The following is a 113920-nucleotide window of genomic DNA, read 5'->3' as shown; positions in this document are numbered from 1 at the left end:
ATAGTTGAGTTAGTATCCGTTTATAACTGTGGTTTATTTAGTTAGGTGAATGTACCTGTGTGAGGAGACGGGGTGGGTAGTGGACTGGACCATTGAGAGACCGGCGGGGGGAGGGTGTTCTTATCTTTAAACCTACGAAACGTTGCATCTATAATTAGATGTTTAATTAGATGATTAGAGCTACATCACAACGGTAGTGTGGGTAGATCGAATGACAATCAGAGAAAGATCCTAGTAAATCCACAAATTCCGACTAACTACGTAGGTCTGGCAGGCATGTGAAGATGAGACATGCTGGCTACAGCAAAACATGCTAAGTGACCAAGCTACAACGGGCTTCCTCCTGAGTTAAGCAGGAGTTTAGGCAGATTATTATCCAGTTGTAAACATTGCCCCTTGACATGTGTAATAGAGTTGAATTGATAAACATGATATTCTTCCCCGTCACTTATTCCACTCATTTCCTGTCCCCATTAGGATTTTAAGGGCTGAAATAGAATGATGATGATCTGTCTCGAACAATAACACCCTGAATTCCATGTGAGAGCCTGCAGTTACCCAAAGATACCCTCTGAAATGTCTATTAAATAAACCAGATCAGGGTTAACCTTCAAGCATGCTTCAACACCTTGACCAAACCACAGAAACATTGAAACGGGGAGCATATGACTCAGAGTTTACACCTTTATCAGGTCCAGATAAGCCATCCAGGCACAAATAAAGGCTACTGCAGTGTAGTTGGGAAGGATGGCCTTTTATTCACATCTGTAAATCACAGAGATGGAAGAGAGGATATGTTTAGACCACCTTAACAAGGAAATTACACAGACAGTAGGGATTCCAATGTGATCCTTGTATTCACTGATGCAGGGTAGACCATATATAACAATATATAACATATAACACAATATCACAAATTCCTGAAGATCTATTGTAGGCAGAAATGGGGGGAGGGGGGGGTCCAGCCTGACGATGACTGGAGACTATCTGGGTGGCTCAAGCTCAGGCCGCCAGCACCAGGGCCTGGCGAGCACTTTTCAACCTGGCCAACCTGTTGGTTCATTTATATCATCTGTCTATTTTTTTGCTCTTCTCTTTATGTTTTGTTTTGTTTGTTTAATGAAAAAAGATCTGGAAACATAAGTGGAAAACCCTGAAATTTCAGACTGCGACGGGCCGTTTGCTCACACCGCACGGGGATAAAAACATGTGCACGTGTGTGTGTGTGGTTTTGTTGGTCCGGTCTTAGTCGCCATGGTGAAGTCCTACTAAAAATCGTCATGACAACTCAAGCTATCGACAGCCATGTTGCCAGCCAAAAGACGTAACTGTCTCCTACGCATCAACAACAACAACACACACACACACACACACACACACACACACTCAGGACAGCATATTTAACAGATTTAAAATGTGCGAGTGTGAGTTTTAGGGGGTTTTCAGACTAGTGTTTGTGTTGTTTGTTTGTTTTTGTTTTTCACTTGAGCTAATTTAACGGAAGGTGTCTGGAAAATTAGAAATAAACTCGTGTCACTGACTCAGCTTTGGTTCCTATTGTGTGTTTCACTCAGCACGCACATGAATTTGCAGGTTGTGCCTTCAGGTGATGTCACCCCGGGGGTCTCGCTGCCAGCGCCTCGGCTTCGTCACCCTGCCCCCCCGCTCGTGTGCGCGGGTGCGAATCCCCGGCTGTATCTGACCCATTTTCCCTTGCACATACATCGTAGACGCTGCCACCCAGCCCTCCTTGTTTCCACTGGGTTGGAAAAACAGTAGCGGAATGGGGAAAGGAGGGGAGTGGGAGGAGGGGGCAACGGAAGATGAGCTTAAGGAAAGTGTTAGCATGAGTGAGATACACCGGGGAGCAGTGGGGGCCTTGGCCCTGATGGGAATTGGTCGTGTGTGGATGTGGTTTTGATCAGATGGAGCTGACATTTAACACCTGGATATTAATACTTGAAACACGATGGTGTGATGGCGCGACCAACAACAGCCAGAATAAAGATGCTATTAGCGGTTAGCCGTGGAAACTGCTACGTATAAGCCACATGATTTCCCAATCCTCAATAATTGATAAAGAAATACCACAATCCACATTTTATCGGCACAGGACGCAACGCCGATCTCGTCCGTCTGCTCCAAACCAGCGCGGTGCAGTCGGTCCTCCAAACGGAGGCAAGGCACATTCCCAGCGAGGACTTTCTCCACATTTTTCCTCCGCCACGCAGTTTTGCGGTCCACTAATCAAGTGACAACGTCGCCCACTCGAGTTGCACACGCTGGTTTCGTTTTGATGCCATCTGATGTAAATGGAAGTAAGAACACCTACTCTGTCCCAATCATGTGACATCAGTGTTGCAGTGTCACAGCTTTATTAGGCGTTGAGAGTCGTTACTCTGTTGCTCATGTGATGCTGATGAAACTGTGTGTGGGCATGTGTGTCTGTTGAAGTACACGTGTACTGCATACGATTGTCTTATTTATAGCCCACGTGTTGTATCAACTTTTGGCGCGCGCCCGCGCCATATTTGGTCAAAATATCACTGTAGACGAAAAACCTGGCCCACCGTTTAGCATTAGGAGCCCGAATGAAATAACCACTGTTTATTGCTCATTCTTTGTGTGACGGCGATTGATGTGTTTCTGTGCGTTCAGACACAGAGGTGTCAGATCCACCACTGGAAGAATGGGTCGGTGTTTGCGGCGAGGAAGTGTGTACTTTCACCAACTGCCGCTGTGTATCCGTGCGGTGCGTTTTCTTGTCCTGGAAAGAGAAGTAAGATGTAGAATTGTCTAAAAATAAAACATCTAGCTTGCATCACTTCCTCTTTCTGACAGACGCGGACATGCGTGCACACATGACAACGCTCAACTCTTTCCTTATCTGCCATTACGTGGTCGCGTTTGTGTGCGTGTGTTGGACTGTGTGTGAGTGGAAACCAGTTAGGTGTCACGGCACAATGAGTGGGCTCAGCAGCAGCTGTTGACCCCGGCGAACGCACGGCCGTTTGGCTAAATGCTACCGTGCGCCTGCGATGAAACAAGTGTGCTGTACATTTACGCGTGTGCGGTACACGTGCGTGCGCACACACGTACAGTACGTGTGTGTGTGAGCCTTGCTGAGGGCGAGAGTGGGAGGGTGGTGTCTCACTACGTGACGCAGGTTTGTGGTGTTTTCCAAACCAGTAAACTGCAGCCATCTCTGACGAACATGTGATGCCCTCTTCAGACTTCTTGCTTCATATTCGCCTGGCATTTGCATAAATTTCCCTCTCGTGCATTCGTTTGTTGCTTTCTGCTTTAATTCTTTTGTCAAACTGTTGGGGAGTAGGCGCAACGCTGGCTATTTTTTCTCCTTTTTTTTATGAATGAGATGTGTTGTTTACTCTCTGATGGAGCTATTTCTGTCTGTGCTGATGATGCATTCATACAGTGTGACCACACACTTCCTGCTCTTCTGCCCTCCTCCTTCCTCTTATTGGTTAAGCCTCTCCTATCAATCGCACAGCCTGTGCGTATTTAAGGAAGTTGTGAACGTGTATTTTTGTCTGCACATGTGGAGGGGGTCTCTGTAGGCCTTGATAACTACATCCTGTTTCCACGGGGGGAAAAAAAATCTGCTCATTTTTCCCCAAATGACGTGAAAGAGCTGACGTTGACGAAGAAACGACTGTTTGCTGCAGCACACTCACAACTCTACAGTGATTGACTCACTCGAGAGGAAAAGGCCAAGAAATCAACAAATCTGTCACCTTCTGAACCACCACCGTACAGTTTTACAACGTGTCCTGTGGTAAAGTGTAACAAAACGGACGCCACTCGGAGTGCTCGCATCACATAAATCAACCGCGACTGTTTGAAGCTGTTTGCAGAGTTCCTCACATGTCTGCAATGGTTTTTTTTTTTCACTTGCTGTCAGGACTGTTTAGCGGTCATTGCGCAACCTGAGCGTCAAATCGCCTGCTCGTGTGTAACACCGGCCCCCTCGGAGAGCGGCTGGAAGGTATTTATGCTCAGATACTCCACCAACCCACCGCAGTCTGGAGGAATCCGTGCAAAGCTGGCAGATGCATTATTTGGGGGTGAATGTGGCGGGGCATGCACGGTCCTGCTTAATAACCCGCGTGCTGTCAGGACGCACACGAGGACGTGTGTGGGAATGCGGGAGGTGGCGTTTGACTGATGTGGGGCTGAATGGGGGTTTAAAAATGATGGAGGTTGTGTTTCTTTAATGAGATATATTGCGTAGGCGGTCCCAGCATGGCTGAGGTTACAGCTCTCTGCAGTCGTCTCCTGTTGCTGGTCGGACGCTTCGGATGAAAGAGCGTGATGACAGAGGCCTGTCAAAAAGGACACGTGGTACTTAACACCCGCACACACAATCCCATAATCATACACACGCTCAGTCAACAAGATTGTGGCGTCGTTTGGTAGGTGTGAAGTTGTTTTTCACGGCACCTGGATCCGCAAACGCCTTAAAACCGGCTTCATTTTCAAAACAATGGCTTATTTTGATGATATAATCCATGCGACTGCATGTTCACCCTGGTTTTGTGTCGCAGTCGTTCCACCGACCACGGAGAAAAACATCCTGAATCAACAGGTGGAAATCTGATTGGTTTATCCTCATTATGCCCCAGAAACACCCACCAGGTGATAAAGTGGTGAGAGTCCAACGCTTGTTCATCACGGTTCTGGATCAAAGGATCAAAGTTGTACCTTTTACCAGCGTAGAGTGTTAAAATAAAGCTGGGGGCATCGGTGTTTGTTCCATGGACAGGTCACATCACAGAACACACACACACACACGCACGAAGTTAAAAAGCTCCCATTCACTTCAGAATTCATGCTTTTAGACTGTGGGAGGAAAACACGTGGGAAACCAACACGTACGCTGGGATTGTGTGCGATGGCGGTCAAACTCTCAACCCGAGGTGACTTTACGAGCCGCCGGCAGCCTAAAATCAGCCTGTTCAGAGAGCGCCATTATCAGCCATAAGTCACATCATCCAGCAGGTCAAATGAGGAAACGTTTCCAACACATCACAGAGAGGCTAGCTACTCCGTTAGCCTTCATGATTAGCACCGTTTTCTCATTTGTGATTGTGTATTACTTTAAAATTTTCAATTTAAGCAGCCAGGCCATTAGATTTGTAGTTGTGGTAGCACGGATGGACTGCACCCCTCTGTGCTGAATCCTTCAAAAGAATCTCACTAAAATCAGCATTCCTGACTTTCCGCTCGGCGCAGTTCCGCGTGGACTCGTCTGCTCGTGCATTTGCTCTCGAGGACGTCCAGGCTGAGTGTTTATCCTCCACTGATTTTTCCGGGTTGAGGAACAGCAAGTTATTTTTTGTCGATGGGGCTTATGGATTGGCATCTTTAGCGAGCCAGCCCCCCCCCCCCCCTCGCTCACTCGCCCACACACAGGAACAGGGAGGCAAACTCCATTCAGACTTCGCTCAAGCGAGCAGGTAATAATGGGGGGGGACTTTAATTTCAACGTTCGCCCTTAAAAATATACAAGGTTGGCAGAATTTAGCACATAGTGAAGTAAATGGTTACATCTGCACAGCCAAGCAGACGGTGCCTTTCTATCCCCTGGAAAAAGAGAATCAGTGAAGATTATTTTAAGGTTTTTAGTTTAGTAGGACTCACTAGTCCAGAGCAACAGGAACACGATAACCATGTCCAGGACTCTGGAGCATCGCAGCCCTCTGTAGAGCTGAACCGTACTTTTGTTTAACTAGTTATGGAGTTATGTAATCGCAGTAATGGGCACACTGTGTTGAGTTTCCGGGGTTCTCGTCTCTCCATCGAGACTTGGACGTGGTTCAGCTCCCCGGGGACGGCGGCTTATTAGCGGCCCTGGGGCTGTCAGGTAAATTATTCCTTTCCTCTCCCTGTCTTTCCTCCTGGAACCCAGTGACGTCACGCATTTGCTGCTGATGGAATCTCTTGCCTGGTGTTGCCGCTGCAGCAGGAAAAAGCCAGTCATCGGGTCACAATGCTAACCGGACATCTGCTTATGACAGTGACGTCACTCAGACGTCTTGCTTCAGCAGCTTTAATACACACACCAGGGTGGAGGTAAGCTGGGGAGACCCTGTCAACACGCACACACATACACACATGATGTAGCCACACTCACTAATCCAATTAGGACATTATTTAGCTGCCTGGGTCTCCTCGTACTCATGCTGATCCAGTTATTGCTGGATGGGTGGATGGACTGGGCAATCCCCAGTGATTCCCTGCGTTAAGGTGCTTAAGTGGCTCAACGCAACTGCGTTAGGAGGACACCTCCTACGTGCCAAGGATCCCCCTGCTATTTTTGTTCCTTCCTGGTGAGTCAACAGCGATGAGAAGGAATTCAGGACTTAGACTGGGCGAGTCGTAGAGAGTAAACCCAGGGCTGAGTGGAGGAAGAGACTTTCCCCTACGCACTCGGCTCTGGCTCCACAGAACCCCTGATCGCATGCCAGGAACAGCGCCGGACGTATAGATGCTGGAAATTATCGTTTGAAAAGGATGGAAGACCTTCAGATGCCACTTTCACCCACATTCATTTTCCAGGTGCTGAAAGACCAATTTTGTTGGGGGGGAGGGGGGATGATTTGAATTCTCTGAGAGGCCCTTCATGAGACAACACACGGGGGGACGCTCCAAACAAGGCCACAAGTCCACATAGTGGCTCTTCACATGCGCTGGGCAGCGACGCTCTGCAGAGCTGCTCCCTTCTCTTTTATTCTCTGCCTCGCGCACGAGCTCAGCCTGGATACCAGTGGAGGGGACTGACTACAATAGCCGTTCCTCTTTTCACAAGAGGAAGCGCGCCGAGGATGTTGAAGTCACGCGCCCACTGGACGCGCGTGGGTCACTTCAACAGGCGGCGCGCCAGAAGTGGCGCCGCGTTTTGGGACGGAAGCAACCACAGGGAGCAACCGCGAGTTGGTTTTATCTGTCATGTGCGCCGCACTTATGCTAATGCCCCATTCATCTGTGTCATAGAACGATAATGACTCTCAGAGCGGAGAGCCCTGCTGGAGTACTCGGAAGCTGAAGCTCCACTCACAGCGTCCCGTGTGCGGGGTTAACCTGATCATCGCGTGGCCGCGCACATTCTGCACGTGTCCCCTGGCTGGTCCTACCAAAAACGCGTACGATTCCCAGAATGATTCCCAGAACAGCGGTGGCTACTGATCGGATCCTTGCACCGCACGCATTAGACGATCAGAAAAACAAAAAGCAGGTACTTATATAATCATTGCCACATCAGGGGTCAAAGGTCAAAACGGACCCAGCTGTTCTTTCCTTTTTAGGAAATCAAGGTTATCAAAAGCTCTTTGCGCAGGGCTGCACTGATCACAAGGCAACAGTGATGGTGAAATCCGGATCAAGTATGCGGTAGTTTCCCATTTTTAATAATGATGAATTCATGAGCATATATATGTGTGTGTGTGTGTGTGTGTGTGTGTTTATATGCATTTCAAAGCATCTCTGTGGGTTTTCTCGGATGAAAAGCATATGCGAACAGTTGTCCAGCGCTAGTGGACGGTTTGTCTGACATGGGGAGAGAAGGGAGGGGAGACACTGAGGTTTCAGCTTGAGGGGACTCGGGGAGGGTTGCACAGCTCTGGGGAAGTTTAACGATGTACAACGCGAGTGTGTGTGTGTGTGTGTGTGTCTGCCTGAGGTGAACTTGAGGACGTTGATGCTGATGAGTTCTGATGGACTCTTACAGACACAGACCCTGCCCGTGACTCACAGACGAGACGCATGTATTCCCTGTGGGACAGCCCGCGGAACACACACCCACCCACACACACACACACACACACACACACACACACACACACACACAGGCTTTCACATGCTTGCCAGGTTAGCTATCTGCAGCAGGCACTTATGGATTTTGTTCCAGCAGCAGAGTGAGATGGGAGCAGGGAGAGGGGTGTTAGATTATGGGATATTTGACAGCGGTTCTTCAGAGACAGAAGCTGCATTTGAAACATCTCATTGTGTCCCTTTACATTTTTTTCCCCCTCTGTGAGCCTGAATCAAGGCTTCTCGGGGATGGTTGCTCACCTCCCAATCACCCTAAGTTCTGTATAAATGCTTGCAGCACAATGATCCGTTCTGTTTTTGCCTTCTGCAATGAATAGTCCTTATTGAACAGCTGTGGGACTGTGAGGGAAGACTGAAGAACGCGATTTCTCCCAGGGCGCTGCAGATTTTGAACGAGGGTCTGGATTATGCGGGCCCGATAGAGGCGGATGACGAGTCCGGACCGGAAGAGGAGGGCGGCACTCAAGTCATAGCTCTGAGCCAAAACCTTTGCCCCGTTCTTGTTCTGACTCATCGCACATAATCAGGCATTAAAAGCACTTAATCTATGTCTTCCTATTGGATGGGGAGGCCAGCATGCATTCTCAGAAATATACAATAGACACACAGATTCAAAGATGTAATTTCACAAACACAGAAACACCCAACGGGTTAATGTGAGCTGTGTGTGACGCCGACCGTATGCTCGTTATAATAGTGCTGGGAGCCTCCGTGTGACCACACACACACACGCACACACGCACACAGAGTGGGTCATTTTGAGACCAAAGCATTCATCAGTATGACTTCCGCTTTATTAAGATAAACTGCCCTCTTTATCGCTGTTGCCCCCTCATTCAGCTGTCAAACTAGCGCTGATACTTACGGGCATAAGAAGACGGTTATAACAGCCGTCCGCCTCGGGAGCGCACGCGCCGCAGGAGCTGTGACGGCAAGTACGCGCACAGGCCGCATGATCGCTCAAGTCCGGAGGAAGAGCGCGAAGCCCAAGCTCAACCCTTCTCCTGGTCCCCTGCCCCCGTCCATAGTTCTGTCTGCTTGGACCGAGGCTGCGGTCCAGTTGTTGCTACATTTGTGCCAGTTCTGACAAACATGTCTTCATGTCATCGACTCCCAATCTGCCCCTCCAGTCTCCGACGTGTGCACGTGTTCCCTGCCTGTGAGGTGTGCCTCCGTGCAGTTTGGGACATGATGTTAATATCGGCTGTTGCTGTCGTGGGGAACCCGATCCAGAACCCTTTGTACTGGCGACGTCAGCGGGTGTTCGAGACACAGACACGCAGACGGACAGATGATAATCGAGGGAAAGATGATCCAGACGTGCGTGGAGGAGCAATTCCGGTTTATTGAAACTCGGCAGCGTAAAATCCATGTGACATCTTTATGTTTGTCATAATTAATTACGCTGGATGGTGACTACCGTGATATTATTTTTTAAAACAAGGCCGCAATCGGAGAGGGGTGGCTGTAACGGACAGCATGAAAGAAATGCATTGTGGGATATATTCATGATGTAACTGAGAAGGGTCTGGGTTCAGAAGCAGAGGGTTCTGGTAGGTGTTCCGGTAGTGCCAGGACACCTTCAGCACTGCCAAGGTACCTTGAGCAAGGCACCAAATCCTCAAATAATTACATTATTTATGTGTTTTTATTCATTTCAATCAAGAAATAAGGGAAGAACTGGTTAAATAAGACATGATATTAAAGATGCTTTTGGTGTCAACAAAAACGAACTTCTAAGAACGAGCTCCAGTCACATGACTGTCACCACACCAGGATGTTTTCAGTAGAATACGTCACTCTAGGACTTATCTAAACGTAGAGCCGTGGGCATTCGACGTGTTTGTGAGACTGATGTCACCACGAGTTCCTATGGTCTAGACAGCAGAGGCTGATCTACACCCACTGTGTTCCGTCCCAATTCTGTTGTGAACATTTTCGTTTCATTTTCATTTACCTACTGAGTTAGTCAGAAAATTAATCTTAATTAAAATTTTACAAACCAGACAACAACAAATTCATTCAGAAATATTAATTGAACAAATTTCATAGCTCCTAAAAAGTCTAAAAGTCTAAAAATCCTGTTGAGGTGTATTTTTTTAATTAGTCCTGTTGCTTCTCAGCTGCTGATATGCTGACACTTCTTTTCTCTATGCAGCTTTCAAACGTGAACTACTTTCCTTTTTCCTCTTCATGACTTCATGGGCATAATACGAAATTATATATTTAGCTTTATTATACTTTCTTCAGCTGTGAGGTAACGGCGGCAGATTCCTCTGCACTGAGGAACAAGACCTGACCACTTTGGTATTTTCGGAATCCTCGGCATCGCGTTGTTCTGCTCTGATAACTGTGGGACCGTCTGATTTCTATCACCTGCGATGGTGTAACGCTCTCTGCCTGTGTGTGGCTGTGTGTGTCGGCTGTGAGGGGGAGATGTGGTGTGTCCTCATACCATAATAGGCTCCGCCGAATAACTGTCCCATAATTCTAGTCTCGTGAGGAGATCCAGCCGTCTCTCGCCTCAAAAGGAAAGTCTGAGATAGCTGATGTAACCCCTCACTTTCTCGGTCTGTTTAAAACACACAAACTCGCTGGACTTTAATTCACCCTCTCTGTCGGCCAACAAGGTTTCCGGAAGGAATCCCAGGCATCCCGTGGACTAGCATCATGATTCCTAAGTGCTTAGTATTGTGCTCAAACTGTCTAGATGATCATCCGATGAACACACTCGCACACAGGCGCTCCAACACAGCCGGTGTTCCGTTTGAACGAGCAGAATTTGTGTCCTGGCCTGGTTTTTGGGAATGTGGCTGCAATCCCGCAGTGCGAGCGATGAATTTCATCGGTGACGCTGAGCTGGCAAACACATGGGAATTCCACAGAGGAGAGGAGAGCATACACACAATATGGTCAGAAGAGGCGAGGTGGACGGGAGGAACCTGCTGGAAGAATGTGTCTCTTTTGGTGGTCTCGCTCTTGCCTGTCTGATTGGGTTTTTTTTGGAATGTGGAATCAGGAAGGGAGTAGAGCTTCTGAAACATAATATCTGCACCGCTAACGCTGGAATCAAATATCTGGACCAGCTACAGGAGATGACATTCGCACATGTCATGATGGAGCGACAGCAGCAGCGTGAGGACCAGATTTTTGTTCTGTGATCACATGCCGATGTAAAGGTTACGGGTCACGACCTAACCTGGAAGGTGTAATGCCACGCTGGCAGATCCAGGCTGCTTAACTCTGGATGACCCGTATTTTTTTTAGGATATGTTTTTTTAAAACCGCATGTAAAAAAAATAGTTTGTTTCCCATCGAAACAGAAGCATATCATGAGATATTGATCCATAGTGAACGGACTAAAACTGGGGAACTCTGTATTTGAGTTTGAGCTACATTTAATGTGATTTGAAGTCCACAGAGCTTCAGCTTCTTCTCACCCCCGATTCTGTGTTGAGGTCCACGAACGCAACATTTCGGATGGGGGTTTTGTCTGAATTCACACTTCCAGCAACAAACACTGGGTGAAACGCAGTTTTGGATTGATTTCCTTAAATATTGGTTAAATAGCTACAGCTTTTCCAATCATGCACATGTAAACAAAAGCTGCCTGAATTCCAAGTGGAACCGTGGCCGGTCTCTGTTTGTGCTCTGGGATTTTCCGCGTGTTCGCCACTTTCAGCGCGATCTATTTGAGAATAATCAGAAATGTTTCACACTTATCGCTCAGTCCCACTTGTTCTTTCACTCATATTTGAGCACTGGCACTCGTGGTGCTCGGCTGCTGACTGAGCGCTTTGGAGTGCGCAGCCGGTGGAGTGCTGTGTCCATGACAGACTCTTCTTGCCCCACTCGTGGGGAGAGAAGAGTGGGCCGCTTTGGAACTGAGAACCCTCATCATGCTTTACTACAGTGGGAGTGAAACACCGGGTCCGTGGTAAGTGCTGCTGGGCAGTATTACTGCGAAAAGGACCCCTCTCCAGGGTGTCCTTTAAAGCGTCTGCTTAACAGGACACTACTGGGAGCCATGGCCAACGAGTGTGTGTCTGTCTGTCTGTGTGTGTGTAATTGGGCCGTTCAATCCTGCTTGTATAATGTGTTGCTGGCGAGGTTTGGCGCTGATGAAACCCGACCAGTTATGTGTGACAGCCACCGCGTGAGTGTGCGTTAATATAGCGGTGCCCGCCCGCGCTGAGTTACAGTATTAAACGGAGGTAGTGTGTTTTCACCGGCCACTAATAGCAGCAAACACATGGCTGACATAGTGGATCGGTTTACATCACACTCTGTGGCGTAGAAGCGCCTGATCCAGCAGGTGTCCCCCTTGGATGCCCCCCTGTCCCATGGCTCGTGTGAGAGTTTCTGAGTAGGGTTTGCCTTGTGATGTGGCCGGTCATGCCGTGTCACGCCGAACATGTGAAAGCGGGCCAGGATGTCACTCAGGGTCCGGGAATAGTTGGTTATATGTGCATGCGTTTATGTAGCCGTCAGCACTTACAGGACTTCTTTATCAGTAAAGCAGTCAAAAAGGCAATCACCGTACATTAGCCCAAAGGTCACATATCACAGGACACCTGCAACCTTGACCCAAATCAAGTATCTCGTCTTCCTTTGCTCTTTGGTTCTGGGTCAGTGGTTCAGAAATATCAGCAAAAGGGGAGGATCCCAAACTTGAAGGGAGGTGTGACCCCTCTGGCCACGCTGGACGGAGCCCGGAATGCCTCTAGGGGAGCTCTAGGGGCGACCCGGATAGATGCTGACACCGCCTCGGGGAATTATCTCTGTGTTGAAGAGCAGCAGCGTAAATGAGATGTTTTAACTGCAACATAATCTGCTATTATAATGCTGATCATTTGCTCATTAATGGGTTCGTTAGTGGTGGAATCACAGGTCTTGATTTACAGAGTGTCTGTTACCATCGGAATTCGGGACGAAGACCTCCCTGACCTGATCCCGTGTGGTCCCCAGGTGAGGTCTCAGGTCCATGTGGGTCCTCGAGGACCTCTACTGGCGATGGACAACACACAGTCCATAAAATGTTGGGTCCTCGAGCCATGCGTCTTTTAACATAGCGTGAATGTAACAGTGTCAGATTCAGACAGATTAGCGGTTGAGCGGTGACATGTTGGTGGCTGTTGTTACTGCGTTGAAACTGGACCCTGATCCGGGAAGTCGCTGCAGGTACGGGGAGAACTGGGAACGCACGTGGAGTAGATCTCCGACAAGACAAAGTCTCTTCCACCTCCCAGGACTTCTGGAGACCAGCTCAGCGCGGATCCTTTCAGAGGATCGTGTTCCTGCGTGCAGCTGTAAAATGACAGGTGCAACAATCGTGGTTGGAGAAAAATACATGTAGAATATGGGTGTGTGTGTGCGCTCATGTACACAGGGGTGTTATACAAGCCTATAATTACAGTGTCAGGAGAAGAGTGAATGGAGCTATACACAGAAGAATACAGTGCAGGAGCACACATAGACGGCATCATGAGTTGGCAGTGGGCTTCTTTTCCACCTTAGGTCAGGCTTAGTTCATGCACAGTGTGTGTGTGTGTGTGTGTGTGTGTGTGCGTGCGTGTGTGTAGTAACTCTGCTCCAGTTTTATTTTTAAAGTGAGCTCAGACAAAGGCCTCCAGTCAGACTGCTCTGAGAACAGGGCCTTGGGAACATGACCAGTGGCTGTTGCGTCAGTGAGTGTATGTGCGTGTGTTTTTGTGCGAGTGTGGGACAGCGAGTGAAAGTTTTGGATCATATTTGACTTTTCTCATGTAAGAAGCTACTTGTTCATGCTCAACAAGACGCAAAACGAAAAAAACCTCAATTCTTCGTTTTATACACAGACACACACACAAACACACAGATATATGCGCGCAATACACACACACACACACACACACACACACACACACACACACACACACATATCTTTGTATTGGTATCCTTGTGAGGATTGCCAGACATAATGCATCCTTACCTCAACCATCACAACTAAAGGACTAAACTAAGTCAATTCTACCCTCAACCTTAAAACCGCGTCTTAACCCTCAAACAGATATTTAAGGTTTTGAGGACATCACTGCCCACAAAATGTCCTCACTTTGCTAGTAGAATGAGTATATTGCTACTCAATTATGTAGCAAGTACAAGAACACACCCACACACACACACACACACACACACACACACACACACACATACATACACACACGGACACACACACAGGTTTATAGACAGGTAACGTAAGGAGAAAAGAAAAGAAATAGGAAAAGAATAGAAAAGTGAGGCCACAATAGGGGGGGCAGGAGAGAATGGAGACGTGAGGAGAAAAGATAAAGGAGTGTGTGGACAGAAAAGATGAAGAGAGGTGAAGAATTGGAAGAAAAGAAAAGATTAAACATGAAACAAGAGGAGAAGTAGGAATGGAGAGGGGGTGGACATGAGAAAAAGGGAAAAGATAACAACAATGGAACCAGTGAAAATAGATTTTATTTGTTATTTAACAATCAAGGTCTCATTAAGTGAGATCATATATTCATATAGGTTTATATGTATATACAGGTTTTCAGAGACCGACACAAAACCTGCCTGGCTCAATGTATCACAATGTAAACATGAGGTCTGAACGAGCAGGTCGTAAATTTCACGTGCATCACACACACTTCCGTGTTCGTCCTCCAAGGACGACATCCTGAAGCCTTAACAGGTCGGTCCAGTTGTGTGTTGTGGAGCGAAGAAAAAAAAAGGGTGAGCGGGGGGAAAAGATGAGGAGAATAAAGGTGGAAACTTGGAAGGTTCGCATATCTGCAGCAGACACTGAGTTCCATGAGCGCACACACACACACACACACACACACACACACACGCACACACACACACGGGCCGTTCTACAGAAGCGCTTTCTTTCATTCTTTCTTTCCCAGTGATTTCACCTCCTTTTTCCAGTGTTCGTGACGCAGTCTGGAATAATGAAACTGTTAAGGGGATCTCATCAGAAGTTGGGACTGTGACCATAAAGAGGGCGTGATGAGGCGGGTGTAAAGTGACACGACACCAGGGCACTATATTTACAACGTGCCCCTTTAACAGAAAGCCTATTTATAGCAGCCGGATCTTTTCTCAGTTTCTGCTGCACACCGCTGTACCGTCACAAACACCGGCATCAGATGGCACCAGCGGATTGTCGCCGCGCTGCCAAAGGGAACACGCCTTATCCTCCAGCATTTTCCTGCACACGCCTCTCCGGCCCAGCTGCCCTCCACCTTTCACACTCAGGACGTCTCCTCGAAGCACCTCGGAGTTTATTCAAGGCGCACACGCGTGCAGAACCCGCGCGTTAGAACGGGGAACACGAAGGAACGACGGGAGGGAACATAGAACACACGGCGTCTGTCCTCTGGTTGGATTTAGGACAATAATGGTCACCTGTGCAGGAAAAACCCTCTCTGCTCCCGTTACCCGGGCAACCAATTAAACAGACAAAAGCCCACTTTAAACAAAGCCGTCCCCGCTCCGTTTCACATCTGTAAAATTTTCACTTGCGCTCAGTGGATCATCTGACAAACATCCGACAGGGAAGTTTGTAAACCAGCCTATTAGGTAAGGCTAGAAAACAGGCAAAAAATGACCAGAACACACACACACACACACACACACACACACACACACACAAACACACACAGTGCAGTCACAGATCCATTTTTATATCCAGTTCTGACGCACTCTCTTCTGCCCGAGGTGATGTTCTCAAACGGAGTTTCTCTTGCTACATTAGTAAAAGTCCATCGTGCTGCCTCTTACGGCGCCTCAACCTTTTGATACCTGAGAATAAGCTGTTGCTCTTGTCTCCTGTCAACCGTCGCAGCTTATAGCTTTCAGCATTTTGCCTGTACGCCGTTTGGCAGAACGCCGCTGCGTCTGGTCTCGGGTCTGCTGTCTCTATGATCTGTGCAAATGGACTTCTGTGGCCTCGGGCTCCTCTTTGATCTTGATGAGCAGACAAGAACTATTGTACACGGTGTTCATTCACAATATTTACCCATCGAAAATGTTCCCAGTTTGCTTCTTTGCCGGGGATGAAAGAGGAAGAGGGGTGACTTGGAACGAGATTAAAAGCAGGGACGCAGTGGGAGCGTTTGTGTGACCTGCGTCTGTTTTGTCCCCCTTGGGCCACCGTGACACGGCGCCGTGTTGACAAGCAGACACTGTCAAACCATAATACAGGTATGTGTGTGTGGGGGGGCCGCAGCCGCGCCGCTCTCAACCCAGGACTGATGCTTGCTGGGCCTGCCGCCGCCAACCAGACGTCCGCGGGCGCAGGCGCGGAGCCCATAGGCCCCGGTCAGGTGTCGTATATAAGTGCGCACCTGTGAGTCGAGGTGTGTGTTTATTCAACAGGGTGTTAACGTCAGTCAAGTAAATCAATGTTTATCCTCACACGTGTTAGGAGAGGCGCGTATGAGTGTGTTTACACCACTTTGCTTTGCCACCATGTCCTCACTGTCCCCAAACACACACACGCAATCGCACACACGCATACACACCTGCGCATGCACACACAAAATACAACTATTGACCCACCGTACGCTCGAACACGCGGACTCAATGGTAGTTTTCCATGTGTGTGCGGGAGGGCGGATTTTTCTTTTCTTTTCAGGGTCGGGGTGGAGAACGCTGAGTAGCTTGGAGCCGTATCGGAGGCGGGCGGCCAGAGAGCGTCACCGCGTCTTCCTGTGTTTAACGACTCTAATGCTTGCGTACAACAATGAGGCACATGCTGTAGGAACTGCGTCCGCTGAGCACATGCTGCGGTCCCGGTTGCCGTCTCTCGCTCTCTCTCCCAGTATTGTGGCCACATTCCCAGCTCTCCCTCGGGAGACTCTTCCAGCTGCCGGAGCGCCACACGGTCCCAAAACCACAGGGCTTGATCCGACCGCGGCCGCGGCCTGTGTGCTGACATCACCGTCCGGCCCTCCGCGCACAGGCGGAGACGTCACGGCGGAGACGACTGACAGTGACACACACCGGCGTCCTCGGTGAAGGTGCAGGCCGCTCGGTTCTCGGGGGGGGGGGGGTCACGAGTCGGCAGGGTGGACGGGGATCACTGTCCTCATAATAAACCACCCATGTGTGATGGATATTAGCGTCCATCTCAGAGATGCACACAGCGAACTTTTCTGGGTAGAAACTGGTCCAAAGGCTGATCATGTGACAGTCGTTCCAGTTGTGAACCGATGCTTTGGGTGCGCTTTAGTCACGAGCACTCAGCCATGGCAGCGTGATAGATAAGACTTTCTGTCCTCTCTTTTCAGGCCTGCTGGAACTCTGGATGATGATTTGGAGCCTCCAAACAGACTCCGAATGCCCCCACAGAGGTGCTGAAGTGTCTCCGGACCCTGGTTCGGCCAGCTATCTGACCCCTACCGTGACCCCTTGACACTCGCACCTGTTTTCTGTTTCATTTGCGCCGTGTTTGGTGGAATATGAATATTTGATGGGCCTTGCGAGGCATCGCGTTGCGTGCGTGGTGGCTTCTGGTTTCTGCACGGAAAAACATGCTTTTGCGCAGCGCGGCGTTGCGAAACAGGAAGCGGCCTCCATCACCAACTGAGCTGACGAAGGCGCAGGCGTCCGCAGCGGCGCAGCAACAGGGGCCGCAACGGAGCTTCAGCTCATCTCAACCCGCTAATGTCCTGACCCCAAACAGGTTCGTTCTTGTTTGAAACCCGAATACTTTCAGCATAATCACATACTCAGGTTTGTTAGCGTGACAATACACAAATTGTTGTATTATTTTGTTTAAGAGCAGCAGTGTTGAGATTTTATCATGCCTGGAAACAGGTAGGAGTGGCCCTACTGTATAATTATAGACCAGCCTGTGTGCTGGGTGTCTCCCTCTCGGTGTCTCTCACTAGTTGTCGTCCCTTGGGGTGAACGCTCTCACTTTTCACGTTCATGAGTCTCACAGCTCGGTCTGTGAGAGAAGCGTGAAGGGAAGATAATCTGGTGAGAGCCGTTCGTAGTGGAAGGTCAGAGTAACTGAGGGAAAAACCTCCAGGGGACAGGTTCTCCTGTATCGGGCCTGGTTAAGTTTTGGCATTGATCTCATGAATAATAGAGCTCCGGTGGCCCTGTGACGATATCAGATATGACATCCAATGACAATTGGCTTCCCCCACTCCCCAGAGCCACACACAAACACAATTCTCAGTGCAATATTGTTAATCTGTTGCTAATCCGGCGAAGTCCGTTTCGGAGGGATGAAAAAAAGTATTCAAAGGTCACGTTCAAGTTGGTCGATTCTGGCTAAAAATCAGTGACTCGCAACGCAGCCATCAATATAAAACAGTGCTATGAATAAATCAAAATTTCCCAGTTTTACAAGTCAGACACTTGTGTTTGGTTGCTTCTCAATAATAAATAAAGGAACGGATGAGGTCCGACGGACCCTCTCCCATGTTTCCGCGTGTTTAGCAGCCATCAGTCATTCACCGTTACAAACTTCGGCGAGAAAAATGTGCAAGTTAGCATTTCTTCTTCCCCAGCAGAACGTGTCTTTGAGTTTGGTTTAGCTGCTCTGCCGCTCATCAGCTTATTCATGCAAGCAGCCGAGGAGCCTCAAGGAAAGAGCGGAACCTGGGAGTCAGAGGAGTGAGCGTCGCGTTCGGGTTCAGTTTGAAAGAGTCATAGTTCAGTGGCAATTTTTCTTGTTAACGTCACTTTAAACGGAGCTTAGCTTGGCTAACCTATAGTTATGTGGGGAAAGTTAGCCAGCTAGCTCCAGTGAAAGACGCTCTGCAACTCAAAAAGGGCAAAAATTAAAACAGATGTGTGCAACACTGCTTTTGATCTGGGGGTCACCGGGATGACCAGCATAATTATGATCCTCAAACCTCTTTCTGACCACTCGCCGGCCTGTGGCGCTTTTATTCTACAACTCAGCTCGTGTGGAATTTTGACCTTTTCACATCTTCTTACTCTTCAAATCTTTTTACCTACTTTGTTTAAATGCAAAAAAAAATCTGATGTTAAAACGGTCACAATGGAGATTTTACTCCACGGCAATGGAATTAAACACTAAACTGGAAAAGTTTCATCCCCCCATCCCCAACACACCTTAGCCCAAAGCAATGAGAGGATAACACTGGCCTGTCATTAGCTTATTATCCCCACAAGGCCCGAGGCTGTGACATGTGTGTAATCACACAGACATCCACAGTCATGAACGCATTCACGCTTGATGCAAGCACCCGATTTTCAAGTTAACAGTATCAGGGAAATCCCTATTCAGACCTCCAAAAGATGAGCTCATACCCCAGGCTTAGCGTGCCGTGCCCTCATTCAGGATTTACCGAGCAAAGTCTTACCACACGGAGACATCAGGGAGGATTTAAGTCAGAGGGCGATCGAATCATGAATGAAAGCCGTGATGCAACAGGGTACGAGTGCTGGCTGGAGAACCCCGTCAGCGCTGCCCGATGAGGTATGTCCGCACCTTGAACGCAGCGCAGCGCACCTCCGCCTGCCGCCGCCGCCGTCTTCACAAGCGAGGACCTGCCCCGGCAGACATGTTCTGCAGGAATCAACGTGCCTTTGAACTAGCAAAGAAAACAGGCTGGATGCAAATCAGGCAGCCGCTGCAGGCAAATGTCGTTACCGAGGCGCTCAAGTGAGGAAAGGGCCATGATTTTAAATGTTTTGTGTGATTTACGGGCCTCTCGAGCGTTTCGGTGAGATTGTTTATTCTCTGGTTGTTTACTGTCGTTGGCACAGTCGCAGTAATTGGGGGTATTGCTGTCGTGGGCATGTCGGCGGCTGTAACGCGTAAAGTCCTGCTAATCTCTGGGAGCACAAATTGTGGCCAAGAATGACGCGCACGCAACGTAACAATGCATATTTATTCTTGAAGAACCATGTGATCCAGATTCCTCGTCGGAACAGCCCCCCCCCCCCCCGCCACACACACACATGCCGCACCCCTCTGCTTCTGCACAAGGAGTGGAAAATACGGTCACCTAAAAATACACTGCACAGGAACAACACACTTCGAGTCATATGGGCGCACACAGGCCGAGCGTCTTTAATATTAAAATGCACACGACACCTGAGACACCCTGAGCAGGACACACGCCACCCCCTCCAACTGTGACCAATGTGGCCCTCCTGATCCGGTCCAATCCACTCTGGGTGCAGGCCGTCTGTGAGCCAGGCGTGTGTGTGTGTGTGCATGCATATGGCGGTGGGGGTGTTTCTGGGTTGGCCAGTTAGGGGAGCACATGCTTATGACATCACAGCCAAGTTGGCTCAGCTGCATGCTTGTTGTGGTCACATGGGGCATCACCAGGCCTGACAGCCTCACCCACTGAGGGCTGGGGAGGCGTGTGAAGGGGTTCCAGGATCCTCATCTCACACACACACACACACACACACACACACACACACACCCTTGTACTCTTATCTTTGTGAGGACTTTCTCAGACATAACACACCTACCCTCACCATCACAACTAGCTAAACCCAACTCTAACCTCAACCTTAAAACCAGGTCATGAGGACCATGTGAGAACTTTCATGCACCCACCAACTCCTCACCAACCCAAACCACCCTGACAAAACCTTTAATCCTTGTCGTGACTCAAACCCTTTTTCTAAAAATATCCTTAACTTTCTTGTAGAATGTAGATTTTGGTACTCAGTACATAGCATGTACACACACACACACGCACACACACACACACACACACACACACACACAGGGATGTGCGGACAGGTTCGGCATGTTTCCCTGCAGATGTCCTGATATCCCCTCAGCCAGCGCTCCTCTTTTTGAGGCCATCCCTCAGGATCCGACGTGGATCGATTAAGCCCGCCTGTGCACGCATTCCACGCTTTACCAACCATGTGATCCGTTCAAAAAATCCGCGCACACGTTTGACATGCGTGCGTGCATGACTGAAGAAGACGCATTTTGGAGCTCATCTCCAGAACACCCCCCCCCCCCACCACCACCACCACCACCACCCTAAAAAGTTTCAAACAGGTGTCCTCCTAACCTGATAATGTGTGTTTACATGCAGGGTGGAACACCCCCAGCAAACGACTGCCATTAAAAGGCGAGAGAGGAGTCTAACGTTCTATATGTTAAACCACAGCAAGGGCCGTGTTCTATAGAACAGAAAACACATGTGACCTATTTACAGGTCGCCTCGATGGAAGGGCCCATCCATCGTTAAAGCGTGCGGTTTCTTCACAGGATATGGGTTTCTGGTGAAAAGACGCAGGGAGGAAGAACGCTCAAGAAAGCTTCTTTTCTTCTTCCCTTCCTTTCTTTCGCCTCTGTACAAGCGATGGGGGCTCACATGTAGATGTTCTGGGTGAAAACCAGAGAAGGGCTCCATTCATCGCCCTTTTTTCTTCCCGCGTGCGCCGCTGACGTAGTGGGAATCAATCTGCTTCCAAACACATTTGGAGAAACTTGTTAACTGCAGTCCATAAAAGAGGCCGAGCTGTTTTACGTGTGTGCCGGAGCTAATATTGAACGCCGCTATCTGAGCGCGAGGGAGGCACTTTCCAACAATAAAAAGGAGCCGTTTTTCGGCGTCCTGCGCTGTATCGTCTCCCTCTGTGTTGATTTACAGCAAGATGGCACCGCGACTACCCGTCACAATGATTTACAGAGGCCTACTGCATCGCAGCACCTCTGGAGACTTAATGGCGTGACTGAAAGACTTTTCATGTAATAACACGGTAATAACAATCATTCACCCTTCCTGTTCTGCAGCTGCGGGGCCTTGGAGAGGAGCACTCTCCTGAACGTCAAATTAAGCTTGTGATTTAGAAACGTTGGTGCATGTTGGCCTGAGACTTTTAATTCTCACATCTGGGGGGGGTGACAGCCGGGAGGACACAGCCGGGAGGACACAGCCGGGAGGACACAGCCGGGAGGACACAGCCAGGAGGACACAGTCAGGAGGACACAGCGGGGACGTCGTCGCTGCGTCCGCCGCTGCGTCCGAGGCAGAACAGTTCTGAACTCATTACACTACACAGTGTTTATACAACAGAGGAGTAACACTCCTGAACTGGTGCCTGCATGCACGCGCCTATGCTGGGACCGTCATCGTGTGGGTGTGTGTGGGTGTGTGTGCATGCCAGCAGCCTATAGAACATGTACAGTACAGGTGTATCAATGATGTTACATCATATAATAATAATACTTACTGCTAATTACTTAAATTTCATCTTGCACGAACCAAATGGAGAAATAGTTTTCTTCTATATGAAGTCATTTCTTCTATATGAAGTGTGTGTGTGTGTGTGTGTGTGTGTGTGTGTGTGTGTGTGATGAGGGGTCACAGTGCCTGGTCCTCCCTGGATTCTGAACATGGAGGGCCAGCATCACCACAGCTCTTTCATATTTAATCACTAATGTTGAATTATTCTGGCGCGCTGTCGTGTTGTGCCACCACGAATTGGGCCGTGGAGTTTGTATCGGCATGTATTTGCTCGTGTGTGTGTGTGTGTGCGTAAGACAGAGACCAGTGTGTGTGTGAGGGAGAGAGTGATGTGGAAGGACAATCTGATTTTGCCACGAACACTGAAGGCCGGTGGGACAGCAGAGCCAAAGCAGCACAATTTATTAATGAACAGAACTTTAACACATTTCACACAAGGTATAAGCAGACCCCCCCACCCCCTCCCACACACACACACACACACACACAGACCCCAGAGCTATATTCATGCGACTGCATTTAGGAAAGATCTGGCGGACAGCTCACAGCAAGATTCCATTCAATAGACATAAAGCTTAATTTTACTGTTTAATACCGCAAAATATGAAGCTGTTTTTAATTATAATCCTCATCTGAAGGGATTAGTATGTATAGAAATTGTGAAGCTTTAAATTATCAGGCTTAATGATGGGGAAATATAATCAATTTATTGGTCCGCGTTACCCGGTGAGGGCCGAGCTGTATCTTGATGTTCACAAGGCTACAGCGCCCCCTTCAGGATAAAAGAAGCACCCTCGGCTTAAACGGCTTTAGGTAACTTTTGAAACTAAATGTGTTGGATTTATGGTTTGACTTCTTAGTGCTAATAGATATTATCTTATGACTGTATTATTCATGTCTTGGATTTTTTTTAAATACATACACAACTAAATACACTAAAATGTCACCGAGCTGTTACTGCAACTAAATATCAGTGCATGTGGCCCGTGCACTCACACACATGCACACTTAGGACACCACGCTTGGCTTCTCCCCCTTCAACTGATGACACAAACTACCAGTTTTAAACTTTTATTGTACAATAGTAAACCACATTTGTATAAAGACAAAAACTGTAATTCAGGCTACAAGAAATGTTTGCTGAGGCCTGAAAATGTCTTTGAGCACTAAAACCTTATTGCGTGCTGCCGCCTATGCGGGGGAGCCACGTGCACGCGGCCACAGGACGGCGTCCCCCTGGCCAGATCGTAAAGGCAGGATGGCTAAAAGCAACAAGGTGGGTGCCGACGGGCAGAACAAATGAAGCTCGTGTTGTTGAAACTGTTGCATAAAAATCCAGTTTGCTGTTTGGTCCAGATTTACTGTTTTAAGAAGCCCAGGCGCAGGGGTCAGAGGTCATGGGGCGGGGATTAAGAGCGGGTGTACTTCCCCCAGATGTGCAGCATGAAGACTGACGCGATGAAGAGCAGACTCATCACCAGCACTGGTACCGGCCCACTGTCACAACAAAAAAAAAGAGACAAATTGATGAAACACACACAAAATCTCATCATTTCTCCGTAACCCCAAAGAGTCTCCGCGGAACGGCTGATTTTATTGATGCGCTTCGGATAAAAAAAAAAAAAAAGGAGGGGCCCTCGTCTCTGAAGGAGGGGTGTTAGCGGGGTGGAGGGCTGCATCGCTAAGTAGCAGCATTGCCATGCCAACCGTCTCTTCAGTGGTCCCCTCCTCCTCCTGTCAGGAGGCTGTAATTGAGTTGACCTTTCAGAGTGGATCCTTTAATGAAGCTTTGAGGCCGGCGTCTAACGCAGAACAAACATGCACTCGATACACAACACTGTATGGTGGGTCGGCCCCACTTTGACTGCTGAAGAGGCGCACTCAATAACCACCACAGCACCATCGATCAACAGCCAGCTTTGGCGAGGAGACGCCACGTCTTCCTCTCGTTTTAGGGGGAGGGGGGGGGGGAGGGGGATGCGGCAAAATACAAGTTCAGAAACTTCAATACTACGTGTATGAAATCGATGTGTACGTTTTTGTAGACGCGCATAATGAAGCTGGTCAACAGCGCCCGTGAGTGAAAGAAGTGTCGGAAAGCCTGAGAAATTACTTGGAGAGTGGATGAAGGTTTAAAATGTCAAAGGTTAATTCTTGTGTGACGAAGGCCGTGTGTGGGCTTACACTTTGAGGCCAGGGGAGTCTTCTGTGTAGAAGCGCCACATGCCGCCCGTGCCCGCAGATCCTGTGCTCCTGCTGCCGCTGCGTGTTCCGCTGCTGGTGGCTTTCCTTTAGAACAAAGTCAGGAATGTGGCGAAGCCGTTAGACAGTTGATCAGGTCGTTTACCTTGCCTTCACTTATCCAACAGTTTGTGATCGAGGAAAAAAAAATAAAAATCACAAGAGAGTGATTCATGGCAGCTCCACTCAAGTGAGATTAAACAGTGCTTAATGTGGTAATGAAGAGGGCGATAGTAATGGGTAATAATGACAGCAGTACAAAAAAAAGGGGCTGATTACATACTGATTAAGCCCAGAGCACAACATCGCTCTGCTGATCTAATTTAGAGAGGACACAAAAAGAACGCATAGACGAGCTAAAAGCCAATCAGTCTTTGCTGTATGAGGCCATTAACAGGGGCAAATTAAGTCTAACCACACAACCAATCTACCACCTGTAACTGGATAACGTTTAAATCATTGTGTGAAAAATACCTTGAAAAAAGTTTCAAGTCGTGCCTTAGTCTGACCCCAAGTTGGCACGAACTGTAGCATTTACTAGGTTTAGATTATTTGTAATTTCGAGAACATTACTGGTGTCAGAACGCTGCAGCACTGAAAAGATTCTTTTCAAACAAGTTGCTGAAGTTAGGAACCCTTTCTTTTCCTCCTTTCTCACACCAATGTGACACTCTGACATGCATGGGAAGGGGAAATGTCTGTGTTTTGTGTGAGGGCAGAGGTTTTCCCTCACATGTATACCTTTGTCTGACTGTGGAGCCCGCTGCACGAGGAGCCACGGTCTTACTGGGGGAACGGCTGGACGCCCCTACATTTGTTGCACTTGCTGCTGGTCCAGGCTGAGGAGAAATATGAGAATCATTACACACCATGATGTGATTAATATACATAGCAGTGATAACGCAACTTAATTGTAAAAGAAAATGCTCTAAAAAGCACTCGAGTAAAGCAAAACAGGACAACCTAAGAAGCATCAAGTGACTAATATAACTAAAATTAAAATGTAAGTGATATTCATCTGTAATTAATATGATTGATCGGGGTTGTTATGGTTACAGGACATATTCTTACACACAGACTGCCAGGTTCTTACACCAACTGTAACCATCTGTTTAATGTGGGACTATTATATCAAAAGACACAAAAATAGATTTCTTCATAATACATATACAAAGAATTAAATAGCATAATGGACAGTTTATTTTCTGCACATCTGGAGGTTTCTAATAATAAAAGGCCTTGAATTCTGCTGTGCTCAATTTACCCCATTCATTCTTAATGGTACTGGTAACATGGTAGCGCCTGTCAATTTGCAACCAGCAGATATAGTTTACTATTTAAATAACGGCCCTTCTTTAAATAAATGATTTACGTCTGTAGGAGTTGCTGAAGAAAAGCCACGTCCACAGATGTTCAGCTGTTAGCATCAGAGCTAATACACAGCAAAACGCTAGCTAAAACTGGGAGCAAAAGAGCAGTTTTTACAATGGTTGAGGTGAAGCCAGGAATCTTACCATTTTGTTGTATTTGTCACGATACGAGCGGTAAAGCTGAGACTCTCTGCAAGCTCTATCTGCGTCAAATGGACCGCAAGTCGGCGTGTGATATGGTCAAAAGTTGAAAAGGGTTTTACAAAGCTGACGCTGAACTGAAAAGGACACGACTGCAATCCACAAGACCGGCGAAGGGGACCGCGCAGAATCCTGATCGACTCAGATGGAACCAGAAACAAAGACACAGCTAATTAAACCGTTTAGATTTCCGATTTTACACTGCAACGCTCAAACTCATTATGGTATTAAGGCGTTGTCAAATAAAGTCCGTTTCCCCCAACACATTTAGCATTTTGGTAAAGGCAAATCTTTGGCCTTCAAACTGTTGTGGGGAGACGTGTCTTTCAGGAAGCGCCTGTTTTACGTTGACGAAATAGACGCCATTTTGGTCCCAACATGGACAGTATTTAACCTAGTTGCTATGGCGAATTTGAGCCAACATGGCTTGTAAACCTTAGAGTTTCCTGACAGTTCTCTCTGTTCCGAGCATCAAGTATTAGTAGTTTCCAAAGATTCCCGAGGTAGTGTTGAGACTCAGGTAAACACAATTGCCTTCGAAATAAATTATATAGAGGCGTAGTTTATAGATCTTTCTCTCTGCAACCGACGAGTTAACTAGGTTAATATCCACCGAATCAACTATATAGACGCTTCGTTTATTTTATTTATATGGAAAAGCAGAATACTCCTGTTTTTATTGTTTTTATTGCATTATTTTATTCGTCTTTTATTTGCATCAAGTCGCTGTTAAATGATTAAGTTCGATGAATCTTAAAAAATATATGGGTTACTATATAGTGGAAGTTTACCTTTGCAAAATACTTATCAACCCAATAGCTTTTTACTTAGAGTGCATTGGATATAATGTGTGAAATTCACATGGCACAATCCTGCAGCTACATATTCAGTGAAGTGAGAGTTTCTCATTGTATATTTCTAAATGTGTCCTTATATTATTCATCATGTATTGGAACAGCCGTAGGATGGTACGGGTGGTGTTCATCCATCCAGACCTCGGCATCGGGGGAGCCGAGCGACTGGTGGTCGATGCAGCCGTCGCTCTGAAATCCAAAGGATGCAGCGTTCAGATCTGGACAGCCCATTACGACCCTGCTCATTGCTTCTCTGAGACTCTGGACCCAGATCTCCCTGTGGTACACCAACACACAGATTTCACCAAAAGTCGAGCAGCACGTCTTTGTGTCGTAAGATTGAATTGATCTTATTTTCCAAATAGGTTTGTGCGGGTGACTGGTTACCCACTAGTGTGTTTGGCTACCTCCATGCGCTGTGTGCCTACCTGAGGATGATCTATGTAGCTTTCTACCTGGTCTTCCTCAGCGGGGTAGAGTACGATGTCATCTTCTGTGATCAGGTGAGTTCTGCTGCACAAGAACAAACCTCCTGATCTGATCTTCATATATGAGCTCTGCTAATCTGTGTAGCATGTAAGGTAACATTGTTAACGTCTATCTGTTTGGTTGTTTGACTTCTTTGTCTTGTGTCACACCCTTAAACTAAAGCTGGGTCTCTTATTCGGATAATGACTCTGCTTGTCGTTCACAACAACCAAGCTAAAAACGAAGCTTTGGTTCTGCTTCAGGTGTCGGCGTGTATCCCCATTCTGCGACTGTCCCGCCGGAGGAAGAAGGTGTTGTTCTATTGTCACTTCCCAGACCAGCTGCTGACCCAGAGGAAGTCGGCCCTGAAGAAGCTTTACCGGGCTCCCATAGACTGGGTGGAGGAACGCACCACTGGCATGGCTGATATGGTATGCAGTGAGGGTGGAGTGATAAAACATTCCACAGTTGGTAGGTTACGATATCCTGACTGCAGGCTGATATTGGAAGGTTAAATGTGCTGTGAGTTGTGTACTCTTGCCGTAGTGTGAAGGATTAAACCATAATATTGAATAAATATTGGTTTAAAATGATATTATCTACAGACAGGCTGTCCAATCAGAAGCTGCAACTCAGAAATAAACTAATATATTTGTTCCTTTTTTTTATAGATTCTGGTCAACAGCCAGTTTACTGCAGGCATCTTCAGAGAGACCTTTGGTGGTCTAACGGGTGTCCAGACGGATGTCCTCTATCCCTCCCTCAACACGGGTAACTTCGACCAGTCGTCCACTGAGGCACACGGCGTGCACGGGCTGCTCCCCGAGGGCACCTCCTGCTACTTCCTTTCTCTGAATCGGTATGAAAGGAAGAAGGACCTGGGCCTGGCTCTGGAGGCACTTGCTGTTCTTAAAAGCCGCCTTCCCCCGGGGCAAGGGACAGGCGTTCACCTGGTGGTGGCGGGCGGCTACGACGAGCGGGTGACTGAGAACGTTCAGCATTTTATCGAGCTCAAAGAACTAGGAGAGCAGCTTCGCCTGGGCGGCTGTGTCACTTTCCTTCGCTCGCCTTCTGATTCGCTGAAGGTGGCGCTGCTGCGGGGCAGCGCGGCTGTGCTGTACACCCCCAGCAGGGAGCATTTCGGGATCGTCCCCGTCGAGGCCATGTACTGCTGCTGCCCCGTGGTAGCGGTGAACTCCGGGGGGCCTTTGGAAAGCGTGGCTGACGGCGAGACGGGCTTCCTGTGCGAGCCCACCGCTGAGGCCTTCTCCAAGGCCATGGAGAGGCTCGTGAGGGAGCCGCAGCTCCGCAGGGACATGGGACAAGCTGGCAGGAGGAGGGTGCAAGACAAATTCTCCCTGCAGGCCTTTTCAGACCAGCTGTATGGATACATCCTCAGACTGAGTCAGTGACGAGACGCAGGCTTGAGACGGGCCGAAGCAATGAAATGACTTGGGTCCACAGGGAGTTGACTCACTGTCTGATAATGAAGGGGGCGGGGGCGGCAGGTAAGAGGGGTATCCTAAGGACATGGAGGCCAATCAGTCAGCATTCCCCTGAAGGGGTTGCTGAGAGGAAGGGGATGGAATCTTTATACCAATTAAGAAAAGAGTAACGAGTTTACTTACCCCGTCTGCAGTGTGTGTGTGTGTGTGTGTGTGTGTGTGTGTGTGTGTGTGTGTGTGTGTGTGTGTGTGTGTGTGTGTGTGTGTGTAACCGCGAGTCCAGCAAACGAGCTTCCCACAAGCATCGATTGTTTGCGTGAAATGTTGCGGACCGCGTGTGTTTTCACCCCTTCTCCCTGCACGGATCTCTGTGTTTGCGTGCTTGCGCGACGATGACGAGGGAGAAATGCTGCCGCAGCTATGCTCGGCCCCCGGATCGATAAACGGGATACTTGCCGCCACTTCCTGTCTGCCCGGCGCTTTGTTCCCCCGTCCTCGCATTCAGAGGGATGCTGGCCTGGACATGACTCCTGCTGCTGTTTGGAGGTTATTAACAGATGATGGAGAGTGTTGGGCTCTATTAGGGGTCTGGCTGATGGGCAGCGCATCTTTGTCTGGGTCCTTATCAACGAGGAGAACAGCAGAAGGTCATTGTGTCTGCTGGCGGGCCTCCTCGGCCCACCACTGTATAGAAACACTCTTATTGACATTCTCTAAGTCTTAATAAACAAGAGGACACATACTTTGCTGACTTTCACGGGGTTTGTTTTGTTGCTAAGTTTTTCTGGCCTTTAATGAAGTTGGCTAAAGATTTTGTGTGTGTGTGTGTGTGTGTGTGTGTTTGGAAGGAAGAAACGCTGTTGTGTTGCCCTTGAACGGCTCTATTAAATACTGCCCAAACTTTGTCAGAGTGCTTTATTTGGCCTGTTATCAGCCTCGCATGGACAAGAAGCCCAGACTTCAGGAGACGGCCTCTGCTCGTTGATGCATGATCATCTGGAGAGTTTGGGTCGTGTTCTGGGCTTTTTCCTTGATGAATGGAATCTAAAAATACACATTAATGAATTATATTCCAAGGCAGGACAATCTCCCTTCTGCTTGTGTGTCACTGGACCCACCAGATTGGACACAGCCTGGCCGTAGCGTATAAAGGTGGCGAGGTGCTCGCTGTTGAAGGTCGCCAGGTCGTACTCGAACTCCTGGTGTAGGAAAACTTCACAGCGCTTCCGTACGATCTCCCGTGGAGAGGGCTGCATGCCGTGCTTGCTGTTGTTGACTCTGATGCAGGTTCCGGGAGGGACTTTAATGTCCCCAACGTGCTCCACGCAGACCCTGGTCTTTAGAAAATGGTCCCCTTTTGACATTGGAATCGCCCGTCTAAGGAAGCTATGGCAAGCCTTCTGGGTCATGTTCGCATCTTTGTATAATAGAGAGATTTCTGTAAATAAATAGGTCATTAAAGGCGTCTTTAAGTGCAGCCTTCTTATTACCCCCCACTCCGAAATGAACGACCCGGCCTTCTCCGACGTAAACGGCCCAGAGACGCATTCCTGACCACGAGTGCACGAACTCAGTCAAGTCTCCCTCCTCCGCTGTGGACAAACTCTGATCAATCTACAGACAAATAAAACACATTTTATACGTTCTCCCTGCCTTTTTCTCACTGATTGATTAAAAATGAGATGAAGATCGGGGGGGGGTTGAAGTGGTTTAATGAGTCGCTATTGACGAGCAGCAGCATTAAAGGTGATCACAGCGGACGGTAAAAACACAAAACACAGCTTATTTCTCACCTCGTCTCGTCATTTGTGACAGAATGTTGCTCCAGTTTCCCAAAAGGTCCATTTGTGCTGCCAGACAGACTCGGCGGAGACAGAAGGGCTTGATTTCTAATGATGAGGACTCTAACCAGCTTATATAACAGCTCAGATAGTTGTGGGAGATGATAGGCAGCTTAATGTGTCACCTATTAATCTTTTATGGACTCTATTTTATTGGCATGTACATTCAACGGCATCAGAACGTCCCATAAATAGATTTGGTTTTATTTGTTGAAAACAAGCAGCTAAACCACAGTGATTTATTTCGTTTTTTAATTCCCATCCCTACATCGATTTTTCAACTGATGCTGAAAAAAGAGTGAAAGTGATTTTTTTTCTTTTATTTACCTCTTGGCCCAACTAGCACAGTTTAATATTTAAATAAGGTGCAGCATGAGTGGCCTGATGCATCAGATATCTGACGCATACGGAGCTGCTTTTTTATTCATCTTAATTTTTAATATTAATTGATACATTGTTGGAACCAACAAACAAGAGTTTTGTTTTTGATTCAACATACTTCCTTCATAACTAGTGAGTTAGAAAAAGCCTTTTTAGCCCTGAGTTGAGTTGTGATTTTCATATGGTTTAATGTAATTATTGATGACCTCGCCCTTTATAAATAAAGCCTGTTAATGAGCTCTTTTATCATCAAACACTGTTGGACATAGTAAAAACAACCACAGAACATTTATTCTGAGTGTGTGTGTGTGTGTGTGTGTGTGTGTGTGTGTGCAGTGATTTATGGGCTCTGTTAGGCCGGATGATAAAAGGCCTCGTGGACCCTGAATGAGGGGAAAACAGACCCAAACACACGGCGGTAAACACTCGCCAGGCTCCATTCAGAGCAAAGGTGTCCCACTTTCTCTCCCTCGTCTCTTAATGCTGCCCACTTTTTTTTTTAAAGGAAAAGCAGAAACTGTCTTTACCTCCAGGTCCAGAGAGAACCCCCCTCCCCCCACCTCCTGGCCTCCCGTCTGTCGGTGGCCTGTGGTGAGGTGGCTGTTGAGATCGCCGTGCGTCTGAGTGGCAGCGATAACCGGCACCCAGGTGCCACCGGCACATGGTGGTTAATTAATTAATGAGACCGCGGGGTTGGTTTTCTAATTCCACCGAGGTTTGCGGAGGGTGGGGGGGCGGGGAGATAGCTGCAAAATGTTTAGGTGTGTGTTTTCAGGCGAAGAGAGATGTATGTGGGAGTGGGTGCTGCATCCAGGGCATATATCTGTTTCTGTGGCAGTTTGGGTGCTGGTGGGGGAATATTAAGCACGTATGGAATATTTTTACTGTGACTTTTAATCACGCGGCACGATCGGGAGTTAATCATGGGCCTAAATGAAGCTGATGATGAGAACAGCACAGTTTGTGCTCATACATAAATCTGCGCACTAACCAGGTCACACAGAAGTAACGCGCGCGTACACACACACACACACACACACACACACACAGAGTGCAGTTTAACCTGGTAAAAGTAAAAAGATAAAAAAGAGCCCAAAAGTTTAAACTGTTTAACTGCAGAGGCTGCAGGACATAAATACAAAACAAGAGAAAACGTTTAAGAGCGTTGTTGTTTACTGATGGAGCCTCCAGGAAAAGGAATATGACTAGAAACTGAAGAAGGAGTCAAACGTTCATTCGTTCATTCGCCTTGAGACTCACCGGCCTGGTGTTCTAACAGCAGCCGGGGCTGGTGACGACGGCACAAATATTCATATCTGACCTCACTCAGCGCTCGTTTTCCAGTGTGTTGTGGAGCAAACGCATTTATTAACGTTGGTCTTGTCTCTCCTTTTTCCGACGATCGTGCGTTGCTGCTCCGACACTTCCCTCCTCATTCTCAAGACATCCAGGACAGAGTTTTACAGGAGAGGGTTAGCGCCATCGTTGCTGCTCTCCGACAACAGAACATACGCAGAGGTTAGAGAAAAGGCCGCATTTGTATTCACGGCTCATCTTTAAGAGCCATTTTACGCGTTAGCAAATAATGTATTTCTCTCTTTACGGCCACCATAAAGTATTCACATATATTAGCTTACGGCTCATAAATGTTGACTGCGCAGCTCTTACGCTGACGCAGGCGTGCGGCCTTCCTCACTGAGGAATGATTTACTAAAGCTACATAAAACTCTCCTGTCTGTGGGGAATCACCATAAAGCCCCCAGAACCAGTGATAGACGGGTGTTATAGATAGCTGCCATAAAAGCATCTTTACGGGTCGAAGGAGAGAAGCGTTACCACGTCTTTCTCCCCGTGTTTTAAATGATAAACAAGTCTCATCGGACATCATCAAACTTGGGCAAATGTGAAGGTATGAAGAAGCAACCAGGGCCCTCAGCTAGAAGACCAGAGTAGATATGGTTGATTTAACCATGGAGCAGTTTCTGTTTCCCGGTCCTAATGCTGCGAGAGGGGGTTCCCCTGTCCCCTTACTCCACCGGGAGCTCACGCCTCCTTTCAACTGGCCGTACAGGATCTCCTTAGGGAGACAGTTGTGTGTCATGTGATTACGTCGTCCCAGCTGATCCCCAGGAATCAAAGCAAAGCTCTTTGGGTGAATAGATCCTGGTCTCTTTGATGCCTGCTGGAGTTGGGCCATGATTCCGCTCCATACGGTGGGCTTGGGAGTCCCACAGCTTTGTAGACCGGCACCTTAGCGTGGGCCCTCAGGCCTCAAGACTCTTGTCCTGAGTTTGGCGGCGGCCCCCCCCCCCCCACAGCTCAGGAGATGGGTAACCTCAGAGTCCACGTTGGTTTTGGAAGAGGGAAGCCTGCTGAGGGAGGGGAAGTGGCTAACACTCATCACCGTGGTAGTGTCCAAAGAGGAGCACCTCTTCACCCAGTGGTGGCAGGTGGTTGATGAGGCCAGCGCCTCATGACCTGGTGCCAGTTAACCACCAGGCAGCAGCAGCCGTGGGAGCCTACACACCTCCCCTAGAGTCCAACGTGGAAGAAAAAGAGGCGTCCTGCTCCTGCCTGAAAGAAACCCTGGCAACATTGCCCAGGGAGGACAAGATCATCCTGCTTGGAGGCCTAAATACTTGACCAACACCCGTGGACACACACACATCCTGACAGCCCGGTCCTTCCTCCTGCAGCAGCAGGTTAATGCATGAGGAGCGAGAACAGAAGAACAGACCTCCTATTGGACTTGGCTCGGGTCCAGCAGCCGTTCAGCCTGTAATCAGCCGAGCAGCAGTCAGTCATAGCAGGCTTTAAACAAACACATTAACATTTGAGCGCTCATCACACTGACCTTCCTTTACGCAAGCACACAAAACACATGCTGTCATCGCGTTAAACGCACACACACACGGCTGGGCGCCGCCGGCGTTGCAACTCATCTACTAATAATACGAATAATAATGTAAAAACTGTTTCACCCTTGATTGTTTGTGTGTTTGTTTGTGTGTGTGGCAGCACAGACGCCATTTTTGCGTCCCCTGATCAATCAACCACCCCCAGCTGAGGTTAACTTGCACTCGCCTGCGGGTGTGACTCCATGGCGCTGCGCAGGAGAAGCCAAACACACCCTCACACAGGTGGGGAGGACAACCTCCGGTGATTATACTCACATGAATGTCAATCATGGTGTCTGTCTGAGCATGTGTGTGTGTGCGTGTGTGTGTGTGTGTGTGTCCGCTGATGGCCTGTTAGATTGAGCTGTCAGTTGGCAGGCAGCAGATGAAGATTAATGGTGCACACAAACAATAAGAGGCTTGCAATGATCATAAATATGCTAATGGCCATTAGCAATACACACTCGGAGACATGCTTACAAGTGTGTTTGCGTGACAGGTGTGTGTGATCTTGTACAGGCTACATAGTGAGGAAATGCTTCAGCAAATTCAGCTGGTCCTCACCACGTTAAAAGACTGTTTGAGTTCGGATTGGCTGTTAAAGGTAGGATTAGAATTGGGTTTAGGTTTAGGTCTAGGTTAGGGTCAGGGTCAGGGAATGGAGATGCAGCCAGTGTGTCCTCGCAAAGATAGTAGAAACCTGTCTGGGTGCAGAAGCCCTGATGCGTAAATAGATATCCATTTGTGGGTTGAGGGAGGGGGAGAATCGGGCTCATTGAGCCGATGACATGATTGGTGTTGCATTAAAATGTGTTTGTTTAGAGTCTCGTGAGTGTGTGTTTGTGTGTGTCTGTATGTGTGTGTGTGTGAGAGAGGGCTGGCGGACAGCGATGATGTTGGAGCCAAGCCTCTGATTACGAGTACAGGATCAACTAATGGCACAATGAGCGTCTGATTAGGAGAGGAAGGGGTGAGGATGAGAAGGAGTGGTGGCAGATAAAAGGGTGAGATGGACAGATCTATTCACTGAACTGATGATGGGGCTCTTTGTTGTCTCTTCCTATTCTGCGGCTCTCTGGGGCCTTTTCCTGTGTCTGCAGCAAAATGAAAAACCTCTTTATCTCTTCCTCTGGCCCCCCCACCCCGCTGCCATCTGGGTCACAGAGCGCAGATGTATTGCAGTACAGGAGACCCTGAACCCAAACCTGCTCTTCCACTTCATCACCTGGAAACACTCCTCTTCTCACTACACACACACACACACACCATCACCACCTCCAGACATCTCCTCTCTCGCTCGCTCTCTCTCTCTGCCTGCTGCCACCCCCTCCCCTTCAGAGCAAAAAACCTGCTCCATCCTGTGGGGGAACGTCAAGGGCTCCTGGGGTTCTCCGACCTTCCCTGTCCTCTAAACACGCGCACGCTCCTGCCCTCGCCGAAACATGCGCCATCCATCCTGACCCGATGGATGGCGCCCGTTAATGTAGGCATAGGGAAGTGGCCATGATTGGGGCTAATAAGCTCACAGGGGATGCAGGGGTGGAGGAGGCTGGCCAATGGGAGGAGTGGCTGAGACGCACCTCTTTGGAGGGTCCCTGCTGAGCTCGGGGGGGCCTGGGGGGTGTGGGGGTGGGGGTTGGTTCAGCGTTCCTGTGGTCGTTACACCGTCGTTCTGCTGCACTGGTTATTGCCGCGCTCATTGTGACAGAGGCAGTGAAACATTCAGATGTCACATTTGTTAGCGGCGGGGTCGTAAAAACGTGTCCTTAAATAAATAATGTTTTAAAACTCGCCTAAAAATATTTCTTTAAAGACCTTTTAAAGTCGTGCGACATCGCATGTTGTCCTTGAATAAGCGATGATGCGCTTCGCTGAGGACAGAAAACACGCAGCAAACACAACAACGCTGTCATTATTTAACAGATTTGGCCTCCTTTGGTTTATTTATCTGCAGTTTTCCCTCATCTTTGCAGATCCCATTAGCCTCCTGGGCCTCGACCTTGCACAGGGACGAGGCAGCCGAGCCTTCACACCCTTGCAGTAACACACACTCCTCTAAGGGCGAGTGGACTTGAGCCACTTGACTCTTGGCCTCTTCAGCTCAGCTGGAGAAGCTGCTCAGTCACAGAAAATGTCAGCACCACCGCAGCCGTACGGGTTGGTGACACATATTAGGGGATTTGAGCCCAGAGTTAGTATTTTGATGCAGATGAGAGCGGGCTGAGGGTCAGGACACCATCCGGGGCCGTCGTCCTCCTGATGTACCTGTTTGTTACTGGTCGCTGCTTTAGTAATGGCAGCCTCGACCTCCTCCCTCCCCCTTCACTGTCTTCAAATCCAATGTGGTGCTGCTAAATCAGCCATGAAACAATGTCAAAGACAAAGTAAATGTGATGTTCAGAGTCCAGGCCGAGCAAACCGAGAGGAAGTCCGCGATGATCGCTAACTCTGCATCATCTGAACGCGTGGGTGTGTGTGAACAGGTGTGTGTGAGTGTGTCTCATTAGCATGCGTGGCGCGTCGGTGTTGTCCGGGAGGCTGAGCCGCCACTCTGCGCTCTGGGGGAGAGTTATAGATTACTGGCTGGAGCGAGCTGGGGCCAGGGGAGGCGCGTTAGCCCGCGTGAAGCAGCGCGGGCCGGGCACAGCTCTCAGCTCATCAGCCCGTCTCTGAAGGACGCGGAGCTTAACCCGGAGCAAGGTTCTGATTAACCGGACTAATGACAGTGTGGCCCCCGGCCCCTGGTGCCCAACACCATAATCACTGCTTAAGGCTGCAGCCTGTCTGAGGAGAGTGAGCAGTGTCACAGCTTAATGGATAATTCCACTGACAACAAGCATGTTAAGTCAGCTGTCAATACCGGCTTCCAGAGACGCTCGGCTGACAGGAAACCGAAGCCTGGATGGCCCGGTCGCCATCAGAAGTTAGGTTTTTCCGTGTTTACGAGCTGGATGGATCCACGCGTCCGCAGCGTTCACGTGTGCGTGCGTGTCCCTGTGTGTTTGCGGGAGGTGTTTAATGAGCGCTGATTGACGCCTCGTCGGCGCCGCCTGATCTCAAAAGCAAACATCTCATCGGCACAATGGAAGCCTTCAGCCTTCGGTAAACAGGGACCCCAGCAGACAAACGGCACAGCGCAGGACCGCGTACGCAAACGAGGGGAAGACAGAGGAGCTTTTGTTGGCATCTCGCTGTCACACAGACCTGCAAGTTTAATACAATAAGTGCACAACGGCAAAGACGGGAGGGTCAGGGTGGAGATGCGTTTGCTCTGCAGGCAGGAGAACATGCCGACACGGCTTATTGTTGTCTGTGAGCAAAGTGATTTGTGACACCTCCCAGATGAAGCCCTGCGGGCGCCAGGGCCTGCGGCGAGATTACCCTGCAGCGTTATGACTGTTTGTATGTGAGGGTGGGGGGGGGGTTAGAGACGGGGGTAATAGCGCGGTGTTGTTAGAGGTGCTGAGTCGATAAGTGATTTAGCCTCTGTCTCGCTGAGGATGGAAGAGGAGCGGACGCAGAAGACAAAAGGAGACACACTCCTGTCTGCCGCCGCAGCCATGCCGTCGCATATTTATGATGCCAACAGTTGGGGGGGGGGGGGGGGCTGTTTTGTGTCGGCCGTAACATTTGAGTCACACAAGCAAGGCGACCCTGAAACGTGTGACCCACAACCTTCGAAGGATCCTCTGTTCTCCTCTTTCTTCATGGCCGTGAAGGCGTGCGGCGCTGTCGAACGTGCGGTTTACACATCCTGTTTGGGGGAAACGGGCCGTCAGTAGGATCATGTGGTTACTGCATCGCTGACGAGCTGGGGAGACTCGCTGGTTCCAGCCCTGACTCTAACCTTGACTCACTCAGGTGTGCAGGTATTTATTGACCGGCATTGCTGCGGAGCCCATATTGTGTGTCCGGTCCGCCTTTACCAGAGCCGGCTGAGCAGCAGACGTATCCAGGCGCGCGCTCACAGCTGCCGTGTTTCTGAATGGATCCGGTGGCCATTGTCCTCCTGTCAGCGGCTCGTCTCCTGGGCCCAGGAGACACGGCGCTGACATTTAGCAGACTCCCACCCTCGTGCCTGCCTCTCCCTCTCCTCACCTCTCATCTGCCACCTTCCCCTTCCTCTCCCCTGCCTCATTCTCCCTCTCCTGCTGTTTTCATAAAGCCCCTCGCTCATTCTCTCTCTGTCGCTCCGTCTCTCTGAAGCGGGGGGGGAGAACTATGTGCGGGTGTCACAGATTGACTGTTTGTGTTAATGAGCGGCCCTATAAGGCTATCAACATAAGATTGGTACGCCCAAAGTCCCTCATTACCCAGGAAGCATTGCCCCCTACATGGGAATGGTAATTGGGAAGGAAGGTGTGTGTGTGTGTGTGTGTGTCAGCGTGTGTGTATTGGGGGGCAGGGAAGGAGTGGAAATAATAGGATAATAAATGTGGGATAATTGGAAAAATGGAGAACAAGAGGAGCAATTGATCAGGTTGAAGAGTGTGTGCAGAGTGATGGTTTGAGGAAATGGAAAGGTTAAAGGTCGCGCACTTCTGTATGTGCACGCACGTGTGCTCACACAGGATCAAAGAAAGAAAAAAGCCGTTGCAAATGCATGAGTGAACCTTAACCGTGACCTTAAACTCGACTTAACCTCTTCCGACCCTTAAACTAGGTCGTCACCCTGCAGAGGGGGGCCCCGCCTTTAAACTGAACCTCCGATATGTGTCAACACACACACACACACACACACACACACACACACACACACACACACACACACACACACACACGCACACACACTTTTTGTTTCATTTGGGTTTAATTCCTTTTTCGGATTGATGGTCGAAACAGGTTCTGTTAAAAACTTTAGAGACCTAAGAAGATGGTTGCTGTTAGTTCAACAGAAATGTCACCCACATTCCACTATTCTGATTTTACAAACATGACTTTTTAGCAATTATCAACAAAAACAAAGCATAAAAATATAGAAGCCTAATGAAGAGAGGTGTAATTAGCAGCTTTTGGGTTTGGTCCTTCAGAAGACGAGCAACCGTGGGACATTACCGCCACCTAGAGGACATATTTAGGAACAACAGCCTGTCAAGAGGAAACAAAATCATTTCAATTGTATGTTAATAATATTAAAATAACATAAAATAAAAATCTCATTATTTCATGTTCATATATGTGGTGATGTAACAAATATTTTAAATACGTTCATCCGGGACTTTTTAAAATATATAATATATAAGTATTGCAGGAGTGATTAAAAACAGCCTTAGACTCAGCACATCATGAAAAGACACCCATAATTTAAACAGCACCCCCCCCCCCCCCGTTCGTGGTTAAAAAGACTCAATATTTCGTGATGTAACTCGGACACAATGGGTTACTGTAGTTTTTTAAAAATGTAGATGACGCTTTTTTTATGGTCTGGGTGTAAAATTAAACGCAGCTGAATAGTAAAAATCCGCAGGCTAATTAACAGTTGACAATAAACGAGCCTCCGAAATTCAAAGTGTGGCTTTATAGCGCCATCAAGCGGAATCCCTGTATAGGACAACACAGCCCTACAACCCAACAACCAAATCCTGTCATACTCGTTAATTTATGGTTTATTAAGCAGAAATGCAGCATAAATCATCCAAGTACACAAATCTGCACAGCACATGGAAACAAAGGTTGTACTCACCCTACTACGGTGCTACACGCTGTAAATAATTAATAGAAGCTTGTGTTTGTGACAAAAATGCATTTGAAATGTATATAAATGGATATTTTCAGTTGTAGTTTAGGGGGATTAAAGGTGTGTGTGTGTGTGTGTGTGTGTGTGTGTGGGGGGGGGGGGTCATTTAGTCAGAGTTGTAATCTGCAACCCTCCGATGCCCAACAATCATCCTTCGGATGGGCCTCATTAGCAGAACGTAGCGGCTCCTGATTGGCTGTTGCTGTGATTGACTGGAGAGGAACTGGGAGGCCGGACGATACCATTCCACCCGGCCAGTACACGGCTGGGAACCATCTAAACATTCATCAGATCTGGATCCGCTTCCAAATTCGGGTTTACAAGCCGATTACGTCCGTGTGATTCATCTGATTTTTGTGGTTGAATTCCAAATCTGGGTGGTATCGGCTGGGATTAGCCCCCTAATCCCGCTGTCATCGGCGCAGAATCCCCCCGGTTTCCTCCGAATGAACGAGCAAACAGGCAATTAGGATGCGGGGATGCTTTCCGTCGGAGCTGCGATGGCAAACCCGCAGAAATGCCGAGATTCTCAACCTCTGAGGAAGCTTTTCCTTAAACCCACCTCGCTCTAGTCGTTTTAAATCGCTCTTGTCTTTCTCTGGACCTTTATGGCGATGCTTCCCCTGCGGAGGCTTCTGCACCTGCTGGTGCTGCTCATCCACTGCGGACGCCCGGAGGTCGCGTCCAGCCCCACCGAGGAGGGAGCGCTCCGAGGCGGCCACGGGGAGCACGGAGAGCCGGGGCACCAGGAACCGCACAAGGACTCCTACAGCACCTTCGCCTCCGAGTTCCTGGAGTCCAGATACCTGCCTGACGATGGTGAGCATGTTGTGGATCTGAAGTAGGATAGTTTTTAGCATCCAAGGAAATAAAATAGGATTTAAACGGTTGATAACAAACAGAAGCATGTCAACTGTGTAACAAACCAACAGGCCTGTCAGTACCCAGGCCAGCTCCCTGCAGTCACAGCTGACACACACACACACACACACACACACACACACACACACACACACACACACACACACACACCACACACACACACCCCTTTGAAGTGTTTAACATGATGTCTTCTGTCACCACATCCTTTACACAACTCTCTAACTGTTAGATGGGTTTGTTGTTTTTAATCGTTTTTAGCTTTAAATTACAAAAATAAAAAAAATAAAAAACTTTTGACGTTAGTTAAACCTGTAAACAAAAGTCTCATATTTACAGGCTGTTTTGTGGTTGTCATCTTAATTTAAGACCCATTTTATAAGATTTAAATGCCGCTGATGATCTCTACTCTAATGATGCTATTTTAGTGTTCTTACTGAAGCTTGAGCTTAATTTTGGGCATATTGATGTGACGCTAATATTAACGCACATCTGAAACTAAATATAACAAATAATCCCAGCCATTAACTGTGTTTCTGTCCACCTGCAGGTTATCCCTTCCCCACAGCTCCTCCAGTGGACCCGTTCGCCAGGATCAAAGTCAGCGATTGTGGCGTAACAAAGGGCTGCATAAGGTCAGAGGTCGCGCTCCGACAGCGGTCCTGTGCTGGAGTCAGTCCCGCGGCGGCCACCGACTCCCCGATGGCGTTATCGCCCATGATGTGGCCTCACTCAGCAAAATCTGGATCAGTTCTCTCTAGATGAAGGCAGACATTCCTTTACTTTTCCACAGATACGGGAAGCCGGGATGCGACGCGGACACGTGCGACTATTTCCTGAGTTACCGTCGGATCGGGACAGACGTGGAGTACGAGATGAGCGCGGACACGGACGGATGGGTGGCCGTCGGCTTTTCCTCCGACAAAAAAATGGTGAGCCGCTCGAGCCTTTACGCTTATGTGTCACCTTTAAATCCGACTAAGCTGTCGGCCCGGGGGGGTGGCCGTGTCCTCAGGGGGGCGATGACGTCATGGGCTGTGTCCACGACGACAACGGACGCGTGCGGATACACCACTTTTACAACGTGGGTCAGTGGGCGAAGGAAATAAAGAGGAACCCAGCGAGGGACGAGGAGGGTATTTTTGAGAACAACCGGGTCACCTGCCGCTTCAAACGTCCGCTCTACGTCCCCCGAGAGGAGACGCTGGTGGACCTACACCTGTCCTGGTACTACCTGTTTGCATGGGGACCGGCCATCCAAGGTGATTCACCAGTCTTTACGTCCCCCGTGTTCTCTTGCCTTTTATCCCCAGTGCTTTTTATGCCCCCGCTGATCTTTTGCGACAGGCTCCATCACCAGACACGACATCGACAGCCCGCCGGTCAGCGACCACATGATAAGCATCTACAAGTATGAGGACATCTTCATGCCTTCCACGGCCTACCAGACCTTCAACTCTCCCCTCTGCCTGCTGCTCATTGTGGCTCTCACCTTCTACTTGCTGATGGGAACGCCATGAGGCCACGGATGGAACAGGGCAAAGATGACGAAGCAGCAATAATCCAAACCACTGGTACCAGTGGGCCTTGCACAACCAGACATTGCATCAGAAATATGAATAACTATTTAATAACAGTAGCAACTATATATTCAAACTTTTAAACCTACACTTGGTTATGTGTTGGAGGTTATTTATTAATATTGTTTTAAATACACACACGCACACACACACACACACACACACACACACACACACCTATTATGTTTTTCATTGTTGCACATGCTGAGAAGTCCGGGGATCATTTTAAAAGCCTTCACTGATGATGATTTTGTTAGCTTTTTTGTCCCATTTTGCATTTTTTTTTTGTTCTCAAAGACACATTCTTTAGTAATGTTTTGGTATTTAGCGACTCTTTAAGTTTATTAGCATTGTGGCTTTTATCCTGATAACAGGCAGAGGAAGAACCCCCATTGATTTGATGCAGAACAACACAGGCTAATACTCCCAGATGCTGTTACTGTAGCTTTATGATCTGTGATTAAAAACCCCACATTGACACAGTTATACCTTAGTTGAAAACCAAAATCTTTTAATAAAACATGTCTCATTGATCAAACATTTTGTAATCATATGCTATGCTAATGAGTTATTCTTATTGTCTGCTGTCCATATTGTTATGAGCACTGTGGGACACCATAAACTAAAACAGAATAACATTTTTAGAACATATAATTGGATTACTTTATCATAATTTAGTTTTTGCATGTGTGTTGTTACTGCAATTCGTTATTGACAATAGCGACTCGTACTCTTAATAATGAGCTACAATCCTAATGTTATTATTTTTGCTCAATGAAACTACATTTCCCATGAGGTTTGTGGGTAAGCGGTTTCAATGACATCATTTTTTACCTCCTTCAGGTGACGGTTCCATATCACGCCAATGGGAACAGGTAAGACAGAGGTGTCGCTTGGACTTTCGTCCAATAATAAATCACAGCTCGTGGCAGTAGTTTACGGATTTTCGAATTTAGATCAAATTAGTTGCCCTTTTACAGAAATATTGAGTTCAAACGTCACTCCGTTTCCATCCGGATACTATTTAAGGGCGGCCTATTAATCACATGACCGAACAAGCTGGACTTCCGTTCTCGCGACTCCTTCCCTCTATGGTGGTGGGTGGATCCGGGCAACGTATGGGTGGATCCGAGGGTGGACCCCGGTGGAATCTGGAAACATGGCAGACGAGGAAGACGCTCCGCCGGACCGCGCCGCCGCCTCTCCGCCGCCGAGCCCTCGCCCCGAGCGGCCTCACTACGTCTCCTTCTCCGAGAGCGTCCAGCCGGCCGTCGGGATGGTGAACACGCTGCTGACCCACCCGTCGTCCCTCAAGTTCGACAAAAACATCAAGCAGGCCTTCTACAACACCGGGGCCATGATCTTCGTGGCGATCTGCTGCGGGGCTGCCGTGCTGGTCTACTTCATCCTGGAGGCCTTCCTCCGCCCGCTGCTCTGGGCCGTCCTCTGCGGAACCTTCCTCCATCCCTTCAAGCACTCCCTGGCCCGGCTCGGCCGCTCATGGCTCAGCGGCTTGCAGGAAACTGGGACGCCCATCGTCCTGGGGACTCTGTTGGTGCCAGTGTGGTGTGTAAACTATGGGGTGGAGGCGATGGGTAAACTGGTGCTGGAGAAGCTGACCGTGCTGCTGGTTATCGGGGCGGGGGCGCCTCTGGTTTACTTCCTCTACCTGACCTGGAGCCTCATTGGCATACAGGTGGTGATCGGACACGTGTGCTGGATCATCGGGGCCGTGCTGGACTGTTTCCACACAGTGTGGGTGAGTGAAGGGACAGGGACAAGTGTTCCCCCCCCCCGAGGTGATGCACGCTGGAACATGCTGGAGCCCAAAGTCGAGGTTAAATGAGGTTCAGGTTCACCACATTTTCCAGTACTTATGATCATTTAGGTCTGTTTTGTTTTGGGGAAAGATATGAACTGGGATATCATTTTAAATAAGAATACTGTCTCATTGTCAGTGTTTTTCCTTCAGGTTTGTTATTAAACCTGTATCGCATCAGCTGATCCACTGTCCAGTAAATGTGATCTTTAAATATCCCACTTTTACCGAACCGCCCAAGGCGGCCGGGTACAACCGGGCTCGTTGTCTGTTTAATTAGGGTTAAATGTTCTCACCCTGTTTCTGAGTGAGTGGAAAGGAACCAGATTATCTCTGGTGAAGCCATTTGATGCCATCAGTAGCGGCTGGATTGGTGCGATAACACTGTTACCATGACAACAGCGAGTGTCGCTCTTCCTGTGACATTTGTAGATGATACAGAAATGACAGATTAAAACTCCCCACGCAGACGTACTCTTGCTTTACTCTTTGCTACTCAGCAGCAAACCCGACGGCCCAGTAACCCGACATCCCGTCTACTTCTGCCCTTTCTGCCCTTTCTGCCCCCTCAGGTGTGCACGGTGGTATTTGGCTTCCTGCTGGTGGTTTGCTTGAAGTGGAGCCCCCACACGGAGCGCTACCTGCGAGCTCTGGCTCTCCCGGTCTGGGCCGTCCTGCTCTTCTACATCGGTGAGTGTTTGTGGGGAAGCCTGCTTGGACACGCCCTGTCCCCCGTCTCCCTGGTGGGACGTGTCCTCGCATGTTGAGCGGAGCCGCGGGACGGAGACGTCGTTAGTATTTTTTAGCGCGCGCGAGGCGAAAACAAGCGTTGACCTTCAGATGTGAAGCGTCGGGGGGGGGACGGAGCTGCTCCCGAGTAGTTCTGCTGGGAGGCGGGGGACAAATGGAGGAAATCGTCCCCATTTTGTACATCTGCTAAAAAGATACACGGGTCACGGAGGAGTTTGAGTGGTTTTGAGTAAACAAAGCCCAGCTGATGCTGTTTCTGGATGTGTGTTTAGTGTCTCTCACTGGCTCCTGGAGAGTGCCCGTGTTTGTGATTGTAGTCACACTCATCATTGTTGGTTCCCAAGAGAAACCACCTGCACCTGGAAAAGGTAAAAACTTGTTTCCCCATGCTAAGCTAACCTGATGCTAAAAGTAGGTCAATAGTCGCAGCCCTGACATTTGTGCTCTTAGTGCTCATATTTATCAGCGTCCATCTAAAGCAAAGTGGTCCAAAGGTTTGAGCTGCGGCAAACGTGCGCACAAACGGTCCCAACGCGCTGCTGTTGCACGTGCGGTGACCGTGCGCTTGTCCTTCCCAGGAGAGCTGTCGAGTCAGGTGCTGTCGTTCGCCGCTAACACCATTTACATGGCCATTTCCTGTAGCCACCTCCAACCACAAAGTGAGTCCGATGAGACGGCCGCAGCAGGTCAGACACCTCAAACCTGTACGACACCGTCGCAGCGCGTAACACGACGGGGGTTATGACTCAATATTGCTCGATATTCAGATGGCGTGAAGTCCGGGGGCGCCGCGACGCCCCTGCGCCCCCGGAGCTCCCGCTCGCTCCCAGCCGGGCTGTTCCAGAGAGAGAGGAGCTCCCGCAGCGCCAGTAACATCTACTTCGTTTTGCTGCTCTGGGCGATCGTACTGGTTCAGATTTGGCTCAACCTCTGGATCCTGCAGCTGCTGCCCATCCCCGTGGCTGGTAACACACACACACACACGCGCGCACACACGCACACACACACACACAGGCACGTGCTGTGCTCTGAGCCATTTGTTGTTTTAGTGTGGGTGCTGAAGAAGCTGGTGGTCCGATTTGGCCTGAAAAGCTTTGCGGAGCGGACTGTCGCCACCTGGTGGTCGGTGCTGGAGCGGCTGGGACGGGAACGGGAGGGGGCTCTCCTGCCGGGACCCATCAAAGGCTTGGCTCAGTTCCTGCTGCGTGTTGACACCAAGGTACCTCTGACCGGCCTCCGCGTGCACGGAGCATCCGGTAGTTTTCTTCTTCCTCCTCGAAACGGGTTGTTATTAAATCTCAGAGGCCAAAAAGATGGATATTTTTTCATCAAGGTCTATGTAAATGAGCGGTAAGTGCACTCATGGCCCCCTGGAAAACACACTTCCTGCTATGATCACAGCGAGGCGGCGTGCGGAGCCAGGCCGCCGCCTCACACGCGCCAAAACCGTCCCCTCACACACGGGTGTATGAAATGACGTTTCCAAAAATAATCTGCCCAATGTCTCTTTGTCTCCTCCCCAAGCTCTGGCATTGGCTTAACAAGCAGGTAATGACTTGGAGGAGCAGAGTGCTGAGAGTGTGTGTGTGTGTGTGTGTGAGTGTGTGTGAGAGAGAGAGAGAGAGTGAGTGAAGGCTTGAACACACTTTATAGTAGCTTGGACTGGCACTTGTCTCATTCACTCTCATCCTGCCATCTGTCTGGTCCCTTCCTGTTGTCCTGCTTCTGGCTCCCACTGCAACAGGAAGCTACAGGTGGGGAGGCGGGGCTTATCTCTACCCCCCCCCCCCCAGCCGCCTCACCTGTATCTTCCCCTGTCCGGCTGTTTGGGATTGTGTGTTTGTTGCTGCATGGAGAGCTGAGCTGAGCTTCTCTGTGTAGGTCCGTCAAAAGAGGCTTTAATTGTGGGGATTATTTTCTCAAATGTCTCCAAAATTCCACTTTTCACTTTTGTTGGCTCGGACTACGACTAAGAGTTTTTATTTGACCTGCTGTTTTAAACATAAAGAGTATTTTCTGTCTTCTTTCCTTCATGTTTTCTTCGGGCTTTTCAAACGCTGTTTTTTTTATTATTATTATTTTTTTATTTATTTGTAAAGTGTTTCCATTTTCGCTCGGCTGCCGTGAACCCTTTAAAGTTTCAGATTTGGCGCCATCTAGTGTTGAGAGGACTGATGGGACAAAATGGAATTTTATTCCAGTTGGCTGTCCAGAGATTTAAAAATTGAGTGATAATGATTCAGAAGTTTTTGAGCCTTCTGGGTAACCGTAGCAACGTGATGGAAATATTTTATCACCCATGAAGTGGGTATAATAATAATAATATGGGTCATATTATAATATTAGGTGAGTGAAAGTGTAAACATTGATGGGAAAGCTAACTAATATCAGTGTTGGTTGTAAATACATGCGTTAATCATCATTCCACCGTGTATAAATGACTAAACTGCTGCGGCCTGGCGTGGTGGGAGGGGCCTCCAGTTGTGGCGTGTGGGCCACATTAACACGTACAAACGGAGGCCGCAGCAGTTTTGGAGCATTGAGAAACCTGAGTTGACTCCCTTTTCCTTTTTCACGTGCACAGTTTTTATTCAAACACAACGATGCACGCCCGGACCCTGGACCCAGGTTTCTCCATGGGTCTGACCTCATTCACACCCATGTCATCCCCCCCCCCCCCCCCCTTTCCCCCGTAGATCGTTGTCTGGCTGGAGCGATCTCTGGATAAAATCATCAGCATCTTCATCATCTTCCTCCTGGTCACGGGGACCATCCTCATGGCTCTGCTGCTCACCGCCATGGTAAGTGGCGCCGGTCACCATTCCAGATGCGCTGAGCTTTGTTCTTATACAGTTGTGTGTGCCCCCCCCCCCCCCCCCCCCCGCAGGTCCACCATGAAAGTGCTCACATCATCAACGTCACCAGTAACCTGATCAACGAGACCGTGTCCAACCATCCCGAATGGGCAAAGTATGACACGTCCTCTTTGGCGCCCTCTTGTGGAGGGCAGCACGCATAACCACGCTTTTTTCCCCCCACTCCTCCAGTTGGCTCCCAGAGGCCTGCGTGGTGCAAAGGGCGCTGAATTCCGCCGCCACTAATGTTTACCAGCACGGCAGAGAGTGGATCACGCAGCGGGTAACGGACGCCGCCGGTCTTTGCCCCCCCCCCGTTAAAGAGCGGCAGCATTGAAACCCTTCTTGTTGTGCAGCTGCATAAGATTTTAGGGGACAAGGTTAACCAGACGGCGGTGATCGAGAAGCAGGTCCTGGAGCTGTGGGACAGACTGTACCACTCCTGGTTCGTCAAGGTAGAAGCACGTGCACCCCCCCCCCAACGGATCTGCCTGCACGTATCAAACTCACAGTGCATTAATGCGCCCTCCAGAACGTGACCCACTCCGGACGCCCGCGTGGCCCGAAGATGATGCAGAGGCAACACAGCTGGCTGGACGACATCATGGACTGGAAGGACATGGCCTCCTTCCTGCAGGAGAACATTGAGACTCTGCTCTCGGTGAGGTCGGCGCTGCATGCTAGTTTACCGGGGGGGGGGGGGGTTTGAAACCCAGGCCTTGGGGGCCGCAATCCAGCCAGGTTTTCTGACCCACCAGGTCAAGGTTGAAAGCTGTTTTACGGCCGGGAGGATGGGAAAACCCGGCTGGATTGCGGCCCCGGAGGACAGGGTGAGGTCCACTAATGAGGTGCTGCCGTCCTCCTGTAGATCCTGGAGTCTCTGTGGGTGGTGATGAGCAGAAACGTGGGGCTCCTCTTCTCCACCACCACCACGCTGGTCTCCGTCCTGTTCCACAGCGGCACGGCTCTGCTCAACTTCGCCCTGAGTCTGGTAGGAAACCAGCGCGGCAGCTTCCCCCCCCCTCCCCCCCCGGCATCACCTGGAAAAACCAAACGGACCTGTTTCATTTTTAGGTCATTTTTCTAACCACCCTTTTCTACCTGCTGAGCTCCAGCGGCGAGTACTACAAACCGGTCAAATGGGTGATCAGCCTGACGCCCCTCTCCCAGCCGGGACCCTCCTCCAATATTGTTGGCCAGTCTGTCGAGGAGGCCATCAGGTACACACACACACACACACACACACACACACGCACGAGTGCTCCGACCTGTCTGAAGGTGTCGGTTCTGGTTCTCTTAAAGGGGGGTGTTTGACGCCTCGCTGAAGATGGCGGGCTTCTACGGCCTCTACACTTGGCTCACTCACACCGTCTTCGGCATCAACATCATCTTCATTCCATCTGGTGAGCGTTGCTCCTCCGTCGCCCTCTTTCTTTCTTTCTTTTTTTTAACCCCACGGTCGTGGTCGTTTAGCTCTGGCCGCCATCCTGGGCGCCGTGCCGTTCCTGGGGACGTACTGGGCGGCGGTGCCGGCGGCGTGCGACCTGTGGCTGGTGCAGGGCGAAGGCGTCAAGGCCGTGCTGCTGCTCATCTGCCACGTTCTGCCGACCTACTTCGTGGATACGGCGATCTACTCCGACATCTCGGGGTAGGCCTGTTCAGATTTAAAAAAAAAAAAAAAAAACCCAGACGCCATCGTGCCTGGAGATAACCGCGGCTCCCTCTCCTCGCCGTCCCAGGGGGGGTCACCCTTACCTGACGGGTCTGGCCGTGGCAGGCGGCGCGTATTACCTGGGCCTGGAGGGCGCCATCATCGGGCCCATTCTGCTCTGCATCCTGGTGGTGGCGGCCAACATCTACAGCGCCATGCTGACGAGCCCCAGCTCGGCCGCCCCCACCCCCGTGCAGCCCAGCTGGCCGCTCCACCCACTCAGGTGGGTGACAGGTGTGAAATGAACCCCCCCCCCCCACCCCAGATCCCGCCGTCGTCACCGCCATCTTCCTGTGCTCTCAGGACTTTTACAGAATCCACCCCGTCCGTCCTGAAGAACCCCAGCGAGTGAGAACCGGGGATGGAGCGTCCCGGCGAAACTCCCGAAGCTCCTCCCCCTTCCTCCCGAAGGAGTCGGGGCTCCTCCGAAGAGAGCCAGCGGCACGGCGGCCGCTCGCCCAACGGCGCTCTCACTCGACACGACCAGCTCAGACCGTGTGGATCCAGCACGCCACGCTCGCTCTGCTGCCGTAGGCGGCGTGCACGCCGACGCCTCATCACACCCTCTTCAAAATCTCAGCGCCCGGGTCGACTTTTGTACGGTGTTCCAATGTTTTTGCACTAGTTTAACTAATCGTGACGTCATTTCCTCCTCCGCAGCGTCGTTTCTGACCCGCGACTTCCCGCCTCGCCCACCAGGGGGCGCCATTGTAACAAGCGGAACCCTGAGCGTTTAACAATGTTTACGTCCAAAGGCTGTTTTTCAGAAACTTTTAACCTCACAGCTAGAAATGGACATTCTATTTTTACTGAGTTTATCCACCTTTGCACTGACTCACTCCCACTTTAACCTGAGCACTTTTCTTACCCCAGTGGAGCCCGGGGGGGGGGTTTAATCATGCGATGCATAATTACTGTTGTACGCGGCTACTGTGTTAGCCGGCACAGCCGAGTAGTTCATTTAACGCCTGTTAATTACTGTATTTTTAAAAAAAAACATTTGGTACTAGTGAGACACAAAAAAAGACTGTAGCGTTTTTTAGGCCTCTCCTGATCTGGTAAAAATAAAGTTTTCCTGGACGGAGGGAAGCGCGCCCGTGTTTTGAGGACGAGTCAGACGGTGTGAAGGATTTACAGCTTGTTGGCGTGTCGGCACAGACGGAGGGGAGAACGCCAGCTCGGAACAGCTGCTGGTAGCTGAGACGGCCCACGGGGGGAGCGGCGCAGACAGGAAACGCTCCACGGACCACTTCCTTTTCTCCCATGATGACAAATCAACATATTTCAGGTGATCACAATTGCTTTAAAAGCCAACTGGCACTTGTTCAGTCACGTGACCACACTCCAGGACCTTGAGAAGGTCACAGAAAGGTCATGAGAAGGTGCAGGTCTCTCGCCTTCAGGTCAAAAGGTTCAACCCAGTCCTGAATCCTGGTGTCTGGATGGTTCCAGTCATCCAGAGGGGAGGGATTTGAATTTCTGTAAATAATAACACGGAGCAGATTTCAAAAAGATCAATAAAACAGGAGTTGACGCTCCTCCAGAACGTGTGATTCCGTCTCTCCCTGCGGCCGTTAGAAGGTTGTGCTGTGATTTTCTGCTTTGATACCGCAGATCAAAGACTTCGAGCTCCTTAACGACTCATTTCACTGGCAGAGCGAATCGAGGACAGACGAGACAGAAATGTGTCGGCGGTTGGAGGATATTACTGCTGCATTCAGCTAATTTACCAGATGCGAGACGCTGAGAGAGAAAAATGAGTCTTTTTTTTTTAACAACAAAGTCTGATAAACTCTAATCCTCTAATTCAGCGGCGTTAGAATGATCCACAATAATCTCACCTGCACCATCAGGACCAAAGCCCCCCCCAGCAGAAACGTGACCAGATGTCACGTTTCTGCTCAAAAACCTCAGTCAATAATTCAATAATAGTGTAAATAAAGAGGCCCAACACGCCCCCGGTTCTTGTTCTGTAAACCTTTTTGCCTTTATTTTCTACATTTGGATCAGCTCATTGTGGAAGCCTGGACATGTCAATAACAACAAAGGTTCCTCACAGATCGCTCTGATCCCGTCATCTCTGTAAACACCTCCTCCACTGGAGGAAGCCAAAATAGAGGAAATAATCTGCTCTGCCTCCGCAGGAATGATAAAAAAAAACCCAGAGCCGCTAACAAAGCGTGATGATGGCTGAAAGGTGAGATATGGAACGCTGCACGTGCGATATGTCGCTCTGATCCGGACTTCCCTTCCTCCGCCAACGCTGCGGCGGTTCCCCCGGCAGAGGGCGGATGTGGAGGAACCAGCACCGCCAGCTGTTGGACCCCCCCCCCCCCCCACACCGCCAGAGGAAAGAAGCCCTTGGAGTGTCTTTTGTTTTCAAGAGGTCAAAGACGATATTAGAAGATGGAGTACAGTATTAGGCTACTGTGGCCCTTTTCCTATATGTCTGTGCAGTGCATCATGGGAGCTGGAGACCTCGGTAGGCGGTGGACATGGGTTATAGCGTCCTGCGTGTGTTAGCTCTCTAATAAACATCTTTACGACAGGCGCAGGGACCGCGGTTCCTGCTCCATGGCGCTCACACGGGACTGTAAAAACACACAAAACCATGTAAAAACTGGACATACAAATCTCAAGATATCACAAACATCTGATTTCTCTACCGCTAAGTGTCGACGGCGGACGCCGCGACGTCATCTCCGCTACTTTTTAAGGTTAGTCCCCTGGGTGTGCGGGACGTGCCGAGGGCTGCCACCAGGGGGAGACATAAACTGCTGCACGACGGAGGGGAGGACTCTGACACACACACACACACACACTACAGACAAGCACGCACACACTCTTCTTCACTTGAGTCCGTTTTCATCAGCCATTACAAAATTAAATAAAAATAAAAAGGATTCAGCCCCTTTCCGAAGCATACATTCATCTCAGTACACGCACGCGAATGATGAGCGCACACGCGGCCACAGAGGAGCAGTCAGTAAACGTTACGTGATGAGTTCAGGGGCTTTTTGGACCGCTTGTGTCTCGGACAACTGTGAGTGCAGAAGTCCCCGCTTCAATAGAACGTCTCCTTCCACAGCCAGGAGTGAGTCTCTGTCAGAAGTTTAAATCTAAAAAAAACATCAAAGAGAATACAGCAGCCATGTCCTCCAGGAGGAAGTCTTTTTCTGTGCCCGAACACCTCCGCAACAGGGGGTTGTACCGTCCGCTCCGTCCAAATCCTCTCACAGGAAGTCTCGTCTGTCCGGGTGCCCATGTTGGTGGTCCTATCCTGGGCCACGGTGTGTGAAAGCGTGTGTTTATGAGTGTGTTGTGCGGTCAGAAGACCTCTGGTAGTGTGACGTTACGGAGGAGCCACTGCTGGGAGCGCGAGTGTGTGCAGTCTCTGATGCTGGGCACCTGACTGTCCTCCTCGCTGGCCTTGTCCAGACACTGGTTACTGTTGACATGGATCAGGGTCAGCTTCTGCACACACACACACACACACGCGCGCAGAGTCAGAGTGTGTGAGAGGATGGCGGACCGGCTCAATAGGAGAACCAGGAGAGTTAGCTTTAGCACTAGCGTCATCACTCACCACGGGGTCGTAGTCCCACAGCTGGTTGCCTTTCAGATGGTGACACTTGAGCATCATGACCGGCCCGTTCAGTTTGGACACGTCCAGACACAAGTCGTCCGTCCTGATCTCCTTATTAGCCGTGTAGGAGAAAACCTGGGAAGATTTAACGCCGTCACAAACAGGAAACCCGTCTCCGGAGCAGCGAGTGTGTGTGTTTCTGCCCTCCTGGTACCTGGTTGCCTCCCATGCCGTGGCAGTTGAAAATACCCACTTTCTCGTTCTCCTTACGGGCCATGTTGTCCAGGCACTGGTTGGTCTCCACGTTACGGATCTAAAGATAAACCACAGGGGGATGTTAAGATGGCGCCTAAACAGAACCTTCCTGCGCTTCCTCGTGTCTGCTCTGATTTCATCTCAGATGCAGTGAATCACACACGCCTCTGTTTGAGGTCAGGTGTGTGTGTGTGTGTGTGTGTGTGTGTGCATACCTCTCCCAGGGAGTAATAGTGCCTGGGGATCTGAGAGTCAGGGTAGATGCTCTCCAAGTACCAACTGAAGGGCTTACACTGAAGCTTCTGCCTCAGAGCCGTCCGGGTCGCGATGTCCCCGTAGTCCACTTTGGTCACACCTACACACAAAAAACCCAACGAGCCACACTTGAAACTCGTTTTACAGATTTAGATGAGCAAAGGAACAGATGTTTTCTCTCACTTCTGCTGAGGGAAAAGTGAGAAACGGAGCTCACAGCGGCTAAATAGCGGTAAGCTAGCAAAGGTTAGCCTGAAGGAGCGCAGCGGCGTCTCCAGACGGTGCAGCAGGTGCCTGGATTCCTGACGACCTGGGTTCAGGGAGGTGCTGTACATAGATAAAGGCCCTTTTCTTCTTCTGCTTGCTCAGCACGTTTAAACAGGCGGCAGGTTCACCCCCCCCCCCGGAAACCCGAAGGTTAAAGTTCCTCAGTTGTAGCCGACTCACTCTTAATTTTCTCTCCTGCTCGTTCTGGCCTAAAACAAAATCAGCTCACTATTTTATTTACTTTCAGTCGTGTCTCCTCTCCCACAGTGTGTGCACGGATGTGGGCGTGTGCATGAGCCCAGCCTCAGAGGCGTGAAATTACCTGCCCCCCCCCCGACCGTCCCGCACCGCCGGTGCAGCTTCACACTGTCGGCAGGTTAATGGACAGATCAGGACTGGCGCAGAGATTAGCCTGCACGCCCGAGCGCATGCTCGTCTACATATTTGTACACGCTGAGGGTGTATTTAACTGTGGAGGAGGGAGATTAGTGACGGAACGGAGAGGAAACGGCAGGAAAAAGAGACCCCGAGAGGCCCCACGGGCAGCTAGCGGCACTCTTTAGCATTTAAAGCTGAGATGTTAGCTTATAGAGCCCAGTTCTGTTCATATCTTATGTCAAATATGTGAGCGACAGCAGCAGACAGGAAGGGTTTGATCCCATCTAAATGAATAATCGCTCAATAGTGCAGCTCAGATCACGACGGTGCCTCTTGGTTAGCTTTGATCTGGCTAGCTGCTCCCCCTGCAGGGCGAGTACGACCGAGGGGGGGAGCGCATCAAAGCAGCGCCACACACGGAGAGGTGGTGTAGCCTGCTAATAAAGAGGAGTACGAGGCCCGGAAGCCCTGACGCACCAGAGAGAGACCGGCTGGTCCACTCACCGGGAGAAATGATATAAAAGAAGTTTTTGAATTCGTCCATCCAGACTTCCGCCAGGCGCCGGTTGTTTTTGTTGATGATCTGTCCCGTCCCTCCGGGAAAGGTGTAGGGCGTGGCCTTTCGGAAGACGTGGCCCACGTGAGAGCACGTGACGATCTCCAAAGTGCCCCCGCACTGCCAAATCTGAGGAGAGAGTTAGTGACACACCTGAGCTGGGGGGAGGAGGGACGAGTGGACGACTGTCTGAGTCTGATGACGCCTGACAGGCTAATTATGTAGTCAGGACTAACCGGTGTGACGCACGTGTGTGTGTGTGTGTTCCTGTGTGTGTGTGTTTTTCTTGGACGCTCCTGCGGGCGTCTTCACTCACTCTGAACGAGATCTCCAGGTTCTCCCCTCCCCAGATGTCCATGCCTGCGTCATACGTGCCGATCTCCTGGAAATAGTCCCGGTCGATGGAGAAGAGTCCGCCTGCCATGGTGGGGGTCCTGGGGGGGGGGGGGGCAGAGAGTGATGGTTTGAGACATGAATCATCTCGCGCCGTCCGTCACCCACTTCCTGTTTTTATTTTGCTTCCTCTGCTGGTTAACCTCTGCCTCGTTTCTCCCCCTCACAAGAGTTTCCTGCTTCGCATCGGGGTTCTCGCCATCGCCGAGCATTCTGGGTAACGCGGTTCATTATCGGAAACAAAGCGGAGCACCGGGAGCAGCGCTCCGCGTCTGACCTGCGCCGTTCTTGCTCAACCTGTCGAGGATTTTATACGTAAATCACGTCGTTCCGTTAAAGAGCTTCTTAATTCCTGGTTTTCAGGCCACTTCCCGGACACCCTCGAGAACAGCCTGTGAAAAACGACCAGCGCTCCGCTCTCATCCGCCGTATTTATATGTGCGACCTTGGAAACGGTGTCAAGGACAACCTGAGGCACCAGCAGGAGATGGTTGACGGACAGGAATAAGCTCCGAGGGCGGAGTCACGCACGACCCCCCCCCCGGCACATCGGACCCACCTGACGGGCAGCGTGCGGTCGCCTTTCCGGCGGTCCATCTCTCTCTGGGGCACCGGGTACCAGCGGAAGTTCAGCTTCCAGTTGAAGCCTCCGTACGTCATGTCGGATCCCGCCATGTACTCAAACGTATCGTCGCTGATCACGTCGATGATGGGGCACACCACCGTTTTCCTGCACACACACATAATTGGCCATGCACTCTTGACCTGGGGGAGGGGGGGGTCAGTCACAGGTAACTGCTGCGTCTTACCTGTCTTTTTTGATGCGGGCCAGCAGAGGTTCAAGCCACCCTGTCGTGCACTCACAGTGAGCATCCAGGAAGGTTATGACCTAAAAAACCCACGGGGGGACATGATCAGACCACCCAGCAGCTCACACGCCATATATAGAGCACACACACACACACACACACACACCTGGCCAGTGGAGAGGGACGCTCCCTTGAGGCGGGCCCGGATGAGCCCCGACCGCTGGTCCATCCTCACCACTCGGACCGGGACCTCCAGCCTTCTGACGTACTGCTCCAACGGCCTCTTTAAGAAGTCTAAGAGAGAAGGTGAGAAAGAGACAATTTTCTCAGCAAACAGGCTAAAACACACACAGTGTTCACGCCTCAGTGTTTGCTTTAGCACTGCGAATGCATCTTAGCATGCACGCTGACTCTGCAAACACACACACACCCACACTCACACACACGCACACCCCCTCCTATGACTTCTTGCCTCCGTGGTGAGGTCCTGCTGGGTGGTGGCGGTTGGGAGAGATTGAGGGTAATAACAGACTATAATCCCTACGGCTGGTGAATTAAAGACCTAATCTCCCCCAAACAGGGATTAGCACTGCACGCACACGCACGCACACACACACACATGCAGCTGAGTGGTTGCTGGGCATCAGCGTCGGCCCACAAACCCAGTCAAATCATATAGCGGCTCCAAAAAATAGGCTAAGCCCTCAGACAAGAGGTCCGAACACTGGAGGAATTAGGCGGCGTGCGCGTCTGCGGGTGAGTGTGTACCTCGCTCGCTGGCGTCGTCCACCAGGATAATCTCCTCCAGAAGCGTGTGCGGAGAGCGGTCGATGACCGAGTGCACGGTCCGCAGCAGCGTGCTCCACGCCTCGTTGTGGAACACGATGACGACGCTGGTGCGGGGAAGGTTATCTGGATACAGCTTGTTCTTACACCTTCAGAGAGGGGAAAGGGCACATTCCTGGTGAGCGAGGTGGCGTGTGACCCGCCGCAGCTTTAAATACGGGGCGAAACAAAAAGACACGAGGGGGAGACGAGGATCCTGTAACGACGTCGCGATCCAGCAACTGAAGCAGATCCGCTCAAGACAGAGGGGACAATAAGCCCAGCAGCCACATATCACATCATCTTTTATGAATTTGAGAGAAAAAAATATCACAATTCTAATTGGAGTTGAAAGCCGAGGGGGAATAATGAGCGAGAGAGCAGCCTAAATACAGATGAAGGCAGACAGATAGGCAGAAACAGCCGGTCAGCACGATGGCAGTTGATTAGTGATGCTAATTAGGGTGCTAGTCATTATCGTAGCCATGTCAAGGACGCACAACAAGCCTTCATTTAAAGAGACAGACACAAGTCACGAGGGGAGACTGTGGAGGCCAATTATGGACGTGCACGTGGCCGAGCATCGTGTAGCAGGAGTCATCCGATGCAGCACAGTTTTATGATGTAAAACAAGGCAAGTAGAGTCAGAAAACTGCTTTAAAGTTTCCTGTTGATGCTGCAGAGAGGAACACTGATGTTTTCTCTGGGCTTGCACAAACGGTGACATAAAACCAGAATCTGGGAGACTTTCCAGCTCCGTCTCTGCTGCCAAACGCATATAGGAAACAGCTTTAAACTGGACCCATTGCTGGAAATAAGGCGGCTCTAACAGATGATTGATTCATGCCGATGAAACTATGGACACATTTTTGGGGAAGAACGCTGGAACTAAAGCGCATCGTGTGGAGAACATTTGCGGAAACAACGCTGCTCTGACATAACCAGACAAAATTCCCACAGTTAGGAGAGTCGCATGAACCTCCCTGACCCATAATCCACCTGTTCTTATTAGAAAACCAGCAGAAAGACAAAATAAAAGCGTTTCTACCAATTTAAACCAACGCTGCAGCATCTGTTAGCCTGTTAGCGCAGCAGAAACGGCTCCTGTGCGGGTGCAGACAGAGGGAACAGAGGGAGGGCCGGCTGCGTCTGGGATTTAAAGGTTATCCCAAAGCATCAGAGCATCCAGTTACAGCAGGGACGAAGATTGAACGGATGATCTCTCACTCGCGCTGTACACCACCGACCCGTCGCTAACGGAGACGACAGTTCCACAGAGCGCTCGCTTGGACGTCAGTCACGGAACCCTCGTGTCCGAAATCCAAAGATTCCAACTTCTTTTACGTTTCCTAACCTTGTTTCTGCGTCAAACCGTCCACGTGACCAGCTTGTTACCTCCTCCTCCTCTCAATCAACACTGAAGACAACCAGCATATCTCCCACCCCTCCACCGACTTCCTGTCCGATCCTGACAAAAGGAATGCAGCAGCAACAAAGGAGGTCGCGCTCCATCCTGCAGCTGCCTCTGGAGGGGGACTGTCAGTGAGGAAGGAAGGTCACCGAGCGTGCACGAGGACTCCCTGCAAGAACGCAGACCCTGACACTCAAACAGGCACTTGCTCGAGGTTTTCTGTGTTCCGCTTCAAGGAGCAGAAAAAGAAAAGCGGCCCTCCGAGAGACCGTGGTGAGGGAAACCTGCGGCGCTGACTCATGATTCTGGGGAGGATGACTTCAGACACAGGAGTGGCTGCAAGCTCCACTTATCCCATGAGTCGGGCTGCTGAAGCAACATCTGGCAGCAGCAGCGGCACAAATGGGCCGGCTTGTCCTGCCAGGGGGATCGTGTGGACGGCTGGGATGGGTGGACCTGCTGGTTTAATGAGACAGCACTGGTATTGCAACACAAAACACACACACACACACACACGGTTCCAGAGGAGAAGAGTGTAGAAACAGGGACCAGCAAAGAAAACATGAACCAACCCACACACACACACACACACACACACACACACACACACACACACACACACACACACGCACACAACCTCTCCTCTGAGCACACTAATAATACACTCTGGAAGTACATTTTTCCAACATTTAGTCAACGTGTGACTGCTGATTTTCCGAAAGGTCGCTGCCCGACACCAGTGTGCGTGTCTGATGATGTCACGTGGGACCGCTGAAACCGTACCGACCCAAATGAGGCAAAGGAACCACATTACGGTGCATTGAAGGGTCTCAAGCGGCGGGCCACACCTCTCGTCCCGTCTTCATCAGCTCCTGCTGGGCGCCCCAGTGTGGCAGGACCCCCATTCAGTCTGTTCGTGAGCCCAAACTTAGGAAGAACGACTTTGAGGACACCGTTCCGCTAAAATATACATGATGCAGCAACATGACTTTGCAGAAGAGCAAGAGCTAAGTAGGAAAAGCCTCCGCAAAGACTTCGGAAGTTTGGTTTCCAAGAGAATAATTGAGATTTGGTCATTTTCTCCAGCCATTTTAACGACTTTATCAGGATATTGTCTGTTTTAAGGACAAATGTGATTATTAGGCTGCGACTTTAATGATGACATTGCTGTAAAGAATTAATTCTTCCATTCTGTGTTCTTCTAAACCTGTCACACAGACACACACACACACACACACACACACAAACACAGAGTTATTGACTCTGTCTTATCTCCTAATTGGAAAAGCAGATAGACGGAGGGAATGCTGAGTGAAAACACACCCAGTAATCAGCTCCCGCTCAGAGACTCAAACCCATTTCACGGATCAATGTCCTCTTTCTTTCCCGCCTGCCTCACGTGCATGTGCACCTGTCCGTCAATCTCCCTACCTGATCCGTGCATGTTTCCCCTGGTGGAACACAGCAGGAAGGTGCTGGGAGAGGCGGGCCTGGTTTCCACCTGCCTGAACTAATCGTGACCAATGTGGTGCTTTGCCCACTCTTCCTGGATTCTGATGCAACCAACTTTCGCCTGCTTAAAATAATATCGATAACTGAAACCCCCCCCGACAAACTACCGATACGAGGCCTTCACCAACTTCCTGTTCCGATGGGTAAAATTGGATTAAAACCTTGAAACCAGCACACACACACACACACACACACACACACACACACACACTGTGATGGGTGCTGCGTATCCTTCTGAAGGACAGGGGTTGTGGGGTGGCTGGATGACCTCTGCCTCCGGGTCACAGTGATCTATTACTGCCCTCGAGCTACAATGACGCTCTCTCACCCCCCACTCTCTCCACACACACTTCTTCCTCCTGCAGGAGTGTCTTCCTCTATGGACAAAGCTCTGGGTTCAGCATATTTTGTGCCATTATTGTGAAATGTATGTGCACTCTCCGCCCTCCACAGGTACGCAAAGACAACCCAACCTAATCTGCTGTCAGGATCTCCTGTGGCGCCATCGTGTCGCGATCCTCGACACGCCCTGAAACGTTTACTGAGCTAGAAGAACGAACCAAAAAGGGTTTTATAGAGTGACAACGACGAGTTTGATCATTGTACAGGCCACGCGGGCTTGTGGTTCCCGTTTATCCCCGCTGTGGCAGCTACCGGCGGCCATTTTGAGGCGATGCTAATGCAAGCAGCGCCAGCTAACGGCAGGATCCACTCACCCTTCCAGGCGGACGTCAGGCAGGGATCGATTGAGAGCGATCATCTCGGAGGCCATGAGGTTGAACTGGTTGATCTTAAACATTTCCTTCATCTTCTCTTGGTTCTCCTTCGGGATAACGACGGGCTTCCCTCCTTCGCCGGGCCCATCTCGTGGCCTGGTGAGGGTGTCTACCATGGCAACACACACACACACACACACACAATGATAGGAGGCCCAGGCGGTGTATTCCCGTCTCATCTCCCCACTCACCCTCTCTCCCGGGCAGTCCTCGCTCCTTTATGTTGTCACACTTGTTGCACTCGCTGAAGTAGAGCAGGATGAACATATCCAGCATCACCCAGACCAGCGAGGTGGCCAGGACCACTTTACAGTAGGCGAACCTCCTCATCCTGGAAGGCGATAAGACAGAGGGAAGCACGGGGTGAGGTGCAGCTTTCATTTTCATACTCTCTCTCTCGCCTCCTCCTCCAGCAACAGCCAAGTTCCCTCTCGGTGTCTCTACTGATACATGTTTAATGGTATGTCTCAGGCAAATATTTGGCTCGACTGGGTGTCAGACGGAGTGGAAAAGAGTGGTGGCAGGAAATTAAATGTGGTGGAGGCCAGTGTTAATCTGTAAACGAGGAGTATTTATCCTTCCACCCAGGTCTCAGCGCTTATCTGAGATTAAAACACTAGATTTCCAACGGCGACCTCAGAGAAACGATTAAATGGTCTCACAAATATGCCCCCAGTGGTTGCTAGTGTCAGCGAGGAACCACCGTCAAGTGAACATCTTTTCCCTAATACCATGAGCACTCCGGCCTCCTGTGGCTGTGATAGCGCTGGTCTCCAGCAGGCTGTCGGAGCCCAACGTCGGCGGCATTATTATTCCTCTACTCCCCTCTCCTTCTCTCCTCCAGCCCTCTTCCTCCTGTCTTTGGCCCGTTTATCTGCCTCAATGATGCCTCCGGTTGCAGCGGCACAGGCAAGAGGGAGAAAATTAATTTGGCCAGAGCGATTCCCCTCATGCCCCTGGGAGGGGGAGAGGAGAAAACCCTGTTTGTGCATAGCTAGCTTACCTGAGCTCAGCTCATGGAGGGTGGAAAACTGCAGAGCAGCACTCCTGAAGTCCACCTTGATAGGATTCTAGTGGCAAAACGAATGCTGAATGAACAGTTTGCTCTCAGACTTTGTCCCTCCCACTACTTTAGTGCGTGAGGAGCACAATTGCTCCATAGCTGCCTGCGGTGCCATGCTAGTTTGTCCAGTTCTGTCAGGTTACGAGCGCGTGAGAATGCTTAGCACACTCCTCCATGATGTTGGCCACAGATATGAAAACCTTTTTTGGACCCTTTACCAGCTCTTTTGATGCCCGTAAAGGGTCCTGATTTGAGGTCCGTCCGGGTCCCACCTCCATTTTGAGGAAGTGAAATGTTCAAAAGAACTGATTTGTGTTTATTAATAGAAATTCTTTGCGGTGGATCACAAATTCCACGTTTCTCTACTTTACTGGAAATCTGAGCGCTTCCTCCTGCGGCGCTGACTCACGTCTGGGTTCTTCCTGCTTTTAACGGTTTTCCAGTTCTGACCACGGATTGTCTCTTATGTTGCGTTTACGACTCTGCCGCTCCTCAGCTTTGCTGTCTGTAACCAATTTGCTTTCAATTTAAGCTGTTTAGTTACATTCTTGGCAGAATGTTGTTAACCTTCTCCTGTATAGTCAAATAACCCCCCCCCCGCGCCCCAGAGAACACCGCTTTAGCATATCCTGTGTGAGCTGTTGATTACAGAGATCAACGTGGATTCTTGGAAAAGCCACATTGGTTCCAAAGGTGTGAGATTCCGCCTCAATTCTGCTGAATTTTCCAGGATATAAAGCAAAAGGAAAAATGAATTCTCACCCACAGAGTATTCATATACACCCATATACACCCAAGGCCACCTCATTGGGTGCAACTGTCCACCAACCCAATGTATTTAGGCACGTTGCCTAGGCAACTTGTGTTGAAAGAAGGGCTACACAAAGAAAGGCTCATCAAAACACAGCAATAGAAGATTGGAAAAACGTTGCCTGGCGAGTCTCAGATGGTCGGGTCAGAATTGGCCGTAGCAACATGAAAGCATGGACCCATCCTGCCTGGTATCACTGGTTCAGGCCGGTGGGGGCCCTTTAGGACCAGTTGAGCATCATTTGAATGCTGCAGCCTACTTGAGTGTCGTTAATGATCATTTCACCCCTTTATGACCACAGCTATGGCTACGTCCAGCAGAATAATGCACCATCAAAGACCTCATATCTTCTGGAACATGATGATAGATTGACTGCTCTCTAACGGCCTCCACAGTCACCAGAGCTTAATCCGATAGCACCGTTGGGATCTGCTGGAAAGGGAGACTCACATCATGGATGTGCAGCGGCTGCCTGATTCTATCGTATCAATATGGACCAAGATCTCTAGTAAAGTAAAGCAGCTCTGAAGGCAAAAAGGGGGTCAAAGCTGTTACTAGGTGTGCCTAATATAGTGGCCGGTCAGCGTATAGAAAAGCAGAAAGCAGCGGCGTGATGCGAGACGGAGATCACATGACATCCAGCTCATGCAGCCGCTCTGCTCACGGTCTCTAATCGAGCGCGGCTGGAGGAGCCCGGGGTCCGAGCCCTGCTCCACGACGCCGGATCCTGCTTGGGTGCACATGAGTGTGTCACAAGTTCCGCGATTTCATGTTGATCCACTAAACAGATCTTTCTCCAACGCTGACTCCCGTCCCTCCAGCTCCCATTGATGTCGTCTCCTTTCATGAGTGGTTGCCATCACAACTTCCCTACAAGAACACAAGTTCCCCCGTCTCCCTCCCCTCCTCTCCCCTCCTCTCCTCTCCTCTCCTCTCCTCCCCCCTCCTCTCCTGTCCCCTCCCCTCTCCTCCCCCCCTTCCTCTCCTCCCCTCCTCTCTCCCCTCCTCCCCCCTCCTCTCCTCGCCTCCTCTCTCCTCTCCTCTCCCCCCTTCCTCTCCTGTCCCTCCCCTCTCCTCCCCCCCTTCCTCTCCTCTCTCCCCTCCCCTCTTCTCCTCTCCTCCCCCCTCCTCTCCTCGCCTCCCCTCCTCTTCCCCCTCCCCTCCCCTCTCCTCTCCCCCCCTCCCCTTCCTCTCCTCTCCCCCTCCTCTCCTCTCCTCCCCCCCTTCCTCTCCTCTCCTCCCCCCTTCCTCTCCTCTCCTCTCCCCCCCCCTCCTCTCCTCTCCTCCCTCCTCTCCTCCCCCCCCTCCTCTCCTCTCCTCCCCCCCTTCCTCTCCTCCCCCCTTCCTCTCCTCTCCTCCTCCCCTTCCTCTCCTCTCCTCTCCTCTCCCCCCCCTTCCTCTCCTCTCCTCTCCTCCCCCCCCCTTCCTCTCCTCTCCTCTCCTCTCCCCCCCCTTCCTCTCCTCTCCTCTCCTCCCCCCCCCTTCCTCTCCTCTCCTCTCCTCTCCCCTCCCCTCTCCAGTCTAATCCGCCTTTATAGATTCAGCCGCTCTCGGTGCTCGTTGGGAAAACATTTGAGGATGCAGAGCTTTGCTCAGGCCTCTTTCTCTGGTTTATCCTTCACTCTTTATTTGCTAAAATAAAGAGGACAGAGATCATGCTGTCCTTGGCTCCCGTCGGCTTGATAAGCTCAACAGTTTCCTAGACGACGCTGATGGGAGCAGCGATTGTGAGCGCAGCTGTAATGCCCCTAAACCAAAAGGTCTGGCCGATATTACGGAAGAGAGCAGCAGCAAAGCTACACAATCGCTGTTACTTCAAGGTCATGACCTTGACCGGACACGTCCTGAGCCCAGCGAAGAAGAAGATAACCATGACAACAGTCCGTGTCAGCTCTGGAGGTGCTTCCAGCTTTAAAGACGCAGCACATGAGAGCGCTGCCCGTGGTGGCAGAACAGGATTACCCATGCAGAGCTTGGCACCCACTCAAAATGGAGTAAACATTCCAGGCTCCAAACACTCGGGCCTCTTTGGCCAGGATCAATACTCATTACTGTCACAGCAGCTGTTCTCAGGACAGTTGCAGAGAGGGCGGCGCGCACGGGAGAGTGCACGCTGTGGCCACACCAGTGCTGAACAACACACACACACACACTAGCGTTGGACCTGCCAGGGTTGTGTGTCCGGTGCTCTCTCACTTTTATTATCCTCATGCCAACTTCTAAAAAGGTTGATCGGCCTCGGGCACCTCGGCCTCATTTCCTGGCCTTCAGTCATCCTCCACTGGCTTCTACTTTCTACATTTATTTTAAAGTAACTCAGCGGCACCAAATCGACTTCAGGCTTTGGTGTTTTTTTTGGTGGTGGGCGGAGCCAACACCGGAGACCAGTATGGTAGCCATGGTTACAGCTACAGATGGATTAAAACCCATCATCATCAGTCTATATCATCAGATGGTTTACGGTATTTAAAAGATAGTTTACACAGAGAGAAAAGTAATTAAATGAAACTTTACGTGAAATCTGCTTTAAACAAACACACAAAAATAAACTGAACATTATTAACTGGACAGACTTGGCTCTATTCTTACAGAGTTTTTTAAAAAAAATTTTTTGCATCCTGCATATTGTCGCTCCTCGGCAACAATTGTGCATCCAAATTACATCCTGATAATGGAGCCATTGTTTTTGGAACCGGCTCATCAAGGTGTTGGCTCCCATTTAGCTAGCTATTGTCTGTGCCAGCCCTCGTTAGCATGGAAATGTAAATGACGCTGCAGCAGCATCTCCACACGCACGTCACAGACACAGGTGGAGAACGTGTAACCTGGGGAGGAAGAGGAGAGCATGGGTGTACCTGTGCGAGCGGATGACGGGTCTCTGGCGGGACGTGCGGGGGGGCTCCACCAGGAGAGGGGGCGGAGCGTCAGAGATCCCACTTCCTCCTTTAGCCGTCACTCAAACATGCTCCTGCAACAACAGAGAAAAGGTGGGATAAGAAAAATGTTTGAAACAGACAAAAAAAAGCCCCTGAATTTCCAGAAAGCCGATGTCTCTTTTACTTAACTGACTGTGTGGGTTGAAAAAGGCCCCTTCAGTGAGTAAATGGAGGAAAATAAGAACGGCGGAACACACAGGACTATTAATAACACGCGTTGAGGTTGTGTGGAGGCACAGGCGGCTTCGGCTGTCATTTATAAACCGCTGGTGCAGCGCTGCGTCTCTGAAACCATCCATCCAGCCCCGTCCTTCCTTCTGCTACCACCTAAAGGTCAAACGTAATAAAAGCCTTCTGCGGGCCCGGGAGAGGAGTGGAGAGAGAGCGGCAGAAGACAGAAGGATGAAGGGCCGGAGGGCCGGGGCTGCAGACTGCTGATGGGTTCTCAGAACTGCTCGTTTCACTGGATTAATCTGCTATTTTTGAAAATTCCACAGAGAGAAAATGACAGTGAATATAACTCAGGGGGGAGGGGGGGGGGAGGATGTGGGACTGTGCATCCTTCAATCTGGTCCTTGGCCTACTATGAAGCCGAGTCATCATTTTTATCTGCAGGGATTTCACGTTCCATCCCCGTGTGTGTGTGTGTGTGCTGTGTGTGACAAGAGCGTGAAAACACGAGGAGACGCGGCACGAACCTCCCCTGCACTCGCACGCACGCCGATGCCAGAAAAATAACCTGGCAGCGCCGACGCGGGAGCGTCTTCAGCTGGACTCCTGCCGCGGCTACTTTAGCGCGACAGCTAAATGCTGAGAAAACACAGATGCCACAAAAAAGGAAAAGAGGACAAAAAAGAAGGGAAGAACCACGTCGCACGTTCGTGATTAAATGCAGCAGAGCGGCAGCTTTGCGTCGCCAGAACAGGTTCAGGGTTTGTACAGGCTAATGCACGTTTAAATATTGCAACACTATCTCCTAGGCGATGGCTCGCATTTGAATGCTAGCATTCAAATCAGCTTCCCTATCACACACCTCTTGCCTGTCTCCGTTTGACCCAAGAAGCACAAACAGCTTGGCGGACACGTCCAAAGCCTCAGAAATGACCTTTACTCTGGGCAATTAAGAGAGAAATATGGGCTGAGCAAAGCTAACAGACAGTCACGTCGGCTCTCCGTGATTCCCAGAGCTCGGCACGAGCAACTAGCCGCGGCTAAGCGCTAAAACCTCGCCGTTCCGCTCTTTCTGTGGACTTTCTGAAGCTGCCTTGGAGAGCAGGGGAGCGCTGTTCCACGCCACGAGGGCTTTCAGCCGTTTACCCGCGTTACCCGACTCTGTTCGTAGCATATGTTGGAACAGAGGGAGTCCAAAGATGACATCGCTGAGCGTAGCAACAAACAGACTGCCATTTCTGTGCCAGACGGTCTTCCAGCCCACATCCTTCCACGCTCCTGTCAACCTCTCGCCTCCTCAAAACACCTTGTGTCTCTGGCGGTGGGGGTGGGGGTGGCGGTGGGGGGTGGGGGCAGATGGCAGCAACCATCTCACCTGCGGGCAGACGACCGTTTCTGACGGGTTTGATGGAAAAACAAAGGGAGGAAATCAGGAATTGTAAGAATAGAGGGAGGAAAGTCAAGTTTAACCTGGATGGAAGCGCTCACACGGCACCATTGGGGGGGGGGGGTAGTTTCTTGATATACAGAAGAGAGGGAGGAAGAGGAAGGGACAGTACCAGGGGACAGGCAGATGAAAAGAGTCCCACAGAGAAAAGGCGCCCTGCTTCCTGTTTACAGACAGTTAAGTGAACAAGAGGAGCAGAGCAGGGGGCTGCTGGGGCGCAGGTGACGCTCCCTCGTGCACCGCCCGACTTCCTGCATGTGCGTCCTGCGGTTACACAGTCGAAGACAGACGCTTCCATCCTGCCCGACAACGTTTGCTTTCTCTCTCGGTAGAGTAACCTCTGACCTCCTTCTGCTCGGGCCGGTGCCCATGTTTACGGGAATAAGCAGTCAGTGAACGCACCGCTGTGTGCCGAGGGCCTCCAGGCAATGACAGAACCCTGAGCTGGGGTGGGGGGGTGGGGGGGGTATCAGAACCCAAGCCATGTGTGGAAGAACTGAGCTGTAAACATACATTACTACCGGACCACAGCGTTCTATTTCTAATGGCCAAAAGTCATTTTTATTGCACATATCCATTAACCATAACAACAATTATAGTCATTTTCCATGTGAAGAAGCACAATAACAAGCCATTAAAACAGATATTACTTGGCAGGTTATTATGTCATATTCTGTAAGCTGGCTCGATATTATAAATATTGAAGACGTCTGATCCATAAAGCCGGTCACCACTTGATGGAATCACCCCCCCCAGACACCCACACACCCTTAGAACAGGCTTTCACGGACTGGGTCAGCCAGTCGGCACCAGCATCAGAAGCAGAGAGCAGCATGCTAGCTGAAGCATATGGAACGTTGCTGTAGACTCACAGGCGGCCTCGCGCCGTCTGCCCGCCGTACCCACGCTAACCCACATCCCGACACGCCGGCCACGTGCACAAACTGAAAACACACCACAATTCATCAGGCTCGAGTAGCTGCTGATACGACAAGAGGGGCGTCAATACGACACCCTTCAGACACGCTAACACTGGTAGCAAATAACGCTGAATAAATAATGGCGACTACAGATGTTTGGTAGCACACGGAGCTCTGTACTTGGGGGGGGGGGGGAACACTGTCACACGGCCCAGCCAGCAGGACTGTGTATTTTATTTAGATTATTCATGTTTGATTTAGGGTGAGTTGGATCAACCGTTGTAAGTAAAAGCTAATTAATGCTGGATTTACTTATGTCTATTTATACATCCTGGTATGCTAGTGTCGCTCTCATAGTCGCGTTAATGTAGCCGGAGCTCCGTTGTTATCTGGGATCAGCTGCAGAACTTGGGTGGTAAAAATTTAGGAGGGGTCGTATCTCAGTGGAGGCAGAGACAGAAGTCGGTTAAATCAACGTTGGATTCAACAGAAAGATTCAATATTGAGCTTAAAGGAAGCTGGAATCTGTTTGGGTGAAAGTGATCATGCAAAGCTGTGTGTGTGTGTGTGTGTGTGTGTGGGTGTGTGTGGAACGCTGGTCCACCAATCATTAAACAAAACTGATGATGGGAAAACAAGACAAAAGTTAACTGCGGGGTCAATAACGCTCTTTACAGTCAAATAAGCCCGGAACGCCATGTGGACGCGGTTCCCTGAATGAAGGCGGAAGGTTAATAGAAAGATACTTTATTGATCCCAAACTGGGACATTACGGAACGCCTCCTTTGGTGGGGATCATTACGCTGGAAACCTGCCCCGACTCAGCAATTTTCAGAGCGACCATTGATTATTGTCTCCAGTCAACTACTGTTGCTAATGAATAGCTCCGATGCTGTTTACGGACAGCAGGAATGTGGCGGAACGCCGCCGAGGAGGAGGAGAGGCTCTGGAAGGGATGAAGGGACGGATCCTTCCTGCTGAGGGTGGAGGTGAATCTTCCCGGTTCAATCATGGAACCCAGCGCTCCACTACCGGGAGGCCTGGCTCCTCTTAGCACGGGCGTCCGGAGAACAACAGAAACACTCATCCTCATGGAATCCGCTCCTTCCCAAGCGGAAAATACTGCAGCTGGAAGCCAAAACGAACCTCCGCCGAGTTCTAGATCCCGGATTCTTATCGTGAGGCCAGCGGGAGCGGCGTGGCTGAGGCAGAGCAGCTGTGGCAGACGGCGCTCCGGCGGAGCTGGAGAACATTAGCGGGGGCCGCGGCTTTAGAGGCGAAGATACGGCAACGTGACGCGAGGCTGGGATAACACTCGGAGCCAACGGGACCGGAGTCGGAGCGTCTGCGTCAGCCTTGAGCTGCGTCCAGCCTCCGGAGAGGGAAGCTAGCTCGCAAGTCTCCCCCGTGGCTCCGGCTGACCCACTTCTGCGGAACTCTATCCCTAATGTGACCCAACGGAGAGCCAAAGGACACCAGAGCCGGAGCGCTGTCGTCCTCCTCCGAAACGCACGCGACCTCCGCACCCTCCAAACCACTCCGACGTGTTTATTTTAAACATATTCTGGCAAATGTCCTTCATCCCAACACCAACGGAAGGAGCGGAACGTGTGGAATCGAGTGTGACGAGGCTGCGGAGCAAAGTTCTGTACCTCCAACCAGGATCGGGACTGAAACCACCCAACACCAACGGAGAGACGTCCCATCGGGGGAAGCACCTCGGCTCCGTGGCCACGGATTCAACGCACAGGCCCGTTTAAATCGGAATACCGCGCAGCGGGATAAAGACACGGCGGAGGGATTTCCAGCAGGAAAACACGCTTGTGTCGTTCGTTCCCTCCGCCGGCTGACGTGCACACGCCGGCCGGTCTGATCCGGAGCCGTATTCACGCCCGCAGGCTCCCGTCCTACATATTTATGGCGTTTGCTCGGCAGGAACTTCCTGTCCGGCACATGGCGGCGAGCGGCGAGCTCCCTAAACTGAAGCCCAACCAGTTGTGCAACGCATAATCCGATTATCAGACTAGGATCAGAGTAGTCATTAGACTCAGCCTCACGTTTGACACGCTGGTTAGAGGAGATCTGGGATCTGGGATCTGGGATCTGGGATCTGGGATCCCCCCCCCCATCCCCCCGATCAATGGCTCCTCCACTCCAGAGTTTCCGTTAGATTATTGGATCATTCCAGCCTTTTCCTCCTTCCTACGTTCATTCCGAGCGTCGGATCCATTCATGGTCGGAGAGGATCAACAATGGCATTCCTGTGCTCGCAGCTCCAGGTGGCCGTGGAAACCCAATCCCAGACCGGGTCTTGCTGGAATACAGATCGGCGGTGCCGTCGAGTGCTGCCGCCTCCCTCCGGACACGCGGGCCAGAATAGCGCTATTGTTCTGGAGCGGCTCGGGGCCATAAATGAGCCCCGGCTACTGGGCCCGACAGAGAGACCGCCCTTATCACAAAGGTCGGACATCAAGGAAACCTGGTTCTGTCTCAGCTCCTGACCCGGCCGATGATCACCGAGCAGGTCGGGAATGCCCCCAGCGTGGAGTTCTGTCACATCACGTGCGCAGAAACACAGGACAGGAAACGCATCATGTCCACGCCACGGCCTTGAAATGAGGAACATGATTCATTTCCTTTGGAAGCTCGGACGGCTCTGCCCTCAGCAAGCGGGCCGAGTTGAGACGCGGTGGTCGGAGCTCGCGCCTGTGGTTCCGAGCACGCCAACGTGCACGTCTGAGCAGGCGTTGCACAACACCTGCAGGAAGCACGTGCTGCAACGTCATCGTCTTTATAGGCTCCAGAAGATCGGTTCTGTGAAAAGCCAGGACCTGATATCCAGGCGGCAATTGCACACCTCACTCCTGCACATGATCGTCCAGAGCACGCACGCACGCACGCACACACACACACACACACAGAACTGGACCCAAGGTCGGTTCCCTGGTCAATCCGGAACCGCCTAAAACACCGTGCACGTTCGTCCTCCTCCTTCCAGCTCTTCCTGCACACGCGCACGGACTGACCTCAGATGCTGGAATCAAACCCCGGGGAAATTCCGCTGGCAACGTCAGAAATGCGGTGGCTGTCCGCACCGGCGGCGTCGGTCCCGCACGCACCGTCCTGACCTCGGTCCACGCACCGGCGAGGGTTCGATTCAGCTAAAGAGTAGGAAACGTCCCGCGGAGAGGCGCTAACACACCGTGTGGCTGCCAACTTTAGACACTGGCAGCCCTTTTTCGGTTCCCCGGGACAAGTCAGCCATCATCTGCGCGGAGCGTGCGGGGAAAGTGGCCGCGGCGGCGCGTTCACGACAAGTCACCACGGAGGCTAAAACGAGAGCTCTTTAAAAGTCCATTCGGTGTTTCCCCCCCGCGGAGGAGAGGCGGGATTTTATTCATTTGACGTGTACCAGAATCGTCGCGAAAGAGCGGGCGGCGTCTTATTTGCCACCGCGGAGAAAACGGTAATTTAGTGCGGGTAACGGGAGTCGCATCCACCGTTGCTCCGCTGCTTCTGTCAACAAGACCGTAGCGCCAGGCTGCTGCCATTAGACAACCCGAGAGGCTGCCAGCGGCTAAAAACAACCAGCATATTTCAGGGAGCCCCCCCACCCACACACAGCCGCCTTACCTAGAGTCGAGGCCGGTCCACCGTGGGCTCGCTACGTGGGAGAAATCTGACGTCGATGCGGTTCAAAGTATCTCAGCTAAGTTAGCCAGCTAGCTAGCTTAGCGGGCTAACGATGGGGGAAGCGAGGTCCTGTCCGCGAGACGGAACAGATACAAAAAAAAAAACACAAGAAGAAGAAGAAGCGGCGTTCGAGGGCGGCGGGTCCTCCCAGAGATCTTACCGGATGCGACGGACATCCATTTGGAAAGAGCCGTGGAGCCGCAGTCGAGTCGGCAGCGCAGCTATGCGGTGTGTGTTCGCTCTCCGCCGCGCTGGGGGAGAGAGAGAGAGTGTGTGTGTGTGTGTGTGTGTGTGAGGGAGGGAGAGAGAGAGAGTGTGTGTGTGTGTGTGTGAGGGAGGGAGGGAGAGAGAGAGAGTGTGTGTGAGGGAGGGAGAGAGGGAGAGGGAGAGCTGGGGGAGGCTGCCGATGTGACCGGCAGCATCACTGGACTCATCCCTCCCTTCACAGCCTCAACCCGGAAGACACCGCTACTCGGAGGGTCCAGGACGGGGCAGAAGTGTTCCGAGGTCGCGTTTTCTACCGCCCCAGAGGTTGGGGAGCCTGAGATCTGGCGCCACCTCCACGTCTTCGTGCGTTTAAAGTTGGCTTTCGATGAAAGCAGAGGATTAAATCCTGACTTTTCCCCTCGCGTCATCTTTCTTCTCCCTATCTCTGCTCGGGGTTTTATCTTTTATTTGAAAGAATCCAAAGCTTTACCTTTGAGTGTTGTGTTTATTCCCTTCATAAGAGGCTGTCGCACAAGGGGAATGGGTTTTTTTCTTCTTTTTTTAAGACGGTTCTGAGCAGCAACAGCTTCCCGGGGAGCCTGGAAGAGCTCCGTGGTGCGTTCAGGTGCACGCTTCATCAACAGGCCTCTGCAAATGCCAAAACTCAAGCAGCAACTTCAGCCATGAAACATTCACGTTTGTTTGCTGTTAAGCTCCAGCAGAGTCTCTAACTATAGTTTATTTATGGGGTGTGTCGGTGGTGAAAAATGAATGACATATTTTAAAAGATCTCCCCGTGACTCACCCTCAACTCTCTCTCTCTCTCTCTCTCTCTCTCTCTCTCTCTCTCACACACACACACACACTCACACACACAGACGATGTCTCGGATTGCTACATGATGAATTTGAGAGGCAACCAGATTAATCCCGGTTATGAGTCAAACTGTTATTAATTATCTCATGGGATCATTTGTTGTTTTTCCAGCTGAGAGAAGACAAGTGACACTAGACACATCAACACAAACACTTCTTCATTGTTTCTTTTTGTATTTTTTGTACCAGTTAAATATAAACTTAACGTATGTGTTTATAATATATTTTAATAAAGAGCTTCAATAAGATTGTATGTAAAACTCGGTGTAGTTCTGCCTTTGAACACAAGGCGGCAGCATCGCCCCACTGACAGAAACCAGAACAAATAAATCCTCTTAAAAACAATTTGTCATTATTATATGAAGTTCATCTTGATTAAATCGAATGATGCAGCACGTCAAGCATCGACAGATGGTGCAAGTTCGAGATTTTGTGCAGAAATCACTGAAGCAGTGCGCAAATGTGGCCTAACTGGTGGCAGTAGTTTTCGGTCTCTCAACTTGTTTGTGTACAATAATTATCCCCTTTATCACATTTTTCTTGGCCCGAATATCATTAAAAAAAAAACCATCTCGTTTGACCTTCAGTTAAAACAAATCAATCTTACTAAGTAAATTCAGTAAGACAATGAAATCCACAAGTATGAATAAATAAATAAATAAATACAGGAAACGGAAGGAAGCTTTTTCTGATGATTATCCTCAACGTTGTGTCCTTGGTGTGAAGGAACTTCTATTTAAACTATGCAAATCTATGCAGACCAAGAGTCACCAAAAGGCATAATTTTCGTGTGTCAAATGTAAATATGATGTTTTACCTGATGCATGAAGCTCTCTCTGTCTGCTGTGAGCACGTCTCATTAATCACACACAGCAGGAGTCCAGGATCTTTTCCTGGCTGTGCTGTTTTTCTGGCTATTTTTTTCAACTAATTTAATGACTGAGGACCCGTGAATGCTCATTTTAATAACCCGTATTATGCAAAACTGAAAATGAAAGCTTCAGAACTGATGCTTAGGAAGCTTCTCTGTCAAAAAAAATCAGCACTCGCGTCACCTGTTGAACTAAAAAAAAACATCACAACCTTCATCATAGCAGCATTTCTGCAGTGGCAGGGCGGAATTTCCATCCCTCACAGACTGACCCTCATGCTACAGGCTCATTGTGGAAGAACCTCTCGGCATCTCAGAACGAGCACTTCATGTACACAGCCTATGTGGGGTGAATCTATTCCAGACATGTGAAGAAATCGGCCAATTTAAATCGAAGTGCTGCAGATGCGACGTGTGACCACGAGAGGGCGCCAGAGCTCCACGCAGCTGACTGTGGTGACCTTTGTTTTCGTCACAACCGCGCCCGGATTCATAAAACTCGATTACTGATAAGGGAACACAGCCATCATTAATCATCATTATCTGCTGGGAACTCATGACAAATTTGAATTGGGGGAACTTGGCGCACATTTTAAGGAAGAGCGTTGCAGCTCAGCCAGTGAGTCACGGCCCTGGCTTCTCTTCATTTCTAATCTTTGCTGAAGCTCTGCCTGTAAGTTTCTGCACCCTTGGCGAGGAACGCTGCCTGGTTAAATCACGGTGCCTGCTGCCCCCCTGCTGCCCCCCCTGCTGCCCCCGTGCTGCCCCTTCCCTCCCGGTGAAACACACCATGCAGGAAGAGGCCCGTTCCCTTCGCACAGTCATAATCTGGGGAACTCACCTAGCAGAATTCTCATTGCATCACTCACCTGGCTCAGCTTCTCTTTAGTTAAAGTTAAATAAATAAATAAAACTAATCCTGCGCTCAACTGTCGAGCCGGAGAAACAGGCCGCGCCGCTGATTGATGGTCCGCTTCCAGAGCTGCTGAGGCAGCGGCAGAACTTTCCTATTTCTGCTCCCGACCCAGTGGAGCAGCAGGCGCCGGGCCCAACGCTGCCTCCGTCCACGCGCTCGTGGCAGCATGAACGTCCTAAATGTTGCGTCACCGCCTGAGGGAACACTCCCCGGGTCTGTAATACCCCAAAATATCGGACCAAGGAGTCAGATTCTACCGGACTGGTGGAACCCGCACAGCTCCGCCTGATTGTTCTGAAGAGGGGGACTCATTAAATATGCATGCTTCATATATTTTATATAAATATTACGCAACAACGGGGCCACGGATGCTCACTCAGCGTCTTTGATAAGTCACTAATGTCTCACTGTCGTCATTCTTCTGTCGTCATTCTTCTTCTTCCGTCTCTGGTTGTTAGAGCAGATCATGCCAAAGTTGCCCCCCCCCCTACCCCCCCCGGTTTGGTGGAGCCCCTTTGTTGTTGTTTGTTGTCTCCTCCGGGTGCAGCAGGATGAGTTACTGGCTGTTATTGGACTGTGGAGGTCAAACGGAGTGTTATCAGATAGCTAATCAAGTCATTCAGATATCATTACACCAGGCTAAATCCCTGTTAATCCCACTGAAGATCCCATCAGAGCTCCCCTGCAGGTCAACCTGCTCCTGTTGCTGCACGTGCGCACGCCTGTGCACGCCTGTGTGCGCGTGTGTGCGCGTGTGTGTCATCAAAAGGGACACAGAAGGGTAATTCTTCATGTTGATAGACAATGATTGTCCTCTAATGGGTCTCCCCTCTGTCCTCGTCCTCCTCTCCACTCTCCCGTCCACTCCTATCTCCCCCTCTCACCTGTCTTGTCCCCCCCCCCCCCCCCACCTGGCTCCTCCGCTATCTCCGCCGGGCCGGGGTGGGATTAGAAAGTCCGCTTCGGCCCTTTGATTAGGAGGACTTCTGTGGGACCGTCTGTCCTGACCGTCAGCGCTGACCGTTCCCTCTGTCTGAGCTCAACGCTGAAAATGTCTGAATCAAAGACAGTTCGGAAAAAGCTTTGATCTGTTTATACTGTAGCTCCGAATATGCTAGTTTAGCTTTGGGGAGCTGTCCGACATTTTCCTGTCTGCGGGCCCGGCCTCAGCTCGCTGGAAGCACCTTTCAGCAGCAGCATCACGTGCACGTCAGCCGTGCACGTCAGCCGTGCACGGCGGCTGCACGCAGTGACTCCCATGCATCTGCTTATCTCCGAGTCACTTTTGCAAAAGCTGCGCGCAGGAACGGACGCGGAGGGCATTCCAAGGCTACTTTAAAGCTAACCGCGCTAGCGAGTGTGTCATCGGGACACGTGTGGAGGACGAGGAGGACGTTGGACGAGGACAGAAGATGAAGACGCGTCCTCCCCACGGCCCTCAGAGGAGGGAGGGGAAGGAAATGTCTCCAGACGTGACCCCTGAACCTGCTACAGGAAATATGGAACCAATCTCACCTGGCCAAAAAAGGCCACGGCGTGTATGTGTGTGTGTGTGTGTGTGTGTGTGTGTGTGTGTGTGTGAGTGTGTGTGTGTGTGTGTGTACTCATCACTCCCATCCCTTTTTGTGTTCATCTTCTGACCAGCGTCTCAGACCTGATATTTTGTCTTCAGCTCGCCTCCAAAAGCCAATTTACCTCCCTCCCACACACACACGCACACACACACACACGCACACACACACACACACACACACACACACACACACGCACACACACACACACACACACACACACACACACACACACACCCTTCCCTCCGCACCGTCCTGTAAAACTAATCTCCGATGACTTTGAATGAACTTGTAAATATGGTGTCTCCCCTGGGAGCGCGCTGGGTATAATTTCGCCTAAATCTGCGCACGAGGACGTCGACGGGATCACGACGGCGTCCTGTCGGACTCCATCATCCCTCCGTGGGAACGCTTTGGTGGAACAATGAAGAGGAGCGCCGGCTTGGCTCTGCCCTGTAGCTGCGGAGCAGGCCAGATATGGAGGTGGGGGGGCTTTACGAGCAGCAGTAACGGCCGAACCTCCTCTGACAGACACATAATGTGCGTTTACTGCATGTCTGCCAGCCATATTCATGCAATAGAGGGAGAGAAGAAGGTAATTGCCTTGATGTTCGCAGTAACACAACACCTCCTCCAGCGTGGGGGTGTGTGTGTGTGTGTGTGTGTGTGTGCTCGTGTACTTCCTACATGTTGAGTAACAAAATACTCATTCTACTAGCAAAGTGAGGACATTTTGGCCGGTCCTCACAACTTTAAATGTATGTTTGGGACCTGGTTTGAACTGGGCTTTAGCCCAGGGGATGGGGGGTGCATCACGTTTCTGAAGGTCCCCATAAGGTAGAAATGTGAGGATGTGTGTGTTACTGTCCATCTATGTTCCGTTAATTTGGGTTTTTATGTTTTTCGGCCACACACACACACACACACACACACACACACACACACACAGAGGCAGAGAGAGAGAGGGATTATGAATATGGAGACACAGAACGACCCTCATCACACACACACACACACACACGCACGCGCGCACGTATTGTGATGCACACTCAGTGTTTTGGGAGAGTGTGTTGGCAAATGAAGCGTGAAATGAGGAGCCAGAACTGTTGGAACGCTCCTTCCCGAGGGAACATCTACAGCAGATGAACGCGGGTCAAGATGGATCAGGACGATCAAGCCCCGACCTTCAGTCCGACTGCAGCGGTGCGCCCCCTGCTGGACAGAATGAGACCGCAATCCTTGAATTACACCTCAGTGTCCGATGAGGATAAGGACATATTCCACCAAAACAGAAGGTTCAGCTTCTAGGGCTGAAACCACGAGCTGTGGGGTAGATAAAAGCATCAAAGCAGATTAGCTAAGTACCGATTAGCTATATTGACCAATGGAGCAGCTGATATACCCGACGCGGCCGTTGTTAGCATCGTTATCCGACGTTAGCTCGCCTCCTGTAGCAGGTCATCTAATTCTGCTCAGCCTTTCTCTCGGACTCTTCACCAGCGTCCCGAACAATCGCGTCTTATCTCCTTAAATATGCTCCGCTGTTAATGAACAATCAGCTCCGTTAATGTCCCGCTAATTAAAGGCTCGTCAGGCTCTTCAGAGCCGTAATTAAATGCCAGTTCAGGCGTCTAATTGGCACGCGCTCTGATTGGATCGAGTCACGCTTGACCCTGTGGGACACAGGAAGTGAGTAATAGGGTTGTCATCTTTGCGGAGAGGACTTTTACGAAGAACGCTGACTCGCTCGTTTGCGAAATAGATTCATCTCGTTAACCTGAGCGGAACCGGACTGAATGACATGTTCCACCTGAGCGCCCGTCCGAGGACGAGCCGTCCAATTAGCGCCGAAGGTGAGCTTCCTTTAAAGAAGCCGCCGCAGAGGTCTTTCCAATACATCCCCACACGTTGGTGGCCAGCGGGTGGCGCCACATCACGCACATGCTAGTGTCACAAGCTAATCGCTGTCAGACGCTCAGTTTCGACCCTAGATGCTACCTCTAGCTAGCCACTTTAACGTAATACCAGAGTATAACATGTCGAATGTGACATCATAGGTGCATAAACATGTCTGTCACGTAAGTGATTCAGGAGCCGACAGTCCTGCACACACACACACACACACACACACACACACACACACACACACACACACACACACACACACACACACACACGGCTGCTGGTGAGCTCGTTCGCTAATTAACACCGAGAAAAACACGACCGCGTGTGTTTTAAAGCAAACCCGGGCGCAAAACCAGCCAGAGTTATGGGACAGATTCACATATGGCTGAACGCCGCCTCTGAGCTGCTCCGTTAATTAGTTTTATTCTTATAAAAACAAAAATAGCCAAAGGTTTGGGGCAGAGTTTAAGGCAAAGAGCGAGCTCTACATAACGCGAGCTAACGGCGAGAGGTGACAGTTTTCATTCACATATGGCTGACTGGTTGCTCCAAGCTGTTGGATAATGAGAGGGAAAGGTAACGAGAGGAGGAGGAGGAGGAGGAGAGAGGAGAGAGGAAGGGAGGAGAAGAAAACAAGGAAGGGATAGGGAGAAGAGAAGGGAGAAGGCGGTGGAATGGTTTTTATAATGAGAGGAAACAACAGAGCAAACACCTGAGTGGAGAGAGAGAAGGTTGGAGGCAAATCAAGGCTCCATTTGGCAGCTACTGTACACACACACACACACACACACACACACACACACACACACACACACACACACACACACACACACACACACAGCAGACTGGCGTACCGGTTGCTCGGAGCAGCTTGAAATAATAAGAAACCCAATAATGTGGTTTCTATAATGAGAAACAACAGCTGAAGCACTGATGGCAGCGAGGCAGAGGAGTGGAGGACAGACAGAGGGACGCGGGACGGACAGAACCAGAACCAGTCACTGGACCAAACAGGCTTGTTTGTGCGAGTAGAAAGTCATTATGTGACACTCAGTGAGAAAACAGGGGGGGCTAATGCGTCTGTCTGAAAGCCTCTGTGCTGGGATTCAGGAGCTACTGGTGGGCAAAGTAAAGCTTGGATAGCGGGTCAGGTGTGGGACCGGTTCTGACCCACATGGTCTCACATCTGGGGTGTGTGGGACCATGTGGGTTGGCAGTGGTCATAGTTAAAATGGGTTTGCTCCAATAACAGTTGCGGTTTTCAAAGAAATGAGGAATTATAACCATGGGGTTAAATGACCGTGGTGTAATTCCTGTCACTGCCAGAGGGGGGAGACAGAACCCCCAGGTTTCCTTTTCTCGTTAACAATTATTTGAAATCAACTTTACTTGATACAGAAAAGTGAAATATGGAGGATGTATGGTGTGTGTGTGTGTGTGAGAGAGAGAGAAAGTGTGTGTGTGTGAGAGTGTGTCTGTGTGTGAGAGAGAGAGAGAAAGTGTGTGTGTGTGAGAGTGTGTGGGACACGGGGACGAGGGGACACGGGGACGTGGGGATGAAGGGACATGGGGATGAGGGGAGGCGGGGACGAGGGGACACGGGGACGTGGGGATGAAGGGACATGGGGATGAGGGGAGGCGGGGACGAGGGGATGAGGGGACACGGGGGACGAGGGGACACGGGGACGAGGGGACACGGGGGACGAGGGGACACGGGGATGAGGGGACACGGGGGACGAGGGGACACTTCCTGCTGTAACAGACGCTTGGAAACAGACATTTTACAGTAAATGTGTGAGTGCAGAAGCCAGAATGAAAAGGTGAGATCGTTTAGTAGTTTACATTCATGATGGTGATCGTGCTGAACAGTGTGTGTGTCTATGTGTGTGAGTGTGTGTGAGTGTGCGTGCGTGCGTGTCTGTGTGCGTGCATGTGTGTGTGTGATCAGACCTCTATAGCCTTCTTTTTTCCTCCTAGATAAGCACTTTGTTGTCCTTGAGAGTCTGCTGGTGCTCGGCTCCTTGTGCACAGTCGACCGATGCTGTTCCACTGAACCGTACACACGAGGTGACCTTCCTCTGACACACACACGCACACACGCACACGCACACACACACACACACACGCACGCACACGGGGGGGGAGAGAGAACAGAGTGTCTGTGCTCTTCCTGCTATTGTGCATCTTTATTCACTAATGGGACAGTTGAAACATGAACGGCCACATTTAAACACATAATCACAAACAAACCAAAGTGTGTTTCTCTGCGCGCACAGACACACACACACACACACACACACACACACACACACACACGCACTCACACATGCACACACGCATGCAGGTCTGAGAATTTGCTCTAACCTCCAACAAACATTAGCTTTTGTTTCATTTCATCCTTTTTATTGTATATTAATTGTGTGTATTGTATATTTATAGTATATAAATAGTATAGTATAGTATATTTTGCATTGGATTTATTGTAATTACATGTTACTGTGTGTGTGTGTGTGTGTGTTCCAGTGTAACTAAAGGCTGGAGCTAGTGGAGTCTCAGCCAAATCTCCCCCACAGGGGGCAATAAAGCCTGTATCTACCCTGACTTTGAGGGTTGGAGACGTAAACGACACCTGCTGGATTTAAGCTTCTCAACGTGACCCACCACATTCCCCACTTCCTGCGTCCCGCAGGGGCGTGCGTCCCGTCCCGTCCCGCGCTGGACGGGTCTTGATCACTCCTGACAGCGGCGATGAGACAGGTGAGACAGTTGTTCTGGAGCCCAGATGTTGACCTCACCGCAGCCTCGGAGCGCCGGCAAACACGGCCCTTAAACCCCCCCTGGTATTATCAGGTCTGCACTGACAGATGCTCATTAGATGAAACACACACACACGCACACACACACACTTGAATAGTTCAGGCTACTTTCTATCTCTGACTTCAGAAGCTCCTCAGAGCAGAAACAGAAACCACTCAAGTGCGTTTTGAGCATCAACCATTAAAGTTTTATCGTCAAAAAAACACAGCAAAACCAAGTTTAGGACCTTTAGAACTTCCCCCGTTGTTGCTCCGTCTAAAAATAACCTCTCACGTGTTGTTCGCCGTCTTTAACCCTCCAGAGGAGGCGCCTCCGGTCGTCCCCGGACATCCCGCCTCACCCACCTTTGGCGCGTGTCAGACGGGATCGTGTCGTTTATTCACGCCTTCGCCTCATCAATCTTTAATATGACGCCGCCATTCGTGCGCCGCCGCTCCTGCAGCCCTTTGATCTCCGTCCGCGCGTCTTCGCCATCCACCCGCATTTAATCACCGCGCGTTTAGAAGCGCCGGCGGGTCGCTAACGGCATTAGCATACAGTTGTAGCGGCGTGCGGGGCGGACAGGTGTTAATGATCCTCTGAGGACCGGGATGTTTATTCATGGGTTCGCTTCCCCGCCGTTGATGATGGCCCGGCCAATTTCCTCTGTTTTTACAGCGTTTCGCCGGCGCCGCACGGACGGAGGGCGTCACGCCCAATCTTCGTCCTCGTTTCCCGCCGAAGGTTCCGCCTTTGTTGTGGAGGGAGGGAAAAAAAAGGTTTGTTATTGACAGAATCAGTCCGCCGCTGATCTACAGACCATAATAAGGCCGCTCCAGCGTTGCATTTCAATAATCAGTCGGCAACTCGGAGGTTTTTGATTTAGCGTTAGCGTTAGCTCGTGTAGCATGAAAGCAGTAAAAAAGCTTGGATGGTTTGACGCTTTATCGGCTCTTTCAAACTTTCTTTTAAATCGAGGGAGCGGAGTTTCAGTTATTACAGGTTATTATTAGTTATGGATGTTCTATTTACCCGTTTATTCCATTAAATGTATAGAACATGCATGATTACATACAGGAAACGTGACGTATTTCAGGCGCCATCTTTGTACAGTAGAGGCACCAACCAGGCAGGTGTGTGTGTGTGTGTGTGTTTGTGTGTGTGGGGAGGGGGGGGGGGGGGGGGGTAAATAATCCTCTGTGGCCCCCCATTTTTATTCATAGATTCAGTTTACGTTAATTTTGCAGGCTCATTGTTGTGTCTGCTCGCAGGCTCCGCCCCCGCGGCGCCGCCGCTCATGAATATTAATGAGGGGGATCTGCATAATCAGACGCTGCGTTATCAGTCATGATGGGATGTACAGTAGATACCATCTATTATCTTTGAGCTCTGCCCCAGAAAACCCAACCACCAGTCCAGCGTCCCGACGGCCTGGGCGCCGCGCGGCAGGAAGCTCACCTGTGTGACACAGGAAGATCACCTGTGGGACGCAGGAAGTTCACCTGTGTGACACAGGAAGATCACCTGTGGGACGCAGGAAGTTCACCTGTGTGACGCAGGAAGCTCACCTGTGTGACGTGATTGTGTGACATCCTCTCTGTCCCTCTATACATCACACGGTAACACACACACACACACACACACATGATTGATCCCAAACACACATTCCCACATAAACACATTTGCTCAGGAGCTCATGTGGTCAAATTATGCGCAGAGATACACACAATCTACAATACATACACGTGCAAATAATCCCCCCCCATCATTGACACACACACACACACACACACACACACACTGGCTGTGTCCTGTGGTCTGTGTGTGCTGATAAGGGTTTAATCCTGATTGGAGCCTCAGTAAAAGGCTTTGTTATGAACACTAAATAGACTGGCCCTCGGCGAGCACGCTGGGACGCCGCTGATAACATATAGGCACAGTGCACCCTCGCACACACGCACACACACACGCACACACACACGTGCGCGTGCATGGCTGCACACCTCCGTAGCCACAGGAGAGAGAAACGCGTCATGCACCTGTACAGACGTGCATTTGCGGCGCAGACATGCAACACAACTGCATCCACTCGTGTGTGTGTGTGTGTGTGTGTGTGTGCGTGTGCGTGTGCGTGTGCGTGTGCGTGTGTGTGTGTGCGTGTGTGTTTATCAGTTTCTTGATAAGGCTCTGGAGAGCGGGACGTGTCGGCAGTCCACAGACCTGGAAACAGACTCCTAATAGAGAGAGATTAGCGGAGAGGACGGCAGATATGAGGAGGGGGGAGATGAGGGAGGAATAGCGATGACCACAGACACACGTTTCAACGCCACGCTCCAACAAACCGTCCAGGTCGACCACGCCGCACCTGGAGCGGCGTTCCTGCCGTACCTGGAACCCTGGAAGTCCTGAACCGGGGCCTCCACGTGACCTCTGCGACCCCAGGATGAGACGAGCCCGTTTCTGCTCTTGACCTTCCATTGGGGGTGGGGGGGGGGGGGGGGGGGGCTTTCCTCCACCTGAGGGTCATTAGACGTATCCCAGCGTCATTACTGCTGTCCCAGGAGGTCAAAGCTGAGGTCAAGGCTGCCTCTGGGGGGTCAAAGGTCAGAGGCCGTTGTTCAGTCATCAATAAAAACAGCCTGTAAGGTCCTTTGTTGTCTGACAGGCGGAGACTCAGTCAGGCAACAGACGCCACACCTGCACGCCTCACGTCCTCGCCATTGTTCCTGATTCCCGGTTCTGGGATCCTGTCCCTGTCCCTCCTGGGGGGTTTGGGGGGGGGGGGGACCTCTGAGTGACACCCGTGTTCTCGGGCATCTGAAGACCTCAAGCCGGACTGGAGACTTTGGAGCAGTCCTCAAACCCTCTGCCCCCTCCCTGTCGAGATCTTTTGCTTTGTTTCACCCCCCCCCCCCCCCACACACACACACACCTCCCCCCCCCACTATCACACCCTTCCCTCTGCGTAACCTTGCGGGCTAAAGCTCCATTGACATCTGCTTCATAAGTATTCAGGACTCAGCGCCTTTGACATTAATCAGCCTACAGTACATTATCTACCCCCCTGCTGCCCCCCCCCCTCGCTGCCCCCCCGCCCCCTTTCACCTCCTGCTCCTCCTCTCATCTCTATCACCCCTCTGTGCCCCCTCGTTCTCCCGCCCCGCCTATCGTGCCCGTCCACTGTTTTGTTATCGCACTCAGATAACCGGGGGCCGCCACCCCCCCCCCCCCCCCCCCCATGACTGTTGTGCTCCTTGTTAAAACGTTATTTTCTGTGATTTTACAAATTTTCTCGCAATTTGCTCCCAATATCGTAACTTTATTCTTAAAATCGGTGTTCAGTCTTTAGCCAGCGTGGCCTTCCAAGCCCCGCCCCCCCAGGGATCAGGTAATTTGAAACGCCACCCCCCCCACACACACACACACACTGGGTAATTCTATGGAGAAAGTTTGGGATCGGGGGACATTTTTAACGTGACGCTGAGTTCAGGAGAGGGATTTAAACGGAATCCTCCCTTTCTTTATGGTGTCACGTGTCATTAAAACGGAGCGGCGCTCCAAACGTAGCATTTAGCGCTTTTAGCGCGCCGCCATGTTGCCCATCTGAGCCTTACTTGAGTTGTAGCAGAGATGGAAAAACAGCAATAACTGTCCGTCCACTGAATCTGTAGTTCGATTTCCCCGAGGCGGTCAAACCTCTTAATGCTACGAACATCCAGGAAATTGTATTATTGTAGTTATGTGCTGAAATCGCCTCCTCGCCCCTCCGGCGCCCATAAAACAGCTAATAGCGATTCTTATACTTTACAGTTTTGTCCCTTCGTTCCGTAGTTTTGCTCTGTTATGTTCCCGCTCCGCCCGTGCGCCTGTGTCAGGGCGTGATGAGCCGGGGTGTATAGCTGTCACACGGAGCTCAGATTAGCTCGAAGGTGTGATGCATGCCTCCGCTGCTAGCTAACAAGGGATTATGAAGCTTCTGATAATCCTGGATGGGCGGGCTGGCTCAGGACTCTCACTGTTACTGCATCAGCATTAAGCATTAATAGCGCCCTAGCATTAGTGTTAGATGCTAATAGCATCCCAGAATATATTAGCAGCTGATAATGCGATGCTAAAAGATTAGTAGTAGTTAATAATAATGCCGGCGCACGTATTATGAATGCGTTTGGGGGTGTTAGAGGAGGGCATTTGTGCGTATGTGTGCACCGAACACGTGTGTGTGTGTGTGTAAGGTTTGTAACTCGTGTGTGTGTGTCTGCGAGCACTGATACCTGCGCGTATAGGGGCCCAAATTAGCCGAGGACTGAAAACACACACCAGAGAGAAGGTTACTGGAGGCACCAGGGGTTTAGCGGAGTGTGTGGCAGCATGCATTAGTCTGATGCAGCCATCGGACGCACAAAATCCAGGTACGGAAGGTCGTCACGTGGAGAATTCCACATTTTCTCCTAAGCTAGTTATGCGCTAGCTCATGGGCGACTGTCCAAGTGTGGACTGATAACCACTAACACAATACTGGTGTACATGTAACCACTGTGTTTATAGAGGTCATGTGGTCACATCGGCGGCTATTTCATTAAATGTATGCTAGCTAAAAACGCTTAAATTGTGGTCACTTTTAAAAGGTGTCAAAGCTAAAAATAACAGTTTCCTGCAGCTGCTAATCACACCGAACCGTGTCAGATTAACAGATTAGGAGCCGTCGTTTGATACAACGTTAAACAGGATGACGAAGCAGAGGCTGCGACTGCGAGGAAAGCTCAGAAAAACCAGGCCGCTCGCCTGTTCCGCGACCGTTTTAAAGCCCCTCAACAACCTCAATTCTCCGGGGGGCATCAATGGCCAAAGAAGCAAATGGAGACGAAAATGCAGAAAAGGGGAAAAAAGACAAACACTTCAGTGAAAGAGGTATAATCACGCAGCCATTCAGCAGAGTCATTATCGGGCTGCAGGGCTGTTCGGTTCCTCACAGACTAACAGCAGGAGTTCAGAGGAGCCTCCGAACCACCCACAGATGCACACCAAAAAGGTCCTGCCAGCTCCAGAACTATCTTTATCTTTTAAGTGGTACGCTAGTCGATCTCTGATATCCTCCCGGTGACTCGGGGGGAAAGTAGGGGTTTACGAAGCGGCGGATTAAACTGCATCCTCCCGCGGAGGTGCCGGGGTGGCGCCCGAACGATTAAAGGGAAAAGTAGACAAGTGGGAGAGACGGGGCGAGCTGATTAAAATTAGCTTTCGGATGTTGGCGGATAACACGTGCTAATTATTGCTGATAGCGGCGGCGCCGATTAGCGCGCTAGATGGCGGAGGATAGCCGAGGCGAGGGGCAGACGCGCGTCTCGCCCTCCCGGGGAGCCGAAAATCGCCGCGCGACGAGACGCCCGTGTGTGTCGGGGTGTGTGTGTGTGTGTGTGTGTGAAAGATCCAGTGTAATTGGCCTGTCTATCCGCAGCTGCCTGCATCCACATGTGGGACCGCGGCTAAAGTGGCTGCCACTGCTTTTGAAATAGCTGCCTAAATGGCTGGAGGGAGCAGCAAAATACCCCATTGTCTCTGCGGCCACACAGCCGGGCCTGGAGGGACCCATTTACTCAGCCCCGCAAACAGAGAGCACCAAATTCTTCCTCCGTGCACGTTTGTGTGGGTTGTCAGAGGAGCGAATCGCGGAGAGACGAAGTTTCGGGAGAAGACGCGATTAGAGTTGCGTTTCTCCGCGGCAGCGCTCCTCGTGTAATCCTTCAGATTCTCGGCCCTCGTGCAGCTCGACTGCGTCTGACATTCTTGATCCAAACTGGGGGGGGGGGGGGGAGATGTGTCTGCAGTCAGCACAGGAGACAGGAATCCTGCACCACCTTTTGAGGGAGTCTTCATCACCGAGCTGCTCTCCTGCAGCTAACAACAGGCTGCACCTTGATAGCTGCTAGCTTAGTAGCTACCAAAAGTAGCAGTTGAAGGAGCTCCGGCTCTAGACAACAGAACATTTCAGTACTTAACATCAACACAGGGGTGGGGGGTGGAGGCTGGGCGGTCGCTGCTGCTGGGGGGTGAAACAGGCCACGGTGCAGCTAAAACAGGACATCTCTGCTAGTAGTGCAATCCTGTTGGTGCACAACAAAAGATGCTAACCTGTTTTCAGTGTTTCCCCACTTTATCATTGTTTTTCCTCTTGATTAAACTAAAGAAGGTGAGTTTGAGGCGCTTCTGTTGACCTTGGACAACAACTAGCTTAATTACCCCCGGCTGTCCAGACCCCGCCCCCTCCTTCTCACCTGCCCCCGGTAACTTCCCGCACTTTATCCTATTTATTCACGCTCGAATCATAACACAGCAATGGCGTAAAACCTCCACGTGCCCCCCGCCCCTTTGATTACTGAACACTAGCACGCGGCTAACTGTCTTCCCTCACACATTTTCACCATCGATACGCAGCCTCCCTCTATCGCGTGCAATTAATCAAATCCCGTCACTAATCTGGAATCATTTGCATCTTACGTTCGCTGCATGTCTGTCGAGCTGCTTCTGCACGCGCGCGCGCGTGTCACCTGCACCATCTGGAGGATGCGAGTGTGTGCATGTGCGTGCACGAGCATGTTGCGATGCAGAGGGGGTCTGCCCAAAAGCACTCAGACACACACACACACACACACACACCCACACACGCACACACACACACACACACACACACGTACTTGTTCCGTAATTACAGCCGACATCACGCACCCGTGTTCCTGCGGTGTGTGTTACGTGCTCGGAGGTGCGGATCCACGCACGGGCAGCTGCCGTGGGCCTTTTAATTTGTAATACATTAGCTTTTAATGACGCACACAGGCGAGATAAGCGGACGGAGACGAAGTTTCTGCTTTTAAAGTGTCTGAGAGTAAATTATGGCGGGTAAAACCTATTGATACAACTATAATCTGGCGGCTTTGCAGCATCTGATATCCTTGAAATCACAATCTAATTAAGCGAAATGATAGATTCTGTCTTTGGAGGCCTCGAGGATAAATGAGCGAAATAGGCAGGAGACTGAAACAGCACGATGGAAAGTTTGGAACTCGGAACGGTTTTAATCCAACCGGAGGAGGGCGACCTGGACAGCGGGAGCTCGTCAGTTTGCTAGCGTGACTTAGGTCTGGGGGGGGGGGCTTTAAGGTCGGGCAGGAAGACGGGATGTGCCTCCGGAAGGCGGGACTTCCTCCAGGATCAGACCTCTGGACGCCCTTCTCCGAGGTCGTTTCCTCCTCTGCTCAATCCAGGAAACAACCTCAGCGGCGGCGTGGAGCGAGGAGAACCTTTGTGGAGACGACGCTTTGATGGCACTGACACACACACACCCACACACACACGCACACACACACACACACACACACACACACAGGAGGAGCTGCTCTTGCACATGCGAGTGCGATTTTCCACACTATTGTTTACATGTTAATCCCAACAACTCCATTCAGCAGACCTCCTTACAGCTCCACATGGGGTAAGCTTGTGTGTGTGTGTGTGTGTGTGTGTGTGTGTGTGTGTGTGTGTGTGTGTGTGTGTGCGCGCAGCAGAAGGTCCATACGTGTCTATTGTGTTCTCTCCCCTGCAGTCAGTCATCAGTGACCGGGCTGATTTAAATACAATGAAAGGAACATTAAAGGAACAATAAAGCGGCCAGATGTTCGCTGGAGGCCGCGGGCGGCAGAATTACAAACATCGGGGGAAGAAGCGTCGGCAGAAGCTCCGCTTCCATTGGTTCCTCGCAGCGGGTTTCTAGTTCGGAGCGCAGGTTTTAGATGACGTCGGGCGGAGAGCGTGGCACCGTAGCAGGGCGCCGCAGCGCCGCGACGTCGCACGCTACAAGTCTTCAACAATTACGAAGTGAGACACTTTGGAAGACAGTTTATCAGCTTTCCCTCACGAAAACGGGAATAAACGCTCGATTATAACAGCAACGGGCCGAAAATTCACTTTCTACTGCTTGTTTCGGTTAAAAATGTTACTCTTTTTGCGCTTAAGCTAATACGGCTAAAGGCTAAATGAACGTAAAGAATGATTATTTTTAATGAATTTCAGCGAAGTGCTTTTATGCTAAGCAACAGCACATAGCTAACAGGTTGTGGAGCTCAGTTCCAAGCTTCCAAGTTCAAGCACAGTTCAGCCGACTTAACAATTGTGGACTTTTTCAGTGGCGGAGGCGAGAAGACGGCGCCATCTCGCCCCTGATGAGGCGCCGTCTGCCTCCGTTTGATCAGAACTCTCTTTTCCGGGGGAAACATTAACTAGAGCAGCCTCACACGACCCGCCGCGGCGCCGGAACGTGTCCGCCCCGAGGCGAGCTAACGCGCTAAACCTGAGACAGAAGGTTGTGACATGTTGTGAGAGTTAGCGGGCGGGTGCACGTCAGAAACACACACGCACACAAAAAGACTTCAGAGCTGCACCAAGATTAAAAATGGAGATTTGACAAGTCTGATGAGATGAATACAGCGAGAGAGAGGTTGCTATAGCGATGAAGCGATACTGAATGATAAAATAATTCTCCCTTTTTACCAGCTAATACACATCTAATCCCAAAGATCCGTCAAGCTAACCGTGATGTTTAACGCTGAATGCTACGCCGTGTTAGCGCCAACACTCTTAATGGCAACATCAACTTTCGCTAACGGGGATATAAAAACAAAGGGCATCAGCGGAGCGGCTCTTTGTGGTAGATCCGGTTACCCTCGGCAACTAACGAGGAACCGAGGGTTTAGCTACTACCTGTGTATGTGTGTGTGTGTGTGTGTGTGGACCATCATGTGACAGCACCAAAGACAACGGTCCTTGGGGGGCCAGACCGTGTTCCTGCCTCTGGGATCCAGCTGCATGAACCAGAGGAGCGCCGAGTTTAAAAGTTAAAACCTGCTCGCTCATCGTCATGAGTGGACCAACGCCCCGTAACTAGGTTAAGGTTCACAGCCGAGCCGTGGCGCCGGCCCGGTTCCGTATGTGGGGGCAGAACTCAGCGTAGCTCAGATTAATGAGCATGTGCAGCGGAGCGGGAGGCCTGGCTCCCAGCCAACGCTTCCTTCTGCTAACAGACAGGACCAACAGCCAATTAAAGCTCTCGCTCAGGTTCTGATCCAATTAAGGCCTCCGGTCGGAGCAGAGCGTCCCGTCTGCTCCGGAATCCCCCCAAAACACGCGCGATGGTGTCGGCTGACGGAGCTGAATCATTGAAAGCTCACAGATGGAAAGAAGCTCCTGCTGTTGCTAGCACGCTGCGATGACAAGCTAAGTGTTAGCGGCCCGGACTCGGACCTTCTTTGGTGGATCAGTGGGATCGGGAACAGCTGACCCGTAATTCCAGGTGGCTGCGTCTCTCCAGAGACGTTCCAAGAGCTCAGCGTCGCTCCGCTCCTGGACCAGAGCGCGTCGAGGCGCTCGGCCAACAGGACCCTCTGCTCCCCGGCCGGAGCCAGACTGGAAGGTCAGCGCGGGGTCGGGCGGTCGAGGCCGAGGTCGTGACCACACGCCAACGTCCGGATCCAAACATCCGGATCCAAACGTAAACACGGCACTTCTGTACGCACGCCGCCAGCGCGGCACCACGGCCGTGGCGGCCCCCAACTCACAAAGCTGCCGCTCGACGAATTCCTCCGAATGATAACGTTCAGGCCCCCGAGCGATAAAATAATTTCTCCATCTTTCCTGTCGGGGGCTGAGGGGGGGGGGGGGGGGGGGTAATCTTATAAACAGTGTAGCTGCGGCCCCTCTATTATGGTCTGATACTACTGCTGACAGGGTGGAGGGGTGGAGGGGTGGAGGAGTGGAGAGATGGAGGGGTGGAGGGGTGGAGGGATGGAGGGGTGGAGGGGTGTAGGGGTGGAGGGATGGAGGGGTGGAGGGTGGAGGAGTGGAGAGATGGAGAGATGGAGGGGTGGAGGAGTGGAGGGGTGGAGAGATGGAGAGATGGAGGGGTGGAGGAGTGGAGAGATGGAGGGGTGGAGGGATGGAGAGATGGAGGGGTGGAGGAGTGGAGGGGTGGAGAGATGGAGAGGTGGAGGGGTGGAGGAGTGGAGAGATGGAGGGGTGGAGGGGTGGAGGGGTGGAGGGATGGAGGGGTGGAGGGGTGTAGGGGTGGAGGATGGAGGGGTGGAGGGTGGAGGAGTGGAGGGGTGGAGAGATGGAGAGGTGGAGGGGTGGGAGGAGTGGAGAGATGGAGAGATGGAGGGGTGGAGGAGTGGAGAGATGGAGGGGTGGAGGGATGGAGAGATGGAGGGGTGGAGGAGTGGAGGGGTGGAGAGATGGAGAGATGGAGGGTGGAGGAGTGGAGAGATGGAGGGGGTGGAGGGATGGAGAGATGGAGGGGTGGAGGAGTGGAGGGGTGGAGAGATGGAGAGGTGGAGGGGTGGAGGAGTGGAGAGATGGAGGGGTGGAGAGATGGAGGGATGGAGGGTGGAGGGGTGGAGAGGGAGGTGGAGGGGTGGAGAGATGGAGGGGTGGAGGGGTGGAGAGATGGAGGGGTGGAGAGATGGAGAGGTGAGGGGTGAGAGATGGAGGGTGGAGGTGGAGAGGTGGAGGGGTGGAGGATGGTGGAGGGGTGGAGAGATGGAGGGTGGAGGGGTGGAGGGGTGGAGGGGTGGAGAGATGGAGGGGTGGAGGGGTGGAGAGGTGGAGAGGTGGAGGGACACACACACACTCACAAACACACACACACACACACCCACACCCCCCTCCCACACACACACACAGAACATATAGATCAAAGGCGACCCTTGACCTCCTTTGATCCTCAAACGTGTCATCAGCTCCATCTCTGCTATCGCGTCGTCGTGACCTTCGGGCCAGCCGACCTGTTCCGGGCTCTTCCGGCGGTCCGAGCTACCGTTAGCTTCCCGGTTCTCAATTAGCGTCGCTGCACTTTTCAAACTGGCCACGTTTTCTTCTTCTGCTTCCAACATCGGACATCAGAGAGCGACGCGGAGCAAAGTCGAGCAATCGGGGAGATAATAAGAGAAGAAGAAGCCCAGCTGACGGCGTTGGCGTCCAGGTGAGCCCTGTTTTCCTGCCTCTTCCGGTTGTTTCTCCTGGTTTTCCATTGACCGGGAGGCTGGAGAGCGGGAACAAAGGCCGACGTTCCGCCGCGGAACAAAGACGCGCAATTAAAAGCCGCCATATGTGCGATCATATGGTCACCTCATAATTAGCTGCATCTAAAGTAGAACGCCAGGACGGGCGGCGGTCCGACGGCGTCTAGAACGTTTCCGGGCGGGCGTTTGTCGACCGGCGATGTGTCGTCCGCCGCTACACGCGTGCTGCGTCTGTGTCTGTGCTGCGTCTGTGACCTCCGCGGCTTTCATCTCCTCTGACTCTCTTTGATGGGAGTGTTCCGGCTCTCTTAGCTCCCGGAGATGACCTCACTTCCTGTTGCGGTTCTGGGACCCCCCCCCTCCCCGCAGAGGCCGTTTTAAACCACGAAGGCTTGAACCTGGTGGCCTCCGGCGTTGATCCTGGAGGATAGTGTCAGATGAAAGCGCGCACACACACACACACACACACCTGCGGCACACACACACCTGCGGCTGTGTGTGTGTGTGTGGGTGTGTCACTTGGTGCTCTTTGTGGTCATAGGTAGGTATATGTGTGTGTGTGTGTCATATGGTGCTCTTTGTGATCATAGGTAGGTATGTGTTTGCGTGTGTGTGTGTGTGTGTGTCTCCCAGAGATAGATTAAATACAATAGTGGTGTGGATGGAATAAAAGAATGAAAGTGTGATAATATTGGAAAGATTCAGAGAGAGAGGAAAGCTACTGGATCACTGAATGATTCAGGTCTCTTCCATCGTGTGTGTGTGTGTGTGTGTGTGTGTGTGTGTGTGTGTGTGTGTGTTTTCATTTAACTGTCCATATCTATATTAAGCGTTGTCCTGTATTTCCTGGTTTGGATCGTCACTTTTTGGACTTTTCCCACAAATGTTAGACGAGATTAACCTGATGTTTCCGTCCAATAAACATTTTTAAACATCATTTCCAGTGTTGTTGTTTCTAACCTGAATTGAGGCTTTTGAAATGCTCGACAGCCGAGGGTAGAAATGGGGGGGGGGGGGGGGGGGGCTGTTGCTGGGGGGCTGTTGCTGGGGGCTGTTGCTGGGGGGCTGTTGCTGCGTTGGGTTCCTCTTTTGGAATTATCACCATACTGAACTATCGGTGTTAGCGTTAGCATTAGCTTTCGGGGTGATTTTTAGGTGTTTTGTTGGAAGGACACATAATTAAAACAGTTGACTGACGAGCTCTTTGTCTCATCCACTGATTCTACGACATTATAACTTTTCTGATGCCTGCTTGTTCCCGTGGTAACGACACATCGGCTCAGGTGTAAATATCTGTCCAGTCCCGGGACAAACAGAAGCTTCTGAGGTCCCATTTGAAACCTGTTTCCTTTCTTTCTGTCATTTTTCTCCCCCCACCCCCCCAAATCATGTGTCTCTTTATCAGTTGCGACAACGCGGGATGGGTCTGTCCGAGGCGGGAACGATTTTTTTTGGCTCTTATTTCTGCATTGAGGAGGATCAGAGTCGCTGGTTATCAGGTCATTTGTTACCCTGCCAGCTCGCCACTCAGCTGTCGGAGGAAATGCAATCTCTCCTGATTCACACAATTACCCCCAGATAGAAAGAGAAAAATGAGGGGGGGGGTCTCAAAGCGGAAGCGTGGGTCAGGGAGAGTTTAGGTGGGAAAGAAATGCAGGTTTGGACGGAGAGAAGAATCAGAAAAAAAGGTTTATTTTCACGACAATATGGAGGTTTGGCCGCACTTCTCACCCCCTCAAGCATCAACTACTGCTGCACGTGCTCGTCGCACGCTTCAGCGCCACCTACCTGGATCCAGCTGCAGGTGCGGCCGTGCTCGGAGCACGTTTGTGTGTGTGTGTGTGTGTGTGTGTTGACCTCCCGCTGAGAGGAAACTGACCCTAAACCGTCAACAAGGCCAACCATCGGCGCTGCTACGCGTTTACAGGGTTAAATCACAGCTGAATCAGCTGGAAGAGGCAGCGTGTGATCGTGGAGTGGTGTGTGATAACGTCTGCGTGCGTGTGTGTTCATAGTTGGAGCAGCTGTCTGATGAACCCGGGCTCTCACACATGTACACAGACCAGCTCCGTGTTCATGGCACTACACGTGTGGGTCTGACACGGAGCCCCGGGAGCCACAGATCATCGCATCCATCAGAGCAGCCGCATTCTGGAAACGGCGTCCTCTGAGAGGCGCCGTCGCCACCGTGTGAGCGTGGCGCCACAGCCCCCAGAGCGCTCCGCTCTCGGCCGTGGAGGCTCTATCTTTGGACATCACGCTCACATCCTCGGCGTGATGGTGACGAAAACCGTCGCCGCGGCAGCTTGAATGCCGAATCTGCTCTGTCACCAGTTCAAATTCATTAATTTGTGCATTTTAAAATAGGAACGAGCAGGAGCGAGCAGGAAGGAGCAGGAACGAGCAGTCTCCTCCACTCTGGGACGCTATTTTTGGTCGTCTTTGTTTGAGAAGAATGTCTGTTTCTGTCCATATGCGCCTGTTAGCGAGGCGGTCAAATCTGTTGTTGATGACGCTTCAGTCCACTGGCTGTTGCTGGAGAGGCTGTATGTTGTATGTGAATGAATGTGTGCGTGTGTGTGTGTGTGTGTGTGTGTGTGTGTGTGTGTGTGTAATTGGACCTCCCTGAGCCAGTCTCCAGGTGACTGAACTCATCTGCTCTTCCTCTGATTAAGGACAGCAGATGGGCCGGTATGGCAACACACACACGCACACACACACACACACACACACACACACACGCACGCACAGCACATGTATACCATACTGTGCACACATACTGCAACAATATTCTTACTTAGATACAAGCGCATTCACACAACTGGGGATCTTGTTACTGTAAAACTGTAACTGTAACAGGCCTCGTCACCGATGTGCACTGAATTGTGGGTAATAAATTGTCATCTGCGTCCATATATATTTTTATTTCCACAGTTTAAAGTCTCAGTATCAGGGTTTAAAAGGCAAAAAAGAGTTGCTCAGGGGGTTTTGGGCCTCATCCCACGACCAGACCTTTCAGCATCTGTGCCAACAACCATCAGTTGCCCTGCCCCCCCCCACTGCAGGATTCAAGTCGGGGTCATTTCATGAGGCAGATCGTGCACGTTTAAGTGGAAATCAGTGTGTGCAGACCTATGGTTGCATCAAAGGTAGCTAGCTTTGTCCTGACGTCATCTCCTGAGCAGAAACAATCCTCCATCTCCCACTAAAACTTATCAATGAACCTGGCGTGACCCTGGAGCAAATATGGCTCTGCTCTCATTAATCCAGCTCTCAATGTGAAACAGTCCATTTGGTCCGCATCCATTTGCCTTCAGGGCCACATTAATGATAATTACAAGACTCAGATCTGGATGGGAAACACACACAGGTGGAATACTTACGCGAGGCAAAAGCCTGAGAACGAAAAGGAAATCTGGGCGAGCATAAATGACGTTTACGGTGCAGAAAAATAAAATCAATTAGCGGCGGAAAAGGGAGGCGCGCCCTCGCGCGTGCACGGGCCGCTCAAACCCGGGGAAGAGGAGAATGAAAGACAGGAGAAGAAAAGAGAAAGGAGGTGATAACAGCTTCAATAAATCATCCAGACCAGTCGCCGCTCCCCGGGGATGTGGGATGGATTAAATTAAGCACTCTCTCTACCCATCTCTCCCTCTCTACCCATCTCTCTCTCTCTCTCTTCCACCCCCCCCCACCACCCCTCCATATAAATGCCATCAGCTGATCGCGAGACGGCACACTCGCGGGAACAGCTCGAGGAAGCTGCAGAGAAAGAGAGAGAGAGAGAGAGAGAGAGAGAGAGAGAGAGATTGAGAGCGAGCGAGCGAGCGAGCAAGAGAGAGAGAGGGGGGGCGCTGTTGATGCATTCGGCCGCGGGGGGTCTTTTCTTTTACGGACCTGAGCAAGTTGGAAATAAAGGATCATTTCTGAAGGACGGACGTATATTTTTCTTTCTTTTTAAAAAAAAAGCGAGCCCCCCCCCTAAATATCCCCTCACTTGTGTTTTCTTTGCACCGTCCTCCTCTGTCTCTTCTCCGGGGGGAGGAGAGGGAGCCTCTCGTCGCCTCTGGTCTGCGCTGCTTGTTGCGCGGAGACACGGAGGAGGTCCAGGAGGGAGCTGTCCGGTGCTGAACTTGCATTTCTCCTCCGCTTCCACACGAGGACTAAAAGCAGGGACACGCGGGGGGGACACGCGGGGGGACACGCGGGGGGACACGAATCCCCGACGACATTGATCGCCTTCAACTCTTCCACGGATCCATCCGAGGCTCCTGAACCCGGAGAGCGCCTCGCTCCCGGTGGGTCCGTCCGTCCTGTTGGGTGCGGAACGGGGCGAGTCAGCACGCTGGCCAGGCCGCCGGCGATCGGCTGCGTTTGCGAGCGCGTGTCGCTGTGTTTGTGACAGTGTTTGTGTGTGAGTGTGTCCGTGCACCATGCCGAGGTCTTTTTTAGTGAAAAAGGTGAAGCTCGATGAGTTCTCCGCCGGGGCGGACATGGAGAACGCCTACCGGCACCGGGCAGACCTCAGCCTGCGGCTCCATGACAAAGGTAGGTCATCCCGCACGCGCATGCGGCACTAACAGGTGGCTCAGGCGACACGCGGACGGGTTCCGTGGACGGGATTCCCTCGCTGAGGTCACTCTTGAAAACGGACGCGCAACGTGTGCGTTGTTTTCATCCGTCGCGGTGCGTCAGCGGCGCGTTTGGCGCCTGTCGCGGCTGATGCACGAGCTGAACGGGCTGAATAAGTAGCCTCGCGGTGATCACAGCGCACGGCCGCCGCGCGCTGCTCATAAAAGCTTCAAATCTGCGCACTAAGCAGTCCTGCGCGACGCGAGCGGCTCCACTTTTAAAAGACCGCAAGAGGGACGCAAAGGAAGCCTGATGGAGTGCTATAACCACCACAGTCTGCTCAGCTACCGTGCTCCCCCCCCCATCCGGGTGGGGGGTGGGATGGGGGTGGGGGGGGGGGGCTCTTGATTTTGAGATCCTTTGCGGGAGTGGAGGTGCAGGCGGAGCACAAAGGTCACCGGAGAAATCAGCCGGTTACATCAGTCCGCGGGCATGTTTTCTTCTTCTTCTTCTCCCAAATACCCCAAACCAGGAGTGGAGTTGGGGCAAAGGGGAGGATGGCGCCCGCGAGGAGCTAAGTTCTCTGTTAGAAACAGTCCCAGTTGCCACTTGGCTGGACAAATAAGCCCTTTCCCCTTCTGATCTCTCCCCGCGGGTCACCGGGAACGTGGCTTCGGTCTCTCTTCCCTGACTTTTTATTTTAGGCGCGCTCGACTTCCACCTCTGGCCCGCTGTGAGGCCACGTGACACATCTGGAAAAAAACTCTGCCGCACATGTTGCGGGAGGAACACCTGCTTCCTCGGTGTAACCGCCGCCTGTCGCCGACGCGGCGTTGCGCGCATTCGACGCGCGTTCTAAACTCGTAAAGAAGAAAACAAGCTCGATTTCTGACGTTAACGAGCCGTGCGCGGTCTGACACGTGATCTCCGCATCAGCCCGTCCCGGCAACCTTTTCCCTCCCCATCCCCAGCGCCCCGGCGGAGGCTTTACCCACAGCAGCCTCCCCGCTCCTGGAATAATTTATGGGTCCGTGCCACCCGTGTTACTGTGCGTCGTGCGTGACGGCGGCGTATATTCAGCTGGGACCCGGCTGCAGATGTGTAGCGGCTGTTATCATATGTAGACAGATAGGCGGTGTCATGTCTGGCCCGCTGCTGCTGCATCTTATTCCGAACTGCTGGGGAAGATAAGATGAATGATAACGGCACGGATTTCACCCCCCGAGGCTTCATTTTGGAGCATATATGATCCATACGGTCCCCAGATTTAATGATCCCTGAAAACAAACTGACTTATTCTTTAAATGCCACAGGAACGCGTGAAACCGCCTCTTCAGAGAGGTGAGGAGCGGCTCCCGTGATGGATTCGCTCTTCATCAGCTATGCGGACGCGTGCAGGAGCTGGAAAACACGCAGCTGAGCCTCCCGGTGCAGCGACCTGAACGGATCAGAGGAGCCTGCTCCTTCTTCACGCTTTAATCAACTTCTCTGGAGTCCGGGCGCGGCCCGTGCGCGTGCGTCTCCCGCTGAGGGAGCGTCTCCGCCGCAGCCTTCCAGGAATCGAGTCGCTCTCTGGACGCGCACTTGTCTTGCACGGGGTGACTGACTCGGGGCGGATAACTGCCGCGACGCTTCTGCTCTGACAACTGGCAGCTCATTAGAACGCGCGCAGAACGCGCGCGCCAGCAGCGAGCGCGCACGTTGTCTGGGTTGCGGGCCGCTGTTTCCATCCGTCCTGCCTGCCTCGCCGCGGAGCTGCGTCCCATCCCACACGCGCAGTTAAGACCAAGTTAGCGGCTGACTGATCCCGCTGTTTGGAATATTTATGTTAAGAGATAAATCCACTGGAGAGGGATGGAGAAGCGGGGAAAAACAGCCCGCGCGCATCCTCGGAGAGCCGTTTATCCGCGCAGCTGTTAACAGCGTCGCGTAAGCGCTTCCGTGATGTTTAATGCTTGTCCGCCTGCTGAATTCCCGCTCTTATTGTCAGACTGAAGACTTCCTGATTTCTTGCTCCGGCCCTGCCGTCCTCATCGATCCGCAGACGCTGTCAGACGGCTCCCCTGTTGCGGGGGGAGAGGACGCGCGTGGTGTTCTCAGGCTGCTGGAGGCGGCCAGCAGCCATTCGGACCCGCTCCCTGGCTGTGGGGTCTTTTAATCATCAGATATGTCGTCTTGCTGGAGATTGGGCTGACTTGGGCGGGAAGGAGGTTGTTGCACACGGGTGCAACACGTGGGGGGTTCCCAGTGTGGCCCCGGGTCAGAGGTGACACCAGCCCGGTTCTGTGCGAGGCTGCTGCTTTAGTAGCGACGCGTGTTGTTGTGCTGCTCCGCTCCACTTTTGTGCATCCTCCCCTCACACCTGTTGTGTTCCCCTCGCAGCCGCTTACATCAGCGATTACATCAGCCCGGTGGCGTACGACGCCGAGAGCGACGGCGGCATCAAGGTGCCATCGCCCGACCCCCTCTACGACGGCATCCACAGCGACTACGGCGCCCCCGACTCGGAGTCCCCCGACAGCCCCGGCTCGGAGATCGCCGACGGCTACATCAACGGCGACACGGCGGTGAGCGAGGGCTACACGGTCGACGCCTTCTTCATCACCGACGGGCGCTCCAGGAGGAAAGCCCTCAGCAGCCCCCGCGCCGCCCAGAGGCACACCTGCAACGAGTGCGGCAAAACCTACGCCACGTCTTCCAACCTGAGCCGGCACAAACAGACGCACCGCTCGCTGGACAGCAAGCTGGCCAAGAAGTGCCCCACCTGCGGGAAGGTGTACGTGTCCATGCCCGCCATGGCCATGCACCTGCTGACCCACGACCTCAAGCACAAGTGCGACGTGTGCGGCAAGGCGTTCAGCCGGCCGTGGCTGCTGCAGGGCCACATGCGCTCGCACACGGGCGAGAAGCCGTTCGGCTGCGCCCACTGCGGCAAGGCCTTCGCCGACCGCTCGAACCTGCGCGCCCACATGCAGACGCACTCGGCCTTCAAACACTTCAAGTGTAAACGCTGCAACAAGACCTTCGCTCTCAAGAGCTACCTGAACAAGCACTACGAGTCGGCCTGCTTCAAAAGCCCCTTTTCCCCTCTGGATGCATGACCCCCCCCCTCCACCCCTCCACCCCCCCGCAGAGCAACACAACAAACTGAACACATAAGATCCCATTTCCCTTAAAAGATGTAGACACAAACAATCTATTTTTGCTCAACAACCTGCCCCCCCCCCCCCCCCCACGCGCCTCCCACCCGCTCCTCCCTCGATGCCTACGCGTGTGGCGATGAGGCCGATGAAGATGATGAAGATGATGAAGATAGCACAACTGGGTTTTGTTTGTTTGCTTTTCTTCTCCTTGAGATTTTCCCACCTGAGGATTTTAAAACGACCCACGCATGCACTTCCTGAAAGACGTCCTCGTCCTCGTCCTCGTCCCCGGACCGGAACCACGAGCACGGACGCGGCTTCCTCCCGGACGCCGGATATTTTGGAACGCCGAAGAGGACGAAGGCAAAGACGCCAGTTAGCTCCTCCCTGCACTGAAACCCAGCGAAACAAATCGAGTTCCTTCGAGTTCTTTCTTTCTTTTTCTTTTTTAGGGGGAATAATAGTTAAAGATAGTAATAACGCTGATTCTAAGGTGTTCTGCTGCACAAAGTGACCAGATTCTCTCCAGTAATGAGGTAAAATGTATTTATTTATTTATTATTTATGTATTTGATAACGAGGAGGAGAACCCTTCTAACTCATTCGTTGCACTTTCTTTTCTGTACATACGAACGGACGTTTGCCAACCTCTTTCTATCACAACAGGCCAAAGCATATTTCTCTTTTTTAGTACTATTTTTCTTATTAACCTTGTTTACCTTTTGTTTCTTTTCTTATTGGACATTTTTGCATGCAAAAAAGAGAAAGAAATCTATGCCAACATCCTAAAAAAAAAAGAGAAGAAGCTTTTTTCGTTCCCAAAAATCCTATAAATAGAACCCGAGGGCAATATTTTTTTCCTCTTGGAGCCTCCGTAGACTCTTTAAAAGCAATAATCACCTAATGCATGGTATTTTATGATGAAGTTATGAAGTATTACCTACTACTGTATAGCAGTTACGAATCAGGTATGCGTTACTTCACCTATAGTCATAAACAGAAAATAATAGTATTACCGACATCAGGGAACATGCCAACGTAGTGTTAGAGAAACAGAAATAAAGAGCCCCATCTTTCCTCTTGTTATGCACTGCCTGCCTCTTAGTGAGTAGACCTAATGTAGGACGTAGGCTAGAGAGGCTGGGATGAGCCGGCTGCAGGGTGTGAGGCCTGGGTGGTCGCCATGGACTCTAACGCTAGCATAAAGAACACGCGCTAATGCTAAAAAATGTCGGCAGATTAGTTACAGGTCCGGGACTTTATAATGGCACTTGTTGAACACATCCGTCCCATTTGGTACAAACGGGTCATTTTAATGACCTTAGTGGAGCCGTAGGACAGGCAAAAAAAAGAAATATGATAAAAATCTGCACAATGAACGACTTCCACAACAGTAGAAAACCAAACTGCTCCGGGTGCATTGTGTTTTTCAACCGTTCTTCCAGCCGGCTCGAGCGTGCACTCTTAACCCACAGAGGAAACGTGCACTGTTGCCTGACCGTCTGTGCGCAGCTTCGTTTTTACTGTCTCCCAGATGACACCTGAAATATTCAGTAGCTGGCCCATTTGGAACCTGCCCAGGCCGCGCTAGGCTAACTGCACGAGTAATAACGCGGCGCCTGCAATTAGCTGCTGCTAATTGGCTTCTAGACGGTTCGTACTTGGACTTCAGGGATGCTGAACCCAGCTCTCCGCAGCTGAGGAACCTTCTCTGCAGATCCACGGAGCTCCCTGAGAGACGGCCCGCGGACACCCGACCACCGTCGAAAGGGCGATTGTTTACGTGCGGCGCGTGTTCACAATAGCTCCGCACACACGCGCAGAGCGTCGCCAAGGTGTGTGTCTCACGTTCAGATGTGAGTCTGTGACGCGGCGGCTTCCTCAGGCCAGAGATTAGTCAGATATTAAACACTTAGAGGGACAAAGTACAGCCGGGACCGATAAACAGACCATTCACCAGATTTCCTTTGCGCCTCAGAGATGAATTTGGGGGTGGGGGGGAGGTGTGAGAGGGTGTGGGGGGGTGGGGGGTTTAAACGGCGGAGCCGTCAAAGGCGGCGAGATCTGAATTCCACCGTTGTTATGAAGGAACATTTGTTGAAAAGACGATACGATCTGGAAGTCATTTCTTCTTCTAAACATCTTTGAAATGTTTTCTAAAAAGTGGGAGTTAGAGTTTGGGGAGGGGTGGGGGGGTGGGGGGGTGGGGGGGGGTTAGTTTGGGAGCCTTATCGCCCCCCTTGATGTGTAGACTGAATTAGCGCGGCGATTATTTGGAGTTTGATTAGATGATTCGTCACAGAGCTTAAAGGAAATCATCTTAAATTTGGGCTTTTGTCTGGTCCTATCAGCAACCCCCCCCCCCTCCCAAACCACTTTAGGTACATATCAGAATAAGTTTGAGCACAAGAACACGGACTAAAAGCACAAGAGTGGCACCGCTGCCGTAGACCCAACCTTTACTCACCTATAAATGATCAATAACACGGTTATGACGGTTCCTCCTTCGGCCCGACGCTTTAAGGCTGCTGCATCACGATCGCCGCCGGTTCTGCGGCGTGGATCCGAGCGCGTGGTTCCGAGCGCGTGGTTCCGAGCGCGTCTCCAGGCGAGCTCCGGGTCTGTTCTCTCTAGCACTTCCATTAGTCATCTTAAAGAACGTAGCACAATGAAACTAACTAGAATTCAGGTAGAGGAGAATTTAAAGAGAATAATGATTTCAAAAAACCAACTTGTATTAGCTTGACCTCTTCTGTTTTTGTATCTCCGAGTTAAATGACGTTAACCTATGAGAACTATTGGAAGGGTTTGTGACGGACCCTTCGGACTGAGACGTTTTTACTGCTGAGTAAGCGATACCTGACACACCTTACCTCGGGAGGCCCGGCTCTCCGCTGCGGCGAGACGCCCTCCCGGGTTTTTTTTTGAGCCAGAATTCAGACAATGTAAGCACAATGAACACAAAGCATTTTGTGGCACTTCATAATAAAGACGAATCTTAATCAACCGCTCGATCCTGTCGCAGTTTTGTGTCTGGCTCCGCAGAGGTCGCGACCCCGAAGACTCGCCGCCCTGTGCAAAGGTGTGGCGTTCACACAGGAGGACGGTCCATTAAAGACCCCCCCTGGATTAGCTGGGTCAATATTGGATGTTTGAGGAGGGAAGCGGGCTAACGCCGCGGCCCCGTCTGCTCATTTGCACTGTTTATTCTGGGAGCTGTGGAGGCACCAGCTTGTTAATTCCATAAGTGATATTTATAAAAACGCGGTCCAAAAATAAATCCCGAGGAATGGACGTGATTCTTCCCAAACGAGCACTAAAGCAAACACGACCTGATGAAAGGAGCCGCCGTTCTAAATCTGGACGATGTCTCTTATCTCTGAGGAGAGTGATCACTCTCCACGCCGGCGATGATCTTTGGTTGCCCATAACACGCCGGTGGCCTCTGGTTTTTCCTGCCCCCCCCCCCCAACAGTGGCTCCCAAGTCAAACCAGGCCATCGGGCCTTCGAGGACCTGAAAGTCATTTAACTCCTGGTAGATAATAAGTCTTAGAATATAGCTCCTGGCAGATAATAAGCTTTATCACTTGATTGCTCTGCATGCTCCCCACTGTCTTTGGATTCATGTCCAGGGACCTACTCATGCGAATCACACTATTTCCTTCCTGGCAAGTCAAATTAACACTCCGCGAGCGCGCGCGCGCGTGTGTGTGTGTGTGTGTGTGTGTGTGTGTGTGTGTACGGCTCCTCATTACAGCAAATGAGGGAGTGCTGAGGGTGCAAAATAGAGGAAACGGCGAAGGTTATAGTTTCTGAGCGCTGGAAACAGCTAAAGTTTCATCAGCCCCAGTGGTGACATTAACCTCTTTACTTAAGCGCCAAGCTGATTTTTGATCAGCTTTGATAGAACCCCCCCCCCCCCACACACACACACACACTTCCCGTCCTTCCTCGCTCCGGCTCCCTTCCAGGGCGGCCGTAACAGGTGGAGACGGTGGAGCCTTCTGTGGAAATTCACCAGAAAAGGAGCCTTTTTGATGCAGGAGAGCCGCTGACGCCTTCAGAGACGGCGCGGAAACGCTATTTCAGGCCTTTGCTGAGTCACAGGTAAAGAGAGTGGGCAGAAACAGAGGCAGCGTATAAACATCTAACAGCCTCGCAGATAAAATTAACACCACCGAGTCGATCCTGTGGCAGATTGGGGCTAAACCCACAGCAGCATTCATGCTAACGGGTATTTGACCTCATGGTTGGAATCAGGAATCAGATTTTAATTGGACGAAGCCGGCGCTAACATGTCTGCCTCGCTCTCTGCCCAATTTCAGTTACCAGGGTAACAGAAGTGGCCCAGGTCCAAGGTGAGAGGTCAGAGACTCACCGTCTGTCGAGGAAACGCAGCGACCGCGTCCATTTAAGAACAAACCTGACTCTGTTAAAGCGCCTGTTTGTGCCTGATGTGAATGTTTAGGTCGTAGTCCGCTGACACCTGTTGACGGAGGACTCATGTCTCCTGAACAAGCTTCACAACTCAAACTCAGAAGTTGTTTTTCCCTCTGTGATCTGCCTGAAATGTTGTTCTTAACCCCTGTTTTAGCCCTCACGGCCCCGAGTCGGCCTCACACTCGTGTTTCCTGTGGATTTCCACCTCGACCTGCGTCAGGGGACGTGTTTTGGGGCCTCGTGAGCGCGTCTACCTGCGTCCTCCATCCGCTCCGTCCAGACGTGTAGGACAGAGCTGCTAACGTTCGCGCCGCTATTTGTAGCCGCGGCAGCTGTCGTCATGCGCCTCTATCAACTGAAGGCAAGTGGCGCTCACAAGTGCGCACGGCGGAGGTGTTGAGTGGAAGGAGGCGAAGCCGGGCGGACAGGGAGCGTTCTCACCGTCACCAGCCTCTCGCCTCCTCGCACCATCATCCACCGGCGCCGCGAAAGTGCACGAAGCATCGAAGCGCATTCGTCTGACAGCAGAAGATCCAGAACACTCGACTTACGTCTTTGGGTCTTGGAGGGAGACTTCAAAGCGGTGATGCTGATCCAGAGACCAGCCAATCCGCCGCGATGACATCACAGCCGCGCTTCCTGGTTGAATGCGATTGGCTGTGACGTGTCAGGTGGTCGACCAACTGCCGACGGTCCAGCCACAGGTGTGTAGAAAGGGGCACAGTTACACAGTTGTGACACGACGATGGAGACAACACACAAACGCACACACACACATGCACACACACACACACACACACAATAACAGAAATTATTCATAGCGTCTTTCAAAAATTTATAGCCATCTTTATTTGACTTGGACACTGGTTGTGAGCATTTGGCTGCCTCTGAGCTCTGTAGCTAAGCAAATACTCCCTCAGAGAGAGGGGGGGGGGGGGGGGGGGGGGGGGGGGGAGAGGGAGAGGGAGGGGGGAGAGGGAGAGAGAGGAAGAGAGAGGGAGAGAGAGCAGAGAACGAAGGGGAGGAATGGTAGAGAAACTGAGGGAGAAGAAAGTGGGAGGTGAAAAGAAGATAAAAAGAGAACTTAGGGAGTTAAAGAGAAAGAGGGAGATGGGGTGAGTGGGAGGAGGAGGGGGGGTGGAGGGGTGGAGGGATGGAGGGATGGAGGGATGGAGGGATGGAGGGATGGAGGGATGGAGGGATGGAGGTAGCTCAGGGAGAAGAGGAGGGAGACTTGACCCAGATTGGAAGCCTAACAGCAACAGAAGCAGCTGCTGAGTGAGCCGGTGAATCTTTAATAGTGCTGGAACACACACACACACACACACACACACACACACACCACACACACACACACACACACACACACACACACACACCACACACACACACACACACACAGCCAAGGCCTGTTGATTACTGCAGTGTTGATGTGATTAAGAACAACATGTCCAGTTTATGAACTGGGTTAACTGGATCTACACACGTCACCCAGTCGCACACACACGTCACCCAGTCGCACACACGTCACCCAGTCACACACACGTCACCCAGTCACACACACGTCACCCAGTCACACACACGTCACCCAGTCGCACACACGTCACCCAGTCGCACACACGTCACCCCAGTCGCACACACACGTCACCCAGTCACACACACGTCACCCAGTCGCACACACGTCACCCAGTCGCACACACGTCACACAGTCACACACACGTCACCCAGTCACACACACGTCACCCAGTCACACACACCTCACCCAGTCACACACACACATCACCCAGTCGTACACACACGTCACCCAGTCACACACACACGTCCCAACCCAAGTCAACACCACCACGTCAACCAGTCGCACCACACGTTCACCCAGTCGCACACACACCCTCACCCAGTTCGCACACACAACCTCCACCCAGTCGCCACCAACCCGTCACCCAGTCGCACACACACCTCACCCAGTTCGCACACCACACCTCACCCAGTCTCACACACCTCACCCAGTCGCACACCACCACACCACACCTCACCCAGTTCGCACACCACACATCACCAGTTCGCACACACACCTCACCCATCGCACCACACCTCACCCAGTCACAACACACCTCACCCAAGTCTCACACACCTCACCCAGTCGCCACCACACACGCCACCCAGTCACACACACTTCACCCAGTCGGCAACACACACGTCACCCAGTCGCTACACACACCACCCTAGTCGCACACACACCTCACCCAGTCGCACACACGTCACCCCAGTCGCCACACCCACCTCACCAGTGCACACCACACCTCACCCAGCTCGCCACACACACCCTCACCCAGTCGCACACACACCTCACCCAGTCGCACAACACACCTCACCCAGTCCGCACACACACCTCACCCAGTGCCACCCGGTCACCCAGTCGCACACACCTCACCCCCAGTCGCACACACACCTCACCCAGTCCGCACACACACCTCACCCCTCACACACACACTCACCCAGTCGCACACACCTCACCCAGTCGCACACACACCTCACCCAGTCGCACACACACCTCACCCAGTCACACACACACGTCACCCAGTCGCACACACACCTCACCCAGTCGCACACACACCTCACCCAGTCGCACACACACCTCACCCAGTCACACACACACGTCACCCAGTTGCACACACACGTCACCCAGTCGCACACACGTCACCCAGTCGCACACACACCTCACCCAGGCACACACACCTCACCCAGTCTCACACACCTCACCCAGTCCGCACACACACCTCACCCAGTCGCACACACACCTCACCCCGTCGCACACACACCTCACCATCACCCAGTGGCACACACCCTCACCCAGTCACACACACACGTCCCCCAGTCGCACACACAGTCACCCCCAGTCGCCACACACGTCACCCAGTCGCACACACACCTCACCCAGTCGCACACACACCTCACCCAGTCGCACACACACGTCACCCAGTCGCACACACACCTCACCCAGTCGCACACACACCTCACCCAGTCACACACACACGTCACCCAGTCACACACCTCACCCAGTCGCACACACGTCACCAGTCGCACACACACGTCACCCAGTCGCACACACACGTCACCAGTCGCACACACACGTCACCCCAGTCGCACACACCTCACCCAGTCGCACACACGTCACCCAGTCGCACACAAACCTCACCCAGTCGCACACACACCTCACCCAGTCGCACACACACCTCACCCAGTCGCACACACCTCACCCAGTCTCACACACCTCACCCAGTCGCACACACACCTCACCCAGTCGCACACACACCTCACCCAGTCGCACACACCTCACCCAGTCTCACACACCTCACCCAGTCGCACACACACCTCACCCAGTCGCACACACACCTCACCCAGTCGCACACACACCTCACCCAGTCACACACACCTCACCCAGTCTCACACACCTCACCCAGTCGCACACACACCTCACCAGTCGCACACACACGTCACCCAGTCACACACACACGTCACCCAGTCGCACACACCTCACCCAGTCGCACACACACCTCACCCAGTCGCACACACACCTCACCCAGTCACACACACACCTCACCCAGTCGCACACACCTCACCCAGTCGCACACACACCTCACCCAGTCGCACACACACCTCACCCAGTCGCACACACACCTCACCCAGTCGCACACACACGTCACCCAGTCGCACACACGTCACCCAGTCGCACACACACCTCCCCAGTCGCACACACACCTCACCCAGTCGCACACACACGTCACCCAGTCACACACACACACGTCACCCAGTCGCACACACGTCACCCAGTCGCACACACACGTCACCCAGTCGCACACACACCTCACCCAGTCGCACACACACGTCACCCAGTCGCACACACCTCACCCAGTCACACACACGTCACCCAGTCGCACACACACCTCACCCAGTCGCACACACACCTCACCCAGTCACACACACACGTCACCCAGTCGCACACACACGTCACCCCAGTCGCACACACGTCACCCAGTCGCACACACACCTCACCCAGTCGCACACACACCTCACCCAGTCGCACACACACCTCACCCAGTCACACACACCTCACCCAGTCTCACACACCTCACCCAGTCGCACACACACCTCACCCAGTCGCACACACACCTCACCCAGTCGCACACACACCTCACCCAGTCGCACACACACCTCACCCAGTCACACACACCTCACCCAGTCTCACACACCTCACCCAGTCGCACACACACCTCACCCAGTCACACACACACGTCACCCAGTCACACACACACGTCACCCAGTCGCACACACGTCACCCAGTCGCACACACACCTCACCCAGTCGCACACACACCTCACCCAGTCACACACACACCTCACCCAGTCGCACACACACCTCACCCAGTCGCACACACACCTCACCCAGTCGCACACACACCTCACCCAAGTCGCACCACACACCTCACCCAGTCGCACACACACGTCACCCAGTCGCACACACGTCACCCAGTCGCACACACACGTCACCCAGTCGCACACACACCTCACCCAGTCGCACACACACCCTCACCCAGTCACACACACACACGTCACCCAGTCGCACACACGTCACCCAGTCGCACACACACAGTCACCCAGTCGCACACACACCTCACCCAGTCGCACACACACCGTCACACATCAGTCACCCATAACAACGTCACCCAGTCCGCACACACGTCACCCCAGTCGCACGCCACACGTCACCCAGTCGCACACACACCTCACCCAGTCGCACACACACGTCACCCAGTCACACACACACACACGTTCACCCAGTCGCACACACGTCACCCAGTCGCACACACACGTCACCCAGTCGCACACACACCTCACCCAGTCGCACACACACGTCACCCAGTCACACACACACACCTCACCCAGTCGCACACACACCTCACCCAGTCACACACACACACACACGTCACCCAGTCACACACACACACGTCACCCAGTCGCACACACACCTCACCCAGTCGCACACACACACGTCACCCAGTCGCACACACACCTTACCCAGTCACACACACTTCACCCAGTCACACACACGTCACCCAGTCACACACACACGTCACCCAGTCGCACACACGTCACCCAGTCGCACACACACACGTCACCCAGTCGCACACACACCTCACCCAGTCGCACACACACGTCACCCAGTCACACACACACACGTCACCCAGTCGCACACACGTCACCCAGTCGCACACACACGTCACCCAGTCGCACACACACCTCACCCAGTCGCACACACACGTCACCCAGTCACACACACACACGTCACCCAGTCGCACACACGTCACCCAGTCGCACACACACACGTCACCCAGTCGCGCACACGTCACCCAGTCGCACGCACACGTCACCCAGTCGCACACACACCTCACCCAGTCGCACACACACGTCACCCAGTCACACACACACACGTCACCCAGTCGCACACACGTCACCCAGTCGCACACACACGTCACCCAGTCGCACACACACGTCACCCAGTCGCACACACACGTCACCCAGTCACACACACACACCTCACCCAGTCGCACACACACCTCACCCAGTCACACACACACACACACGTCACCCAGTCACACACACACACGTCACCCAGTCGCACACACACGTCACCCCAGTCGCACACACACACGTCACCCAGTCGCACACACACCTTACCCAGTCACACACACTTCACCCAGTCACACACACGTCACCCAGTTGCACACACACGTCACCCAGTCGCACACACACGTCACCCAGTTGCACACACACGTCACCCAGTCGCACACACACCTCACCCAGTCGCACACACACCTCACCCAGTCGCACACACACGTCACCCAGTCACACACACACCTCACCCAGTCACACACACCTCACCCAGTCACACACACCTCACCCAGTCACACACACACGTCTGAATGGTGGCCTGGAAGGACGGTAGAGACAAAGAAGCTGGAGGATGCAGCCGCTGCCACAGACAGTGACCAGGTCCGACATGTGCCCCCCAAGGAGGATCAAGACCTTTCTCACAGAGACCAAAGGTACGAGGGTCCTGGTGTGGGGGTGTATTTCCCCGGCGAGCTGCTGCTCATCAGTCAGTAACCCACTGGATCACACACAGAGCAGTGTCCCACCTCACCGGAGATCTTTTGGCTGAGGAAGCACATGGGCAGAAGGGATGGAGCCCCCCCCAGGGCCGTAGCCCCCCCCCAGGGCCGTAGCCCCCCCCAGGGCCGTAGCCCCCCCCCCAGGGCCGTAGCCCCCCCCGCTGGAGCCACCACCGTTTCTCCTCTCTGGGATGGATCTCTGTCAGACCAGTTTCTGTTCCGGGCGAAGGACGATATTTCAAGTGTGTGACGAGCACGAGAGACTCGCTGCACTTTTTTTTGAACGTCGAATATTAATTGTACATTGAACAAACTCCTTGTGGAGTTGCTGTTTTTTGTTGAATTCTATTTATTTTACTGTTATTGTTCCACCTACTGTGTTGTCAACAGGGTGAGGAATTTGTAAATAAAGTGTTTTGTGTAAAAAAAAATCTTCTTTCTTTCAGCATTGCTTTTCATGTTTGCTGCGACTTAGCCTTCTGTATATATGTGTATCCGTGTGTATCTGTGTGTGTGTGTGTGTGTATCTGTGTGTGTGTGTATCTGTGTGTGTGTATCTGTGTGTGTGTGTATCATGCTGCTATTTCAGCACTTTACAGCGCTATCGATTCAAACCAGCCTGCAGGGTGAAAAAAACAGGTCCCTGACACACACACACACACACACACACTGGTCAACACACACTGTGTGTATGTGTGTGTGTGTGTGTGTGTAGAAACACAGTTACAGGTACAGTAGGTAATGATATCATGACCACCACTTGTTAGTGTGTAGTGATGGTTCATCCGTTCATATTGTGATTGCATGAAACAGTGAGTGAGTCTCATGGTGAATTAGAGGATTTTAACAACAACCCAGTTGTGTGACGACTCAAAGATTGTGTGTTGTATGTGTGTATGTGCGTGTGTGAGAGAGAGGTTTGAGTGTGTAAGGTTGCTGTCTGTGTTTATCGTGTGAGATCTATGTGGAACACACATTTTTACTTTGTTTTGACATCTAGAGTACACACACACACACACACACAGACCTACATACACACACAGACACACCACACACACACGCACACAGTGTGAAGGATGCTCAGCAGGTGTGGGTCAAACCAGCAGCGTCCACATCACACCTCTCAGTGTGCTGTACTCCCTCCGCCGCTGACCTCAGCTGAAAATAGAACCAGGAAGTCGTTTATTTTAGGAGCTCATTTCCACCCACAGCAGGAATAAAGCACAATTAGCCGACTCGGTCCTGGACCACCTCAGCGCGGCTGCAGTTGTGATGCTGAGCGACGGCCTCGGGACGTTACGGGCGTGTCCAGAGCGGTAGTTCAGTAACGTGGGCAGTAAATCAGCCTTTTAGGAGCTTCAGTGGGACTTTGTTCCAACTCCCAGACGTCTGGACAACAGCAACAGGTAAAACTTGGGTGTACGAGCGTTTGTGAGGTCCTGAAATGGAACATCTCTCATGAAGAACCGGAGAGACTCGTCCATTTGCATAAACTCCCTCGGAGTCTCCATTTCCTCCTTCATCTCCATCCTTCCGTCCTCTACAACATCTGTGTCTTTGTGCCGGTTTTCCCGGATTTACCTCCCTTCCTTTGTCTCCACCTCTCACTCCCTGCGCTTGTGTTGCATCCAGCCTTTGTTTTCTCCTCTTTTTGCCGCCTCTCTCTTCTTTCCCTCCCTCCTCCTGTGTGTTCCCTCACTTGGCAGAGCTTCTGTCTCTTTCTCCACGATCTCCTCGTGAGCCTGTGAGTTAGCGCCACTCGACTGGGCCCGTTTATACGTATGCGCTGTTATGATAATACGGACGTGTGAAGCCTGAGGTTCCACAGCTTTAACACACGTCCGCCACGCTGAAATCTCTGGATTTTAGCCACGGAAATGCTAATGCTAACGCGCTCGTTTACCTGTCCAAGGTCGTCGTGTCCTGATGGATTCACGGCTGCACATCAGCCCCTCGCTGTCGCCACGGTGCAACTAGCTTAAATCTGTGGTCAGTAGGTCCTTTAAACCACACATTAGCACATTAGCATGAGTTGAAAACTTAGCGTCCTATAACTATGAGAACGTGGGGGAGTCGACCCAATGCTCAAAACGTGGCCGTTAGGTCCAGAACATCCGTCTCCCGAGACCCAACGCCACTCCGACAGACTCCGGGTTTACATAAAGATGAGATAAACGGACGTGGCGGACTATTATTTCAGGAATCCGTGGAGCGGCTAGCGTGGCGGCGCTTCGAAGAGTCACCGCAGGAACCCGCGGATTGAAAGATTGGATCAGAAATAAAATAGCAACCAGCTTATCTGTCTCAAGGTGTGTGTGTGTGTGTGTGTGTGTGTGTGTGTGTGTGTGTGTGTGTGATAAAGCCACCGTGCAGCGGGTTTAAGATGGGATCAGTGAGTAAATGGATGCCTGCTAATCCCGCTGCATTCATCTGGGAACAGCCGCCGTCCCTCCGTCCGACAACGAGCCCCCAAAAGTGATGAATCACCAACTCCGCCAGTGACATCACTTAATTGCCCCCCCCCCACTCCCACTCCCACACTCCCACCCTTTCATTGCTTATCGTGAAACAATTGAAATCCATTTCTTATTTCCTTGCTCGCAGAAAGCTGGAGGGGGGGGACGGAGGCATAAATTCTGTTTTTGTTATTGGATTGTGTCACTTGCCAAACTTATTATTTTCCTACAAGTGCGGCTACAAAGCTCCTGATAATGTGTGACGGAGGCGCCCATTTTTCCCGGCGTTTTGCTGACGCGCCGCTTCTCTTTTAACGGTTTAAGCGTCTGTTGGTAACGAAGAACAACTCACCCAAATTCTCCCCCCCCCCGCGTCTCTATGTGGGGGCAGTTTACGCCCACTGTAAAGTGGTTTTTGGGGATTATTTCCAGGGGCTGAAGTGGGCTTTAATGATTACCCGCCTGCGTTGCTGCAGTCGTGCTTCAGTCTTCTTCTCTCATCCTCGCCGGCAGACGCTCGCGAACACGCGCGATCAAGGCGACGGCTGCTAATCAGAGGGTTTCGCTTTGATGCTTTTGTCGCCGGACGGGTTCTGCCCATTAAAGTCTCGCTGCCCGTGGACAATTAGCTTAGCTTAGCATGCTACGGGCTCGTGAGCAGCTACATTATTGGCCATCGGTCCATTTATCACCACAAACAAACCGTTCCCATCAGCCCTGCTTCAAAACACGGGCCTCCAGACAACAAGTGCACGCACAGCTGGATGCCAAAAGCACGTGCGCAGCCTCCAGGCTAGCTGCTCTCCTCACTTTTATCTTCTTATATGTCGAGAGCGAAAGAGAGCTCTGACGGTTCAAAGTCATCTCCAGCGGCTTGTTCTCCTCCTTGCTTCTCGATTCAACCTTTTTTCTGCATCTACCACATTTTCTCAGGCCAGACAATTAATTTCATGTTTACTCATCCCTAGCATGTGTGAGTGTGTGCACGTGCACGTGGGGGGGGGGGGTCATTGGTCCCTCTGAAATGACGATACATGTGAGTAATTTACTAATTTGATGAACGGCTGTAAAGAGCTAAGCTAAAGGTAATGCCTGCTAGGCAGCCCGCCGCTGTAGCTTCATACTGATTAGCGTCATTAGGAAGATAAAACTCTGTGTGTGTGTGTGTTTGTAACAACAAAGTGTCTAAACTACCACAGCTGAAAATAAAAACCTACAGCGATCCAAAACATTTGCAATCATTAACACCTAGAAGGCGAAGGAACACTTCAGTTGTTGCAGGTACGTAGCTGCTAAAGCGGAGATCTTTTGATCCAGTAGGTGATCGGCACATCGGTAATCAGAGAGAGACGACGAGGCAAAATCACAGGTGGAAAAGAGTCCAACAACACAAGGAACGCTGAAACGCCTGCAGGATGACAGTCACCCTGCACGTTAGCATGCTAGTACGTAGCGTATATACTACTGCTTATTTATCACTGTGTATAATGCAAATAATACACACTCAGCACTTTTTGTTGCTGTGTCTAGTGGACGACTGGACCTTTGTGCAAATGTTAGCTAGCTTGTAGATAATTGAAGGTTCTTTATCTGCCAGAATATTCAAAGAAATAGAAGACAAAGGTGCTAACGGTCCATTAGTGTTGTGTTTTTAGTGCTTACAATCCCTGGCCAGTGGGTGGCAGCGTTACAGATGATCCAAAAAAAACACCCGTTTTGACGGCCGACGTGCACCCGGGGCAACAAAATCGAGCAAACTGTTTATT

The 113920-nt window shown here is 51.4% G+C and overlaps 7 protein-coding genes and 1 long non-coding RNA gene across 16 annotated transcripts; 4 read left to right on the top strand and 4 right to left on the bottom strand.

Moving 5' to 3' along the window:
- Positions 1-23134: 23134 nt before the first annotated feature.
- sec61b (SEC61 translocon subunit beta) lies at positions 23135-25994 on the bottom strand. The gene is made up of 4 exons (XM_003966088.3): positions 25835-25994; positions 25062-25159; positions 24264-24368; positions 23135-23576 (listed from the first exon to the last, which is right to left on the bottom strand). The coding sequence occupies exons 1-4, from the start codon at positions 25835-25837 to the stop codon at positions 23489-23491; spliced, it is 294 nt and encodes a 97-aa protein (XP_003966137.1). The 5' UTR covers positions 25838-25994; the 3' UTR covers positions 23135-23488.
- A 255-nt stretch (positions 25995-26249) lies between these two features.
- alg2 (ALG2 alpha-1,3/1,6-mannosyltransferase) lies at positions 26250-29562 on the top strand. 2 transcript variants are annotated; one of them, XM_003966089.3, is made up of 5 exons: positions 26250-26411; positions 26850-27027; positions 27111-27248; positions 27477-27644; positions 27885-29562. In XM_003966089.3, the coding sequence occupies exons 2-5, from the start codon at positions 26857-26859 to the stop codon at positions 28623-28625; spliced, it is 1218 nt and encodes a 405-aa protein (XP_003966138.2). In that variant the 5' UTR covers positions 26250-26411; positions 26850-26856; the 3' UTR covers positions 28626-29562. The 2 variants fall into 2 exon arrangements, with proteins under 2 accessions (XP_003966138.2, XP_029695319.1); XM_029839459.1 differs by lacking the exon at positions 26250-26411 and having other exon boundaries at positions 26803-27027.
- LOC115250547 (uncharacterized) lies at positions 26565-27381 on the bottom strand. Its single transcript, XR_003889119.1, has 2 exons — positions 27174-27381; positions 26565-27022 (listed from the first exon to the last, which is right to left on the bottom strand). It is a non-coding gene; the product is annotated as an uncharacterized lncRNA (long non-coding RNA).
- On the bottom strand, positions 29560-30310 carry LOC115250546 (phospholipase A and acyltransferase 4-like). The gene is made up of 3 exons (XM_029839460.1): positions 30149-30310; positions 29777-30075; positions 29560-29702 (listed from the first exon to the last, which is right to left on the bottom strand). Exons 1-3 carry the CDS (start codon positions 30204-30206, stop codon positions 29619-29621), a joined length of 441 nt encoding a protein of 146 aa, XP_029695320.1. The 5' UTR covers positions 30207-30310; the 3' UTR covers positions 29560-29618.
- A 9439-nt stretch (positions 30311-39749) lies between these two features.
- On the top strand, positions 39750-42781 carry frrs1l (ferric-chelate reductase 1-like). The gene is made up of 5 exons (XM_003966150.3): positions 39750-40333; positions 40944-41028; positions 41187-41325; positions 41409-41655; positions 41741-42781. The coding sequence occupies exons 1-5, from the start codon at positions 40123-40125 to the stop codon at positions 41911-41913; spliced, it is 855 nt and encodes a 284-aa protein (XP_003966199.2). The 5' UTR covers positions 39750-40122; the 3' UTR covers positions 41914-42781.
- Positions 42782-42998: 217 nt separating this feature from the next.
- On the top strand, positions 42999-50661 carry tmem245 (transmembrane protein 245). Of its 4 annotated transcripts, none has more exons than XM_029839450.1 (18): positions 42999-43732; positions 44365-44482; positions 44815-44910; positions 45121-45228; positions 45310-45507; positions 45592-45761; positions 46067-46090; positions 47239-47343; positions 47430-47512; positions 47590-47680; positions 47754-47852; positions 47930-48058; positions 48266-48388; positions 48472-48617; positions 48700-48800; positions 48871-49045; positions 49137-49342; positions 49412-50661. In XM_029839450.1, the coding sequence occupies exons 1-18, from the start codon at positions 43133-43135 to the stop codon at positions 49441-49443; spliced, it is 2604 nt and encodes an 867-aa protein (XP_029695310.1). In that variant the 5' UTR covers positions 42999-43132; the 3' UTR covers positions 49444-50661. The 4 variants fall into 4 exon arrangements, with proteins under 4 accessions (XP_029695310.1, XP_029695312.1, XP_029695309.1 ...); XM_029839452.1 differs by having other exon boundaries at positions 43000-43732; positions 45121-45201; positions 49137-49331; XM_029839449.1 differs by having other exon boundaries at positions 43000-43732; positions 49137-49331.
- A 409-nt stretch (positions 50662-51070) lies between these two features.
- On the bottom strand, positions 51071-71474 carry LOC101076724 (polypeptide N-acetylgalactosaminyltransferase 1). 5 transcript variants are annotated; one of them, XM_029839454.1, is made up of 14 exons: positions 71333-71474; positions 64861-64973; positions 60323-60462; positions 60072-60240; positions 56376-56542; positions 55774-55901; positions 55608-55687; positions 55358-55528; positions 54722-54839; positions 54354-54534; positions 53165-53304; positions 52909-53007; positions 52695-52829; positions 52436-52582 (listed from the first exon to the last, which is right to left on the bottom strand). In XM_029839454.1, exons 3-14 carry the CDS (start codon positions 60459-60461, stop codon positions 52436-52438), a joined length of 1674 nt encoding a protein of 557 aa, XP_029695314.1. In that variant the 5' UTR covers position 60462; positions 64861-64973; positions 71333-71474. The 5 variants fall into 5 exon arrangements, with proteins under 5 accessions (XP_029695317.1, XP_029695314.1, XP_029695313.1 ...); XM_029839453.1 differs by lacking the exon at positions 71333-71474 and adding an exon at positions 71113-71269; XM_029839455.1 differs by lacking the exon at positions 71333-71474 and adding an exon at positions 70506-71059.
- A 23678-nt stretch (positions 71475-95152) lies between these two features.
- LOC115250419 (transcriptional repressor scratch 1-like) lies at positions 95153-99057 on the top strand. Its single transcript, XM_029838938.1, has 2 exons — positions 95153-95921; positions 98328-99057. Exons 1-2 carry the CDS (start codon positions 95807-95809, stop codon positions 99044-99046), a joined length of 834 nt encoding a protein of 277 aa, XP_029694798.1. The 5' UTR covers positions 95153-95806; the 3' UTR covers positions 99047-99057.
- Positions 99058-113920: the final 14863 nt, after the last annotated feature.

This window comes from Takifugu rubripes, chromosome 7 (assembly GCF_901000725.2).
Source record: "Takifugu rubripes chromosome 7, fTakRub1.2, whole genome shotgun sequence".
NCBI classification, from domain to species: Eukaryota; Metazoa; Chordata; class Actinopteri; order Tetraodontiformes; family Tetraodontidae; genus Takifugu; species Takifugu rubripes.
The sequence above is the reverse complement of the archived record's forward strand: the minus strand, read 5'-3'. Positions and strand labels throughout refer to the sequence as shown.

What these genes read in the sequence shown, in the direction of transcription:
- sec61b (XM_003966088.3), bottom strand. An exon ending in GGCTCCACAGTCAGACAAAG is followed by an intron (nt 24,369 to 25,061) that starts GTATACATGTGA and finishes TTTGTTCTAAAG; the next exon opens with GAAAGCCACCAGCAGCGGAA. An exon ending in GACTCCCCTGGCCTCAAAGT is followed by an intron (nt 23,577 to 24,263) that starts GTAAGCCCACAC and finishes TTGTTGTGACAG; the next exon opens with TGGGCCGGTACCAGTGCTGG.
- LOC115250546 (XM_029839460.1), bottom strand. Translation starts at nt 30,206, where the DNA reads ATGCGTCTCTGGGCCGTTTACGTCGGAGAAGGCCGGGTCGTTCATTTC. An exon ending in CGTTCATTTCGGAGTGGGGG is followed by an intron (nt 30,076 to 30,148) that starts GTAATAAGAAGG and finishes TATTATACAAAG; the next exon opens with ATGCGAACATGACCCAGAAG. An exon ending in GCCAGGCTGTGTCCAATCTG is followed by an intron (nt 29,703 to 29,776) that starts GTGGGTCCAGTG and finishes GTGTATTTTTAG; the next exon opens with ATTCCATTCATCAAGGAAAA.
- LOC115250419 (XM_029838938.1), top strand. Translation starts at nt 95,807, where the DNA reads ATGCCGAGGTCTTTTTTAGTGAAAAAGGTGAAGCTCGATGAGTTCTCC. An exon ending in CCTGCGGCTCCATGACAAAG is followed by an intron (nt 95,922 to 98,327) that starts GTAGGTCATCCC and finishes TTCCCCTCGCAG; the next exon opens with CCGCTTACATCAGCGATTAC.
- alg2 (XM_029839459.1), top strand. Translation starts at nt 26,836, where the DNA reads ATGTATTGGAACAGCCGTAGGATGGTACGGGTGGTGTTCATCCATCCA. An exon ending in TGGACCCAGATCTCCCTGTG is followed by an intron (nt 27,028 to 27,110) that starts GTACACCAACAC and finishes TTTTCCAAATAG; the next exon opens with GTTTGTGCGGGTGACTGGTT. An exon ending in CCACTGGCATGGCTGATATG is followed by an intron (nt 27,645 to 27,884) that starts GTATGCAGTGAG and finishes TTTTTTTTATAG; the next exon opens with ATTCTGGTCAACAGCCAGTT.
- LOC101076724 (XM_029839454.1), bottom strand. Translation starts at nt 60,461, where the DNA reads ATGAGGAGGTTCGCCTACTGTAAAGTGGTCCTGGCCACCTCGCTGGTC. An exon ending in CCTGACGTCCGCCTGGAAGG is followed by an intron (nt 56,543 to 60,071) that starts GTGAGTGGATCC and finishes CCCTCTCTGAAG; the next exon opens with GTGTAAGAACAAGCTGTATC. An exon ending in GGACGACGCCAGCGAGCGAG is followed by an intron (nt 55,902 to 56,375) that starts GTACACACTCAC and finishes CTTCTCTCTTAG; the next exon opens with ACTTCTTAAAGAGGCCGTTG.
- tmem245 (XM_029839449.1), top strand. Translation starts at nt 43,133, where the DNA reads ATGGCAGACGAGGAAGACGCTCCGCCGGACCGCGCCGCCGCCTCTCCG. An exon ending in TGCTGCGTGTTGACACCAAG is followed by an intron (nt 45,762 to 46,066) that starts GTACCTCTGACC and finishes CTCCTCCCCAAG; the next exon opens with CTCTGGCATTGGCTTAACAA. An exon ending in GGCATTGGCTTAACAAGCAG is followed by an intron (nt 46,091 to 47,238) that starts GTAATGACTTGG and finishes TTTCCCCCGTAG; the next exon opens with ATCGTTGTCTGGCTGGAGCG.
- frrs1l (XM_003966150.3), top strand. Translation starts at nt 40,123, where the DNA reads ATGGCGATGCTTCCCCTGCGGAGGCTTCTGCACCTGCTGGTGCTGCTC. An exon ending in TTTCCTCCGACAAAAAAATG is followed by an intron (nt 41,326 to 41,408) that starts GTGAGCCGCTCG and finishes CCGTGTCCTCAG; the next exon opens with GGGGGCGATGACGTCATGGG. An exon ending in ATGGGGACCGGCCATCCAAG is followed by an intron (nt 41,656 to 41,740) that starts GTGATTCACCAG and finishes CTTTTGCGACAG; the next exon opens with GCTCCATCACCAGACACGAC.